Source organism: Lissotriton vulgaris, chromosome 7 (assembly GCF_964263255.1).
Source record: "Lissotriton vulgaris chromosome 7, aLisVul1.2, whole genome shotgun sequence".
NCBI lineage: Eukaryota > Metazoa > Chordata > Amphibia > Caudata > Salamandridae > Lissotriton > Lissotriton vulgaris.
In genome coordinates this window covers 654,706,449-654,850,627 of record NC_141695.1, presented here as the reverse complement: position 1 = coordinate 654,850,627, position 144,179 = coordinate 654,706,449, and the positions used below count along the sequence as shown (strand labels likewise).

At 43.4% G+C, this 144,179-nt stretch overlaps 1 pseudogene; it reads right to left on the bottom strand.

Moving 5' to 3' along the window:
- Nucleotides 1-35,254: 35,254 nt before the first annotated feature.
- On the bottom strand, nucleotides 35,255-35,939 carry LOC147702201 (calcium uniporter protein, mitochondrial pseudogene; annotated as a pseudogene).
- Between the last annotated feature and the right edge of the window lie 108,240 nt (nucleotides 35,940-144,179).

The window sequence follows — 144,179 nt, the reverse complement described above, 5'->3', positions numbered from 1 at the left end:
TATTTATTCTAAACACACCCCTCTAGTCTCTTTATGAGGCTAGAGGCAAAAGTACAATACAATTACTTAAATAGCACACAGTAAATTAGCACAGTATATGTTTTGCCCTAGGGGCCTCACAAACCAAGTACTAAGAAAATGGTATAAGAACCACGAGAGAGATAGAGCAAGGCCTAGGGCCTGTAGAACCGCTGGGGCAATCAGGAACTACCCAAGGCAGGGACGCAGGAGACTCACGGAGGACGCGTGCAGTGTCTAAATACAGCCACAAATCACCATTGACTTCTATGTAGAAAATTGTTATTAGATTTTTAAAGATTAAGGACACTTAGGAGTAGCCTAGGACCAAACCACTTCAGTACTGGACACTTCGAGAGTCAAGACCCACGGGAGCACAAAAGTACTCGTGTTACCTCACCCAGGGAAGCTGGATGCATAGGTTTCCTTTTGTGTCGAGATTTGTTGTTGTTTCCTATGGAGAGCTGCAAAGAAGTGCTGCAGGCGTCCAGATGAAGAGTGTCCGGATGGATCCAAGGGTGGATCGGAGATCTGAAGAACCTGAAATCAGAGGGGACAGAGTCAGGGTCACTAGCCAGTGACCAGAGAGGCAACAAGAAGATGCCAGCCGATGTTGGATGTTTTCAGGTGATGCGTGTGAAGCTTGACTCTTCAGCCACGGGGACCAGGAGGCACAACAACTAGGAGCTGGATTCGAGCTGTCCCATGTCGGATGTCGAGTGCTGCAGCGTCGGTATCCAGATTAGACCCAACAAACCTTGGCAACAGCAACCCACGCAGAATGCAAAGATTGGACTCACCCATTGGAGGAGAGATTCCTTTGTGGGGACCCACCAGTCGACGGACGGACCACGGATCACAAAGGGGCCTCAAGCAGAAATGCAGGAAGCGGGCCCATGTGACACTCGTGGAGTGTAGGCCCACAAGCTTCAGTGCAAAAGGTGCTCAGGGCTTGGACTACAATTAGCCCAATGCACAACTTCAGGAAAGTTCAGGAAGTTGATGCACTAGCAAATGTGCTGGATGTCCAGGAGTTCCGGTCCCAGGTCTCTCGTGATGGCTACAGGTCTCAGCTCTTGTTGGCCGCGGAGATGTCTGGAAGTCCATGTCCTATGTTGCTGATTCTTCTGGATCCGGCGGGAGCCTTGAAAATGCAGACCGGCAAGATGCTTCCTTTGTGCCTGTTTGAACAGGGGAGTCACTCCTTGACCCCAAGGTAGATTTCTTCAGTCTTCTAGTCGAAATAGAATGTCCAAGATATATATTGCAGAGTTTCAGCAAGGATAATCTAAAGTCCTCGGGACTGGGTTCCTATACTTATACCAAGTTTACTGGTTGAACTAACTCTATGGTTCAACCTATGGGAGGACCTGGGGAGGGGGTGATTACACCCCTTCCCCTTTGTCCAGTTTCACGCCAGAGTTGGGGCCAAGTGCCCCAGCAACTGGTTTGAACTGGGAAATGCACGGGACACCTTGTGTGCCCCAGGCACTTTCTAAAAAGCATTCACTGCATGCACCCAACCACATTTTTTTGCTACCTTTTGTCTATCCCCAATCAGCCCCAACTTTTGCCACCCACCAGGAGCTGGGGTTGGGATATGTGTCGGATTTGGTGAGCTTGCCCCCCCCTGGTTTGTTGGATAAAAACCTGGTTGAACCCTGAACTTACGTTGAATCACCAGATTTTAAAGGATTGTGTCACCCTAGACAAAGCTAGTGAAATACAGTGTCTGTCTTCGATAACGTGTCAAGACGAACTGAACTACAGCCGTGTACAGAGATTCATTCAAATTGTTGCTCTGAGATATATTGTAACCCAACAGTACGAGGCTTCGTTCCCCGCTTTCCTCAGAATTGTCGCTTTTGAGACACAGTTCATTACCACAACTAAACCGGCAGTTAAATTACAAAAGAGTAGTACCTCCAATTGACGGTTTGATCGACACACAATAGCTGTTTGACGTTACGCGACAGTTACCTATCCCTGGTCTTCAAACAAAAATTACTCTACCATTACACCAGCTAAATCAATATAACAGGTTACAGGTCAACTGAATACCTACATGGAGCCACAGCCAACACTCTGTCCTGAAGATGGTCTGATGGTTTAATTTCTTTGACAGACCAAAACGTCGACTCTAACATCTATCTCTGCATCACATTGAGTGTTTTAATGACATAGAGAAGGTGTTAACATAGTTTTTGTATAGGTTTTCTGACGTCACCTTACAGACTATGTTTTGTTGCTTTTCCCTTACAAATTTTTAAATACATATATATTAAATATATAAATGTTTGTTTGAAATATATTTTGTTGCCCCATGTATGATTTATGATTCATTAGATAAGTTGTGATTATTTTGCATTTCTATTTTTGATTTATTCTATTTTTCACCACGGTTTAGGGTGAGATAAAAATTGTCACAAAGTTGTTAAATCCTCAGATAAACAAAATCCCTTGTAGATAAACCCCTTCTTTTTGAATACTTCATTGTCCATACCTGCAAGGGTAGATTGGGTTCCCACTCCATTTAAACACTGTCTTATATTAAGGCAATGTTCTCGAAACTTGGGCGCCCAGACATTTATTATGTCCCAGAAGGAATTACGAAAGCTGATATAAAGTGGGTTAAAACACACTTTCTAAACTTAATGGAGCAGGAACAGGAGGGTGAGGAAATAAGAAAACCTCTGGTTTGGGCCAATTATTTATCAATCTTATCTCCATCTATAGAGCCTTACTTAAGAATTGTTACAAAGCCCTTCCACCATTGGTTACTGACCAGATTTCGTTTCAGCCTGATTCATTTTTCACTGGGAAACTTTTAAGGTTGGAGTAAAACCAGAGGATTCAGCTCTGTGTAATTGTGATTGTAGTTCAATTCAGGACACTACGCACTTTATGATATTCTGTGATTTTTATACTGACATCAGAAAGAAGTTCTTATTTCCACTTCTGAGAGGCAAGGGTTTTTTACAGGTCAAACCAGCCATACTGTATCTTCAAATATTGGCTAATCCCTGGAATATTTTTAATATCGCTAGTTTTCTTGTAGCTGCTGTACGGATTAGGAAAACAAGATTCCCAGAGATTATTGAAATATGAATTTTACTGGAAACCTAAAATATTATGAAATTGGTTTATTTGAGATATTTCTCTGGTTTAAAAAAAATGTGTAATTTTTTACTTTTCTGGTTTCACCCGAATATATTTTATAATTTGTTTTTTGTATGTGTACTTTTATGATTTTAATTAATCGATTAAAGTTGTTTTGATTGGTTGAATGCACCCACCCTGCCCCAATACACTAAAACATGTCTGGGGAGGTGGTTACACTCCCTGTGAGAGGAAACCTATTGTCCATTCCTCCCTTGCCGGAGCTTTGTCCAGCAGAAGGAGGTCAGACTTGTGTCTGTGGCAGCAGCATCCGCTTTGTGATGCTGGGGCTCTGTTTAACTTTTGTACATGTGTTCTCCCACTAGAAGGGTGGAATGCTACCCCCGCCACCACAACTGCTGGGGGGTAGTATTCCAAAGTGGTTGACACCAAACACAACATGTTTTGATGCAGCAATTCGAAAGTTATTCAGAAAAGGGGGTGGTGATGGACAGAGTATCTGAATTAAACAGAACACTCATACCCAGTCAACAGATCAGGGCTTGATCCATCACCGTTTTTTAGCTCACTGCACCATCCCAGCTCAGAACCTGGCTACATGCAAATTAGTCTGTCCCTGGCCCAGTGCATCATGGGAACAGGGCAGACCAAACTACCAAGCCAATTCTTATACTGCGAAGGAAACCAGCTTCCGGGGGCCGGTTTCTGGCATTACAGCCGTCTTCGGCCCGGCTTGCTTGAATCCTGATGGTGCAATGAGCAAGGGACTCACATCTGAGTATACCCTTCCACGCTTATGGTGGACAAAACGATTCAGAAAAGGGGGTGGTGATGGACAGAGTATCTGAATTAAACAGAACACTCATACCCAGTCAACAGATCAGGGCTTGATCCATCACCGTTTTTTAGCTCACTGCACCATCCCAGCTCAGAACCTTGCTACATGCAAATTAGTCTGTCCCTGGCCCAGTGCATCATGGGAACAGGGCAGACCAAACTACCAAGCCAATTCTTATACTGGGAAGGAAACAAGCTTCCGGGGACCGGTTTCTGGCATTACAGCCGTCTTCGGCCCGGCTTGCTTGAATCCTGATGGTGCAATGAGCAAGGGACTCACATCTGAGTATACCCTTCTACGCTTATGGTGGACAAAACGATTCAGAAAAGGTGGTGTGATAGACAGAGTATCTGAATTAAACAGAACACTCATACCCAGTCAACAGATCAGGGCTTGATCCATCACCGTTTTTTAGCTCACTGCACCATCCCAGCTCAGAACCTGGCTACATGCAAATTAGTCTGTCCCTGGCATAGTGCATCATGGGAACAGGGCAAACCAAACTACCAAGCCAATTCTTATACTGGGAAGGAAACAAGCTTCCGGGGACCGGTTTCTGGCATTACAGCCGTCTTCGGCCCGGCTTGCTTGAATCCTGATGGTGCAATGAGCAAGGGACTCACATCTGAGTGTACCCTTCCACGCTTACGGTGGACAAAACGATTCAGAAAAGGGGGTGGTGATGGACAGAGTATCTGAATTAAACAGAACACTCATACCCAGTCAACAGATCAGGGCTTGATCCATCACCGTTTTTTAGCTCACTGCACCATCACAGCTCAGAACCTGGGATGGTGCAGTGAGCCCGTTTTCTGAATCGTTTTTGGCCACTATAGGTGTGGCAGGGTATACTCAGACATGAGTCCCTTTCTCACTGCACCATCAGGATTCAAGCAAGCTGGGCCGAAGACGGCTGAAATGCCAGAAACGGGTCCCCGGTAGCTTGTCTCCTTTCTGGTTAAGAATTGGCTTGGTAGTTTAGTCTGCCCTGTTCCCATGATGCACTGGGCCAGGGACAGACTGATTTGCATATAGCCAGGTTCTGAGCTGGGATGGTGCAGTGAGATAAATAACGGTGATGGATCAAGCCCTGATCTTTGGACTGGGTAAGAGTGGTCTGCTTAAATCAGACACTCTGTTCATCACCACCCCCTTTTCTGAGTCATAGCAATTCAAAAGTTGGCATTACCCGCGGGGTTTTAATGCACTTAAGAGTATATGGTATGGCTGTATCACAGAACAGCTATAAGGAAGGGATTCTGAAAGCTGCAGAGGGCCTCAGCTCATAGGTAACCCAGTAACCAATTTAAAGTGTACCTAATGTACATGCAATCAGTTTAGTGAGGGAACCAGTCAAAAAGTGGGGGTAACAATGCAGTCGGATTCCACCTTCCTACACATGTGGGTTATTTATATCTGCAGTGGCAACATACATTTTAATATCACATCTGGTACAGTTTACTTCTCTTCAAATTCATCAAAACATGAGAGAGAAAGAACTATAGTGGAGGAGAGAGAATAGCAGAGAGAAAGAACCTGGGAACATGTGCATTGCCCACACATGTGCGTTTTTTAAAATTAAAATTAAAATGATAGATGATTCATTTTTGCCTTTCTCGGCGCTGCACAAATAGCAGGTATTTGGTGCTCAATGTACTGACCTCAGAAAGATCAAAGCCTGTGTTGCCATTTTTAGGAATGGGATTTGAACTGCACCTCACAGCAAATATCACTGGCTAGTGTAATTCAGCTACTTCCTTTTTGTTCATTTATTGATCTGCAGCACACTCATTCATGAAAAAAACTCAGACACCCAAGGTAGATGTCAAGAGGCACCCCTCTGTAATGTACCTTTAGAGAAACATATCTAACAATACAGAATTATTGTCAACTTGTGTGTGTAACAATATATTTGTGTCACAATCCTCGTTAAGCAGTTTCTTCCACAGCAAAGACGAGCGTAGACCCAGGTTTGGTGCTTTAGTGCAATTGATTTTTATTTAAACACCCTACTAGCCGCTATATATATATATATATATATATATATATATATATATATATATATATATATATATATATATATATATATATATATGTTTCAAAATTTCTTTTCTTGCATATCAAAAAGCAGTCTGGAGCCGAACTCCGTAAGCATGAATTATTTTATTTAAAAAAATAGCAAACAAACGCCCGACGCATTTCGGTGCAGCCACACCTTGGTCACATGTAATTAGCAGTTTGTAAACAGTGTCAACATATAGTGCTTATTCATTCCAATAAAGGTAGGACTATCTGCTCCAACACAATGTTAAAGACATCCAAACTTGTCATCCATCTTAAGACTGTCAATGTTTTTATTGTTTTTGACTCCTTATTCAAAATATAACCATGCTTTTACTTAATTAATAAAATAATTCACGCTTACGGAGTTGGGCTCAAGACCGCTTTTTTAAATGCAAGAAAAGTAATTTTGAAATTTGGTGGAGGATCGCTAACTCGCTTGAGCCCGCCATCGAGAAAGAGGCAGGGAGACCAGCGAACTGTGTTTTGAATATACAGCTGCTGAAATGCGTTTGGTGAAGGTTATTGCTGTTCATGAAGTACTCTGTGCCCTGCATTCTTCCCGACTGACAAGGTGATTAAACGCGCTGTGTGTGGCACCTCATGCGTGAGCCTCCTTTCATTTGGAATATTAGCGGCCTGCTCGGTTGCGCGGTGCCCCGCTCCAGACTTGGCAGTTCATTTTCAACGACGATGGTGGAAACTAAGGGACAACGCGCACCAGTGTTGTGAAGTTTGAAACTAATGCGGGGCTCCAGTCTACATGTTCCCAGCGACCCAGTGGGTGATCAACTTGTTTGGGGGACTACACGAGTGAAAGACTTCTGAGACCAGAATGTCTGGAGCCACACCCACTTAAGGCAGGACTTATAAAACATAACTGCAAGTGTGGTGAACATTTCAGCAGCTGTGTCCCTCAAGAGATGCCAGTGAGCAAGGGCTACAAAAGTCTGAAACACGGTTGGCAAATGTTATTGCTGTTCATGAAGTACTCTGTGCCCTGCATTCTTCCCGAATGAGAAGGTGATTAAACGCCCTGTGTGTGGCATCTCAAGCGTGAGCCTCCTTTCATTTGGAATATTAGCGGCCTGCTCGGTCGTGAGGTGCCCTGCTGCGGACTTGGCAGTTCCTTTTTGCCGATGATGGTCGAAACTAAGGGACAACGCGCACAAGTGTTGTGAAGGTGAAACTAATGCTGGGCTCCAGTCTACATGTGCAGAGCGACCCAGTGGGTGATCAACTTGTTTGGGGGACTAAACAAGTGAAAGACTTCTGAGACCAGAATGCCTAGAGCCACGCCCACTTAAGGCAGGACTTATAAACATAACTGCAAGTGTGGTGAACATTTCAGCAGCTGTGTCCCTCAAGAGATGACAGTTAGCAAGGGCTATGGAAGCCAGAAATGTGTTTGGTGAATGTTATTGCTGTTCATGAAGTACTCTGTGCCCTGCATACTTCCCGACTGAGAATGTGATTAAATGCGCTGTGTGTGGCAACTCGAGCGTGAGCCTCCTTTCATTTGTAATATATATATATATATATATATATATATATATATATATATATATATATATATATATATATATATATATATTACCTACTGGCGGTCGCCAGTAGGTATATATAGTTAGGATTTTTTCTCTATGGGACTTTTGAAAATTCTATGCCTAATAACTTTGGCGTTTGTGGACGGAATTGGCTGAAATTTTCAGGAAAATGGCACATTTTGTTTCTGAGCAGCTCCTGGAAATTTGGGGGGGGTTCGTCAAGGGGGGGCCGAGAAAAAAGGGGGGTCCCAAAACGCGTTTTTCCCATGTTATTTTCCATAGGGCGGTTGGACTCACTTTTAGCCCGAACGGCTGAATGGATTTTCACGAAATTTGGCAAAATTGTAGGGACTGTTAGCCCGATGTGCCTTTGCTAGGTCTCAATATATGTGCTTCAATGGATTTTGAGAAATTAACGTTTAAATCAAGATATATATCTGTAACAGCGCTCCGGGCAGCTATCCGGTTAGCGAACCTTTCGCGTAACGGAACTTTGCGATGAGAAGCTGATTGGCCCTCCGGTGTCTGTCAACATTCTAAACAGTCCGGAGCGGCCGCCATTTTGTCTCTCGGTAGGATCGAGAGACAAGAGGAGGCCAAAACAAAGGGGGAAATTACCATAAGGGGGCATAGTAGATCCTCGTTGACCCCCTAGGTTTTATGTGGAGGTTTTAAAAGGGCCTAGAGGGTCAAAAAAAAAAAAATTTTTTTTTGCGTGGTAAGCGCCAAGTTCGCGAACCGGATAGCTTTCTGGGCAGCGAACTTTATGGATAAAAGAATGAAAGACTTTTCTAATACTGTATGTTAATTGTTTGTTGTTTTTCTTGTTTTTTTTTGTTTTCTTTGTTTATTTATTTTTTTTATTATGATTGTGTTTCATACTTTATTAAATTTTCTAACATTTCATTGTCAGAAATGTCATAATTTATTATAGGGTGTAATTGTTTTTCATTTTGAAGCAAGTTGTCTACTGCTTCAACACATTGTAGAAGTTCGTGGTCTCTACTGTCATCCATAAAGTCATCAAGTTTGTCTTGGCTGTTCTCCTTCAGTTCAATCGAAAATGAAACTTGTTGTTCGCCTTCCATTTTGCCTGAAATTTTGAATAAGAAAATATATATTAGTAGAGATAGGGCACTGTTGGGATTAATTTTAGATAGGCAGTTTTTATCAGTGAATTTATCTTTTGGCAGTGTATAGTATGAGAGTGGAAATAGGACTATAAAAAAGTGTATGTGATTTAACCAAGACAAGCCTTACTCCATTGATAACTATAACAGAGAAGTCTATCTAAATACATTACTACTACAGAGGGATAGTGTATATCTAGCAGAAAAAGTCTACTATATTAAGTCATAGTGCACAATATATTAAATTATAACTTACCTTCACAAAGAAGTTGAAGTTTTTTGAAGCTTTTGAAATAGGAGGTACAACAAGAAGTAGTAGTCAAAATGGCTGTGTTTCCTTCTCTCCCTTTATATATATACAGGTATATAACCAATCAAATGTCAGGTAATAAAAGTAGAAAATGAAAGTAACATTTTCATTGGTTGTCAATTCCAACAATTCAGATGTGTTTTGTGAAGTAATTTACCTCACGGTACTTGGAGAGGTCTACAGGCTAAATGGCTAAATGGAATTTCAATGAAATTTGTGAGAATGGAAGGGATTGTTATGTAGTATGAGCTAATCTATATTTGGTGAGAGTGTCTCTAGTCGTTTTTCTGTAAATTACTTTCCCGCCTTTTTTTAGGACCGCTTTCCGGGAAGCTGCCCGGTTAGCGAACCTTAAGCGTCACGGGAGTCCACCATTTTGTGTTTCGTTCGCATTAAGATACAAGATGGAGGGCAAATAATGTTTAGAATGGGTAGAAGGGGTCATGGTAGACTTATCTTGACCCCCTAGGTTTTCTGAGCGTGGCTGAGGAGGCTTATATGTGCGGGAAAAAAAAATTTTTTTTTAAAAATTCCGCGAGGTTAGCTTTCGGTTAGCGAACCGGGTAGCGCTCCGGGGAGCGAATTTTGTGGAAAATTAGTGAAAAAAGTTAGAGAAAAATAATAATTGTGAGTGATCAGATGTAGGGTAGCTCTGAGAAGAGCTTTTGGGTTTATGGTACATTTAGGTACTTATAAGTAGGTACCAATGCACAGTCTTAAATTCAGAATGAAAATTCTGTTGCCCTCATCTGAGAAGTGAACTCCATCTCCTCTGTAGATATCTTGCATGTAGTAACGCAAGTTGTTGTTGTACAGAGAGCCCATTCCATGGTCTCTCATGTAAGCTGAAACAGATTTGTTTACATGCTTCCTCGCTTTCTCAATTTGTGGACAAAATTGGTTGGACCACCTCCATTTCTGTCTTTGGCATATATTGGAATATACCAAGGCAGTTTGAGGAAAAAGTGCCATTAATTGCTCCAAGGTGTCCTTTAAAAGCATTTCCAGACCTACCCCTGTCAAAGTGCCCAAATCATTACCTCCACAGTGCACTATTAACAGGTCAGGTTTTGGCAAATGCATAAAGGTTTTCACCAATGGAATCAATTGGTGACATTTTAATCCTCTTTGGCCCAACCAGTTAATTTCCACATCTTGTAAATTGAGGTTGTGTAAATTTCTGCTCTCAGCATACCTTTGAGCCCAGTGGATGTAACTATGTCCAACAATCCAGACGTTAAACATGGTGGAAGAAGGTTGTTCTGCAGTCAGATGAAGTGTGGTAATGAAAGGGCAGTTGAAACAGTAGGAGTTTCTAAAGAAAAAAAACTGTGGTTTTACTATGCTAATGATTCATTAGCAGTGATTGGTGCATTTCCATTTCTGAAAACAGAAAGTTAGGGTGCATGGATGTGTTCTTTGAAAGATGTAATTTGAATGGTCAAGGAAGAAACAATTAATGAAAGATTGCACTGGATACGCAGGTGCACTGAGAGTTCAGAGTTCAATTGAAACATTGTTTTGTGAATTTGGAAACATGAGAGGTCTTCCAGGAGGCGGTTGCTATGGAAACAAGGCAGACAGGGCAGAGGGGGGAAGGGTTTTGATTTGAAAAAAGTGAGGGAAGAGGTATGATTGGCTAATATGAGAGATATGTGAAAAGAATATCTGTATTTCTGTGCTTTCAATAGCTGCAGCCTTTGGAGTGCATCCTTTTTCTTCTGCTGAAGACAATTTGGTGTATTTCTGAGACTGTTTTCAAAACTCAAAAAATATTTGCTAAGGTGAGAAAAGATTTATTTAATTTAGATAGAGAATAGTATGATTTAAGGAGAAAATGATGAAGAAAGCTGTGTTTTTAAAATGTGGTTTTGTCTCTAGTGATATACTAATAGAATTAGTTTCATAGAGAAATTATAATTGCATATTTGGTGTAACATTCTGGCATGCAGTAACACAAGATATTGTAATACATGGAGGCCATTTCATGGTCTGTTATGTAAGCTGAAACAGATATGTTGCTTTTAAAAACGATTTAAGAAATCAATTACATTTCTGGATATGTACTGCTAGAGCTTTATAGGTTGTTTTGGGCCATATTTATAAGGTATTTGAGTGTCTAAGATGTTGTGTTCGCCTTTTAAAATGTAAAGTGTTCCTCATGGGACAAGTGTCTTGTAAATACGCTCCCACTTGTGCTTCGCAAATTTAGATTTTGATTATGGGAGTTACCTAGCCATGTTAATAGTGTCCCAAAAATGGTGCTAGGGCATTCCAGAAAACACTTTCATGTGTCTCAAGGATATTTTTAGTTATTTCTTCATGAATGCAGGTATACAATTGATTTATATGCTGTGTTTAAAAACGAATTTTGAAATGAATTAAATTTCAGGATATGTACTGTTAGAGCTTCATAGGTTGTTTGGGGTCATATTTAGAAGGCATTTTAGTGTCTTTGAAGTTATTTTTCCCTTTTTAAATGGAAAGCGTTCCTCATGGGGCCCTGAGTAGTTCTTAGCCATGTTATTTAATAGGAAGTGGATAACATGGCTAATAGCATTTGCTGGAAAATGCATGAATATCGCTGATTTTTCTGCTATATTCTTGCATTGTGGCCGTTTTTTTTCACATTGCTTCATAGGTTGTTTGGGTTCATATTTAGAAGGCATTTTAGTGTCTTTGATGTTATTTTTCCCTTTTTAAATGGAAAGCGTTCCTCATGGGGCCCTGAGCCGTTCTTAGCCATGTTATTTAATAGGAAGTGGATAACATGGCTAAGAGCATTTGCTGGAAAATGCATGAATATCGCTGATTTTTTTGCTATATTCATGCATTGTGGCCGTTTTTTTTCACATTGCTTCATAGGTTGTTTGGGTTCATATTTAGGAGGCATTTTAGTGTCTTTGATGTTATTTTTCCCTTTTTAAATGGAAAGCGTTCCTCATGGTGCCCTGAGCAGTTCTTAGCCATGTTATTTAATAGGAAGTGGATAACATGGCTAAGAGCATTTGCTGGAAAATGCATGAATGTCGCTGATTTTTCTGCTATATTCATGCATTGCGGCAGTTTTTTCCACATTGCTTCATAGGTTGTTTGGGTTCATATTTAGAAGGCATTTTAGTGTCTTTGATGTTATTTTTAGGAAGTGGATAACATGGCTAAGAGCATTTGCAGTGCTGGTGGAAAATATTTGCTATGTTAAATAATTAGTACGGCATTAAGTTTTAGATGACTGTTATTTATTTACTGTTTGGTAATAGTGGTTAATAACATTTTATATTATATTTTTTCACAGATTCAACTGCAGATTCTTTCATAGTTTGGAAAATGCCTTCCAGAAGTCGAATACGAAAGGCTAGAAAACGTCAAAGACAGCAGGATGATGTTTTATTGCAGCAGTCCTCTTCCCCAAATACTTGTCAAAACACCAAGAAAGGGCCGGGTAAGAGCACGAAATCATTCTTAAGAAATATTTGTAGTAAAAAAAATTTTGCACAAAAAAATGTGTCTGTTCACAAAAAAAAACGTAATTTAAATGGAAAGGAGAGACACATCACAAATGTTACTGGTAGAGGAAGAGATAACTCTGTGCATGATAGTAGAAGGAAACAACAGTTTAGGGACATTCGACAACGAATGTTCCGTAATAGGATATTAGTTAATTTATTGAAAAATATTAAAAAGAAAGGCCAACAGAAAGCGGCATTTTATAGGAAGAAGAAAAATGTAGAGAAAATTATTGATCATGCTTTTGAAATCAAGCGAAAGTTGTTTATTTTGGTAATCAATAGAATTAGGAAACTAAGCAAGGTAATTTCTGATTTCAAAACAAAAAGTAGATGGAAGAGAGTAGTAAATCGTACTAACTTTTGTGAAGTTTTTTCTGGAGAATGGATGCATAGTTCAAGTTCTGAGGCATTTTTTAATGAAGAGACTTATTTTCAGGATAATGATTTGGTGCATGCAGTTGACATCAATGGTCGAGCTTATGAAGTGAAGGATGGTTGTCCAGTTGAAAAAGAACAACTTGTGACAACAGAGACAGAAGAGGCGCTAAGTGATGAGGTTTTAGGAAGACGTCCTAAGGGTCCTGTGTACATTTGGAAGTGTAGTTCTATTTGCAGTGTGCGACAGGTTTCCATCAATTTGCTTTGTGATTTTATACGGACATTTAATAAGAAAAGTTTGAAGCAGAAAATGAAGTTGTTGCAAGATTTAGATCCTTGCAGAGTGAGACAAATGACAGGTTTGCGTGGTCATTCACTGGCTTGTCTTTCCAGGAGAGTATGCCAGAGTGTTTTTCATCATTTCAGGATGCTAGCAGTGCATCATAATAAAGTGAGAAAATTAGTGAGAATGTTGTATTATGCTAAGAGTCCAGCAATTATGCTTAAACAGTTATGTGCTGCTCTTTTGCATGGTTCTGAAATAGATGTGAAAAATATTTGTGAAGAAATTGAGTTTTGTTACTTTGGTAGTAAAGATGAGAATGTTCAAATTGACCCTGAAGTAGAGGGTAATGTGGAAGATAATGTACAGGTTTCCAGTACAGATAATTTTCAGAAGGAAATTGCCACGTTTCAGATGAAATCAAGTGAGAGGCCTAATTTCACTTGTGTATGTTGTCGACGCACTTATTATAAGAATCAGACTAAGGTAGTGGATTTATATGCAAAAAGTGAAAGGGAAAATAATAGTGAATGGAAGGATTTAGCCACATACTTGATGGTAGAAAATTATTTTGATTTGGGATCGGATCAACGTGTGTGTACTTATTGTTGTAATAAATTAAACCAAAACCAGATGCCTGCTAGGGCAGTTCATAATAATCTGGAATTGGTTGAGATTCCTTCTGAATTGAAGGATTTAAATACTTATGAATCTATTTTGATTCAAAGTATCCATCCCTTTCAGGCTATTGTAAGAATGGAGCCAAAGACAGGGAAGTTGCCTCCAGCAGATTTACAGAGAGGATTAAAGGGAAGAGTTGTTTATTTGCCTCTAGATTTGAACAAAAACATTAACACAATTGGAATAGAAAAAGTGGAAGAGGAACCTCTGGTTATCTTGGTTAATGGGGTTCCGACAAAGAATAAGAAAATATGGCAAGATTTAGTGGATGTTAGGAAAGTCAAAAAGGCAACAGTGTATTTGAAGAAAAATAATAAGTACTATAAGAATGTATATGTTGCAGAAGAGGAAGTAAGTGATGAAGAGGATAGCGATTTGTGTGCTGGCCAAATTGAGAAACTAGAGGCCTCTAAAAGTGAAGAAATATATGAACATTATAGTGTTCATCCTTTGCATTCCAAGGAAGTCATGGGGAATGCTATTGAGTTGTTTCAAATGAAACAAGCCAAAGGGAGTCCCATTAGTGTTTGGGAGGAAAGTTTGGAAGCTCGGTGTTTCCCACAGCTATTTCCCATAGGTCAAGGAGGAAGATATGATGAGCGACCTCGTGAAATTCCTGCGTCTGAATACCGGACTTTACGATTGTATGCAGAAGATCCTAGGTTTCGGCAATGCATTCCCTATTTGTTTCATCTCCTGTTTGAAAGCGATCTGTCTGGACTGTCATATGCAGTGAACCACATCTTAAAAAGTGGTATACAGATGCGAAACATCTCGGCAAGTGACTTTATGCATAAAGTCAATGTCCAAGACAGTATTTTGGATTCTCACTTAATTAATCTCATGGCGTGTCAGCGTGGTACTAATGAGTACTGGTACCGTCGTCATGGTGACTTAAAATGTATGCTGAGGAACTTAGGAACTCCGACATGGTTCCTCACTCTGAGCTGTGCCGAGTATGGCTGGGATGACTTACTTGAATTTCTACGAGAGGCAAATGGAAATATTGAAAACATTGAATTCAAGACACCTGGAGAACTGTGTTCTTTGGATCCTGTGAATGTATGCAGGTACTTCAATCATAGATTTGAAGCTATGATGTCTTTCATCACAAATAAAAAGAATCCACCTCTTGGAGAGGTGTTGGATTTCTTCTGGAGAAAGGAGTACCAAGCAAGAGGTGCCCCTCATATACATATGTTGCTGTGGATCAAGGATGCACCTAAATTTGGAACAGATCCGGATGACTTAGTGATGAATTTCATCGAACAGTATTCTACGTGTGCTGTTCCAAACGCAACGGAGAAGAAAAGTCTAAGAGAACAAGTTCTACGTTTCCAAAGCCATCGTTGTGGAAAGTACTGTCGTCGTAAATTCAGAAACAAGGACAAGTTCTACACCAAATGTCGTTTCAACTTTCCACGACCGGTGATTTCTAAAGGAAGAGTGAACAGTTTGATGTCTTCGCTGCGACATAATGTGACGAGGAAATCACCCAAGAATACATACAATTTGAAAAGGAACGAAGAGTCCAAGTACATCAATGACTACAACCCAGTGATTTTGTCCATGTGGAATGCCAACATGGATATACAGTTTGTGGCTGACAACTGTATGGCTGTGGCTCGGTATGTGACATCTTACATCACCAAAAAAGAAAAGACTGAACTGAAGGATATGTGGGAGGACATTTCCCATGAAAAGAGCCTCAGCAAGAAGTTGTACAGTTTCAGTCTGAAGATGTTGTCGCATCGAGAAATCGGAGCTTACGAATGTTCTGATCGATTGTCTTCAGCAAGTCTCTATGCCAAATCCAGGAGTCTCGTTTGGGCGAGTCTTGGTCTTGCTGCAACGCGAAATCGAGTTCTAAAACCTGTTCGGGAAATTGAGTATTTGGCAGAAAAGGAACCAAACAGTACCGACATTTTGAAGACCAACATGTTGGATACATATTATCCAAATCGAAGCAGTCACCTTGAGAATGTTTGTCTATATGAGGTTCTCCAAAATTATATATTCAAGAGGAACATCAAAGAAGATATTGAGAAAGGAGTGTATGCTGTAATTGGAAGTGAGGGATGCCTGGTCAAGCAAAGAAAATGCCAATTAGTAAACCATCGAAAATTAAGTGGCGAATCTCCAGAAAAAAAGGAGTTTTTCTATTTAGCACTTTTGCAACTTTTCAAGCCTTGGCGTGCAGAAGAGGAACTGCTTGGAGATTTCCTCTGTTACGAAGACTCTTTCAATGCAGCCAAGGAGTCCATAGAATGTCCTGCTTTTTCTAAATATCAAGAAATGCTAACTTTGGAAATTGAGCAGGAAGCAACGATTGCAGCTGAGATTGCCAGAGACAGTTCTCAGGACAGTCAGAGTTCTGTTTCATTGAGTCAAGATCCACTTGGAGGACCTATTATCGAAAATGAAGCTGCCACTGCTATGAATGAAGTAGAAAGAGCCATGGCACATGCTCAGGAGGATTCAGTTAACTTACAAGACTTGGAAAAACAACTCAACGTTGAGCAGAGGAAAATATATGATGAAGTTACCAAGGAAATTGAGCACGGATTAAGTCATGAGAAGAAAGAGTGCTCGTGTACGTCGTTGAAGCCTGTCCGACTGTACGTGAGTGGAGAAGCGGGAACTGGAAAAAGTTTCCTCATTAAAGCAATCTCTTGTTATTTGCAGGAAAGGACTGAGTCATCGCTGTCTTGTGTTGTCACCGCTCCTACTGGACTGGCAGCACATAATATTAAAGGTATTACTTTGCATCGTCTATTGATGCTGCCGGTGGAGCATGACAACAAATTACAATACAACAAGTTATCTGGAGATGCTTGCTGTGAAGTTTCAAGAGTTTTGAGGAAAATGAAACTACTTATCATTGACGAAGTAAGCATGGTTTCCAATGTCATGCTTGCCTTTGTGCATTTGAGAATGCAAGAAGTACTTAAAACTGAATATGATGTCTTATTTGGTGGGAAACACATTATTGTTTTCGGAGATCTTCTACAGCTGACACCAGTAAAAGGTCAACCTGTGTTCAAAATACTCACGCATGAAGATACCAGGAAGTGCCTAGGGAGCATTGGCAACGTCAATATATGGTTAAACTTCAATTATGCAGAACTGCATAAAAATATGCGTCAGGCAAAGGATGAAGATTACAAGAATATTCTACAAGATATTAGAATTGGAAAAGTGACCGAGTATGGGAAAGAAGCTTTAAATGCACGGTTACTGTCAAATTTGTATCCCAAACAAGAGATTGTGCCTGAGAATATTTTTCAGAAAATTACTGAGAAGAAATCCGGGATATGTCTCATGCCAACTCTTGCAGAATGTGCCATCTTCAACAACAAAATGTTGAATTTAGAAAAGCAAGAGATTGTGAAACTTGAAGCTATCGACAAATTAGAGCATATGGGATCAACAATTATTTTGTCAGATAATTTGAAATCAAAATTGGATTCATTAGAGAAGACTATATCTAAGACAGCGGGTTTTGAAAAGACTCTGAATGTGTGTTTAAATTGCCGAATCATTTTGAGACGGAATTTACATGTAGAAAGAGGTCTGGTAAATGGATCAATGGGTAATGTTGTTGATTTTGAGAAATACAGAAATAGAGATGGAATAGAATTTTTAAGAATTAAATTTGATGGTATTGAGGAAGTACAGAAAATTGCTCGTTGTTCTGCTAGGTTTTTGCTTGTTAAAGACTTATATGTTCGCCGTAAACAGTTTCCTGTTTGCTTGGCATATGCGGTGACAATCCATAAATCGCAAGGTTTAAGTGTAGACTGTGCATTGGTGAATATTGGCAGTTCAGTGTTCAAGGAGGGTATGGCATATGTGGCATTGTCGCGAGTTAGAACTTTATCGGGATTGTACTTGATTGACTGTGATGTCACAAACATTTGTGCGGATCTAGATTGTGTTAAGGAATACAATAGGTTAAGAAGAGAGTATGCGCCACATTTGCCTCAATATCCTTTGTTTGAGAAACGTGTGGTAGGCCGGAAACGTAGAAATAGTAGTAATAGTAGGGAAGTTGTTGCAAAAAGACTAAAAGTCAATGAACCGAAAGTTGTTAGCAGAAATAAAGTGGATTCTGTTGAAGATGTTGTCGGTTTTCAATTTGAAAACAGTTCTGGTGTCAACTGCTATGCAAATGTAGTGGTTAATGTTCTCTTTTCACTAGAGAGTTTAAAAGAACAGATTCTGTTGAATTCTGAACAAATTTTATGCTGTTTGTTGAATTCTGTTTTCGAGAAATGTAGCACTGATCGAACAAAAGTAGAAAGTGTGTCTGAAGTTCGTTATCTGTTAGATGAATGTTCAGGTCAAACAGACTTCTCTGAAAATAATCAGCAAGATTGTCAGGAGTTTTTAATGTATATGCTTGATATATTGCAAGTTGAGGGTGTAGATGTAGATCACCTGTTTGGGCTTTCTTATCAATGGCAGCATGACTGCGAGAACTGTATGGTATCAAGTACTACTAGTGTAGACTCAGAAAGATTTATATATTTAACTTTGCCAGACAGTAAATCAGTCTCCTTTAATAAGCTAGTAAATGCAGCGGATCACAACATGGAGTGTAGTCAATGTAAATGTGATATGATGTCAACATTATTTATACGTAGATATGGCCAGTATGTCATTTTAATGATGCAACGATGTAGGCCTGATGGAACAAAATTGTCAACTTTAATAAAAAATTTTGTGGCTTCTCAGCTGTCAATATCAGGGAGGACTTTTGTTACTGTAGCAATTATCTATCACGATGGTTCATCAACTACATCAGGACATTATACAGCTTACTTAAAGTCTGGAAACGGCTGGTCATTCTGTAATGATTCTGTTGTAACGTTCAAAAACAAATTGCCGTTTGACCTTAAAAATTCTTACCTGGTGTTTTTAAAACCAAAATTTTAAGTAGAGGGAATGTAAGTCTGCAATGCTGTCTCGATTAAAAATTCAACTATATAAACCTGATGCAAGTAAGTCTGCTTCATAGTAAGCAGTATCAGTGTCATAGGAAAAGGAGAACATGAGTGACAAAGAAGAGTAAGATATTAGTAGTCCAGGATTGTGAAAATAATCTCAAATATTTTATTTTTGAAAGTTGCGAAAATAGAAAATGTCGGGATTTGATTGGAAGAATTACAAGATTTGCGAATCGCGGCAACATGATTTGGCCTAGTGGAAACATGTGATATAATGAGAGAAGTTTTTTTTCTATGTAACATATTTCACGTATCGATGGAGGTTTTCTTTCAGAAAGTGGCGGGCTGAAAATATTTAAAGCACAACAGAGTGGATGCTGTTTATAGGAGATCCTTCGACGTCATTGAAAGTAAGTTAATTTTAAGAAGTTTTGAAATCAGATTTCTTAGGTTGTATGGGTTTTTTAAACACAGTCATTTTGATTGTGTTTTTTTTTCCCCGCTGTTACATGATGAATACCTTCAAGTCACTGATTTAAGTGAAATTTGATACATTCTGAGAACAGCAAAAATAAACCATTTAACATGTATAATTAATGTTATGCTTTTTGTCCTTATGATATACATTTAGAAATGTGTGGTACATATGGGTAAGCTGAGTTCTGTAAATATCAATTTTAATGCTTAGAGTGCTGTACTTCTGGGTAGTGTTTTTTTTTTTATAAAAAAAAGAGGCCTCACCTCAAAGAAAGCTCTTGAAAGCACACATCTTATTTGCATCCTAAAACAATCATTTACAATGTTAGACACAATTTTTTTATGGCTTTACATCTTTTTTGCGCTGCTATTGCATCACTATTGTGAGACATTAGCAGTGCAAGAAAAACATCATGTTCCAAAATAGGCCTCAGTTCAGCAACATCAAGATACAGTTTCTTTCGAATATATATCTTTAGGATTGTGTAGTGAACGTAGAGAAGCAGAGACTTCTGTAAATGTCAAAGTTGTTGAAAAACTGTTTGTTTTTGAACCTTTTCCCTTGTCTTTTCTAATTTTTAAATACATGTTTTAATATTTTTTGAAATGTTTGTTCTTTGTTTTACAGATTGAAAGTATGGAAAAATATTTAAAAAAGGTAACAAGAATTATAAGGTAAATGTTTTCCACTCTTTTTACCCGCAATGCACTGCTGATGATGTCATTGACACTATCTCTCATTTACTCTCTCTAGCTGTCTTTCTTTTTACATTATTCCCTGATTACTTCCCTTATACTAACTCTTCTTTTTTTTAAAAAAATATTTTTTTAGTTCGCTTAAAGTTCGCGAACCGGTCAGCGAACTTGAAGCGAACCAAAAGAAATAGAGCTTGCCAGAGTGATAAACATTCTAGCAATTTTGTTTGAAAGGGGAGGTAGTTCTGAAAAGAACTGTTTTTTTTTGTTTTTGGTGTTTTATATTTTTTTTTTATTTTTTGAACATTTTTTGATTTTTTTGTATTTTTAGAACTGTTTTATGTTTTTTTTGTTTTTTTTATGGAGGGGAGACAACAAAAAACAGGCTTTCAAAACGGCTCAACTGGAGCAAAAAAAAGAAAATTACTTTTTGGGTGCATTAGGGCATTTATGATTTTCATATGCAATGTTCATGAGGTTGACACTCATGTTGCCATATGACAGCATTTCACCACAGTGAACACAAGATAACTTTATGTGCTGGAAGTTAGGTTGGATGTTTGGCACAGTCTCTTGTGCCTCTCTTCCCGTCAAAGACAATGTGGATGTAGATCTTGCCACAGGAGTTGCCGTCGGATTGTCTACAAGATCCCTTAACTCAGCCCGGCTGTAGTTCAAGGGATGCCACCTGCTCATGTGACGATGCATTGTATAGTTCCCCATACTGTACTTCTTTTCTGTGCCTCTCGACAATGTGTGATCACAGATGAGGCAGGTGGCATATTTTGCATTCACTTTCTTTGTTCCAGGAGGGATGGTGAAAAACTGCCAGATAAAACTGGATTTTCGTTTAGAAACCCGGGGCAACTCATCAACAAATTGTTGTCCCTCTCTCTCCTCTTCTTCTTCTTCCTCATCTTCCTCCTCTCTGTTAGTCAGAATTTGACTAGGTGGTCCTCTCTTCTTATGAGGAGGTGGAGGTGGTGGTGGGGGTCCACCAGCTGCAGCAAGAATGGAAGCCATTGTGGATCTTCAGATAAATGGTCTTTCTCTCACCAAGATGAAAGTCAGAGTGAGGAAATAAGGAGGGGTTTACATGATTTGGGGAAAACAAAAGTTCTGAGCCAATGAAAAGTGTTATTTTTAGGTCACATGACCTAGTCATACATCATTTGGAAACCAAAAGTGAAATGAACCAATGAGAAGTTTGATAAACAAGTCACATGACCTGTTCCGCTTACGTTACGCGGCGCGCGCCGCGTCCCAGATCGCTTCTGGACCGCGGTCCGGAGCACTTCCGGGAGCGCTAACGCGACGCGTCATTAGACGCATTACGCGATAACGTGATATGTCGCGCTTCCGCGACGCGTCACTGTTCCTCTAACGTAACGTTGACCGGTTCGCGGACTAGATCGCGGCATCAAGATGAGCTAACGGAAAGCTTCCCGGTTCGCGAAATAGAAGCGAATAAAAAAATATTTAAAAAAAATTATCAATAAATATCTATATATATTTTGGGATTTAAAGAATAATACATTTTACAGCTACAGATGTTAGCTTTTAAAAAACCAATGAAATTCACTGAAAAAACCATAGGTTATAGACCATATATAGTTAGAAATTTGCATTTAAAAAACCATTGAAATTCAATGAAAAAACCATAGGTTATAGACCATATATAGTTAGGAATTCGCATTTACAAAACCTTATTTTACTCGCACAAAACCATTGAAATTCCATATATAGTTAGTTGCACTAACTATATATCGCGCACCCGCAATCCACTGCTGATGATGTCACATATTACATCATTCATGACATGGTCAGTGACATCACTGATGACATCACTGATGACATTATCCAGTGACTGTATGTTTCTGTAAAGTTAAAATATGTCTTACATATTGAAGAATGAGTGGATGTATAAGTGTCTGGATAAAGGATTTAGTAGGTGCATGACTGACTGTATGAGAGAGTGATTAAATGTGTCTCACTGAGTGCATTGGTTAGTGACTAAACTGTCTGAATGTGTGCATCAGTATGTCTGTTGTTGTATAAGATGATGCATGTGTTATTCTGTACCTATATGAGTAACTATATGGGTTATTGATTGGTTGCCCAAGTATTTGTATGGGAGAGCGAGTGTGTGTGTGCGGGTGTCTAGGGGGTGTGTGACTCTGTGCATAGATGTGTGAGCAGTGGATTCACTAGATGTATGGGTTCAAAAGTGCATGTGGAAACAGCTGTATGGGCGGTTGACTGTGTGCATGAGTGTATTGGTGAGTGAATGGATATCTCAGTGCTACATGTCAAAGTAAGTATATATGTAAAACACAGTACATGTGAGAGTTGACATATATAAATAACTGTGCATAAGAGCCAGTGAATGTGTGAGTGGCTGTATGGATCATTGTGAACTTGTATCAGGGATTGTATAAGAGAATAAATATGTGTTAGTATATGTTTGAATAAGTAAAGTTTGTATAACTGTATAGTTGAGGAAATGGAGGTGTGATTGATTCTTTGCATGACTGACTAGGTGTGTGAGTAACTCCATGGATGAGTGACAGTCTGTGAGTGTCTGTTTACACTGATTGTATCTAAGGTTATATTAGAGTCTGAAGAGGTTCATTGTATTATCACATGAATGATATCATCAGTGATGTGATCAGTAATGTCAAATGAGATGTCATCAGTGATGTCATTTGAGATGTCATCAGTGATGTCATTTGAGATGTCATCAGTGATGTCATCAGTGATGTCATTTGAGATGTCATCAGTGATGTCATTTGAGATGTCATCAGTGATGTCATCAGTGATGTCACTGACCATGTCATGAATGATGTAATATGTGACATCATCAGCAGTGGATTGCGGGTGCGCGATATATAGTTAGTGCAACTAACTATATATGGAATTTCAATGGTTTTGTGCGAGTAAAATAAGGTTTTGTAAATGCGAATTCCTAACTATATATGGTCTATAACCTATGGTTTTTTCATTGAATATATATATATATATATATATAAATATATATATATATATATATCCTGGAATTGATTATATGAAATTGTCACAAATATATATATATATATATATATATTCACTGAAAAAACCATAGGTTATAGACCATATATAGTTAGGAATTCGCATTTACAAAACCTTATTTTACTCACACAAAACCATTGAAATTCCATATATAGTTAGTTGCACTAACTATATATCGCGCACCCGCAATCCACTGCTGATGATGTCACATATTACATCATTCATGACATGGTCAGTGACATCACTGATGACATCACTGATGACATCTCAAATGACATCCTGGAATTGATTATATGAAATTGTCACAAATAATACTTGTGGAACTATATTGCACTTTTATTGCATAGTGTTATATTTCATTGTATCTAGAATGATTGTTTATTTGATTTACACACTATTTGTGAAATGTAAAAAGTCCGTATGTAGCACTACACTCCCCCAGACAGGAGTAGTATGTCTTTCATTTCTTTGACATTCTGACACCATGTGACTGGGCGGGCTGATTGGGTGTGCACTGCATTATAAAATTAAAAAATTCTAATTGGCTCACTTGCATGTGAACAAGGGCTTTTCAAGCCCGAAACGCATAGTGCCCTCTTGCCTACCGACTATCTTGCAATAAAGAACCAGTTAAGCGCATCTGGTGGTCCGTCTCCTATGTTTCCTCGCCGGTCTGACTCCCGTCTGACTCGGAGGTGGTGTTTGGAGTTTCCACATATATATATATATATATATATATATATATATATATATATATTCGATATAAGACTTAGGAGCCAATTAGGATCGCGGACGGAAACGGGTTCCGTCCGCCAAGCACGTGGCCAAGATACTCCCGACCGCTCCGCAAATAAACCGCCGTTGCGATTATGATTATAATGTCACAAAACTCCGACCACGGCGGACAGACCACATAAAAGTCCGTCCGCGGTGGACTGAGTACACCTGAGACCGCCGCAAGGGGACGGAACCTAAGAAACACCGTCCGCCGCGGACGAACATGACCGCGGGAACAGGCACAGCCACCGCAATACCTGCAATTAGGATAACGCCGCCAGTCCTACGGAACTCACCTCCATCCACGGCCGCAGCGGAAATAATACAACGATAAACGGAGCATCCCAGCGGAAGGACAACACTAACACCATCCCTACCGTCAAACCAATTCCAAAATGGCTGACGGAAGTAAATACAAAACACACTAAACAGGACACCCACCCACCTGAAACACCCACACCAATCACAAGCCACAATGACACCCCCACAAGCACCTAAAAATCCACACAAGTCAACACACCCACCTAGCACCTGACTGGCAACAACCATTGGGACACAACCACGACACAGAGTATAAAATGATTCCCACCCACTACCACAATCCTTTGCATCACAGCATAGCTGCAAGCAAGAGGCTGAATACGACGAACAGCAAACACAAAATTTACACATACAACCTGCACACAAACCCACCCACCACACAAACACCCACTACACCATTCCTACACACCTGCACATCCTCACCCACTCCACCCACACCTTGAACATCACACACCATGGAACCAAAGAAAAATCCAAAATTCACTGACACAGAGTTGAAGGTCATGGTGGATGAAATCATCCTTGTCGAACCCCACCTTTTCGGCACACTAGTCCAGCAGACCACCGTGGCAAGCAAAAACCACATGTGGGACAGGATAGTCAATCGGTTGAATGCGTCAGGGACCGTGCCACGAACAAAGCACGACATCCAGAGGCGGTGGCACGACCTAAAAACAAGGGTCAAAGGCAAGCGTGCAAAAAAACACCTGTGGGCACACCACACTGGCGGCGGCACACCCCCGGTGTATACAGAATGGGAGGAAAAGGTGCTGGGCATACTGTACCCAGAGAGCCTGGAAGGAATTGAAGATGGATAAGAGGCTGGTAAGTACAAACCAAGCAACACTATCACACCGACATGGTCTGCCTTACACAACTGAGAAGACACATCTCCCAGACCCCAATCCATGCATATGGGCCACATACTCACCAAAATGTGAAGGCCTGTGCCCAAATGCACCCACCATGACCAAACACAAATGTCGCCTCATACCTTCCCAGCCATGCATGTTGTCAACCCACCCAGCACTACAACTCCCAACGGGCCCCCATGTCCACAGGGAGGGTGGTGGTGGGTGGGGTGTGTGAGAGACCAGCACTACGACTCCCAACAGGCCCCCATGTCCACAGGGAGGGTGGTGGTGGGTGGGGTGTGTGAGAGACCAGCACTACGACTCCCAACAGGCCCTCATGTCCACAGGGAGGGTGGTGGGGTGCGTGTGAGAGGTGGGTGGGGAGTGTGAGAGACCAGCACTATGACTCTCAACAGGCCCCCATGTCCACAGGGTGGTGGGTGGGGTGTGTGAGAGACCAGCACTACGACTCCCAACAGGCCCCCATGTCTACAGGGAGGGTGGTGGAGTGTGTGTGAGAGGTGGGTGGGGAGTGTGAGAGACCAGCACTGCGACTCCCAACATTCCCCCATGTCCACAGGGAGGGTGGTGGGGTATGTGTGAGAAGTGGGTGGGGTGCGTGAGAGGTCACTACTACGACTCTCAACAGGCCCCCATGTCCACAGGGAGGGTGGTGGGGTGTGTGTGAGAGGTGGGTGGGAAGTGTGAGAGACCAGCACTACGACTCCCAACAGGTCCCCATGTCCACAGGGAGGGTGGTGGGGTGAGTGAGAGGTCAGTGATATGTAATGTCGGCACAAAAAACATGTCATGTCCACAGCATTGATCATGAAAATCTTGTCCCTCAGGTGATCGCAACTTGACTGGCGAAACCAGCAACCGCCTGCAACAGTCGCCCCACTCACAGCACAGACTCTCTGGGTATGATCCCATTGCCAGCTCCAGGGCAGAGGACGAAGCGGGCCCAAGCAGACTCCCAGGGCCATCAGGCTCACAGGACATCCCTGCCTCCACAACCTTGGCCTGTGTCACTCCAGCAACACCTGCCATAGTGAGCTGTGCAGCCACCACCACCACCACCTCCACCACCACCAGTACCACCACTCCTGCCTGTGCCACCCTGCCTGACCCATCGCACGACGCAGGGCCATCTACATCCCAGCCAAGCAGGGAGAGTGGACGGGAAAGGACAGAGCTGAGGGCACATCTCACAACCAGGAGTGCTTCTCACCGGCGAGGTGGGGAAGGACACCCACCCCATCCTGGCGCAGAAACACTGGAAGCCCTAGCCAGAGTCCTGACCTCCTATGAGCGGGGGCAGGCACAGGCTGATCGTGCCCATCAGGACTCAGTAGAGAACAGTAATCTGTTGCTGTCCATTGATAGCCGCATAGGGCAAATAGTGGACCTCATGGGCCAGCAAACAGCACTGTGGAGGGTCTGGTTATCCCGCACCACACCACCCCCCCCTCACCAAAGTGGCCAGCCGCCATGGTCACCAACGCCATCGCCACCTGAGCTCATGGACACGGATTTGGCCCCTGACCAACCTGCCCCCCCCAGCTGTCTCCGCTCCGGCTCCAAGACAGAGGGGCCGTCCGAGGCTGGAACTAGGTGAGAGCAGTGGGGATGCACCATCTACCCACTCCAAGAGGGGCCGCCAATGACTTTAACCTTGCCTGAGCCTGCCATTCACCCGCCAACTATCCTGTCCCACAACTCCAAGTATTGGCACACGTCTGTTGGACTAGCTGGACATCACCCAATGTGGTGTCACCACGGTATTTACATCTACGATGACCTTCAACTCACACTCCCCCACCCAACACTTACTTGTAAATATCCACCAACATCAATTCACAACCTGTAAATAAATTTCACGTAAACACTCAATGATGTGTTGTCTCCATGTTTTAATCACATGATTGTCTTAGAATCAGACATTACCAGGTGCAGGGATCTATGTCGGTGAGAATCATGCCTCTGTGGGAGTAACCTAGGGAAAATGAGAGACAACAAACACACGTCAGGAAACTGATTCACACCCATCACATCACACTGTACTGCACCATCCCACAAACCACACTCATCACCAATTTTGTGGATCAGAGGACACACATCATGGAGCTTTGCATGTACACAAAAAATACCACACACACATGCAACCATAACATACCAGAACAGCCAGCATAGAAACACCACATCCACACACCACCAGCAAACATACATCACGCATTGTCAACCTGCACAAGAGGTAGTTACTCACATTCAAGGAAAATAGCGATCAATGAGCTGACGCCTCTGGTCCACACCTTCTTCCTCACCACTATCCTCATCAGTCGACATGGGTGGGATGGGAGGCCGAGGAACTTGTTGCTCTTCAGGGTCCAAGATCAGTTCAATGTCATTGTGCAGGTTGTGGAGCATGCAGCAGGCAATCACGATCCTGCATACTTTGCCTGGTGAGTAAGGCAGGGCCCCTTCAGTTTTATCCAGGCAGCGAAAGCTAGACTTTAGCAGTCCAAAAATATGTTCCACCACTCTACGTGTCCTTCCATGGGCATCATTGTATCGCATTTCACCATCTGTAGTTGGATTACGTATGGGACTCAGCAGCCATGGCCGGTTTGGGTACGCAGAGTCGCCTATGTGGGGGGATGACAGACACAAATATCACAACCAGGATTGGTGGGTACCCCATGCCACACAGAAAACACAACTGTCCCCACAGCATACTCACCAACAAGCCACGCATGTTCTGGATGCAGATTTGCCATCAGTTGGGGGACAATGCTGCTCCGCATGATGTGGGAGTCATGTGCGGAGCCTGGAAATCTGGCACACACATGGGATATGATGTTGTCGGCCAGGCACACCACCTGCACGCTGATTGAATGAAAGTGCTTCCGATTGCGATATACAGGCTCACGTGCCCAGCGTGGAATGAGACCGATATGGGTGCCATCAATGGAACCCACTACGTGTGGTATCTGGCCCAGTGCATAGAAGTCTGCTTTGACTGCTGCCAACTCTGCCGCCCGTGGAAAATGGATATAATCATCCTTGTAAATCATCATGGCTTTGAGAACATCCCGCAGTACCATGCTGAAAATGGATTGTGACATCCCCCTGGCATGTCCAACTGTGTACTGGAAGGTGCCAGCTGCAAAGAAGTGAAGTGCCGCCATCACATTTGCTGTGGGTGTAATGGAACCAGGATATGTTCTTTGTGGCTGCAGATGAGGAGACCATTGGTCTACAAGCTCCAGCAATCTACGTCGATCAAGCCGGAATTTTCTGATCACCACCTCGTCAACCATGTCCTCCAGCACAGTGTATGGGCGATGCACATTTTGAGCCATCCTGTGTGGGAGTAGATGTAGTAGATGTCAATTTACTAACAACGCATAGCTATACAACTCTATCACATGTAGGCCAACACAATTAAAATGAGAAATGTTGTCGACAATTATCATATGTGTGACATGTCTGAAATTACCTGCAATACAGATTAGCATGAAAACAATGTGCAGCCACTAACAACATGATGTGTGCAAATATGTACAATGTAACATACTCACATGTCAAAAGAACTGCCAACAAGACATGCCTAAGGACCAAAATGTGGACAGGCGTCATCTCAGACACACATGCAAGTGCACACACAATACGATAATGCAACACACACTCCATGTCTTCATGCACAAATGACCACACCTACAATGGTGAGCAGCCTCACATTACATGCATGGTCACACAAGAGGCAACACACATACGCATACACAGAATGCATGTGTACCCTCACCATTGTTACTTGCACACACAAACCACACACTGACAACAGATTCTGAATGTGGCCAGACAGCCTTGATGTACTGTGTAGAAGTGTAGAAGTTGAAACGTGTGTAAGGAAAAAGATAATCGTCAACACGTCGACATGCACATGTGTAGCAAATTGGGTGCACATCAATGGCCATAGTTAACGGCCGTAGAATGGCCGTGCCAGGCTGGTCACCCACCGGCGTTTCAGGCCGGTCACCCACCGGCGTGCCAGGCCGGTCACCCACCGCCGGGTGTTGACCAGCCTAGCACGCCGGTGGGTGACTGGCCTGCCACGGCGGTTGGTGAACGGCCTGGCAAGCCGGTGGGTGACCGGCCTGCCACGCCGGTGGTTGACCAGCCTGGCACGCCGGTGGGTGACAGGCCTGGCACAGCGGTGGGTGACCGGACTGCCACGGCGGTGGGTGACCGGCCTGCCACGGTGGTGGGTGACCGGCCTGGCACGCCAGTGGGTGACCGGCCTAGCAGGGTGGTGGGTAACCGGCCTGGCACGCCGGAGGGTGACCGGCCTCGCACGCCGGTGGGTGACCGGCCTGGCACGGCCGTTCTACGGTGGATGATGCAATGTGACTGTAAGGGGGGTTCATGAACTACCAATTCGATTTTCATAATCACAAGTATGTGTTGGCCTGCACCTCCCCGGCGGAATGCGTGCACCGCCATGGCGGCGCCACTGATTGTTTATTTTCAAAAGATGCACCATCGCGGAAGCGCGCGCATGCGGTTGCCGATGTGTGACCATGACGGTCCGTGCACATCTAGCCAATGGGAAGAGGTAACGCGGGGCGCGTATGCGCAATCGAAAATAGCGGAAACCGTGCACCGCCACACCAGGGCCAGTCATTGGCTCTTTTTGAAAGAGGCATCCAGGGGAAACCAATTGCTGCCGACGTGTGCCACTGACATGGGCTCAGGGCCCTATATATGTGTGATTTTGACAAGCATCCATTCACTGCTTAGAGCCACTGCTGCCTGGGAACATCACCTCGACCTGCTGCTGCTGAGCTGACCCACGAATGCTGCCTGTGACCATCATCTCGACCTGCTGCTGCTGAGCTGACCCACAACTGCTGCCTGTGACCATCACCTCGACCTGCTGCTGCTGAGCTGACCAACAACTGCTGCTGTAGTGCCACAGTCCAGGACCTTGCCATGCAGAGAGTGTGAGAGATCCGGTCTCGTCCCTTCACCGCAGCGGAACTAGATGTTCTTGTGGCCGGTGTGCTCAGCCACTACGAACAGCTCTACGGTGCACCCGGACAGGTAGTAAGTGCAGTGGTGTACATGTTGTTGGCCTTGAGGTGGTCAGTGGCTCCTGTCTTCTGCAAGCCTGGCGGTGTGCTGTGGGACCTTCACATGTGTTGTGCAGAGCCTGGCTGCATGTAGATACGTGTTTCTATGAAATTTGTGCATGTCATACTGTTCACTTACGTTACCCTCTTGTCTCCCATCATGGTAGGTAAAGCTGCACCTTTGCAAGGCCGTGTGGAGGACCATTGCACGTGATGTACAGGGCAGTGGGGGTGTGCAATAGATGACACATACACTGCCACAAGTGCTGGGACGACATATCAAGGCTTAGCAAGAATGTTGTGGAGATGACACTGGGGATGATTCCAAGATCTTCACGTCTGGCCCGACGCACCATGAACCTCTTATGCACCGTTTCACTGCTGTGACGCATCCTGACCTGTCCGCCCGGCTGAGTGGGGATCAACAGCAAATTAGCAGTAAGCAGACTCTATGTGTATGTTACTTGGGAGTGCAATGCATGCATTGGTGCTCAGTCACAGTAGTGACCTCGGTGGTGCGTATGTTTTGCAGAAATACCATGTTGGTGTCATTAGCGGGGTGTGTGTTGACATCCATGTCCGCCATGTTGAGAGGCCACTTGCTTAGTAGTTGAGGGTTCAAGGGCATGCCATAGAGGTCTGTGGTCCCATGGCATGACATGTGTGCAGATCTACATGCACTTGCCCTGTTCGCATGATGTACATGTTTCACGGCCACCACCGGTTCTTTGATGTGAGGATGACTGGTAGGGGTGGGACGTGTGCAGGATGGATGCTACATGTTCTTTGTCTGAAATGTAATTAGAGATTTGTTGTCCTTCAGTACGTGAGTGTGGCACTAACTTACACATCTTTTCTCTCTATTACAGCTTTGGCAGAGGGCACTGACCCACAGACAATGGAGATGAGTGGTGGCAATGCATCCGGATCAGACATCACACACACGCGACTGACACAGAAGAGGGCAGTCCTGGAGAGGGGGACTGGACCGTCCCTGATGACTCGCATGTCAAAACACCATCGTCCTCATCTTCCGACAGTGTTGGTGAGTCAGCACTGTTGTCACAGACAGGGAGTGGGCAATCAACACCTTCGGTCGGGACACAGCACACAGGTCCCACACTGCCGCCAACTGCACCAAGTACCTCTTGTGCATGCAGAAGTAGGGGGAGCAGAGTGGCCTTCGGTGCAGGCACCGCTGCCCCTGCCCCGGTGACCCAAACTGCACTTTGTGCTGAGGCTGTTGATCTGCTGCGATAGCTGTGTGTGGGGCAGACCAACATGATCAATGCATTCCAAGACCACGATAGGAAGTTGGGGCAGGTGGTGGCATTCATGGAGGGGATGCATGGCGATGTTGCTGGTCTACACAAAACAGTTCAGTCATTGGCAAACACTGTGTCTTCTGCCATTGTACAGTCACATAGACAGGGTGCTACTTCTGTTCCCCCATCTACACCACTTGATGTCTCATGCGGGAGTGAATTTTCTGACCAGGACTCCTTTACAGGTTATTGCACTAGAAGCAGCCACAGGCTGCACGGCAGGGCACAGAGGGCACAGACACCATCCCCTAGGACAGGAAAATCTGTTACCAAAGACAACGTGAGATACACTGGAGTTCACACACAGGATCCCCAAGGGTGTTGGGGGAAATGGCTTCACATGCTACACAGGCATCCCACACAAAAGGTACTCCCAAGGCAAGGGAAACTCCAAAGTCCAGGGACACTCCCTTGGACAAGGACACTGCAAAGGCAAAGCCACCTCAAAAGAGCAGGGACACTCCCAAGGACAAGGACACTACTAAGGAAGGGGCGACTCAAAAGAGCAGGGACAAGGACACGGCAAAGGCACCCTCAAAGAGCAGGGACACTCCCAAGGACAAGGACACTACTAAGGAAGGGGCGACTCCCAAGAGCAGGGACAAGGACACTGCAAAGGCAAAGCCACCTCAAAAGAGCAGGGACACTCCCAAGGACAAGGACACAACTAAGGAAGGGGCGACTTCCAAGAGCAGGGACACTCCCAGGGACAGGCACACTACAGAGGAAGGGGCATCTCCCAAGAGCAGGGACACTCCCAGGGACAAGGTAGCTTCTAGAGACAGGTACACTACAAAGGACAAGTCTGCAGCCAGGGACAGGGCACCGTCCAGGGAACAGGGAAAGTCCAGAAACAAGACTCCTCCTACGGCCAAGGGACAAGGCTTCCATAGACACTAGCTCCATCAAGGACAGGCATACATCACCCCTGGCTGCACTGAGGCTGATGTTGTCGAAGGAACGGAAAAAAGATGTCTCCGCGGTGGAGCTCCCCCATACCTTCACTCCCATCCAGGCCCGTCAGAAGCAGAGGAAGGAGGCAGGCACACAGCAAATGACAAGCAGGGTCCAGCACGTCACCAGAGAGCAGACCCCCAGCAGCAGATGCTCCACCTTTGGTGGGTGACATTTCATTTGAGTCGGCACCACTTGCCCAGGGTGCCCTCACATATCCCTAAGAAACGTAGACACACACCATTTACACTTGACCACCCCGATGTCGCTCCAGTACAGCTATCCCCAGCTCCCAGAGCCACCCTGCCTCCTGGCCCATACAGCCCTGTGGCTCATCATTTTGGTGTTCCCAGTGGCGCATCAGAGGTTCACTGTCAGTTGTCAGATAGTGGCACTGTGTCTATTGTTTGCTGTCATGCATCATGTAGTGGCACTGTCTCAGTTGTGCCCTCTCCTGTTTCTGGTGCTGGCAGGGTGTCTGGGTCTATGGCTCATGTGTCAGTCACTAGAGCTGTGGCTGTGTCTCACACTCCTATTTCTGGTGCTGGCAGTGTGTCTGGAACGATGACTCATGTGTCAGTCACTGGAGCTGTGGCTGTGTCTCACACTCCTGTTTCGGGTGCTGGCAGTGTGACTGGATCGAGGGCTCATGAGTTAGTCACTACATCTGTGGCTGTGTGTCACACTCCTGTTTCTGGTGCTGGCAGTGTGTCTGGGTCTATGGCTCATGTGTCAGTCACTAGAGCTGTGGATGTGTCTCACACTCCTATTTCTGGTGCTGGCAGTGTGTCTGGGTCGATGGCTCATGTGTCAGTCACTAGAGCTGTGGCTGTGTCTCACACTCCAGTTTCAGGTGCTACCAGTGTATCAGAGGCAAGTAGTTCAGGCAGTCCACTAGCTTCCGTGATGTGAGGTGTATTTCCCTTCACTCACATGTCATTTGACTTGGTGTGTAGATTGTCCATTGTAACCAGCCTTGCATTGTTGTTGTCCTTGGGACGGGTACCTTGAACCCGTACTTGTGGTGCCTCTGATGTATCTGTTCTGTGTAATGGACTGTTGATGCACTAAGCCCCTCTCATGTGTGCTGCCTCTGATGTACCTGTTCTGTGCAATGGTCTGTTGATGCACCTGGCCCCTCTCATGTGCTGCCTCTGATGTACCTGTTCTGTGCAATGGACTCTTGATGCACTTAGCCGCTCTCATGTGCTGCCTCTGATGTACCTGTTCCGTGCAATGGACTGTTGATGCACCTGGCCCCTCTCATGTGCTGCCTCTGATGTACCTGTTCTGTGCAATGGACTGAGGATGCACTTAGCCCCTCTCATGTGCTGCCACTGATGTACCTGCTCTGTTAGCCACAATGCCCTGTTGCTGTTCTGATACTGCATTCTGCCCTCTCATGTGCTGCCTCTGATGTACCTGCTCTGTTGTACCCAGTGCCCATGCTCTTGCATGCTCAGAGATTGTACCCCAATTATGTTTAATAAAGCAAGTCAATCATGTGTAGTGGTTTGTCGTTGTCATTCCTGCTTGTGTACTTCAATTGTGGATATCTTTTTGCGATCTAATGTGGTTTCTCAAATATGACACTCCCCCTCCCAACGTCAAGGCCCTGGCAGGTACTTCCCTTCCGACAGCAAATGGTGTGTTGCGTACCTGCGTCGTCATCGATGATGGTCCATGACTTGCAGGTGGTGGAGCGCGAAGAGTATCGGAAATACGTGTAGCGCTGGGTCCATGACGGCGAGCAGCTTGTGGTGGATATCTCCACAATGTGTGGTTTCTTCGCTGTGGGAATCCGCCATGTTCAGGCAGGTTGTTTTTCCGCAGCGGTTTTATGTGTGTTTTCCACCATCGTGATTTGGGGGACGGTCGGTGACGTCAGTCCGTACGGCGGTGTCTCTGGATTGGTTACATCCGCCGCGGGGTCGGGTGCAGTTCGGCGGCGGTGCGTGCTCTTCCGTCGTGCACGGACTTTTGACAGTGTTTACAATCCTAACATGGCAGACGGAATGACCGCGGCAGGTGGACACGGAAAAAGCATTTTCCGCCTACTCCAGGACGGCGGTCGCACTTCCGTCCGCGATCCTAATGAGCCCCTTATTTCAGAAATAATAAATCCTCCGGTACTCCAGGGAAGATTACAAAAGTCCTTTTTATTCTTATGACGATGTACCTCGTCATAAGAATAAAAAGGACTTTTGTAATCTACCCTGGAGTGCTGGATGATTTATTATTTCTGAAATAAGTCTTGTATCGAATATAGAGCGGCGTGACGGATCGCCGTTACAAACCGACACCACCAGCGCTTTGGAAGCACGCCAGCGCTTTCCGTCAACACTTGGATTGATATATATATATATATATATATATTAACACCGTAACATTCAGAATGTTACTGAGAGCTTTGTCTTTCATTCTTTCCTATGCGCAAACATAGCCTGCTGATGGACAGCAATTAGAAGAGGCGAGTACCTTGGTATTTGGTGCTCGGATAACACGGGCCCTACCCTGAGTGTGTGCCTCGCATTGTCGTTAGAGTGTCCTGGTGGCAAGGATACCATGCAGACAGGTTTGTAAGTCCATTAAATTAATACATCATAATAATGATGAGCTGTTGTGAAGGCTAAATTAAGCACCCCTGCAATCAGACTGTCCCGCCACGCATTTGCAGCTTTGAATTGGGAATGAGAAGTTCTGCAATGATACTGACCTGCAAGTTCTTTATTGCAGATCCCCACCCTTTCTGTTATCTGGGGGGGCAATTTGATCCATGAGTTTACTGTACCTTTCTAGGCCAAAACAGGTACTTTTGGCTCCTTCATGGAAGATTGTAAGCACTGTCAGTCCCTTGCATATGGATAGATCTACTCCCGACGTGTTAATAGTACAGAGTAGGCATGCATCACCATGGCACTGCCATAGCTAATGAAGTAGGTAATTGGTTCGATAAGATCCCAGGAGTGTGCCCACCATGTATAATAGTCCAGAAATAAATGCCAAGCTGTATTGCCAAGTACGCCAAACTTCCCCAGAGAGCCCATGTAGTGAATTTCCCAGCTCTTCTGCCAATGTCTTCCTTTACCTTTTGTAGGGGTTGATGCTGGTGCTCCTCGATCCACAAGAGTCTTTAAATCATGTCATGTTGTTGCTTCTTCATTGTTCAGGAGGTCTCTCATTGGTGGGCGCACATGGCAGGTGAAGTCACTAATGGATCATTTGAAGTTGTCTAATAGGAATATGTTGATACCCATTGAGAAGGCGATCTGTGTTTCATCTGATTAGTAAATCACAACCCGGTCAATTCCCTAGTCTTTTGACAGGAGCTGTTGCAGAAATACACCTACTGAGTCTGAAATAGTTTTTTTTACTATAAACTGGCTTCACTCTCATCAAATGTTAAGCTATCGGGGATAACAGGTAGGCCATTTTGGTAAACTGCAGTTGCTGCATCAGAGGGCACCGCCGTACTACAAAATATACCACTCTCTGGCTGTGCCATGCACAGAGTCTCTGATGCCAGTGCATGAGCTTTTTTACATTTAACTGTTATCCTCTACTGCCCTCCAGTGGTTGTACCTGGAAAATACTTATGCCATCATTATGACTTTTGTGGTGTGGGAGCGGGCCGCCACATCAGCACTCCGTTCTCACATTATCAAAGATGACCACTGGCCACTCGCCTGATTACAAGTTACCTTGTAGTCTGAAGGGTCATGCTTTGGCTTTCATATGAAAAAAAGGCACCACAATGGGAGCGCCAAAGCCTGATCCTTCATTGTATGGACTGTGCATTCCTTGCCGTGCAGAAAAGGGGCGGACTGCACATAGGGGGGCACAACATGTGCCCTCCTTTGCAGGCATACCATGGCCCTGAGGCAACAAGGGGCGCTGTAGGGCCCCCCTTTGTTTCCTCACCACCAAAGTTTTCATGGCAGCCTCTCTGCCATGAAAACTGTGGTGGTGAGGAAACTCCTAATATGCTAGGCAACGCTGCAGCAGAATCGCCGAGCATCTTAGAGCCTCTCACCGACATGCAACTGCATCGGGATCCATAATCCCTGCTGATAGTGATGGTTCTGTGGCGGTCCTACCGGAGTATTCATAATACAGCGGGTGGACCGCACACTGTAGGAATTCAGGGACCGCCACCACAGGTTTGGTGGTTCGATGGACCACTGAATTTGTAATGAGGCCCTTAGTCTTATTGTCAAATGAATTTGAGTAAATGAATATGCTACACCATGGTTGGTGGAGTTTTTGCTGAACTCTGCATTCCTTAGAGAGTGGCAATACTCTGTGAATTCCAATGGCAGAGTGGAGTTTACCAGCCAGCCTTATTATTTAGTTAAAACTAGTGTGACTATTATATTGTTGATTTAATTGCTTGTTGATTTTGTTGGTTAAGGCTGTTTATAATTTGATTTTGTTGATTAGTTTCATTTTAGTTTTATGTTTTTTTATCAGTTACGTCATTCTATAGTAAATGCTAATTTAGGTCTTATTTATAATTTTTTACATTTGACTTGCTCATATCTCTGGCGCTATTTGACAAATTTTTAAGACATTTTCCAAAGAAAGAGTGTCGCTGATTCAAGTTGTGCATAGAAGAGGTTTGGGGTGATCCATCAAGTGGGGGCCGAAAAGAAAGGTGGGGTCCGATAGGAATTTTAGACATGAATACAGCCCGTACCGCTGAACATAATTACACCAAATTTTGCAGAAACCTAGATGTTGGTCCAAAGACTTACCTATTTTTAGGTTGACTCTTCAAGGCATAATGTAATCCCTCAGTGAGATTTAAACATGCCCACTCCGTTCCCACCTCTTTTCATTGGTTGCTTGGTACCTTTACAAATTCCAAAATTTTCATTTGTGAATAATGTAGATTTGTCCCACCTTGTGGCTATACATTTTTCCACCCTGGTGACTGCCCCTGCTACATGGGTCCTTTCACTATGGGCCATCTGTTTTGTTTGAGTGCAAAACTTTTCCTATCCTTTTCTTTCCATCCCTCCCCTCACCACTCGCTTGTACATGGCCCTGCTTGCACTTCACTTATTCTGCACGTGCCTTCCCCCAACACCTATGTCCCTAACAGTTTGTTAATTTCCAGCGTGCAGTCTCTCGTACCCTGCAGGCTAGGGGGCTGGGTGGCTCCTGGTGCCTATTAATGTGTAGTAATGAATCTTTGACACAGCTGAGCGACAGGCTGGCTGGAATATGCTGCAGACTGTTTATGAGACTAAATCATGTTTTTCCTCAGATGGGGTTTTGGGATGTGAGCAGATCTTGGTGCAGCAGAGGATAGACAGTATGATCAGCTCAGGTAAGAGAGCGCTGATTTTTTTCACTGACCAGCTGTCTGTTCATCAGCAACTGTCCTTTCAGTTTGTGTGATGTATGATAAGATTGCCTTTCTAGACATCATGTTCTCTGACCTGGTGACACCTTACTGACTGCTCTATGTTAGTAGACAGGCTAAGGATTTCAGTAACTAGTTTAGGGTGTACCGCCAGTGTTCTGAGAGGAATCTACACAGTGTGAAGTTGATCATGATGCACTTCTGTGCACTGCCACTGTGTGAGAGCAGACCTTCTCCAGGAATATGAAAACATGCAGGGTTCCTCTGCCATATGCAGTGGCCCTGAAAACTAAAATGCTGAATGTGAACAATGGAGTTGTATATACTTTTGCATCAATGTAAACGTTGCTGGTAACCTGTACCATGAGGCACGCCTCTTAACGTGGGTGAAGGTGCTGAACCAGTTGCCTAGCAAGAGACATGCATGGGGACAGGAGGGCTTCTCTATTGTGAGCCCTACAGATCTGTAAACAGAACACAGTAACACCTGTTTTATCTGTCTCAGTCCACATATGCTCATTCATCAACTTTTCTTTAATTTCGAATTTGTGGAATAGCATTTCCCGGTGAACATGGTTGTAAATGCACCCTAAAACATACCTGCCAGGTGACTGGCAAGTAAGTCACATGTGACAGCTTCAGCAAGCCCTGGCTTTCAGAAGACATCATGTGGCTTCCTGGGATCTGCAGTTTTGTTTATTTCATGGCAACTATGTGCCGATAGCTCACAGAATGCCCTGTGTAGTTGTCTTAATAGTCTGGTACTCACTGGTGACATTGTTGATGCACTTAACATCTGGTAACTTACTGGACAGATGTGCAAAAGAGTGCACAGCATGCGCCTTGTATGTGTGTAATACACAGGTAGAAATGGAGCTGCCAAGCACATGGAATGGTGAACACAACACATTTGCATATTCTCAGTATTTTTGGCCTGTGAACTTCCAGCTCCCTATCTACCTGCTGGTTACTTTTCAAAAGATGGCAGGAACTCAGGTGTGTATGAAGGTGCTCTATTTCTGATGTCACCTTTCACATCCGTACACTCTGACTTCATAGCATCCAGTACCAGACTCCACCTCTGGTTTAAGAGCCTGGTTTTTCTAGCAGAACATGTGTATTGACAGGAAGTTCAAACGATGCTGCACTAATCACTGGAATGTGTGATGTGGACAGGAAGGGTCTGCAAAGTGTGGAGAAACACAGGAGCATTCGAAGTTTGTATTACTTAGTGAATCATAAAATGTGAGGCTGGTGCGGTCATGGAAGACCACATATCCTTTAAAACATTCAATTTAAAGCACACAGCACATACAGCATATCCCTGTGTTTATACGCAGTTATTTGGATCAAATAAGTGTACCTAGATATGTTTATTCCTTTGTATAAATGATTGTAATATTCTTGTTTATAAATATATGGATTTTCTTTCGTTCTATTTAACAAATGTACATATTAATAATGGTTATATTTTTCTATGCTTGACATGCATCTAGGTCACTGCATAAATAAGTACATCTTTATAATTGACCATCTACAATTGCTAAACTATTTGTGGTGAAAAAAAAATATATATATATATATATATATATATATATATATATATATATATATATATATATATATATATATATATATATATATACATATATATATATATATGAAAACAAATAAACTAACTTAAATTACAGCAACTCCTGAAAGTCTGACTTTATTTATTAAATTCCAAACTGACCCCACACCCGAGAAAATCATATTTTTGTGTATATAGCTAATGTAGTACAAGTAATGTTTAGCAATAAAAAAAAGTCAATTCAAAATATTTATTGATAGGCAGTAATCCTCTTTCATACTTCTTCTTTTAAAAACATTACACAATTGCTTTGCTGCCAAAGCGTTTTATCCTTCATGGGACTTCTTCAGGGCTTATGAAAGTGTTTTTTCTCTCTTATGTACTTGACCAATATGACTCCGAGATTGTGCAGCCCTCTATGGTGATGAATATAATATTAAAAAAATGTCAAGTAAGAGCATATAAGTGTGTCTCCCACGGACAACGTATCTCTGTGTTAATATGCCCAGTCCTTATAAGTTTTCAAACCGCTTGCATCAGTAAACAGAGCAGTGTGGCGTTCTCCCGATGTGTCAAGTAGCACGTCGCGTCTCCACAAAGTAGAGACTTTATTTATTATATAATACAACTTAAATCTAGATATATTACCTTACTTATACATGAACACCTTCCATGTATTGTTATATTTATTATTTTACTCCCAGTTCATCATCTCCAATGCACTACCCTGTATCTCACCCCATACCTATCACAATATATCCTCTATCTCAGCTCTATTACTCATCCCAAACAACAATCTACTACCCTATGTCTGGATATATCCTCTACCTCCTCCACTCTCCACTCTCTGACTACTATGATACCCAAAATAACTCTTTCAAGATACTTCCCTACTATACCCTTACTATGATCCCCAAAATAATCCTTTTCTAGACTCTTCCCTCCTCTACCCCTCCCTTGCATCAGCTCAAACCTTTACTATTCAGAGCTTCCAAACAAGCCGTTTTAACCCCTTCCCTCTGACTCTCTCCCCCACTCATCCCAAAACTCCTTCTGCCGCTATGATCTCCAAATAAACACTTTCTAGAACCTTCCCTCTTCTATCCTTCCACTATCCTTTTCAATTCAACCAACAAACTCATATGTCCACTGCTCAAATTCATTTCATATTTGCCTATACTACTTCCCCACTAATCCTTCTTGGGTTCCGTACTAGTGTGCTACTCAAGATAAAGCACTCCTCATGGTTTGTAGGCGCTATATGAATGCAATTACAATTACAATTGCTCTCTATTCACACCATGTCCTGCTCGTCACTGCTTCTATGGTTAAGGCTAATTTCACTTTTGGGTGTAGACTGTCAATCTTGTTCTGTCTGCCCCTAATTAGCACGCACTGTGAAATTGCTGCACAGCAGTATTGAGCACAATAAAACAAATTAAAGTCATGACGGTAAATACAGATTGGAAAGTAATAATTGTCTTACCTAGGCTTAGTGGAAAAATAATTTGGACGCGCAACAACGGAAAAAGGCCTTATTGTACATTTCTTAAGAGTGGTGGCTAATTAGATACCAAGTTGTTCATGAACCTGCTCTTATCGCGCTTGCGTCGGGCCAAGGTTGGTGCAGGGCAGAGTCACAGCAGATGGCACAGCACAAATGCAAACTCATGTGGAGCTTTGAACTGACATGTGCGCAAAAATAACTACGACCAGTCGGGCGAAATATTGGTGGCTTTTCCAATACCAAGTTGTTTTTGTTCCTGCTCCTATTGTGCTTGGGGTCAGGCTTATGATGGTGCAGGGCAGAGTCACTGCACATGGCACAGTGCAAAGGAAACACATTCGGGGCTTTTGCACTGACATGTAACAATAATTATGGTCAGTCGGGCAGAATGTTGCCTTAAGTTGTGGAAATGTATATGAGAGAGACATTTGACCTCCGTTTTTAAAAGATACGCCGAAAGGCATGCTGAGATCCGTGTTGACTGCAGATGAAATGTCCAAAATAGATGCAATTTGCAACCCGTAGCTGGAAACAATAAAACAAGCATCCTTTGGAAATCTTTATGCTTAGACTGTCTATCTAAGGGTTGCGTTTCTATCTGTACCTTCTTGAGGTGACATTCTAAATGGCGAACTTTCGTTTTCCCTTCAACATCAATCTGATCCCTGCAGTTCAGCTTTACTAGAAATTTGCGGTCACTGTGCTCTTCCTGCTATTCACTCTGTGACCCAGGGCTCACAGGCTATGACTCTCGCAATCTAAGACAAGAAGAAAGAACTCTCTTTGCTCTTGTATGACTACATGCCTTTCTGCAAACCCTCTTTCCCTCTCCCTCTCACTCCTTCTCACTCTCTGTATGAACTTCTCTCCATCCCATCTGTCCCTCCCTTCCCTGCCTGCCAGTACTAATATGTTTTGATTCATGTTTTCAGCAACAACATGCTGTCTCAAAATGCCCACCAGTGTGCATTGCAAGACCATAACAAACAGAAGTTTATGCTAAACCAATATGTTAAAACAGACAGAACGCACGTGTGTACTGGAAATGTGAAAGTTTGATTACTACAAATATTCAAAACTACACAAGGAAAACACAGTACTTTGCTACAGCCAAACGTTGTGTAGATTGCGCTTAGCCCCATTTCAATCCCTCTGCCTTCTAAATATAATATATTGATAATACCACACATTTTATTTAAACATTATGGTGTCTCCATCGTTCTAATCCACACTAACAAGATCGTCAATCGTTGGGTCCATCAAATGCTCTCTTTTCTCCTGTTTTTCTTATACCTCTTTTCTACTTAGGCATAGCTGGCGGCTTGAGTGATATAGCTTTAAAAATATTGCTGAAGTCAATGGCTCTGGCTGAACACTTATAAGATCCCAAAGGCAAGATTTATTGGCTATGCAATTGCTTGTTGTTATTTGGTGTAAATCCGTTCAGTAGTTTTAGACTTACTAAAAGAAAAACACATTTATATATCTAGAGACATGACCCCTCAGTGAATCCTCCTGATCTTGTGCAGAGATATCTTCTTTTTTACCATTTTTGTTTGGTGGAGTCTGAGTCCCAAAATGGCTTACATCACTGCCTGGTCACAAAGGCCCTCTCTGTGCTGTGCATGTCATCAAGCTCACTGTTGGCCATAATCCCTTTTAGACTGGAGAAAAAAAATGATGCTGCGGAAAAGATCTGGAAATGTTTTTTTGTCAGAAGGACACTTCGATTACTCCTTAACCAGGAATATATATCCAACAAGATTCTTTTATACATTTAAAAAACATTGACCAGTATGTAGTCTAAAGTTGTTTTTATATTTATATCCAAATATGTTTTTGGAAGATTCAGTATATGATATATATATATATATATATATATATATATATATATATATATATATATATATATGTATATATATATATATATATATATATATATATTCACTGAAAAAACCATGGGTTATAGACCATATATAGTTAGGAATTAGCATTTACAAAACCTTATTTTACTCACACAAAACCATTGAAATTTCATATATAGTTAGTTGCACTAACTATATATCGCGCACCCGCAATCCACTGCAGATGATGTCACATATTACATCATTCATGACAAGGTCAGTGACATCACTGATGACATCACTGATGACATCTCAAATGACATCACTGATGACATCACTGGTGACATCTCAAATGACATCACTGATGACAACAACCAGTGACTGTATGTTTCTGTAAAGTTAAAATATGTCTTACATATTGAAGAATGAGTGGATGTATAAGTGTCTGGATGAAGGATTCAGTAGGTGCATGACTGACTGTATGAGTGAGTGATTAAATGTGTCTCACTGAGTGCATGGGTTAGTGACTAAACTGTTTTAATTTGTGCATCATTATGTCTGTTGTTCTGTAAACTGCTGCTTGTGTTGATCAGTAGTTATATAAGTAACTATTTGGGTTATTGATTGGTTGCCCAAGTATTTGTATGGGAGAGTGAGTGTGTGTGTGGGTGGCTGTGAGGTGTGTGACTCTGTGCTTAGATGTGTAAACAGTTGATTCACTAGATGTATGTGTTCAAAAGTGCACATGGAAACAGCTGTATGGGCGGTTGACTGTGTGCATGAGTGTATTGGTGAGTGAATGGATTTCTCAGTGCTACATGTCAAAGTAAGTACATATGTAAAACACAGTACATGTGAGAGTTGACATATATAAATTACTGTGTATAAGAGCAAGTGAATGTGTGAGTGGCTGTATAGATCATTGTGAACATGTATCAGGGATTGTATAAGAGAGTAAATATGTGTTAGTATAGTTAAGGAAATGGAGGTGTTATTGATTCTTTGTATGACTGACTAGGTGTGTGAGTAACTCCATGGATAAGTGACAGTCTGTGAGTGTCTGTTTACACTGATTGTATCTAAGGTTATATTAGAGTCTGAAGAGGTTCATTGTATTATCACATAAATGATATCATCAGTGATGTGATCAGTAATGTCAAATGAGATGTCATCAGTGATGTCATTTGAGATGTCATCAGTGATGTCATCAGTGATGTCATTTGAGATGTCATCAGTGATGTCATCAGTGATGTCACTGACCATGTCATGAATGATGTAATATGTGACATCATCTGCAGTGGATTGCGGGTGCGCGATATATAGTTAGTGCAACTAACTATATATGAAATTTCAATGGTTTTTTTTGTGTGAGTAAAATAAGGTTTTGTAAATGCTAATTCCTAACTATATATGGTCTATAACCCATGGTTTTTTCAGTGAATTTTCAAGGTTTTGTAAATGCTAATTCCTAACTATATATGGTCTATAACATATGGTTTTTTCAGAGAATTTCAATGGTTTTTTAATAGCAAATATCAAAAGCTTTAAAATGTCAAGTACGTGGTAGGTAAAAACATTTTCGTGTTTTAAAGATGGCTCTGGGCAACCGTGGAACTCGGACGCTTGACTGCTAGGGCATGGGCCCCATTCCCAAAAGAGTCCCCTCAGCCTTGAAGATTCTACAACAGTCACCGGGACCCCCGGCTCCCGTAAACTTCCGGTGGGGAGCGACTGCCATGATTGCTCGCGGAATGGCCACGACGTAGCCACGAGATGGTGGTGCTCTCATGCTGACGCCAGCGTCAGTCTGAAACATCCAGAAACACTGTAGACTACCAATTCGATCACTTCCGGTGGAGCCCCAACAAGACCCGGTAGAGAAGAACTTGCCCTCCCCTCTTTGACTGATGATTCTTGTTGTCTGTCCCTTCTGTTGTCATTTAACAGAACTTTTTGGACTACTGAAAGGGGTTGTGTTCCGAACGCTGGTTGGTGGAGACATTTTGACTATATTCTGGACCTGCGTTGTCGCGTAATGCGTCATATGAGGCGCCGCGTTAGCGCACCCGGAAGTGCTCCGGTGCGCGAGGCGCAGCTTCCCGGAAGCGATCCAGAGCGCGGCACGCAGCGCGTAACGTAAGCATAACAGGTCATGTGACTTGTTAATAAAACTTTTCATTGGTTCATTTTACTTTTGTTTTTCTAATGATGGAAGGCTTGGTCATATGACCTAAAAATAACACTTTTCATTGCTTTCGAACATTTTTTTTTCTTAAATGATGAAAGCTCCACCTTTTTTTTTCTCACTCTGACTTGTAAAGCAAAGGACCCAGATGCATTTACAGTTTATCACTAACAATGTTCCAGGCTAATGTATTTTCCAGGGAAATTTACAACTGTCCTGCAAGTAAAATATTCCTATTTCGAGAAAAAGGGCGTTTCTTCGTCCCATGAGGGAGCCGTTAAAGAAAAGAGGCTCGGCCTGCTGTCTTAGTGGCTGATCGGCATGAATATCGGATTCTTATCGATCACTTTATGTTGCAGGAGTGGAAAAGACAACAGCCCCTGACCATTTATCTTTACTGCGTTCCTGCGTATTATACCTTTTAACCGTCATGTAATCGGGCTACTTTATTTCACTTGCCTTTTACTGATTCGAAAACAGTGGCTATTATTCAAAACTTTACCAATCTAGGTACTACTACCATGTTTTGTTTTAAAAACCTTTATTGTGAAAATGTCAGTATACAAATACGGGCCTATAACCACGTGGGCCGGCCACGGAGCAAACTGGAATCGTGTATGATGAGGGGACATTTACACTGTAAAAGAACGTAACGGGCGGGCCATTAGGTTGCAAGAACTAAGGTGTCTAACAGTTGCGGAATCGGTGGACGTACATTTTATAATTAAAGTACGACAGGGCCAGTTACAATAAAATTATCTAGATATACATTTGCGGGCAAGTACCATGGGTGACGTTAATTCGAACTTTCAATAGTACAGTAATCAATAACACATCAGAACTTAATATCAATAGAGATGTCCAAATGTTCAATCAGTACTCGTCCCCGCCCGCCATGTGCTTCAAAACTGCATACGTATCTCGTGATATCAAGGTTGGGCAACCAGTACACAACAAGGAGTTACGAGTCCCATTTATACTGGCGCCATTTTGGGCGACGCCCGGCAGGTCCAGGATATAATCAAAATGTCTCCACCAACCAGCGGTCGAACCAGAACACCTTTCGGCAGTCCAAAAAGGTTCAGTTAAATGACAACAGAAGAGATAGGCAACAAGAACAATCAGTGAAAAGAGGGGACGCTTTCGGCAATGGGGCCCATGCCCTAGCAGGCAAGCGTCCGAGTTCCAAGGTGTCCCAGGGCCATTTTAGTGGACCAAGCCCAAATCCAAAGAGCCGGCTGCCATTTTGAGAGTCCTGTTGCAGCCGCCTATCGCTGTAGCCGCAAGAGCGGGCGGAACTCAACTGGATGTCGGGTGAGGCACTGTGCCGCAAGAGCGGGCGAAACTCAGCTGGATGGCGAATGAAACGCTAAGAGGTGCCCCACTGCAGATGAGGTGCCTCCAACTGGGGAGGCGGGAGAGGCCCGTTTGCGCTGCCTCCCCCCCCCCCGGGCACCCCGTGCCGACTTTCGCACAGCATTGTAGGATGGCCACACCAGTACAACAACTTGCTGGACCCCACCTCGGTGCCATCCGGATCTCAGCGCGTTGTGCTGCCTTCGGCCTACTGTAGCAGCAAGTGCGGGCGCAACTCAACTGGACGGCAAGTGAAACGCTAAGGGGCGCCCCACTGCAGATGAGGTGCCTCCACCTGGGGAGGCGGGAGAGGCCCGTTTGCGCCGCCTCCCCCCCCCAAGCACCCCACGCCGACTTTCAGCGCAGCATTGTAGGATGGCCACACCAGTACAACAACTTGCTGGACACCACCTCGGTGCCATCCGGATCTCGGCGCGTTGTGCTGCCTTCGGCCTATTCGCACGTCGGTCCGCTACTGACGCCGCCTCACAGGCCAACGGATTTTGTAGGCTTTTTATAGCCCAAAGCCGCATAACAGGTCATGTGACTTGTTTATAAAACTTTTCATTGGTTCATTTTACTTTTGGTTTCCTAATGATGGAAGGCTTGATCATATGACCTAAAAATAACACTTTTCATTGGATTGAAACATTTTTTTTTCCCAAATGATGAAAGCCCGACCTTTTTTTTTTCTCACTCGGCAATCCAAAAAGGTTCCGTTAGATAACAACAGAGGGGACAGGCAACAAAAACCATCAGTCAAAAGAGGGAAGGGCAAGTTCTTCCCTACCGGGTCACGTTGGGGCTCCACCGGAAGTCATCGAATTGGTAGTCTACAGTGTTTCTGGATGTTTCAGACTGAAGCTGGCGTCAGCATGAGAGCACCACCATCTCGTGGCTCCGTCGTGGCCATTCCGCAAGCAATCATGGCAGCCCCTCCCCACCGGAAGCCTGCGGGAGTCGGGGGCCCCGATGACTTTTGTAGAATCTTCAAGGCTGAGGGGACGCTTTCCAGAAAGGGCCCAAGCCGTAGCAGGTAAATGTCCGAGTTCAAATGTGTCCCAGGGCCATTTTAGTGGACCAGGCCCAAATCCGAAGAGCCGGCCGCCATTTTAAGAGTCCTGTGGCAGCCGCCTATCGCTGCACCGCAAGTGTGGGCGCAACTCAGCTGAATGGCGGATGAGGCACAGTGCCGCAAAAGCGGGCGCTAAACAACTGGATGGCGAGTGAAACGCCAAGGGGCGCCCTACTGCAGCAGAGGAGCCTCCACCTGGGGAGGCCCGTTTGTTCCGCCTCCCCCCACCCGGGGCGCCCCACGCCGTTTTTCGGCGCAGCATTGTAGGATGGCCAGACCAGTGCGACAACTTACTGGACACCACCTGGGTGCCGTCCGGATCTCGGCGCGTTGTGCTGCCTTCGGCCTATTCGAACAACGGACCGCTACTGACTAAAAGACAAACCAAAGCAGCCCATTGTTGCTTTGAGATGGATGTTGCAGCAGGCTGCCATGTAAATAGTTGTTTAATTTTTTTTTTTTTAACGTGTTTACTTTGTTGGAGCGTTGTATATATTTATAAGTTATTAAAGTGTTATAATCCTACTACTTTGTTGGAGTGCTATATATTTTTAATGTGACACATAATTGTGAAGACTGATGAACAAAAAGGCATCCCTGGAATCTTCCGCTTCAGGCTCGGTCCCACACACCCTCACAGTGAGAATCCCCTCCCCAATCACAATACAGGATCGTTATCAGATAGTAGGAACGCGTGTGGTGTGACGAATCTCATGAGGTGGGGGCCTTGATCTACTGTAACTCCTTTGAAGAGGGGTGATTCTTTACAGTTGGGGCCATAAACTACATCCGCACGGCTAGGTGATAGCCTGGGACCGGCCTGGACAATCAGACACAGAGGAAGAGGAGTGTCAGAGGGTGCGGTAGTGAATAGGGTGAAAGGGAGGTGTCGGGCGGGCACAGGGTGTGATTCTCAGGGAAAAGCAGCGCAGATGGGGGGAGGTTTATGGCCCATGCATGAGAGAGAGAGCGGGGTGACCAGTGTGTGGCGGAGATGCTTGCGAGGGTGGGGAGCCATGCTGAGGATCGGCGGCGTGCAGAGAGTGGGTCTGGTCAAGGCATCTAAAATGGCTGCCGTGCACGACAAAAGTGTGGCATTGGAAAAAAGGCAAGATGGCGCAGACAATGTTTATCAATACGGATTAATTTAAGTTTGAAAAGCTTTATTGAGTTGAAGAAAACAATGTAAAACATCAGTACAATAGCACAAATAAAGAGCAATAGGAATTAAAATAATTGTGGAGAATAATGTGCCAATAAACAAGAAAGGCCCCAAAAGGGGAAAAAGCTATACAAAGAAAAAATGCTTTTATAACTTTTCATTATGTGGGGAAGGAAGGAAGAAAGAAAGAGGGAAGAAAGGGGAAAATGGGGGAATGGAAGGGGAACAGCAATAGAAAAATATATGGTAATACGGATTAATTTATAACAATTATTTTTAACAAGATATTTACTCGCAGTGACAAAATGGCGGTCAACACTTCCTGATTTCCTTCGAATCGAACGTTAACAGACGTCAGGCAGCCAAAAAAAAAAAAAAACGCTCACGCGCAGCCGCTGGGAGACATGTATCAACATATATGAGCATCCTCAGCCACCCTCAGAAAACATAGGGGGTCAGGATACGTCTCCCGTACCCCCTTATACCCATTTCTCACATTTTTTTTCCTCCATCTTGTAATTTAATTAAAACGAAACACAAAATGGCGAATTCCCATTTCGCGACCCGGTTCGCGAACCGGGAAGCGCTTCTACCGCGAAAAATCATTTTTTTTTTATTTGCCCCACGGGACCCTTTAATAACCCCAACATCATTCCTAGGGGGTCAAGAGGGGTCTACCTTGCCCCCTTTCATTAAATTCCCCCTTTGTTTTTCTCCTCCTCTTGTCTCTCGATCCTACCGAGAGACAAGATGGCGGCCGTTCCGGACTGTTTAGAATGTTGACAGACACCGGAGAGCCAATCAGCTTGGCTTCGCAAAGTTCCGTAACGCGAAAAGTACGCGAACCGGACCGCTACCCGGGACGCTGTCACAGATATATCTGTTTTTTAAAACATTAATTTCTCAAAATCCACTGGAGCACATATATTGAGACCCAGTAAAGGCACATCGGGCTAACAGTCCCTACAATTTTGCCAAGTTTCGTGCAAATCCATTCAGCCGTTCGAGCTAAAAGTGAGGCCAAACGCCCTATGGAAAAATGAATGGGAAAAACGTGTTTTGGGACCCCCCTTTTTTCTCGGCCCCCCCTTAATGAAATCCCCCCAAATTTTCAGGGCCTGCTCAGAAACAAAATGTGCCATTTTCCTGAAAATTTCAGCCGATTCCGTCCACAAACGCCAAAGTTATTAGACATAGAATTTTCAAAAGTCCCATAGAGAAACAATCCTAACTATATATACCTACTGGCGACCGCCAGTAGGTAATATATATATATATATATTGATGCACTCTGGGAGATGCAGGCTACCATCAGTCACGTGATCAGAGATGTTACAAATAACGCGAGCACAGAAGCACGTGGTGAAACTTTCTGCCCGTGATCAAGGCTGTAGTGCCGAAACTAGTTGGACTGCAGAAAGCGCTGTGCAACAAATCTTGAATTAAAGCTCCGTTTCCTGAAGTGGGCCTCTAGTGTGTTTTTCAAGGAGAGTGAAGTTGGCGGGCGTCTCCGTGCCCGTTTTCAAGAGGCCACCCTGCAGGGTTGGAGGCTCCCTACTCGGAGGTTTGTGTAAGAAAATGATGAAGGAGCATGACCCACACGCTGCCGCTAAACCTACTTAGGAGGTGCCATATGGTGAAAACAACGGCAGCGCTGGAAGGGATTTGGCTGGGGGATGATTCCCCTTCCAATCGTTCTGGAGACAGGAGCCTGCAAATCAAGATGTCTCAACATCCTGCATTACGCGAATTCAAACAATTTGACTGATTTCCATTGGGATTCATGTAACAACGTGTGCATCAGGTAGCTGAGCAGAATACCATCCTTCTGACAGCAAAACGAGAAATTCCTCACAAACAACATTTACCTGCACGGATTGATGCACTCTGGGAGATGCAGGCTACCATCAGTCACGTGATCAGAGACGTTACAAATAACGCGAGCACAGAAGCACCTGGTGAAACTTTCTGCCCGTGATCAAGGCTGTAGTGCCGAAACTAGTTGGACTGCAGAAAGCGCTGTGCAACAAATCTTGAATTAAAGCTCCGTTTCCTGAAGTGGGCCTCTAGTGTGTTTTTCATGGAGAGTGAAGTTGGCGGGCGTCTCCGTGCCCGTTTTCAAGAGGCCACCCTGCAGGGTTGGAGGCTCCCTACTCGGAGGTTTGTGTAAGAGAATATATATATATATATATATATATATATATACAGAATTCAATATACAAGAAACACAAAACACAAAAAACAATAAACAATCACAAATACATCTGTACATAAAAATATACAGTTCCTATTTCGATGGCAGATTCGCTCTAGATGATTCCCTGTATGTTTGATACCCGAACTCATGATGTAAATATCTGGAAATCCAAGCAACGAGATAGGCTTGATTCCTTTGTGACACACGATTTACTCTCAGGGGAATCGCACACTAACCGCCACGATTATACCATACAAAACTTTGTTTCCCAGGACCTTTCGGGTAATTTGATTATCAGTGTCCTTGGGTCAATTGGCTAATCGGAATAAGTTAAGGTTTCCTTAGTTTACCCCAGTACTGATGAGGTCCTAATTATTAATCCGGCTGAAACGCGGTGACATACATTTTGGAGAAGCCCCAAAGAATTAAAATTATTTGTGAAAAAGAATTGTTTTGCACAACCTAAAAAGTGAAGAGGGTTCAGGAACTTTCCCTCTTGTTGTGTGTATGTAGATGGGATATCTTCATTAATTTGGATTGCATAAGATATTTATTGTGCTTCAAAAATGGTATTTTGCATCCACAATAATAGTTAGAGTAAATAGGAAATGTATATATTATGTACAGATGTATTTGGGATTGTTTATTGCTTTTAGTGTTTTGTGTTTTTTGTATATTGAATTGTGTATGTATATGTCATATACTGAATCTTCCTAAAATATATTTGGCTCTATATGTAAAAACAACTTTGGTCTACATACTGGTACATGTTTTTTTGAATGTATAAAGGAATCTTGTTGGATATATATTCCAGGTGAAGGATTAAACTAAGTGTACTTCTGACAAAAAGATTTCCAGATTAGAAAAATCTCCTCTACACCACTATTCAAAAGGGAAGCATAATCATTCCTGATGAGCAAATTCCTCCCTAAATTCCGTAAGGCACTGAACCAGTCTGCGGCTTCAAACTTGTTTCCTATATTCCCCTAATGACACCTTCGCCACTGTGACTGACGAATACTCAAACTTGTTCCTACTACTACATGCTCATTGCTGCTACCTACCTAACCTTTTTAAGAAATATTTTGATACTTTGTCTGATCTGTTGTTTTTTAAAATGTTCTTTACTAACTCTGCTTTCCTTGTAAAGTGCTCTGATACCCTACCCTGGGTCTTGTTCACGCTAAAGAAAACTTTAAAAATAAAAAAATAAAAATAAAGAACCCAAGAAACAATTATGTGTAGTACCCGAAGAATCGTAGCTGAGCCCAACACTTTTCAAAGTCTACATGAAGCTCCTTGCAGACATCGTCAAAGTCCACAGCATCAAAATAATATCCTACTCCGATGACACACAGCTCAACTTCTCCCTTACAGACTCAACCAGCATCACCAAAGCAAACTTTGCCAACTGCATGAGCAACATTGCTGCTTGGCTAAACAACAACTACTTTCAGCTCAACACAGACAAAACCAAATTCCTAATCTTTGGCAGCAACAACTCCCCCTGGGATGCCTCTTGGTGGCCCTCTAAATTTAGCCCCCCATCCACCCCTGATAACCATGCCAGGAACATAGGGAACATCCTGGACACCAACCTCTCCATGAGCAGACAGATCAATGCTGTTTCCTTTTCATGCTTCCACATCCTGCAAATGCTATGCAAGATTTTCAAGTGAATCCCACTGAACACCATATGAATGGTCAGCCAGGATCTTATCACAAGTAGATATGATTGCAGAAATGCTCTCTACACTGAAATCCCAGCCCATGTCCTGCACCAACTCAAACCACTTAGAATGCAGTCAGCTGACTCATCCTGAACATCCCACAAAATTACCACATCCCCCCGCACTTCAGCAATCTCCTCTGGCTCCCAGTCAAGGAAAGATGTAATCTCAATTTACTCACCCACGCCTACACAGCTAGCCACAACACCTATCCAGCTTACCTAAACCACTGCTTCAACTTCTACCAATGCACCAGGCATCTTTGATCTGCATCCCAAAATAGAACGCACCTCCCTTGCATCAAGAAGACTAGAAGTAGAAGAATATCCATCTAATTATTTACAGCCAAGACCTGGAATGACCTCCTGAAACACCTCAGAACCTCTACCTCCGTCATGGACCTCTAAAGGAACCTCAAGATATGGCTCTTCCAGACAAAACAGGCACAATCTCCTACACCCCCCTCGGGCCTGGCCTACTCAGGACATAGATACCCTCATGGGTGATTATCTTGGCTCTACAAATTCATAGTAGGCCAGCACTTGCCAGGCATCACTTCCTTTTCTTTTGGTTTCTCCATTCATTCTGCAAAATGCATTTTTGGACTGTACTAATCTACGGCACTCCATACCACTTCATGCCACTTCAATCCATGCCACTCTACACTACACCATTCTACACAACTCTGTTCTATATCAGTCCACTTTACTCTACTCCACTCCACTCTACGCAACTCTACTCTACGCCGCTCCACTCTATGCCAATCAACTCCACTCTAGACTACTCTACTCTATGCCTTTTCACTTTATGCCACTGTACTCTATGCCACTCCATTCCACTCTGTACCATTCAAAGACACTTTATACTATTCTACGCTACTCATAGCCACTCTATTTCACTTTAATCCACTGAAGACCTCTCTATTCTACACTACTTCATACCACTTTATGACACTCTACGTTACTCTATGCCACTGTACTCTGTACTCTATGACATTCACTCTATGCCACTCTTCTCTATGCCTCTCAACTTCAGTCCATGCCACTCTTCTCTGTGCCACTCCACTGTATGCCACACCACTCCACTCCACTCTCCTCCACTCTATACCACTCCACGCCACTCCATTCTATGCCATTCTGTGCCACACTACTCCACTTTATGACACTTCACTCAAAGCAGCTCTAAGCCACGTCGCCCACTCTTTTTTAGGCAACTCCACTCTCTGATGCTTTTTTCTATGCCACTCTACTGTACTTCACTCTATGCCACTCTCCTTTATGCCACTCCATTCTACCCCACACTCCATTGCACTCTGCATGACTATACACCACTATACTCCACTTCATTCCACTTTGTCACTCTGCACCACTCTGCTCCACTCTATACTGCTCTACTCTATGCCACTCCATGCTACCTGATGCCAGTTCACTAAATGCCACTCAACTTCATTCTATACAACTCCACTCCACTCTACTCTAAGCCACTCCCCTCTTTTGCACCTACTCCACTCTACTCCATTCCACTTTAGTCTCCACCACTCTTCACCGTGCTTCTCCACTCCACACCACTAAACTGTACTCTACACACTTTACTCCACTCAACTCTACTTTTACTTCACTCCATTCTACTTCATGCCACTCTGTGCCACTCTACTCTGTTATATTCTCCCGCAAACCACTAAACCACCCCATGCCACTCTAAGCCACTGCCAATACTCTATGCCCCTCCAGTATACGCTATGACACTCCACTCTGCTCTACACCATTCCACTCTATGTTACTCAGTTGTACTCTACGCCACACCACGCTATCCTACCCCATTCTACTCTATACCACTCTACTATACGCCACTTCACACCACTCTGCACCACCCTATGCCACTCTATGCAACTCTACCCCACTTTACCCCCTCTATACAACTTCACTCTTCACTAAGGGTGGGCGTAAAATCCGTTTTGTGGGCGAATTTGCGGATTTTCCGCGAATCTCGTGAAATCGCGGTAAAATCAGCGGGGACGAATTTTCAGCTAAGCAAGGGTTACAGCAGCAGGTGCAAAAGTTGAACCTAATTTCTTTGTAACCTTTTACAAAAGGGTTACAAACAAATTAACTTCAACTTGGACACCTGCTGCTAATTGCTTCCTGGCGCCTCGTTGCCTACTTAGTCTCCCATAAACGACTGCATGGGTAACTTCGCTATGCCAGCGGCTCGCGAAGACTCAAAAAACCCCGCGAACACGCAAAAAAACAAAAATCTGCAAATTCGCACAAATTCGCGAATTTTGCGGATCGTGAATTCGCAAATCGGCAAATTCGCAGATCGCGAATTCGCAAAATTCGCCCATGCTTACTCTTCACCAATCCACTCTAAGCCACTCTCATATCACTCCAGTCTACTGTATGTCACTCTACTTACACCACTCTGGTCTACATCACACTCCCTTCCACTCAGCACCGTTCAACACCACACTACGCCACTCTGCTCCACTCTATACCACTCTACTCTACTCTACACCACTCTGTGCCACTATAAGCCACTCTAATATATGCCCCACCACTCAATTCTACACACCTCCACTCTGAACAACTTTACACTATGTCAATCCACTCTACTCCATTCCACTTTAGTCTGCACCACTCTACTCTTTGCTACTCCAATATACACCAATACACTGTACTCTCCGCCACTACACTTTCCGCCACTCAACTCCATGCCACTCTAGTTTATGTCACTCCATTCCACCTAATGCCACACCATGCCACTCTGCACCAATCTACTCTTTGCCACTGTATTCCACTGCCAGCCACGCTATGCCACTCCAGTATACACTACGACACTCCACTCTACTCCACTCTATGCAACTCTGTTAAACTCTGTGCTACTCCACACTGTCGTACTCCATTTCACTCAGTGCCACTCCACTCTACACTGCCCTATGCTTCTTTCCTACCACTCTACACCACTCTACGCCACTCTATGCAACTCCACCTCACTCTAACCCACTCCACCCCCCCACTGTATACATATCCATCCAAATCCACTCTACTCCACTCCATGCTACTCTTTTCTACTCCACTCCACTCCGTTCTACTCCTCCATGTCACTCCACATGGTATACAGTATATATCGATTTACATTAATATCGAATTAAAAATATAGAATGTACACAATATGGAATGGACAGAATATAGACTTCAAAAATATCGAATAGAATAGCATTAATATCAAATAAAAAAATATAGAATGGGCACAATATCGAATGGACATAATATAGACTACAAAAATATAGAATGGACTGAATATAGAAAACAAAAATATAGAATTGACAGAATATAGACAACAAAATATAGAATGGACAGAATATAGACAACAAAAATATCGAATTTGAGCTGAGTAAGTTAATATTAATTTTTTAATAATATCTAATTTTTTAAATAATTTTTTATGTTAGTATATGTGTGAAAAGTGTATATTTATTTTCTAATTTATTTTAATTAATTAATTTTATGGTATTTTATTTTTGCGTAATACAATTCTGTAGTGGGTTGCGGGTTTATAGGGGAATAGGGTGGGAAGTAATTTAATTATAATTAATTAAATATGTTAATTTATTTATTGGTATTTATTTTGAATTCATTGGTAATTAATTATTAATTGGTAATTAATTAAAGCATAATTGGTAATTAATTTTAATTAATTGATTAATTGATAATTATGTAAATGTTATTAATTTATTTTCTATAGCGGGTTGTGGGTTTATAGGGGAATGGGGCGGGAAGTAATTTAATAGTAATTTATTAAATATTTTAATTTATTTATTGGTTTTTTGTTGTTCAAATTGTTAATTATTTTTTAATTGTAAATTAATTCATTGTTAATTGGTAAATAATTTGTATTAATAGGTAATACTTTTTAATAATTAATTTGTATTTGTATTTTTAATTGATTAATTATTATATTATATAAAAATGTTAATTACTTTTAATTAATTAGTAATTGGTATTAATTTATTTGTATTGATATAGGAAGTATTTACTTTCCCTACTGTTGCACTCTCTGGAGTTGGAATAGTAATTTTTACCCCTACGCTATCCAACGCTTTCCCTACTGTTGCATTCTCTGGAGTGGGAATAGTAATTTTTACCCCTACGCTATCCAACGCTTTCCCTACTGTTGCACTCTCTGGAGTGGGAATAGTAATTATTACCTCTACGCTATTCAACGCTTTCCCTACTGTTGCACCCTCGGGAGTTGGAATAGTAATTTTTACACGTCCGCTAGCCAATGTTTTCCCTACTGTTGCATTCTCTGGAGTGGGAATAGTAAATTTTACCCTGCCGCTATCCAACGTTTTCCCTACTGTTGCACTCTCTGGAATTGGAATAGTAATTTTTACCCCTACGCTATCCAACACTTTGCCTACTGTTGCACTCTCTGGAGTGGGAATAATAATTTTTACCCCTACGCTATCCAGCGTTTTCCCTACTGTTGCGCTCTCTGGAGTGGGAATAGTATTTTTACCTCTACGCTATCCAACAGTTTCCTTACTGTTGCACTCTCTGGAGTGGGAATAGTAAATTTTAGAGTAAGTATTGTACGCAGGGACTGCAAATACATCCCCTAATGAGGCACTCCATGGGTGATCAACAACATGATTCACAAAGTCGATAAGTTTTGTAGGTTTATTCGATGTTATTCATGAAATGTTTTTCAAACTGATATTAACAGCATATCAATTGAAGCCTCATTTTTCCATTGGATGGATATATGACCTTCTCCAATGCATTTCGGGCGGGAGTGCCCTTTGTCACGGAGTGCTGTGAAGGAAGATGGGGGAGAATGAGTGAAGGCCGGCGTTAAGGATAGAAGGTTACTCGTGTCTATCAATGGGGGTGTGCAAGTTAAAAAACGAGTTATCTAGATGGTGCGCGAAAAAACATCGTGAGGGGAAGGAACGTGTGGGAAACTTTACCGCGTGAGACTAAAAAACGTGAAAATAAATGCTGTGGCGTGCCGGGTGGTGAAAGCAGCTGGGACTTACTTCATGTGAAGCCGTAGCGGATTCCGCTATTCAACACCACCCTTGAGAGCACCCAGAACCTTGTAAAACTTTCAGGAAGCTCAATTAACCAGTGCAGTGCACCACCTACTTCCATCCTCTTGTCATTTTACTTTTCCGCCTCAGGTGGGCAGCACGCCACATCATGCAATTCGAGGAAATTAGCAAAAGCACCGAAGCTAGAGCTCATACTTTAGCCTATGATGAAAATGAAAGACAACAAATTTACTCGCTGATAGAGGAAGACATCAGCCCCTCCACAACCAGTCGGAATAAAGAGCAATGCATAAAACAACTATTATACCTTTCCAAACGCCACATTAACCAGAAGCTCCACGCGAGCACATTACTTAAATACTACCGAGCACTCAGAATCCCTCGCGGGTTACGGATAGCCCTGAAACCTTCCCTCTGCAAGAACTCCAAAACATTCCAGGACAAATGGAATGGAATACTTAACAAATGCAGCCTTGATCTGATATTGCTCATCGTTGAAGAACTGGCAGGAATACTTAAAGAACTCGAAGTAGAAATCAAAGAGATAGACAATGAACTCAAAGATATGTTAACACCTGAAGAAATGACCTCCACCCTCGAGGATATCAAAAATTCCCTCGACAAACATCAAAAATAAATTAACGAGCGAAAAGTGAGAAAATTCCGCAGGGACACGCTTGATTACAAGCTTGATGAAGTATATTCTTGGGCCGACGTCTACGCCCAAAGACGTCGCAACAGACCACCTAACACACAGACTGACACATCATCCTCGGAAAGTGACTCAACATATCGAGCGTCTCGTAAACCTCCGGCACCTAGACAAGCACCAAACGACGAACAAGCCGGTACTTCAGCAACCAGCCAGGAACAAACTTCAGCGGCGCCTTTTTTAGAAGTGGGCCCAGACCAACTCGAAGACTCAGGCGGAGCCAGAACAAAAGAAAAAGGAAAGAGCCCACCGAACACGCGGAGTACAGTCACCAAGAAGGACCTCAAACCAAAAAAGAATGTTTAGTCATCAACATCTCTGATACCGACATCCCCATTCATCAAATGAACCTACTTGAGAAAGGCACATCATTTATACCCACAGCACAGACCAACCTTCTAGACCTTGAAGTAAGCACCTTCAAGTTTACTAGAAAATTGAAATTACGTCATTTTTTTGACAACACCTTACCTGCTGTCACCACAGTAAAAGAAGATGAACTCAGAGGCTTACGCCCTCCTAGTACCTATCAAGCCCCAAACAGCCACAAGTGTATGGACCTATTTGAAAATCTAGTACGCAATGATCTGCACAAAATCAATCTTAAAAAATCCTTGAAGCAACAAAACCTAACTACCAAGGATCGTGACACCCTCAAATCTTTGGCCAACAACCCACAAATCAGATGTGTCAAAGCTGATAAGGGAGGAGCTCTTGTAATCCTTAATTCCACCATGAACACACAAAGATTACATGAACACATACAGGACACCACGATCTACATGATACTTGACAATAACCCAACCAGGGAATTTCAAAATATCCTACAAAACATTGTGACCACAGCTCACCGAGAAGGTATCATTGAAGACCGAACCAAAAACTATCTATTACAAGAGCACCCCAAGAGTCCCACTATACATATGTGTCCGAAGATACATAAAAACCTCCGGAACCCTCCCTTCAGACCCATCGTTTCCACGAAAGGATCAATACATGAACCCACAGGAAAATTCCTTGATAAGTACCTTCAACCACTTGTCATCAAAACTACCAGTTACATCAAGAATACTACAGATTTCTTATTGAAATTATCTGGAATTCAATTCAACAACAGTGAACCACTCACCCTCTGTACAGCTGATGTCAGCTCCCTTTACACTTCGATACCCCACCAAGGAGGCATCAAAGCCATTGAACAAGCCCTTCTCAATAGTGACATTGATGCGCAAATGCAGTCCTTCTTAATGGAACTCATTATTTACACTCTTTATCACAATTATTTCCAACAAGACGACCAATGGTACCTTCAGCTATCTGGAATGGCTATGGGAAACTGCGCTGCTCCCACGTATGCTAATATTTACATGGAGAACTTTGAAAACCAGCATATATACACAAATCCCATATTCCAAGACAAATCGAAAATGTGTGTCAGATACATAGACGACCTGTTTATAATGTGGTCAGATACCAAAGATTCGTTAAACAGAGTACTCACTGAAGTGAACACCAAGGATTCACGCATCAACCTCACATGGCAAATAAGCGATACTGAAATTTCCTTTTTGGATGTCAACATTAAAATCACCCCACAAGGATTAATCACTGACCTCCACAGGAAAAGTATGGACCGCAATAACACTTTACATTACTCCAGTTTCCACCAAGGCTCCCTCAAGAAACATTTGCCATTTTCCCAAATGTTGCGTGTCAAACGCATAGTCTCTGACGAACAGACATTGGAAACACGCATCAACGAAATGCATGATCGTTTTCTTGACCGAGGTTATCCCAAGGATGTCCTTAAGGAAGCTCAAACCCGAGTGGTGAAAATTTCTAGACAAGACAGCTTACTCAAAACCAATAAAGACAAGGAACAACGCATGGTGTTAGTCTCCAAATTTTCCACAGCCAGCTCCACCTACAAGAAAATTATACTTAAGCACTGGCCTATCCTACAGATGGAACCCGATTTTCGGGGCATTTTTGAGAAACCTCTTTATTTGCCTACACTAGAAGCAAAAACATTAAAGAAATTCTTTCTAAACCCACCCCTGCAACCCAACACCACAGAGGAACGCAGCCTTGTCTAAATTGTAACCATTGTAACAGTGTCATCAAGGGTAATATCATCCAACATCCTATGAAAGGTCATGCTATTAAATTACAAGTTGATGCCACATGCGATTCGATGAACTTGATCTATGCCTTAAAATGTCCCTGCGGGAAGTTATATGTTGGCAAAACAGAACGTAAAATAAAAACACGTTTAAACGAACACAAATCCAACATACGTCTGAAACTTGAGAAATCGAACATTGCCATGCACTTTGCCGAATCACGTCATACCATCGCACAACTCAAATTCATTGTTTTGGAAACCATCATTAAACGAGAAGGAACTGACAACCGCAAATTATTGCTCAAGAGAGAACTAGAATGGATTTACCGATTACAGACCTTGAAACCACACGGTCTTAATGATCGCATTGAATATTGTTGTTACCTGTAATTTATATTTTTACTCATTTACCTGTTTGCATTGCTCCTTATTGCCTTCATGTATCCCTTTACATTTACCTTTATGTATCCCCTGCCCTTTCATACCTTTCCAACATGGCCGCCTTACTTTTTGACCCTTAGTCCCCTGTCAGTTTCCGCAGCCCATACAGTCCTCCCTCGTTGTCCATTCCGTGTTACTTTTCGCCTCCCCTCACACCTACGCTTGACACCGACCTTACAGCCGTTGAATAGCGGAATCCGCTACGCCTTCACATGAAGTAAGTCCCAGCTGCTTTCACCCCCGGCACGCCACAGCGTTTATTTTCATGTTTTTTAGTCTCACGGGGTAACATTTCCCACACGTTCCTTCCCCTCATGATGTTTTTTCGCGCACCATCTAGATAACTCGTTTTTTAACTTGCACACCCCCATTGATAGACACGAGTAACCTTCTATCCTTAACGCCGGCCTTCACCCATTCCTCACTCATTCTCCCCCGTCTTCCTTCACAGCACTCCGTGACAAAGGGCACTCCCGCCCGAAATGCATTGGAGAAGTTCATATATCCGTCCAATGGAAAAATGACGCTTCGATTGATATGCTCTTAATATCAGTTTGAAAAACATTTCATGAATAACATCGAATAAACCTACAAAACTTATCGACTTTGTGAATCATGTTGTTGATCACCCATGGAGTGCCTCATTAGGGGATGTATTTGCAGTCCCTGCGTACACTACTTACTCTATGATTCTTGGGTGTTGCGACGGACAACACCACCCTTGAGAGCACCCAGAACCTTGTAAAACTTTCAGGAAGCTCAATTAACCAGTGCAGTGCACCACCTACTTCCATCCTCTTGTCAATAGTAAATTTTACCCTGCCGCTATCCAACGCTTTCCCTACTGTTGCACTCTCTGGAGTGGGAATAGTAATTTTTACCCTGCCGCTATCCAACGGTTTCCCTACTGTTGCACTCTCTGGAGTTGGAATAGTAATTTTTACCCCTATGCTATCCAACGCATTCCCTACTGTTGCACTCTCTGGCGTTGGAATAGTATTTTTTACCCCTACCCTATCCAACGCTTTCCCTACTGTTGCACTCTCTGGAGTGGGAATAGTATTTTTTACCCCTACTCTATCCAACACTTTCCCTACTGTTGCACTCTCGGGAATTGGAATAGTAATTCTTACCCTGCCGCTATCCAATGTTTTCCCTACTGGTGCACTCTCTGGAGTTGGAATAGTAATTTTTACCCCTACGCTATCCAACGCTTTCCCTACTGTTGCACTCTCAGGAGTTGGAATAGTAATTTTTACCCCTACGCTATCCAACGCTTTTCCTACTGTTGCACTCTCTGGAGTTGTAATAGTAATTTTTACCCCTACGCTATTCAACGCTTTCCCTACTGTTGCACTCTCTGGACTGGGAATAGTAGTTTTTACACCTACGCTATCCAACGCTTTCCCTACTGTTGCACTCACTGGAGTGGTAATAGTAAATGTTACCCTTTCTGCTATCCTACGGTAAAAATATTGTAATTTGTTTATTAATATTACCTGTATATATATATATATATATATATATATATATATATATATATATATATATATATATATATATATATATATATATATATATATATATATATATATATGTATTAATAAATAAAATTGAATGTTTTTTTAACTTACATTAATTATTTATTATTTTTAAGGTTATTTATGAATTTTAAGTTAATTATATTTATTATTTAATTAATTTTTAATTAATTTAAAGCATTTAAAAAAATTCCATATTTTGACTAACTATATTTTTTACATGGATATTTTTTATTCGATATTTTTGTACTTACCTGTTTGGAGATAGGAGGTCGATATTTTGGTATTCTATATTTATTCCTCGATATTTTTGTAATTCGATATTGTTGACATCGATATTGTTTCAGTGATTCACTCCACACTACTCTGTGGCACACCGCTCTACTGTGTGCCACTCCACTTCATACCACTCCACTGTATGTCACTCCACTCCACACCAATCTATGCCATTCCATTCTACACCACACCATTTTATGCTGCTCCACTCTATGCCACTCCATTCCATTCTATGCCACTCCATTCCACTCCACACTATTCCACTTTACACTGCGCCACTGTACAAAGTGCCAGTCCACCCAACGCCACTCCATTGTACTCTATGCCAATCCACTTTCCGCCACTTAACTCTACACCACTCTAGTTTACATCACTCAATTCTGCTTTCCGCCACTCCATGCCACTCTGTGCCACTCTACTCTGTCACTCTACTCCACTCCACTACACCACTGCTTGCCACTTTAAGCCACTCCCAATCACACTATGCCACTCCAGTATACTCTACAACATTCCACTCTACTCTACATCGCTCCTTTCTACTCTATGCTACTCTATTCTACACTACAGCACTCCATTCTGCTATATTCTAATCAATGTAATTTTACTCTACACCACTCCATGCGACTCCACGCCACTCTTTACCACTCTTCAACATTCTATGTCACTTCACCCACTGCGTACCACTAGATGCCACTCTGTGCCACTCCATTCTACTCTACACTCATCACTCCAGCTTCTCTACTCCACTTAATGCCACTGTACTCAACACCACTCTGCACTATGCCATTCCACTCTATGCCACTCCATTATACACCACTCAAGACCACTCCACACTACATCACTCTACTCTACACCACTTCACTCTATTCCACTCCACTCTACAGCACTCCACATCAATCTACTCCAATAAATGCAACTCAATTCTATACCTAAAGACTTTGAAGCTGTTCTACTCTAAACCACACCACTTTATGCAGCTCCACTCTATGCAACTCCATTCCATTCTATGCCACTCCATTCCACTCCACACTATTCCACTTTAAACTTCGTCACTGTACAATTTGCCACTCCACCCACGCCCCTCCACTGCACTCAATGCCACTCCACTTTACGCCACTTAACTCCACACCACTCTAGTTTACATCACTCCATTCTGCTTTCTGCCACTCCATGCCACTCTGCACCATTCTACTCTGCACTACACCACTGCATTCAACTTTAAGCCACTCCCAACAGCACAATGCCACTCTACAGTATGCCTCTCCAGTATACTCTACACTATTCCACTCTACTCTACACCGCTCCTTTCTACTCTATGCCAATCTATTCTATACTATGCCACTCCACTCCATTCTACCCCATTCCAATAAATGCCCTTCTGCTCTACACTTTGCCATGCCACTCCACACCACTCTATACCACTCTACACCAGTCTATGCCACTCCCCCTGCTGTGCACCACTAAATGCCACTCTGTGCCACTCCATTCGACTCTACACCCATCACTTTAGCCTCTCTACTCCACTCCATGCCACTGTACTCTACACCACTACATATTATGCTATTCCACTCTCTGCCAGTCCATTATACACAACTCACGGCCACTCCACGCTACATCACTCTATATCACTCCACTTTTTACCACTTCACTCTATGCCACTCCACTCTACAGCACTCCACACCAATCTACTGCAATACATGCCACTCAATTCTACACCTATAGGCTCTAAGCTGATCTACTCCACACCACCACACTCTAAGCCACTTCATGCTACTCTATCCCACTTCACTCCACGCCACTCCACTCTAGAAGACTCTACCCTATGCCTTTATATTCCATTACACTCTACTTTTTGCCATCTATGCCACTTCATGCCATGCCACTTTACTCTACTCTACACCACTCTAGCCTATGCCACTCTGTGTCACTCCATGGCACTCTATGCCACTCTACTCTAAGCCACTGTCAGAAACAACGAGTTCACAGGAGTCGATGCTGGTCCCAACGCCCCACGCCTCAGACACCACCTGAGAGAGTTGATGCCAAAACGGGGGTGAAAGGGGAAGTGGATAAAAAAGAGAGACAGCCAAAGTCCAGTGGCGAAGTCACTTCTTCACTCTGTATGTTGGTAGTCTTCTATCTGTACCTGCAGGGGAACAAATGCATAAGCACACTATACACTACTAACATGTACTACTGCTCTATGTAATCAATTGGATATACACGTTACCATTTGGACATTGACTTTTGCCTCTCACTGGAATATCATTGAGTTGTCTCTAGGCAGATGAAGTACTGAGAATTCAGAAGAAAAACGTTATTATCTATTACCCTTATGAGTAATTGGATGTTGAATTTTAATTCTTGTATTTACTCGATTTATCTGTTACTGCCTTAGAACTAACAGATCATTTTCTACTGAACCTTCCAAAAATAACTTGAGTTAGTGCAGACTGAGTTAACTCACTCGTGTCCTAACTATGAGTAAACTAAGTAACTAATGCGGAATGAAAGCCTTCGAAATTCAGGCACAATATGGCATGAAAATGAGTTGCTGTTAATTTCACAGGAAAATACGTGGAGAATCAAAGTAACTAAAGTTGGTTCAACCTTTCTTCTGAAGTTTTTGTTTTCACTTGAACCTGGAGAACGCTGGAATCCCACGTTGTGCATGCGATAAACACTCAGGTAGTTCGAAACTCTTCTGCGCACGAAACAATTCCGTGCACAGAAAAACTGACAGGATTTGCTATGCGGAATAAGAAGACGCTACTTCTCTCCGGATGAGTTCAGTTGAAGTGCGCAAGTTTTTCTCATTGTGCGCACCTTGTCCATCTGGACCGTAGCGTGCGGCGAAACACTAGACTGCCAAACTGACCCACGAAGGTGTCTAACTGTTCTGCCATCTTCTCCTCTGAACCTTTGAAGTTGCGACAAGCAATGTTTTAACATTAAGGTGGAGACCCTATGCCTACGCCTCCAACAAGGATATTTCGACATTTCTTTCAGATTTGTCTTTTTCTTGGTTTTACCATTCACCAGACATGTTACAGCTGCTGAAGACCTGACAGTACCTCCCTCCAAAATGGGTTCCCTCAATTTAGGCTTAGATGGATACGCTCTGTGGAAGTTCTTGATTAATCTTGGAGCCTGTACATAAGAAGAGGGTTCCCATGATCTCTCCTCTGGGCCAAACCACTACCAGTCCACCAAGTAAAGCAACCTGTTTCTTGAGATCTTTGAGTCTAGAATCCGACTGATTTCAAATTCTTCTCCTGACTCTACTCTAACTGGTGTAGGAGTCTCTTTGAGTCTGGCATTGACTGGGTTTTGTTTTAAAAGAGAGACATGAAAGGCTGGATGAATCTTTAACGGGTTGGGAAGCTGTAGCTTAACCACAACTGGATTTATGAGTTTGATAATCTTAAATGGGCCTATAAATCTTGGTTGGAATTTTCTATTCCCTTTCAATTTCAGATGTTTTGTGGACAACCAAACCTGATCACCTATCTCAAACGGTAGACGGTCAAAATATCGAGTTGGAAATATCGACCTACCATAATATCGAGTCTGAAATATCGAAGGAGCATAATATCGAAGGCAAGAATATCGTAGGACAGAATATCGACCCAAGGTAAGTAATATCGAAATACTTAATATCGATGTAAGTAATATCGAAGTTAGTAATATCGATAGCATATATATCGATGTTAATAATTTCGATGACACTAATATCGATATTTGTATTATTTTATAGTTTTTTATTATGTATGTGTTATATGTTTAATTTAAGTATTTAAAATAATTACTATTATATGTGTATACATTTTCTATAATAATATATAAATTTATAAGGAAATTTGATGTTTTAGTACCGGAGCGGGTTGTGGGTTTATAGGGGAATAGGGTGGGAAGTAATTTAATTATGGCAAGTTGATTAATAATTAGTAGGATTAATTAATTAATTATGATTCGTGATTAAAATCTTTATTTCGGCAAAAATAGCCATAAAAGACACATGAATGTACATACATGAATTAAAAGAATTTGAATTCCAATTAACAATTCATAAAAAACATGCATATGATTTTTCTTAAAAAAGGGTCATCAAAAATATTTAATTTAGCACGATTCAATTTAGCAGCAGAAATGCACACATAGTATACCTCTTTGCGGAATCAATCATAATTTTTCAAAGCATTTGACCCAATTTTTTCCGAATAAAGAAAACGGAAGTTAAAAACCTGCTAATACTAAACACGATGAACTGATCAGAATTTGTTTTGACAATCCTATATGCAATATGACAACTTCTAGTTCCTAGGAGGGCACACATAGGTTTTAACCATTTTTCCCTGCTTTTGTGTAAGCATTACATACAAAGAGCATGTGAATTTCATTCTCCAAACAGGAAGCAGAGCACATAGGACATATTCTGTTGTTATCATTGGTACATTCAGCATTTTTCTTTGACCATCGTTCAAGGTTAGAAGTTAACATAAGAGTCCCGTATCTGAATTTCAGGTAAAGGGTCTTAGCCACAGAAGGCTCAATTTCGTCCAGAAATGTTTCAAAACAAGGTTCAACCTTAAACAATAAAAATTCATTGATTAAAGTACCAGTTCTGCTCTCATATACAACCTTGTTATTCATATAGGACCAAAAAACTCTCTTCACCACGGTTTTTGCTGATGGTGGCAGGTTCTCCGGGTGTTCCCAAAAGGAATGCAACCCCAGCAGTCTAAACCATTTTTGTATGTGCCCATACCATGGGATGGAATTAAAAGTGTCGAGGTTTAGTACCTCTTGAAGACAGTTCCTATAGTCCAACAATTCTGGGGTGGACCAAACTCTAATCCAGAACATCAAAGGTCTTAGAATTGTAAAATGATCAGTTCGTTTAAAATGTAGGTCAAATTGGAGGGGAATTAGGGGGGTGCTAGTAGGAACTCTTACAATAGATCTCATGAATTTATTATCCAATCCTTGGAAACACTCTCTGGCCCACGGACCCCATATTTCAGCCCCGTATAGAGTGGCAGATTGGATTTTAAATTTGAAGAGTTCAAGAGCAGGTGTTGCACTCTTACTTACACTGGCATTCAATTTACTCATAATGGGTTTTACATTTTGAGCATATACCACCCTACTCTTCTCAAGTTGGGCCTTCCATGTTAACTTTGAGTCAATTACCACCCCCAAGTAAGAAAAGTTATCAACGACCCCAAGAGTTTGTCCATTAAGAGTTAAAATCCCTCTATCTGGTCTGCTAGGGTTTAATGCCATACATTTAGTTTTGTTAGTGTTTATTTCCAGGCCTTTTTTTTCACAGTAACCACTGAATGAGTTTAAGAGTATCTGGAGGCCCCTCTTAGTCTGGGAGATGAGGATGGTATCATCTGCGAAGAGCAACGCAGGTACTCTCTCTCCATTCAGCTGAGGTGAATCGTTGTTACAGGCATTTAAATGTTCAGGAACATCATTAACAAATATGGAAAATAGAGTGGGGGCCAGGACACAACCCTGACGAACTCCGCGCTCGATTGGAATATCGCGGGACAGTTCGCCATTTGGTCCCCATCTAATGTTGGCATGGTTTCTAGCATGTAACTCAATTATCTGGCTTAACAGGCACCCTGGCATCCCGGCTTTGTTTAAGGAACTCCAGAGCAATTTTCTAGGAACAAGATCAAATGCAGCTCTAAGGTCAACAAACGCTACATACAAATGACCCTTCCTAATATGTACGTACTTCCAATAAATACAACAGAATCTGAAGACCTGGTCTAGTGTACTGGTCTTAGACCTAAAGCCTGCCTGAAATTTAGTGAATATTTTTGACTCCTCCAGCCAATCATTCATTCTAAATAATAAGTGTTTGGCATAGAGTTTCTGCAGGGTGTCCATTAAGCTAATGGGTCTATAATTAGAGGGATCAGATTTACTACCCTTTTTAAAAATTAGCACAACTTCTGCTGCACGCCAGCTTTCAGGAAAGGAGCAATCAATAGATAAAACATTAAATAGATAATTAATATAAGGAGCCCAGACTTCGATTGCATGTTTGTAAAGGTCGCCAGGTATTTTGTCCGGACCGGGGGCTTTACTGCTTTTTAAGTCGTTAATTGCCTTCATGGTTTCTTCCAAGGTGAAATCAAGGCATTCAGGGGGTGGAGGTGACCAAGTGTCCTCAGCAGCAGCACTATCATATTGTTTGTACAGGGATGTGAAGTGGTCTACCCATGTTAGTTCATCCAAGAAAGTGTCATTAACTGCTCTTCCTGCATGCCCCCCATTAGCAACCAACCTCCAAAAGCCAACATTGTCGTTTGTTTTGGCAGCAGCCAGCATATCTGCCCAAAGAAGCTCTTCCCATGCTTTTTTGGAATCCTTTAAGACGTGCTTGTATTCTTCCCTTGCAAGTTTGACATCCAATTTAGAGCCCTCTTTTATTGCAGTTAGAAGACTCCTTTTGGCCATCTTACACGAGCGATTAAACCAAAGCTTCCCATGGCAGCCCATCCTTATATTTTGCTGGTTCTTCTTTGGCATTTTAGACATGTGAATCTTGAGTTGGTCAAAGAAGGTTTTGTGTAATTCAACAAAATGTGCATAGTTCTCAGATAGGAGGGGAGTGCCAACTATGGGGCTGAAGGTTGAATCAAAGAGAGAATAAACAGCTGCAAGAGTTGTGCCATCTGATAGTAGATGCGGCCATTTTAGAGCATGTCTATTATTATTAACGTGAGCAGATTCGCATGGAGCATCTGCAACTTCAGTGGGCATAGAATCACTAAACATACATGCTTCAATGTGCAGTTCCAGGGGAAAATGGTCACTCTCAACCCTGTTAGATACTCTGAAGTCCATCATAAAGTGCCAGATGCTTAGTGATACAAGAATAAAATCAAGCCTACTTACAGATTTTACAAAGGTTGGTTGTTTGGATAGATCAGATGGACGGCGGCCATTGCAAGCTCGTAAACCATGTTCAACTGTTAGCCTTAGAATTTGAACGGCTAACGTAGTGCACTTAACGTGTATAGCAGTCTCGAGCTGGGGGATGTTATAGGCGTGATCTTCATCCTCAAGAGCCTCAGTAATGCCAAGAATCGGTTCATAATTACAATTCAAGTCACCCCCCAATATTACTGGAACATCACCGACTACTGTTTTAAGGAATGAATCCATAATTTCCAGCGTGGGTGAGACCCTAGAGTGACCTATGGGTCTATTGTAAATGTTAATAATATAGTATTGGTGCCCCATTGCAGTAGTGATCTTTAAGGCTAATATATCCGGAGTTCCTGTATCTATGCATTCAGCTTTTATAGATAGTGTAATTTTAATCCAGATGATAAGACCCCCCGCAGGTCTTCCCCTCTCTGATTGAGTTGCCACTTTATCGAAAGTTTTAAAACCCATCCTATGTGGGGTTTCCATGGCCCATGTTTCCTGCAAAAGGCAGATTTCACCAGAGTCAATGTAATCCGCCCAATCAGGGTCCTTCAAGTTTTTTCCAACTCCAGCAATATTCCAGGATAAAAATTTCAGTTCAGGAATTAATGGTTTATTGGCAGGGTCACAGTTAGCTGTGGGCACTACTAAGGATGGTGTAGCGGTAGTAATTAAGTGTGTATTATTTATTTTGTTCTCAACATTGGATACCACTGCCCTTATTGTACAAGTAGGAATTTCATTATAATTATTTGCTAATATTGATTAATTGGGAAATAATTAATTGATTAATTGATATATATTTTCTGTAGCGGGATGTGGGTTTATAGGGGAATAGGGTGGGGAGTAATTTAATAATAATTAATTAATTAATATATGTTTTTAAATATTTATAACTAATTAATTGGCAAATAATTAATATTAATTAGTTAATTAATTAATTAATATAATTTTGTACATATTTTAAATTAGTAATTAATTGGTAATTAAATAATATTAATTAGTTAATTACATTAATTAGAGTAATTTATTTATATATATAATTTTTTAGTTACTGTTAATTAATTAATTGGGGGAAAATGATATTAATTATTAAATTATATTAATTACAGCTTATGTGCTAATATATTTACTTTATTGTTATTGTTAATTAATTATTAATTGCTAATTAAATAATATTATTTAACTTTGGGTTAAGGAGTATTTTTAGGGTTCAGGGTCATTTTTGAGTTTTTGGGTAAAGGGGTATTTTTAGTGTACAGGGTCAGTTTGGGGTTTTTGGGTAAAGGGTTTTTTTTTAGGGTTCTGGGTCAGTTTTCAGTTCTTGGGTAAAGGGGTATTTTGGGTGTTTAGGGTCAGTTTTCAGTTTTTGGGTAAAGGGGTATTTTTAGGGTTCAGGGTCAGTTTTCAGTTTTTGGGTAAAGGGGTATTTTTAGGGTTCAGGGTCAGTTTTCAGTTTTTGGGTAAAGGGGTATTTTTAGGGTTCAGGGTCAGTTTTCAGTTCATGGGTAAAGGGGTATTTTTAGGGTTCAGGGTCAGTTTTCAGTTCATGGGTAAAGGGGTATTTTTAGGGTTCAGGGTCAGTTTTCAGTTCTTGGGTAAAGGGGTATTTTTAGGGTTTAGGGTCAGTTTTCAGTTCATGGGTAAAGGGGTATTTTTAGGGTTCAGGGTCAGTTTTCAGTTCATGGGTAAAGGGGTATTTTTAGGGTTCAGGGTCAGTTTTCAGTTCTTGGGTAAAGGGGTATTTTTAGGGTTCAGGGTCAGTTTTCAGTTTTTGGGTAAAGGGGTAAAAGGGGTATTTTTAGGGTTCAGGGTCAGTTTTCAGTTCATGGGTAAAGGGGTATTTTTAGGGTTCAGGGTCAGTTTTCAGTTCTTGGGTAAAGGGGTATTTTTGAGGTTCAGGGTCAGTTTTCAGTTTTTGGGTAAAGGGGTATTTTTAGGGTTCAGGGTCAGTTTTCAGTTGTTGGGTAAAGGGGTATTTTTAGGGTTCAGGGTCAGTTTTCAGTTTTTGGGTAAAGGGGTATTTTTAGGGTTCAGGGTCAGTTTTCAGTTGTTGGGTAAAGGGGTATTTTTAGGGTTCAGGGTCAGTTTTCAGTTTTTGGGTAAAGGGGTATTTTTAGGGTTCAGGGTCAGTTTTCAGTTCATGGGTAAAGGGGTGTTTTTTGGGTTCAGGGTCAGTTTTCTCAACTGTTGCACTCTCTGGAGTGGGAATAGTAATTTTATCCCTACGCTATCAAACGCTTTCCCTACTGTTCCACTCTCTGGAGTAGGAATAGTAATTTTTACCCTTACGCTATCCAACGTTTTATATAATTATTTGTTAAAATATCACATGTTTATTTTATTTTTTATATTACTTACATTTTATTTATGTTATTATTTTATGTTTGTAAATGTATTAGTAAATTAGAATATATTACATTAATTTATAAATTAGTAAATTAATTATTAATACTTATTGTTCAGTACATATATATCATATCTTTACTGTATATATTTAATTAATGTATTATTAATATATATGTATTAATTTTAAACATTATTAGATACTTTTAAATATGTATATTTTATTTATTAGTGTTATATACTTACTTTTACATTTATATATATTAAAAAAAAAAACGATATTTTTAACATCGATATTTTTTACATCGATATTATTTTTACGATATTTTTGTACTTACCATGTTGTAGATAGGATGTCGATATTTTTGCCCTCGATATTGTTGACTCGATATTCTTGTAGGTCGATATTTCTGAGGTCGAAATTCTGTCAGTGATCTATCTCAAACTTGGTACCCACTCTCCTCTTTTTATCTGCTTGTCTTTTGTACGACTGTTTAGCCTTTTGTAGGTTTCTCTGAGCCTTTACATATGAGTTCTTTAACTCAGTCATTACATCTACAACAGCGGGCACAGTGAGATCTAGTTTACCTATCAATAAACTAGGGTGTCTACCGGTGTTCAGATAAAAAGGAGAATACCCTGTGGAATTGTGTATTGCATTGTTGTAGGCAAACTCAGCTGTCCACAGTAATTCTGACCAGTTTCTCTCCTGCTCCAGCAAATTGAGCCTTAAATACTTTTCCAATTCTTGGTTCAACCTCTCAGTTTGACCGCCTGTCTCAGGGTGGTAACTGGTTGAACACTGCGTGTCAATTCCCAAGTTGTGCATGAATTGTTTCCAGAATTTAGATATAAATTGGGCCCCCCTATCAGAGATGATGACTTGAGGAACCCCATTAGCTCGTACCACATGTTGGTTGAAAATCTGCACTAATTGAGGCGCGGTGGGTACTGTCTTCAATGGAATTAAGTGTCCCATCTTGGTGAATTAATCTACCAGTACTACAATGACCGTGTAACCGTGACTGGGTGGGAGATCAACAATTTGATCTAATGACACTGTATGCCAGGGATGTGGTGCATTGGGCAGAGGCTGTAACAGCCCTTGCGGAGCTTGTCTGTTGGGTTTCCCTTTTATGCATAATTCACAAGTTGCAACATACTGCCCCACGTGAGCCGCCATGCCAGGCCACCAAAAAAATCTTTTGATCAAGTCTAAGGTTTTCTTAGTGCTCTTATGACCAGCCAGTCGATCATCATGACAACTCTTCATGGCCTTCTCTTGCATCTCTTTAGTGGGAAGATACAGTTTCCCTTCATGATATTGAAGCCCAGTAGTAATTGCCTTTTTGTTGTCTGTTCCGACCCAACTCTTCATATCTTCACCTGAATCATTATTTCTGATTTTTTCAGTTATTTCTTCTAGCGGCACTATTCCTATAATTTTGTGCAGAGGAATGATAGGCTCTTTTGGAGGCGTCTGCACATCATCTGGTGGGTTCATCCTGGATAGAGCATCAGCTTTTCCGTTGTTAACACCTGACTTATATGTGATCACAAAGTTAAACTCTGAAAAATACAAGGCCCATCTCAATTGCCGTGGAGTGAGTTTTTTTGCTGACTTTAAAAACTGTAAGTTTCGATGATCTGTGAACACTGTTACGCAATGTTTCGCTCCTAATAAATAGTGTCTCCAGTCTTGAAGTGCTTCCTTCACAGCTAACAATTCCTTGTCAGCTATAGAGTAGTTTGTTTCTGGTTCTGATAGTTTCCTCGACAGTTAAGCCACGGGATGAAGTTGACCTGTTTGTTTATCTCTCTGCGATAAAATTCCTCCCTGTAGCGAAGTCCGATGCATCCGTCTCCACATAGAAAGCCAACTCAGGATCTGGAAGCATTAGGATTGGCGCAATAATGAAAGCCTTTTTTAGGAATTGAAATGCCTCCTCTGCTTCTTGAGACCAATCAAACTTTTTCCCCTTCTTCAAAAGTTGTGTAATTGGGGAGATCTTATCAGAAAAATTTGGTATAAATCTTCTGTAGAAATTGGCGAACCCAATGAAGCTTTGTATCTCTTTAACGTTTCTTGGGGAGGACCAATCCTGTATGACTTGAGCCTTTAATGGGTCCATGGCAACACCATCTGCTGACAGAATAAACCTAAGAAATTCCACCTAGCTCACGTGGAATGAACACTTTTCAAGGTTCACATACAAATGATTTTCAAGCAGTTTTTTCAGGATTGTTCTGACGTGCTTCACGTGATCCTCCATACAATCTGAAAATATCTATATGTCGTCAATGTAGACAATAGCCACAGGGTCCAAAAACTCACACAGAAGATCATTGACCAATTGCTGAAATGCTGCTGGCACATTACTTAGTCCGTAAGGCATCACTTGGTATTCGAATAACCCATATTTCGTCCTGAAAGCTGCCTTCCATTCATCACCATCAGCAACTCTAACCAAGTGATAGGCCCCTCTCAAATCAAGCTTAGTGTAGATCTTGGCCCCTTTTACTTGATCTAAAAGTTGGGAGCTCACGGGCAGTGGATACCGATTTTTCACTGTTACTTGATTCAAGGCTCAGTAGTCTATACAGGAGCGAAGAGTGCCATCCTTTTTTGGTTGAAAAAAAAAAGGGTGATGATACTGGTGACTGTGATGGTCTGATAGAACCGATCTTCAGATATTCATCTAGGTATTCCATAAGATAGATATTTTCAGCTTCAGACAGAGGGTAGATGCGACTACAGGGCAAGATGGCTCCAGGCTCCAGTTCGATTTTGCAGTCATAATCGCAATGTGGGGGTAGTTTCTCTGCATTTCTCTTGTCAAAGACGCTGGCTAGATCTTGATATTCCTCGGGGATCTCCGGGGTTTCCAAAATGCATATTGTGTTAGTGAGCTGAGCTAACCGGAAGCTGGAGTTCCTTCACACTTTTGGCAGACTAGTGAAAAACAGTTCTGAAGGCAATGTGCAGAACACATCTTCACTGTTCTTCTCTCCCAATCGATAGTGGGGTTGAGTTCCAACAACCATGGCAGTCCCAAAATTAGCTGAAATTGCGGGGAATCGATGAGATTAAATCTTATAAATTCACGATGACCCCCTAGACCAACCAGTTTCAGAGTTTCTGTCTCTTCGGAGATAGGACCCGACGTGAGGTTTGAGCCATCAACCGCCTTGACAGCTCACTATGTTTCTTTTTAAGGGCCTTGATTCCTATTTCTTGGGCGTATCTTAAATCGCAAAGATTTCCCATGGTGCCTGAATCAATCATTACTGACACTCTATCAACCTCTTTATTTCCAAATTTTGCGGTGAATAAAACAGTTAAATGAGGAGCTGCTGATTGTAACATATTGACTAGCTGTTGATGTTCCGGAGTTGGCTCTTCTAAACTTCCCACCAGTGCAACCCCCTTTACTGATGGGAGTTGTCTTTTAACCCTACCTTAATTTTTGTTTTTTTAGGGCACTCCTTTACAAATTGTTCTGAACCTCCACAATACATACACAAGTTGTGTGAACGTCGTCTCTCCTTTTCTTCTTTAGTGAGAGGACCTTTGATAGAACCAATCTGCATTGGCTCTTCTCCTGAATTCACGTCAGACTTGATACTCTCAGACTCGATGCGATCAAAGCGTGGGACAAAAGATTTAAACTCTTTTTTCTTCTCAGATAGTCTCTCAAAAAGCCGATGGTCAATCTGTAAAACTAGATCTATTAATTCAGAGATTTCCTGAGTTCTCTTGGATATCCGAGCCAGGGCGTCCTTCAATTCATCCTTGAGCCCCCGATAGAAAATGGCCGATCTTTTAGATTCCGGCCAATCGGTCTCAACGAATAGTTTGTTGAAGTGCGCAATGTAAGCAATGAGATTGTGATTTCCTTGATGAAGATCCAGCAATTCATTGTCTGTTTCTTGATTAGCCGTTCGTCTGTCAAATATTCGCAAATACTCCTTCTTAAAAAGGTCAAAATCGAACAGAGCTGGATCATTGCGAGAAATTAGGGGCATTGACCAGGCAGGGGCAGCGCCACTAAAGTATGACAGCATGAACGCAACTTTAACTTGATCCTCCTTAAAAACTACCGACCTGCAAAGAAAATTTAGGGAGCACTGTGTTAGGAATATCTGGGCCTTGTGTGGGTCCCCGCTATACCTCTCTGGATTAGCTAAAGGAACAATTGGTGATACCGAATGGATCACCTGAGTTGCGACCTCTGTCCCCAAATTGTTACTGGAGCCCATTCCTGGCAATGGAGTCGTACCCGCAAGGAGCTCCTCCATTTTATGTTTTATCAAACGTGTTACTCACTGAGACCTTTTAATTTCCTCTCCCAAACTTTTGTTTTCCTAAACTGATTGTAATAATTGGCTTTGCAACCCGTCTAACACTCCCGCTAAGACTTTTAAATCCAAACCCTCTGCCATCTCGACTCAGGTGAACAGATGGCACTTCAATCTGTCAGAAACCACAAGTTCACAGGAGTCGATGCTGGTCCCAATGCCCCCACGCCTCAGACACCACCTGAGAGAACCTCGAGGTGATGCCAAAAACGGGGGGGAAGGGGAAGTGGATAAAAAAGAGAGACAGTCAAAGTCCAGTGGCGAAGTCACTTCTTCACTCTGTATGTTGATAGTCTTCTATCTGTACCTGCAGGGGAACACAATGCATAAGCACACTATAAACTACTAACATGTACTACTGCTCTATGTAATCAATTGGATATACACGTTACCATTTAGACATTGACTTCTGCCTATCTCTGGAATATCATTGAGTTGTCTCTAGGCAGATGAAGTGTTGAGAATTCAGAAGAAAAACGTTATTAACTATTACCCTTATGAGTAATTGGATGTTGAATTTTAATTCTTGTAATTACTTTATTTACCTGTTACTGTCTTAGAACTAACAGATAATTTTCTACTGAACCTTCCGAAATTAACTTGAGTAAGTGCAGACTGAGTTAGCTCACTCGTGTCCTAACTATGAGTAAACTAAGTAACTAATGCGGAAAGAAAGCCTTCGAAATTCAGGCACAATATGGCATGAAAATTAGTTGCTGTTAATTTCACAGGGAAATACGTGGAGAATCAAAATAACTAAAGTTGGTTCGACCTTACTTTTGAAGTTTTCGTTTTCACTTGAACCTGGAGAACGCTGGAATCCCACGTTGCGCATTCGATAAATACTCAGGTAGTTCGAAACTCTTCTGCACACGAAACAATTCAGGGCACAGAAAAACTGACAGGATTTGCTTTGCGGAATAAGAAGACGCTACTTCTCTCCGGATGAGTTCAGTTTAAGTGCGCAGTTTTTTCTCATAGTGCGCACCTTTTCCACCTGGACCGTAGCGTGCGGTGAAACACTAGACTGCCAACCTGACCCACAAAGGTGTCTTACTGTTCCGCCATATTCTCCTCTGAACCTTTGAAGTTGCGACAAGCAATGTTTTAACATTAAGGTGGCGACCCTATGCCTACGCCTCCAAGGATATTTCGACATTTTTTTCAGATTTGTCTTTTTCTTGGTTTTACCATTCACCAGATATGTTACAGCTGCTGAAGTCCTGACAGCCACGCCCATCTATGCCTGTCTGTAGACCTGTCAGTCTTATTGTGTCTTCGCCCAAACTCTTTGCCTTACCCCTTCATTTTTGCTCATCTTCTTTTTGTTGGCCGTAGGACTCTGCACACTTTACCCCTGATAACCAGAGCTAAAGTATGTGTGCTTTCTCCTTTAAATATGGTGAAGTTGGCTTACACTCAATTGGCCCATTTAATTTACTTGGAATCCCCTAGTAAAGTAATACTGCATACCTAGGGTCTGTAAACTAAATGCAACAAGAGTGGCGGCAGCACTGATTGTGCCATCCACATCAGTAGCTCTTTAAAAATGTCTAAGGCCTGTCATTGCAGCCTGTGTGTGCAGGTTAAACTGCCACTTCGACCATGCAGAATAAACATTTTCCAGGCCTAAACCTTCATTTTTAATACAAATAAGTAAACCGTAGCGTAGGCCCTACACAGCCCATAAGGCAGGGTGTTATGTATGTCAAGGAGTTAGTATGTACTTTTAACTTTTACATGTACCCGTAGTGAGAACATTTTAAATTATTTTTTTACTACTGTAAGGTCTACCTCTCTTATTGGATAACATTGGTTTGCCTTATTACATTTAATAATCACACATTTTTATTTGGGCACAAGTAGATAAGTCAAGTTTTGTGTTTAAGGAATTGTAATTTTAAACTCTCTTTAATTGTAAAGTGTGATTTCAAGTCACAATTCTGAAAATGCCAGTTGCCATTTTCTTGTCCCAATTATGTCTTGCCTTTGGCCTGTAACCTTGGCCACATGACTAGGTGTAGATGGCAGTTTGTCTTTTATTGCTTATTGATAGGAGTTGGCAGGATGTCCCATCTCTGACTTAATGAGGAGGAGTTGTCACTTACCACACTGGCACATCAAAAATGCTCTGCCTGTGCACACCCAAGAAGGATTTTACACTAGTATGCTGTAACTCCAGACAAGCAGGAAGTTCCAAACATCTCTGGGGGTAGAAACCTCCAGAACCTTCTCTTACAAATAAAATAACAGACGATCCAACCCAAATATTCAGTACACCTCTGGACCAGTGGAAGACTCAGAAGGAGTTCTGTACTGATCTGCAAGAATGACTCCTACTCTGTTGATCTTCTGCCCTTCTGCCCTGCTGCCCTGCTGCCCTACTGTCCTACTGTCACTGCTGCCTGAGCCAGAGGACGATGCCTGCATCTTGATTCGAGGACCACCAGAGTGACTCCAAGGGTTAGTTGGCTGGCCTCCTAATCAGAGCCTCAGGGATAGAAAAGACTCCAACCACCTTGAACCCACCAACTGGACTCAGTCTGCTGTGAGTCTTACCACCCAAGTGGTGCCACCTCAGTCCCAGACCCTTGGAAGTAGGCATCGGCGGTGACTCCATTTGCGGTGTTTGCAGAGTTTTCTGCACTCCAAAATCATACGGAGCATACGACATACTGGAAAACAACTCTCTGCTAAGTGGAGCAGAGTTTCTTCCTTGCTTGCACTCACCAACGTTAAGTTGGTGAGCGAGGAAAACCAATGCTAGACCACATCCCAATGAGATTTCTCAAAATGGGCGGTTGTTGATGGTCGCGACTGCTCATGTTCTAAAACCATTAGTTTGCGTTGAGGAAGCTGTTGCTGGAGTAGAAAATCTACTCGAGCGGCAGATGGAAGCGGCACCCTCTTGTGCTGTGCATGGTGCTATTCGCGCTGGGACAAAAACCCAGCAGTGATAATCAGCTCAAACCTAACACATTCTCCTACTTGCGGAACTCTGTGTAGCACATCAGAGTATTTTGCTGTGAACCCCGTCCAGGCCTACTTGGAAGTGGGCCTGAAGGTGCTCTGCCAACCCAGCTGTGTTCTTGTGGGAAGAACTGACTCAGAGTGATGCATCTTTTTGCAGTTCTGCTTTGGATCCACAGCAGCTCGATGCATCCCCGACCCTGACTGTCCATCATGGCCCACAGCCTCCTAGGAACTGCCACTGTGTGATTGATCCTCATCACAAGCCCTACGTTGGAAGGATCCTTGATAACAAGGAAGGATTTCACATTGCAGCCTTGCAACTCCTCAGAACTGCCACCATGTGATGCATCATCTTTACACAATTTTGCAATGCTGCACAGCTAGGATTTAAGGTGCAGTGGGCCTAACTTGGTCCCTGTATCAGGTCCTTGCTCCATCCTGGTCGGCCTGAACTTGTGACTTTGTCCTGGTCCGGCATGACCAGATAACCACAACTGGTGCGTTGTGTTATTTATTGCATAGCTCAGGTTCTACCTATTGGATTGTTGTCATTTTTGCCTTAAATAATTTATTAAAATGTAATCTATTCTTCCTAATTGGTGTGGGATGTGTTGTGTTTTTCACCTTATTACTGTTTGAAATGCTGCATAATTACTTTACCCAAAACACATGCGAGAGAAAAGGAGCTAAGCCTCTGTAATACTCCTAGGCAGACAACGTTACCACAAAAAGTTTGGCATTTATAAGTAGAATACATAATTGGTATCCCTGCCTAGAGAAAAAAAACAAAAGGTATCACTTGGACAGGCACCGAATCACTGGGTGAGTGCTAAAGAGAGGGAAGGTCATCCTTGTGGTAGAGTAAGCCTAGAACACAAAATTGTGTCATGCTTCATTATCTGCAACCTCAACCCACCCTGGAAGGACAGTGCCTCCAGTGCGGACTCAACCTCCTGTTGCACGTGGTGCCAGAGGGAGTTCTTAGATAAAAGCTAATGGACAATAGAGGGATCCAGATATGTGAGTTAAAAATACCTTAATGTATCCCAACTATTTGCCTTTATTAGTGGGTACATTAGGTAAGGTTAAAAAGTAGTGGAGGTAGCATGAGAGCAATAACACACACTGCAGGAAAAAGTCAGGCCAACATGTTTCTGCCCATCCTAGCAGCAGCCCATATGGTTCTGGGGCATTCCTCAGGGCCAAGAAGCCCTAACTTGCTCTTGGAGGGCTATTTGTCTTCATATTTATTGTGGAGGGAAAAATATGGAAAGTAAATACTAATGTGCTCATGTGAGTCCGACCATACAAGCAGAAAGGTTTTTTATGGTCAGGGTTGCACACCTTCTCTTTTGGTAAGTCATAAAATAGAAATCGAGGTAAATATGTTGATAGCGTCAATGCTTTTTTCCTCTGTTGAAGTGGTATTCTGGTTGTGATGCATGCATGAATTTAATTGTTGTGGCTTTCATTTTTTTTTTTTTTAGTTTTTATGGATGATGGATTCTAGGAAGTGACATGCTAATGTAGTTAACTGCTGATAACTAATTTTGGAGTGTTTTTACAGAATTTGGAATGATACAAAGTTGTGATATGAAGAATTACAATAGAAAGGTAAGCCGACATTTAGGGCATTTGAATTTAAGAAGTATGGAGATTATCGCTTTTTTGTGTTTGAATTTATAGATGTTTTACACTTTTCTTGTGATGATTTGTCATCAGCGGCACTACAGATAGCATCAATAATCACAATTTGCTCAATTTAAACAAGTTATCAGAGCCACTCTTATCAGGGGTTTAGAAATTCAATGCATATAAAATCGTTCCTCTAAGTAAGCTGATAATATTGTAAATTCTCACTTTAAACTATTCTTTTAATTTCTCTCTTTCCTCTAATTCTCTTTTTGCATTTATATTTATATACATGTATAGGTGTTGTGTTTCATAGTGTTTTAATAGACATTACCTTTCATGTGAATGTATTATCTGGCCTTTCTTAGCTTCTTGAATTTTACGCTTATGATATTTAAATATTCTTTTTTTTATATATATTTTTTTTATTCCACAGTATATTAACAACATACAATGAATATATCCATTTATATCACTTCAAACATGTATATGCTCGGCAAACAATCGCGAGATTCCAATACCAATTTTTCGTTTCTTCACCTCTTTAACTGAATATAAACTAAACTCAAGATTAAATAACCTATACATCTTTGTCCTCCAACGTTCAAAAGTTTTGAGCTTCAGGTTGCAGCCAATCTGCCACAATACACAACCTTGCTACCGTCATAGCAATAAAAATTAAATATCGATGTTTGAATAGGGGGGGACCCTTCTCTAATTGTGGCCCCAAACCCAAAAGCATAATTGTGGAGGTTATAACAATCGGCATCCCGATAATTCTACTTAAAAACTGTTCTATATTGACAATGTAATTCGACAAATGACCACAACTGAAGAAAATATCTAGCATATCGGCATTGTCCCCCCCACATCAAAAACATTTTCCATCTTGTCCTGTTTTCCATTTAGACATACGTGCAGGGGTATAGTACAAATTAAAGAACGTTTTGTAACATTGCACCCACAAATTGGCAGATAGTAATGTTTCCCTTGACATTAAAATAGCATCTTTCAAAGATAAGTTGTCAACCCCCAAAACTTCAGACCATTTATCAGCATGTTTCTCCAAGTCTCTTTTCTATAAGATAACAGTAGCTGGTACCCCCCCCCCCCCCCCAATTTTTGCTTGTCGTTGAGTGGCCTTTGCAACTAGATTGGGAGTCAATGTGATTCTTTTCCGTAACATAAAATCGCAAATTCTCAAATATTAAAAAAATTGTGATTTCGCCAAATTATAGAATCGAGACATATCTGCAAAAGATATTAAAGAACCATCTCTGCCTACAAATTATCCCAACTGAAAAATACCTTTAACTTGTTACCCAGCAACAACAGTATCCCAAAAAATGGAGGGTAAGAGTTTTATACCATTAGTAGGGGTTTTCCAAGATAAATTCTCCATTTGACATAGCTTTCAAATTTTTTCCAAACTTTGAAAGCCGCTATTAACACCTTAAATCTGCTCTGTTTAAAATAACTTCCATCTATTTCTTTAAATAGACATTGTCGTGCCTCTGGTCCTAACAGCATTTGAAAAATTGAAGGGGCTTCTGCCTCATTACCTATATCTTCTCCAGTCAAAAGTATCCGCATTCTTAACAAAAAACATGTGTAAAAATACAAGGAGAAATCGGGAATCGCTAATACCCCATGCTCAATTTGTAGGGTCAAAAATCACATAGCCCTTCTCGATTTACCAGGTACCCACAAGAATTTAGAACAAATAGACTGTAAGTGTTGGAAATGAAGTGTAGTGAATTCTAATGGAACCGCTCTGAACAAATATAATACCTTAGCTAATACATTCATCTTAATAACATTGCTTCTACCAATTAATGTGAGGTGTAGTCGTGACCACTTGTCTAGTGAATCCTGAATATTATTTACTAGCGTAGCCCAGTTCACCTCTACTATTTCCTGCATAGATTATCAAATTTTAATACCCAATATGTCACTTCCTTATCGATTCGAACATCATCTATAACAACCGTTTCTGAAATTAATACTTGCGTTTTAACTGCATTTAATTTGTATCCTGTGAGTGACTAAAGATTGTAGCCAGCCGTTCTATTTCTTGAAGTGCCAGATAGGGATCTGAAGTAGCTATTGCAACGTCATCTGCATATGCAAATACCGAATATGGGGTGTTACGTACAAAAAAGGGTTTAAACAGAACATTGTTGCCGAGTTGTTCAATAAATGAATTGATGTACAATGCAAACAACAATGGAGAGCAGGGGCACCCTTGTCGAGTGCCGCTAGGAATGTTCACTGTCTCTTATGATAATCCCATAGCAGTAATTTTAGTGACCGGTGAAGTGTACAAAACCTGAAGGGCCGCGAGGAAGCGTTGACTAAAACCCATATGCCGCATTAATTCCCACAGGTATGCCCACTCCAAACGGTCAAACGCTTTTTCTGCGTCTAATAGGATTAAGCCCAAGTCCCGTTTCTCAACATGTGCGACATCAAACAATGTCACAACCTTATTAATATGCGAAGTTGTATTACGTCCTGTAATAAACCCATGTTGGGACCGCAAGACCAAAGAACTAATAACTCTAGACAAATGAGTGGCCAATATCTTAGAATAAATTTTACTATCACAATTCAATAGTGATATTGGCCAATAAGAACCAACCAATTCTGGGTTTTTACCCTTTTTATTGAATACTACAATAGTACCTTCTACCCAAGATTTCGGGGCACGTCCCTCCTGTGCAGCCCTAAATGTATTCAGCATGTCAGTTTTAATTAGGTTAAAATTGAGCTTATGAATCTCTGTGGGCAATCTATCGAGCCCAGCAGCCTTTCCCATAGCCAAACCTTTAATGGCAATTTCTAGCTCTTCCATTGAGATAGGCTCATCCAACAGTGCAATATCACTGGAGTCTAAATGTGCCATAGCCCCATTAATTATTTAATGAAGTGACTATGATCTTGATCTTGTTGAGTATATAAATCTGAACAAAATTAATGCAAGATCGATAAGATCTCCTTAGGTTCCTGGCAAAGTACCCTGTCCTGATCTTTCAAAGCCTTAATCCACCCTAAAGCTTCCTTCCTGCCTAACCGCCATCATGCCAAGCAGCGGCCCATAGCTTCCCCATATTCATGCATTTGTTTTTTATTTGCCAAGTCTTTACAAGCATTTTCAGTGTTCCAGATCCCCTGTATTTTAGCCTTCACCTGCTCAGCGACTTCTTCTAGCTCTAAGATGTTAGTTGCCCTTGTTCTAACCCCCTGAATTTGCTTGCCCTCAGCATCCTTAAGCATTACATATAGGTCCTGTATCTCTGCTTTTTTCTTCCGGTTTTGTTGGAATACAAAGCTTAACACTTAACCCCTGAAGCATTCCTTGAATGAGTCCCGACCTATGGCACAATGGACCGAATTTCTATTATTGGTGAAGAACTCACTAATACACCTAGACATATGTTCTTTAAAGTTCTCATTTCGACAGAGTTTTCGATCAAATGAAAATGTCCTCATGGGCAAATGCTGAGTGGTGACATTTAGTGTCAATATAATCGGAGAATGATCCGGTGTAATCCTCTGTAAAATCTGAATTGCTATATCACCCTTTAAAGAAAGAGATTAAAAAAAATAATCCAGGCGTGCAAATTTTTTGTGAGGAATAATAAGTAAACCGAATTTAAGTTACTCCATGCGTTGATGAAACCATGATATTTAAACGCCCATGGTTTATGCCCATATTATCCCCATGGTCCTTTCTGTAGGTCTAACTTTGTTAAATTAATATTCATTATCCCACATAAGATCAACGGTGCCCCCCATAGTGCTAGTTGCAATATTTAACTCTTCAAAAATGGAAGCATCATCCAAATTAGATCCATATATAACACACACTGTATATTTAGCCCCCCTCCAAAACTACATTCTGCAATAACCCATCTATCACTTTTATCCGCTAAACACCGTCCCGTTGTAACCCTATTGTCCTTAACTAATATTGCCACTTCTCTAATCATAGGTGCTTATTTTGAAGACACTGCCAGTGTATATCCCAAAGTTTCTAGAACTGTCCTTTGTGCCCAATGTATGTGCGTCTCTTGGAGACAGACCACATCAGGCTTAGTATTGCGAAGTTCTGCTGTGACACGATTTGTTTTACTCCAATTGTTTAACCAGAGACATTCCAAGTTCATATATTTACTCCCTTAGCTGCCATAATAATTGATCAATTAGCCGTCCTGTCAATGCTATCCTATAATACAAATTAACACTATAAACTTCCCAATGTTTTTGTATTTGCCGAAAATTCTCTTTATTTATTTCTCTAATAACTGTGGAATTTTTACCCCTTTTCCCCCACCCTTATGACCTACACCCTGCACCCCCTCTCTCACTCACCCTCTCACCCCAAAGGATCCCTCCCCTCCGCGCCCCCTGAAACAAGGCTTTAGGACTGATTGTCCTGTAGATACAGACAGGCGTATATCCCCTTCCCTACCCCAGTGACTCTGCCAGTTTTCATACTCATGTGTATATTGCCAATTTGCACAGATAAAAAACTAAAGATAAAGGCCTCATTATGCCAGTATACAACTACCCCTAGATTACACAGCATGATACTCTGTTGTGACCACAAACTCAGCATAAGCCCTCAATTAGATAGATTTCAGGAACTCTTTAGCAGAACCCTCATTTGTAAAAAAATATGTGCGATATTTATAAACTACTTTTAATTTTGCTGGATTCAGCAAATAAGACTGAGCTTTCTTGTCCTGAAATTGAGTGAAGTTAAACTGTAAATCTGCAAAAATCAGGTTGTCCGAGAAATTCAAAATCGCCACCTGATCTTTTTTATAAGGACGAGCTAGCTGAAAAAACCTCTTCACGTGCCAAAAAAACTATTGAGTGAATTAAGAAAAGCTCTAGGTTTTTTGTTTGAAGACTCAGCACTAGAAGAAGTACATCTAGTGAAAGGGAAACTATGCGCCCTTTCGATCTCACAGTCCCAGTCCCATTTAGAAAGTTAAGGGAAAGCCTTTTTGAATAGTTCCACAATATAACGTCGAGGATCCTGTCCTTCCTTCCCATCTGGAATCTGGAAAATGCTTGAATTATTCCTCAGTACCCTATTTCGATGTCCGCCATTTTCTAAGCTGTGTCATCCCTGACTGCTTGAAAGGAGGCAGACCCAGTTTTTTGTTGAGCTAAATCGTCCTCCAAATTAGAATTTGGGTTTCAACCTCATTGAATCGAGAAATGAAGTCCAAATGAGACTTCGACCTTCTCCGAACTGAATTCTGTTATTTTCTACAAATATTTTGCATTCTCTGACTCTCTACCTTAGTTTCAGTATGATGAGACAATATAGACTGATAAATTAGTGAAAGAGATATGTCTTCTTCAGCAAGTTGATGAGATTGTATCGACCCGATCCTTCTGCACTGCCTCCCCATCCACTAATGTCAGCTCTAAGCTCTAACCTCTTGCAGACTGTGCCCGACTTTCCCTCACTTTGTTCTCCCAATTCCTCCAGCAGTAAACTACTGTGGTCACTACCTTCATTAATGAAAAATTGTGCCGCATACTGACGCACAAGATCTTCACAGGACAACATTGATTGTTTGGATAGAGAATAATAATCCCCTGACTCAGCGTCATGCATCTGTAATTGACCATCAATTATGCCAGTTGCGCTAGCCTCTACACCCTCTGCATTAGTCATAGATATTATGTCCCCATTCTGTTCCCCCGTCACCTGATCACCATGTAGTCTTGAGGCATCATGAATATCCACCCCATTCTCTCCAACCTCTATCAAAGTCCCTGAAAGGAGGGGGGCTTCCTGTTTAGATGCCTCATTCTGTTCCACTGTCACAACTTCCTTGCTCATTTTCATGCAGGGAGAAGCAGGCTTATTCCCTTGACTAGGCCCAGCAGAAACAACATTTATAGGTAGAGAGGGTGAAGGAGGAGGCTGTTGTTTCCCACGTCGCTTTTCTTTATTTACTGAAAATATTGCCGGTATTTTTTTTGTTTCTGGAGCCGCCTTTCCCTTGACAGCGCAATCTAGAGCCTTTCCATTCTCTGCAACCGCCAATACTTTCAAAGCGCTGCCAGCTCTCACCTCTGAGTCGGCAGCCCCGGCCACAACTCCAGTGCTCGCTCCCATAGTGGGCACAGATCCTGTGCCTCCAACGCCTTGAGGGGCATCCTGCATGTTGGCTTGCGCTTGAGGTCTACCGTGTCCTCCCTTAGGGGGCATGATTCTCTTCTCTCCTTTCTCTTTTTCGGTCGCCGACATCAGTCTCTAACCCAGAAGCGAGCAGAGAGCTCCCGGCTCGCTTCAATCCAACTGTGACCTCCTCGACACTTCTCCAGTGCCCAGCCGGTTCAGGTCCACCCACACACATAGCTGCACAACCGCACCGGAAAGCCGAGTCGAAAGAGTCCGCCGCCTTCTAGCGCCAAACCAGAAACGTTTCACGGAGAACAGTATTTTTGTATCTCTCTCGCCCTGAGTCCTAGTCTAGCAACATTGTATCCTTAGAACTGCAGAGTCAAAAGTTAGAAGCGGCAAGAATGCTTGACTTACACATCCGCAACTTCGGGCGCCATCTTGTCTCTGATATTTAAATATTCTAATGTGTTGTTACATTAATTGAGAAAAATAGAGATGCGCTACTTAAATTGTGAATTTGGTATTTTGCAGCCCTGAAGAAGTGGTGGTATTAACATGAAAGACATGTTGAATGTCCATGTGCTGTTTGCCTTAGAATATTGTATTTATTTTCTATGAATAATGGACTTCACTACCAACACTGTCAGAGACAAATGGTATCTGGAATTTTAATAATTAGTTGATATCATTATTGGTGTCACCAGCTGGCTAGGTCTCAGCTTGTCACCACAAGCCATTCAGAGTTAGGCACTTCTTCGTTGCTTTTTAGAATACCTCTCTGGTGGGTCCACCCTCAACTTGCCATAAAGCAAGCTCATGAAGGTCTCCCAGGGTAGCAATGTCCTCCCCAATAGGCTCCATTGTGGCCTCCTCAGGCACCCCTTCGACTTGTACAGTGGGAGTTTTAGGGGTTGACCCCTGCCTTTTCCTTTGTTGAGATTTACCTTACTATTAGAGGGTATTTTAAATTACAATTCCTTAGACACCAAACATAATATTTCTACCAGCTCCCAAACAAAAGTTATCACTTATTAAATGTAGTAAAGTACCCCAGTGTTATCCTATGGGAGTGGTAGGCTTCACAGTAGTGAAAAATGAATTGGCGATTTTCTTTTTCCACCAGGACATGTTAAACTAAAAAGTACATGTCCTGCCTTTCAAATAAAATGCACTCTGCCCTTTTTGCTGTTTAGGTTATACTTTAAAGGTGATTAACATGTTTTAAAAAGGGAGTTTTAGGGCTGGCAAGGGGTTTATTGTGCCAGGTCGATTGGCAGTTTAAAACTGCACACAGGCTGCAATGGCAGGCCTGAGACAAGTTTTAAGGCCTACTTAAATGGTTGGCACAAAACATGCTGCAGGCCCACTAGTAGCATTTAATTTACTGGGTAGCCTGGGTATATGGTATACTACTTTACAAGGGATTTATAAGTAAACTAATTATGCCTATCAGGTGTAAGCCAATTGTAAACTGTTTTAGCGAGTGAGCACAACCACTTTAACACTGGTTAGCAGTGGTAAAGTGCAAGAGTCCTAAGGCCAACAAAAACAAATTCAGCAAAAGAGGTCGAAGAAGGACAACATTTTGGGGGAAGCCCACCCGAACGCTGACAGGTCTAACAATGCTTCTCTCGTGGTCTTATTGCTGTGGTCTCTTGTGAGGATGAAGTCTCCTAGGATATTGCTAATTTGAGGTTTTGTGGTGTGATCAGGATGATTTATTTGTGAATAATGTGCTACAGTGAATGTTTATATTGAAGTGTGAGTCTGGGCGGCTGAGAGAGGAGAGAAGAAGATAAATATCCCCCAAGTGATATTGTAGGTCAAATACTGAATTATTACAACCATATATCCTTCAGACAAAAATAAATATTGCACAGTTTTGGATGAATTAAACCAACAGCCTTTAATGTTAGTCTTTGGTGACATACCACATAAATACATATGGTTAGATGTGACTCTTAAGCAGACCAGCCTATAAATACCGAAGAACCAGACAGACAACTATGCACAACTTCAGCCCTAGTTCCACCAATTTTACCAGATCAGCAATATGTTTCTTTGTTTCTTACTGTGATAGGAATATGCATCATAATATAAGTTCTATTGCAAATGTTGGTTTTTATTTGAACCAATATTTAAGTATTAAAAACTGCCCTTGGGTATATCACAGCATTTAGCAAGTCATCCTTTGAGGATCAATAGAATGCCAAGTAGGGTTTTCTGCTGCAAAAAACTGTGCTATTGATCACCCCTTCCCACCCCGCAGAGAAACAAGAGACAAAAACAAAGGGGCAGATTTACAAGAAACTGACGCGTCTGTAGACAGGCATCACTTTCCCTGGGCCAGCCTGCAATACCCTTGCGCCACCATGGATGTGCGGAATTTACAATATGCGTACGATGGCGCAAGGATTGACAGATGCGTCAGAAATTCTGATGCATTTGTTGGCTTAATAGTCATGCATTGCTGGTGTTGTGTCACAAGCAGGACGCAAATCCAGCAATACATGGGAAGGCCTATAATCACTGTACTGCATCACTCCTTATGCCTGCTACAAGCAGGGGTAAGGTTTTGATGCAGTGGCAGCCTAGAAGTGGCACAGTGATATCTTGTAGATTTCACTGTGCCACTTCTACAAGGCTTTCCTGCGTGGGATCGCTCACCCGGCATACATTATCCCTGACTCAGATTAATGTGATACAGGGATTTACAACATGATGCATCTACCTAGATGCAACAGACTGTATATTGTCTGCATTCTTTATGCCACTGCTGCGTCACAAAATTGATGCTTCATCGGTGCAAAAGTTTTGCAAGAGGCTAGTAAATCTGCCCCAAAGAGATTAAACGCTTGATGGTTACATCTAGCTTGCCGGTCGATGGTTGTACAGGGGCTTAACTATCAATGGTGTCGCAGTTTAGAAGTACAGGGCCGAAGCCTGGGACGGACCTACAATGTCAAAATAAAGGACTTTTTTAACACAAAGCTGTTGAACGGTGAGCCCATTTCCTTCCTTGTATTAGGCCCTAACACCATTGTTTAGGCTCTTGGTTTGTAGATATAAACAATCATAAATTTCATTTTGATGGCTTCTTGTTTGCAAAGCATTCTTTCTTGCTGAGTGCTATGGAACAGGAGTCATCCATCTGGATGATGCTATTAAACTATACTTCTTAAGGTCACTGGAAAACTTTCTTCTGAAACAGAATACCACCTTGTGCACTTTGCAGTTGGAAGCAGGGATGAACTCTCTTACAACTCGCAGAGCCCTTTCCAAGTAGAGCAGCCAACAAAACAAGTTAATCATGAATGACAGTCTGACATTGTGCTGAGTCACACAAAAACACTGCAGTCCTCAGAGAATAAACTTCACAAAACTACCAAGAGAGTGAAGATTCTGTAAAGTTTAGAAAGGTCAGAAGCACCATTCCCTCTAGGGCGAGCGAGTGCACCGCTCCTGACCTCAGCGCGCACCACCTGGCGTGGAGCGCGCACACAGTCAGAACGTTGCGCCGCCACAGGCTTTGAAAGAAGCGGGCAGCGCGAATACGTCGAAATGGTCTTGAGGAGTGCAGGTAGGGAGGCAGGGAAGGGCTTGTGGCGCTTGCGGCTATGTGGGAGCGTAGGGCAGACTCTGGCCTTTTGTTTAAGTATTGCTGTTAATCAGAGCCCCCGGGCTCCGATTAACAGAAATACATAAACAAAAGGCCAGAGTCTGCCCGCACTTTACTAACACTTTCCAAACACAGCGTGTACTTTAGCACACGCTGTGTTTGGAAAGTGTCTACGCTTTTGTTAGTAAAGCGCGTGGCAGACTGTGGCCTTTTTGGTTAAGTATTGCTCGTAATTGGAGCCCGTGAAGGGGCTCTGATTAACAGCAATACGTCCTCAAAGCACACAAGATCTGTGACACAGAAGGCAGAAAGGCACAAAAAGGGAGGGGAAAATAAGTGAAACAGAAGGCAGAAGGGCAAAAATAAGAAAGGGAAAACGAGTGAAATGGAGGGCAGAAGGGCACAAAAAAAGGGGAAAACGAGTGAAACAGAGGGCAGAAGGGCACAAAAAAAGGGGAAAACAAGTGAAACAGAGGGCAGAAGGGCACACAAAAAAGGGAAAATGTGTGAAACAGAGGGCAGAAGGGCGCAAAAAAAAGGGGGAAACGAGTGAAACAGAGAGCAGAAGGGCACAAAAAAAGGGGGAAATGAGTGAAACAGAGGGCAGAAGGGCACAAAAAAAGGGAAAACTAATGAAACCGAGCGCAGAAGGGCACAAAAAAGGGGGAAACAAGTGAAACAGAGGGCAGCAGAGCGTAAAAAACGAGTAGAACAGAGGGCAGAAGGGCACAAAAAAGAAGGGGAAAACGAGTGAAACAGAGGGCAGAAAAAAGGGGAAAACGAGAGAAACAGATGGCAGAAGGAGACAAAAAAGAAGGGGAAAACGAGTGAAACAGAGGCCAGAAGGGCACAAAAAAAGGGGGGAAGAGTGAAACAGAGGGCAGAAGGGCACAAATAAAGGGGAAAACGAGTGAAACAGAGGGCAGAAAGGCACAAAAACAAGTACCACTGCCCTTATTGTACAAGTAGGAATTTCATTATAATTATTTGCTAATATTGATTAATTGGGAAATAATTAATTGATTAATTGATATATATTTTCTGTAGCGGGATGTGGGTTTATAGGGGAATAGGGTGGGGAGTAATTTAATAATAATTAATTAATTAATATATGTTTTTAAATATTTATAACTAATTAATTGGCAAATAATTAATATTAATTAGTTAATTAATTAATTAATATAATTTTGTACATATTTTAAATTAGTAATTAATTGGTAATTAAATAATATTAATTAGTTAATTACATTAATTAGAGTAATTTATTTATATATATAATTTTTTAGTTACTGTTAATTAATTAATTGGGGGAAAATGATATTAATTATTAAATTATATTAATTACAGCTTATGTGCTAATATATTTACTTTATTGTTATTGTTAATTAATTATTAATTGCTAATTAAATAATATTATTTAACTTTGGGTTAAGGAGTATTTTTAGGGTTCAGGGTCATTTTTGAGTTTTTGGGTAAAGGGGTATTTTTAGTGTACAGGGTCAGTTTGGGGTTTTTGGGTAAAGGGTTTTTTTTTAGGGTTCTGGGTCAGTTTTCAGTTCTTGGGTAAAGGGGTATTTTGGGTGTTTAGGGTCAGTTTTCAGTTTTTGGGTAAAGGGGTATTTTTAGGGTTCAGGGTCAGTTTTCAGTTTTTGGGTAAAGGGGTATTTTTAGGGTTCAGGGTCAGTTTTCAGTTTTTGGGTAAAGGGGTATTTTTAGGGTTCAGGGTCAGTTTTCAGTTCATGGGTAAAGGGGTATTTTTAGGGTTCAGGGTCAGTTTTCAGTTCATGGGTAAAGGGGTATTTTTAGGGTTCAGGGTCAGTTTTCAGTTCTTGGGTAAAGGGGTATTTTTAGGGTTCAGGGTCAGTTTTCAGTTCTTGGGTAAAGGGGTATTTTTAGGGTTTAGGGTCAGTTTTCAGTTCATGGGTAAAGGGGTATTTTTAGGGTTCAGGGTCAGTTTTCAGTTCATGGGTAAAGGGGTATTTTTAGGGTTCAGGGTCAGTTTTCAGTTCTTGGGTAAAGGGGTATTTTTAGGGTTCAGGGTCAGTTTTCAGTTTTTGGGTAAAGGGGTAAAAGGGGTATTTTTAGGGTTCAGGGTCAGTTTTCAGTTCATGGGTAAAGGGGTATTTTTAGGGTTCAGGGTCAGTTTTCAGTTCTTGGGTAAAGGGGTATTTTTGAGGTTCAGGGTCAGTTTTCAGTTTTTGGGTAAAGGGGTATTTTTAGGGTTCAGGGTCAGTTTTCAGTTGTTGGGTAAAGGGGTATTTTTAGGGTTCAGGGTCAGTTTTCAGTTTTTGGGTAAAGGGGTATTTTTAGGGTTCAGGGTCAGTTTTCAGTTGTTGGGTAAAGGGGTATTTTTAGGGTTCAGGGTCAGTTTTCAGTTTTTGGGTAAAGGGGTATTTTTAGGGTTCAGGGTCAGTTTTCAGTTCATGGGTAAAGGGGTGTTTTTTGGGTTCAGGGTCAGTTTTCTCAACTGTTGCACTCTCTGGAGTGGGAATAGTAATTTTATCCCTACGCTATCAAACGCTTTCCCTACTGTTCCACTCTCTGGAGTAGGAATAGTAATTTTTACCCTTACGCTATCCAACGTTTTATATAATTATTTGTTAAAATATCACATGTTTATTTTATTTTTTATATTACTTACATTTTATTTATGTTATTATTTTATGTTTGTAAATGTATTAGTAAATTAGAATATATTACATTAATTTATAAATTAGTAAATTAATTATTAATACTTATTGTTCAGTACATATATATCATATCTTTACTGTATATATTTAATTAATGTATTATTAATATATATGTATTAATTTTAAACATTATTAGATACTTTTAAATATGTATATTTTATTTATTAGTGTTATATACTTACTTTTACATTTATATATATTAAAAAAAAAAACGATATTTTTAACATCGATATTTTTTACATCGATATTATTTTTACGATATTTTTGTACTTACCATGTTGTAGATAGGATGTCGATATTTTTGCCCTCGATATTGTTGACTCGATATTCTTGTAGGTCGATATTTCTGAGGTCGAAATTCTGTCAGTGATCTATCTCAAACTTGGTACCCACTCTCCTCTTTTTATCTGCTTGTCTTTTGTACGACTGTTTAGCCTTTTGTAGGTTTCTCTGAGCCTTTACATATGAGTTCTTTAACTCAGTCATTACATCTACAACAGCGGGCACAGTGAGATCTAGTTTACCTATCAATAAACTAGGGTGTCTACCGGTGTTCAGATAAAAAGGAGAATACCCTGTGGAATTGTGTATTGCATTGTTGTAGGCAAACTCAGCTGTCCACAGTAATTCTGACCAGTTTCTCTCCTGCTCCAGCAAATTGAGCCTTAAATACTTTTCCAATTCTTGGTTCAACCTCTCAGTTTGACCGCCTGTCTCAGGGTGGTAACTGGTTGAACACTGCGTGTCAATTCCCAAGTTGTGCATGAATTGTTTCCAGAATTTAGATATAAATTGGGCCCCCCTATCAGAGATGATGACTTGAGGAACCCCATTAGCTCGTACCACATGTTGGTTGAAAATCTGCACTAATTGAGGCGCGGTGGGTACTGTCTTCAATGGAATTAAGTGTCCCATCTTGGTGAATTAATCTACCAGTACTACAATGACCGTGTAACCGTGACTGGGTGGGAGATCAACAATTTGATCTAATGACACTGTATGCCAGGGATGTGGTGCATTGGGCAGAGGCTGTAACAGCCCTTGCGGAGCTTGTCTGTTGGGTTTCCCTTTTATGCATAATTCACAAGTTGCAACATACTGCCCCACGTGAGCCGCCATGCCAGGCCACCAAAAAAATCTTTTGATCAAGTCTAAGGTTTTCTTAGTGCTCTTATGACCAGCCAGTCGATCATCATGACAACTCTTCATGGCCTTCTCTTGCATCTCTTTAGTGGGAAGATACAGTTTCCCTTCATGATATTGAAGCCCAGTAGTAATTGCCTTTTTGTTGTCTGTTCCGACCCAACTCTTCATATCTTCACCTGAATCATTATTTCTGATTTTTTCAGTTATTTTTTCTAGCGGCACTATTCCTATAATTTTGTGCAGAGGAATGATAGGCTCTTTTGGAGGCGTCTGCACATCATCTGGTGGGTTCATCCTGGATAGAGCATCAGCTTTTCCGTTGTTAACACCTGACTTATATGTGATCACAAAGTTAAACTCTGAAAAATACAAGGCCCATCTCAATTGCCGTGGAGTGAGTTTTTTTGCTGACTTTAAAAACTGTAAGTTTCGATGATCTGTGAACACTGTTACGCAATGTTTCGCTCCTAATAAATAGTGTCTCCAGTCTTGAAGTGCTTCCTTCACAGCTAACAATTCCTTGTCAGCTATAGAGTAGTTTGTTTCTGGTTCTGATAGTTTCCTCGACAGTTAAGCCACGGGATGAAGTTGACCTGTTTGTTTATCTCTCTGCGATAAAATTCCTCCCTGTAGCGAAGTCCGATGCATCCGTCTCCACATAGAAAGCCAACTCAGGATCTGGAAGCATTAGGATTGGCGCAATAATGAAAGCCTTTTTTAGGAATTGAAATGCCTCCTCTGCTTCTTGAGACCAATCAAACTTTTTCCCCTTCTTCAAAAGTTGTGTAATTGGGGAGATCTTATCAGAAAAATTTGGTATAAATCTTCTGTAGAAATTGGCGAACCCAATGAAGCTTTGTATCTCTTTAACGTTTCTTGGGGAGGACCAATCCTGTATGACTTGAGCCTTTAATGGGTCCATGGCAACACCATCTGCTGACAGAATAAACCTAAGAAATTCCACCTAGCTCACGTGGAATGAACACTTTTCAAGGTTCACATACAAATGATTTTCAAGCAGTTTTTTCAGGATTGTTCTGACGTGCTTCACGTGATCCTCCATACAATCTGAAAATATCTATATGTCGTCAATGTAGACAATAGCCACAGGGTCCAAAAACTCACACAGAAGATCATTGACCAATTGCTGAAATGCTGCTGGCACATTACTTAGTCCGTAAGGCATCACTTGGTATTCGAATAACCCATATTTCGTCCTGAAAGCTGCCTTCCATTCATCACCATCAGCAACTCTAACCAAGTGATAGGCCCCTCTCAAATCAAGCTTAGTGTAGATCTTGGCCCCTTTTACTTGATCTAAAAGTTGGGAGCTCACGGGCAGTGGATACCGATTTTTCACTGTTACTTGATTCAAGGCTCAGTAGTCTATACAGGAGCGAAGAGTGCCATCCTTTTTTGGTTGAAAAAAAAAAGGGTGATGATACTGGTGACTGTGATGGTCTGATAGAACCGATCTTCAGATATTCATCTAGGTATTCCATAAGATAGATATTTTCAGCTTCAGACAGAGGGTAGATGCGACTACAGGGCAAGATGGCTCCAGGCTCCAGTTCGATTTTGCAGTCATAATCGCAATGTGGGGGTAGTTTCTCTGCATTTCTCTTGTCAAAGACGCTGGCTAGATCTTGATATTCCTCGGGGATCTCCGGGGTTTCCAAAATGCATATTGTGTTAGTGAGCTGAGCTAACCGGAAGCTGGAGTTCCTTCACACTTTTGGCAGACTAGTGAAAAACAGTTCTGAAGGCAATGTGCAGAACACATCTTCACTGTTCTTCTCTCCCAATCGATAGTGGGGTTGAGTTCCAACAACCATGGCAGTCCCAAAATTAGCTGAAATTGCGGGGAATCGATGAGATTAAATCTTATAAATTCACGATGACCCCCTAGACCAACCAGTTTCAGAGTTTCTGTCTCTTCGGAGATAGGACCCGACGTGAGGTTTGAGCCATCAACCGCCTTGACAGCTCACTATGTTTCTTTTTAAGGGCCTTGATTCCTATTTCTTGGGCGTATCTTAAATCGCAAAGATTTCCCATGGTGCCTGAATCAATCATTACTGACACTCTATCAACCTCTTTATTTCCAAATTTTGCGGTGAATAAAACAGTTAAATGAGGAGCTGCTGATTGTAACATATTGACTAGCTGTTGATGTTCCGGAGTTGGCTCTTCTAAACTTCCCACCAGTGCAACCCCCTTTACTGATGGGAGTTGTCTTTTAACCCTACCTTAATTTTTGTTTTTTTAGGGCACTCCTTTACAAATTGTTCTGAACCTCCACAATACATACACAAGTTGTGTGAACGTCGTCTCTCCTTTTCTTCTTTAGTGAGAGGACCTTTGATAGAACCAATCTGCATTGGCTCTTCTCCTGAATTCACGTCAGACTTGATACTCTCAGACTTGATGCGATCAAAGCGTGGGACAAAAGATTTAAACTCTTTTTTCTTCTCAGATAGTCTCTCAAAAAGCCGATGGTCAATCTGTAAAACTAGATCTATTAATTCAGAGATTTCCTGAGTTCTCTTGGATATCCGAGCCAGGGCGTCCTTCAATTCATCCTTGAGCCCCCGATAGAAAATGGCCGATCTTTTAGATTCCGGCCAATCGGTCTCCACGAATAGTTTGTTGAAGTGCGCAATGTAAGCAATGAGATTGTGATTTCCTTGATGAAGATCCAGCAATTCATTGTCTGTTTCTTGATTAGCCGTTCGTCTGTCAAATATTCGCAAATACTCCTTCTTAAAAAGGTCAAAATCGAACAGAGCTGGATCATTGCGAGAAATTAGGGGCATTGACCAGGCAGGGGCAGCGCCACTAAAGTATGACAGCATGAACGCAACTTTAACTTGATCCTCCTTAAAAACTACCGACCTGCAAAGAAAATTTAGGGAGCACTGTGTTAGGAATATCTGGGCCTTGTGTGGGTCCCCGCTATACCTCTCTGGATTAGCTAAAGGAACAATTGGTGATACCGAATGGATCACCTGAGTTGCGACCTCTGTCCCCAAATTGTTACTGGAGCCCATTCCTGGCAATGGAGTCGTACCCGCAAGGAGCTCCTCCATTTTATGTTTTATCAAACTTGTTACTCACTGAGACCTTTTAATTTCCTCTCCCAAACTTTTGTTTTCCTAAACTGATTGTAATAATTGGCTTTGCAACCCGTCTAACACTCCCGCTAAGACTTTTAAATCCAAACCCTCTGCCATCTCGACTCAGGTGAACAGATGGCACTTCAATCTGTCAGAAACCACAAGTTCACAGGAGTCGATGCTGGTCCCAATGCCCCCACGCCTCAGACACCACCTGAGAGAACCTCGAGGTGACGCCAAAAACGGGGGGGAAGGGGAAGTGGATAAAAAAGAGAGACAGTCAAAGTCCAGTGGCGAAGTCACTTCTTCACTCTGTATGTTGATAGTCTTCTATCTGTACCTGCAGGGGAACACAATGCATAAGCACACTATAAACTACTAACATGTACTACTGCTCTATGTAATCAATTGGATATACACGTTACCATTTAGACATTGACTTCTGCCTATCTCTGGAATATCATTGAGTTGTCTCTAGGCAGATGAAGTGTTGAGAATTCAGAAGAAAAACGTTATTAACTATTACCCTTATGAGTAATTGGATGTTGAATTTTAATTCTTGTAATTACTTTATTTACCTGTTACTGTCTTAGAACTAACAGATAATTTTCTACTGAACCTTCCGAAATTAACTTGAGTAAGTGCAGACTGAGTTAGCTCACTCGTGTCCTAACTATGAGTAAACTAAGTAACTAATGCGGAAAGAAAGCCTTCGAAATTCAGGCACAATATGGCATGAAAATTAGTTGCTGTTAATTTCACAGGGAAATACGTGGAGAATCAAAATAACTAAAGTTGGTTCGACCTTACTTTTGAAGTTTTCGTTTTCACTTGAACCTGGAGAACGCTGGAATCCCACGTTGCGCATTCGATAAATACTCAGGTAGTTCGAAACTCTTCTGCACACGAAACAATTCAGGGCACAGAAAAACTGACAGGATTTGCTTTGCGGAATAAGAAGACGCTACTTCTCTCCGGATGAGTTCAGTTTAAGTGCGCAGTTTTTTCTCATAGTGCGCACCTTTTCCACCTGGACCGTAGCGTGCGGTGAAACACTAGACTGCCAACCTGACCCACAAAGGTGTCTTACTGTTCCGCCATATTCTCCTCTGAACCTTTGAAGTTGCGACAAGCAATGTTTTAACATTAAGGTGGCGACCCTATGCCTACGCCTCCAAGGATATTTCGACATTTTTTTCAGATTTGTCTTTTTCTTGGTTTTACCATTCACCAGATATGTTACAGCTTCTGAAGTCCTGACAGCCACGCCCATCTATGCCTGTCTGTAGACCTGTCAGTCTTATTGTGTCTTCGCCCAAACTCTTTGCCTTACCCCTTCATTTTTGCTCATCTTCTTTTTGTTGGCCGTAGGACTCTGCACACTTTACCCCTGATAACCAGAGCTAAAGTATGTGTGCTTTCTCCTTTAAATATGGTGAAGTTGGCTTACACTCAATTGGCCCATTTAATTTACTTGGAATCCCCTAGTAAAGTAATACTGCATACCTAGGGTCTGTAAACTAAATGCAACAAGAGTGGCGGCAGCACTGATTGTGCCATCCACATCAGTAGCTCTTTAAAAATGTCTAAGGCCTGTCATTGCAGCCTGTGTGTGCAGGTTAAACTGCCACTTCGACCATGCAGAATAAACATTTTCCAGGCCTAAACCTTCATTTTTAATACAAATAAGTAAACCGTAGCGTAGGCCCTACACAGCCCATAAGGCAGGGTGTTATGTATGTCAAGGAGTTAGTATGTACTTTTAACTTTTACATGTACCCGTAGTGAGAACATTTTAAATTATTTTTTTACTACTGTAAGGTCTACCTCTCTTATTGGATAACATTGGTTTGCCTTATTACATTTAATAATCACACATTTTTATTTGGGCACAAGTAGATAAGTCAAGTTTTGTGTTTAAGGAATTGTAATTTTAAACTCTCTTTAATTGTAAAGTGTGATTTCAAGTCACAATTCTGAAAATGCCAGTTGCCATTTTCTTGTCCCAATTATGTCTTGCCTTTGGCCTGTAACCTTGGCCACATGACTAGGTGTAGATGGCAGTTTGTCTTTTATTGCTTATTGATAGGAGTTGGCAGGATGTCCCATCTCTGACTTAATGAGGAGGAGTTGTCACTTACCACACTGGCACATCAAAAATGCTCTGCCTGTGCACACCCAAGAAGGATTTTACACTAGTATGCTGTAACTCCAGACAAGCAGGAAGTTCCAAACATCTCTGGGGGTAGAAACCTCCAGAACCTTCTCTTACAAATAAAATAACAGACGATCCAACCCAAATATTCAGTACACCTCTGGACCAGTGGAAGACTCAGAAGGAGTTCTGTACTGATCTGCAAGAATGACTCCTACTCTGTTGATCTTCTGCCCTTCTGCCCTGCTGCCCTGCTGCCCTACTGTCCTACTGTCACTGCTGCCTGAGCCAGAGGACGATGCCTGCATCTTGATTCGAGGACCACCAGAGTGACTCCAAGGGTTAGTTGGCTGGCCTCCTAATCAGAGCCTCAGGGATAGAAAAGACTCCAACCACCTTGAACCCACCAACTGGACTCAGTCTGCTGTGAGTCTTACCACCCAAGTGGTGCCACCTCAGTCCCAGACCCTTGGAAGTAGGCATCGGCGGTGACTCCATTTGCGGTGTTTGCAGAGTTTTCTGCACTCCAAAATCATACGGAGCATACGACATACTGGAAAACAACTCTCTGCTAAGTGGAGCAGAGTTTCTTCCTTGCTTGCACTCACCAACGTTAAGTTGGTGAGCGAGGAAAACCAATGCTAGACCACATCCCAATGAGATTTCTCAAAATGGGCGGTTGTTGATGGTCGCGACTGCTCATGTTCTAAAACCATTAGTTTGCGTTGAGGAAGCTGTTGCTGGAGTAGAAAATCTACTCGAGCGGCAGATGGAAGCGGCACCCTCTTGTGCTGTGCATGGTGCTATTCGCGCTGGGACAAAAACCCAGCAGTGATAATCAGCACAAACAGCTCAACCTAACACATTCTCCTACTTGCGGAACTCTGTGTAGCACATCAGAGTATTTTGCTGTGAACCCCGTCCAGGCCTACTTGGAAGTGGGCCTGAAGGTGCTCTGCCAACCCAGCTGTGTTCTTGTGGGAAGAACTGACTCAGAGTGATGCATCTTTTTGCAGTTCTGCTTTGGATCCACAGCAGCTCGATGCATCCCCGACCCTGACTGTCCATCATGGCCCACAGCCTCCTAGGAACTGCCACTGTGTGATTGATCCTCATCACAAGCCCTACGTTGGAAGGATCCTTGATAACAAGGAAGGATTTCACATTGCAGCCTTGCAACTCCTCAGAACTGCCACCATGTGATGCATCATCTTTACACAATTTTGCAATGCTGCACAGCTAGGATTTAAGGTGCAGTGGGCCTAACTTGGTCCCTGTATCAGGTCCTTGCTCCATCCTGGTCGGCCTGAACTTGTGACTTTGTCCTGGTCCGGCATGACCAGATAACCACAACTGGTGCGTTGTGTTATTTATTGCATAGCTCAGGTTCTACCTATTGGATTGTTGTCATTTTTGCCTTAAATAATTTATTAAAATGTAATCTATTCTTCCTAATTGGTGTGGGATGTGTTGTGTTTTTCACCTTATTACTGTTTGAAATGCTGCATAATTACTTTACCCAAAACACATGCGAGAGAAAAGGAGCTAAGCCTCTGTAATACTCCTAGGCAGACAACGTTACCACAAAAAGTTTGGCATTTATAAGTAGAATACATAATTGGTATCCCTGCCTAGAGAAAAAAAACAAAAGGTATCACTTGGACAGGCACCGAATCACTGGGTGAGTGCTAAAGAGAGGGAAGGTCATCCTTGTGGTAGAGTAAGCCTAGAACACAAAATTGTGTCATGCTTCATTATCTGCAACCTCAACCCACCCTGGAAGGACAGTGCCTCCAGTGCGGACTCAACCTCCTGTTGCACGTGGTGCCAGAGGGAGTTCTTAGATAAAAGCTAATGGACAATAGAGGGATCCAGATATGTGAGTTAAAAATACCTTAATGTATCCCAACTATTTGCCTTTATTAGTGGGTACATTAGGTAAGGTTAAAAAGTAGTGGAGGTAGCATGAGAGCAATAACACACACTGCAGGAAAAAGTCAGGCCAACATGTTTCTGCCCATCCTAGCAGCAGCCCATATGGTTCTGGGGCATTCCTCAGGGCCAAGAAGCCCTAACTTGCTCTTGGAGGGCTATTTGTCTTCATATTTATTGTGGAGGGAAAAATATGGAAAGTAAATACTAATGTGCTCATGTGAGTCCGACCATACAAGCAGAAAGGTTTTTTATGGTCAGGGTTGCACACCTTCTCTTTTGGTAAGTCATAAAATAGAAATCGAGGTAAATATGTTGATAGCGTCAATGCTTTTTTCCTCTGTTGAAGTGGTATTCTGGTTGTGATGCATGCATGAATTTAATTGTTGTGGCTTTCATTTTTTTTTTTTTTAGTTTTTATGGATGATGGATTCTAGGAAGTGACATGCTAATGTAGTTAACTGCTGATAACTAATTTTGGAGTGTTTTTACAGAATTTGGAATGATACAAAGTTGTGATATGAAGAATTACAATAGAAAGGTAAGCCGACATTTAGGGCATTTGAATTTAAGAAGTATGGAGATTATCGCTTTTTTGTGTTTGAATTTATAGATGTTTTACACTTTTCTTGTGATGATTTGTCATCAGCGGCACTACAGATAGCATCAATAATCACAATTTGCTCAATTTAAACAAGTTATCAGAGCCACTCTTATCAGGGGTTTAGAAATTCAATGCATATAAAATCGTTCCTCTAAGTAAGCTGATAATATTGTAAATTCTCACTTTAAACTATTCTTTTAATTTCTCTCTTTCCTCTAATTCTCTTTTTGCATTTATATTTATATACATGTATAGGTGTTGTGTTTCATAGTGTTTTAATAGACATTACCTTTCATGTGAATGTATTATCTGGCCTTTCTTAGCTTCTTGAATTTTACGCTTATGATATTTAAATATTCTTTTTTTTATATATATTTTTTTTATTCCACAGTATATTAACAACATACAATGAATATATCCATTTATATCACTTCAAACATGTATATGCTCGGCAAACAATCGCGAGATTCCAATACCAATTTTTCGTTTCTTCACCTCTTTAACTGAATATAAACTAAACTCAAGATTAAATAACCTATACATCTTTGTCCTCCAACGTTCAAAAGTTTTGAGCTTCAGGTTGCAGCCAATCTGCCACAATACACAACCTTGCTACCGTCATAGCAATAAAAATTAAATATCGATGTTTGAATAGGGGGGGACCCTTCTCTAATTGTGGCCCCAAACCCAAAAGCATAATTGTGGAGGTTATAACAATCGGCATCCCGATAATTCTACTTAAAAACTGTTCTATATTGACAATGTAATTCGACAAATGACCACAACTGAAGAAAATATCTAGCATATCGGCATTGTCCCCCCCACATCAAAAACATTTTCCATCTTGTCCTGTTTTCCATTTAGACATACGTGCAGGGGTATAGTACAAATTAAAGAACGTTTTGTAACATTGCACCCACAAATTGGCAGATAGTAATGTTTCCCTTGACATTAAAATAGCATCTTTCAAAGATAAGTTGTCAACCCCCAAAACTTCAGACCATTTATCAGCATGTTTCTCCAAGTCTCTTTTCTATAAGATAACAGTAGCTGGTACCCCCCCCCCCCCCCCCCCACAATTTTTGCTTGTCGTTGAGTGGCCTTTGCAACTAGATTGGGAGTCAATGTGATTCTTTTCCGTAACATAAAATCGCAAATTCTCAAATATTAAAAAAATTGTGATTTCGCCAAATTATAGAATCGAGACATATCTGCAAAAGATATTAAAGAACCATCTCTGCCTACAAATTATCCCAACTGAAAAATACCTTTAACTTGTTACCCAGCAACAACAGTATCCCAAAAAATGGAGGGTAAGAGTTTTATACCATTAGTAGGGGTTTTCCAAGATAAATTCTCCATTTGACATAGCTTTCAAATTTTTTCCAAACTTTGAAAGCCGCTATTAACACCTTAAATCTGCTCTGTTTAAAATAACTTCCATCTATTTCTTTAAATAGACATTGTCGTGCCTCTGGTCCTAACAGCATTTGAAAAATTGAAGGGGCTTCTGCCTCATTACCTATATCTTCTCCAGTCAAAAGTATCCGCATTCTTAACAAAAAACATGTGTAAAAATACAAGGAGAAATCGGGAATCGCTAATACCCCATGCTCAATTTGTAGGGTCAAAAATCACATAGCCCTTCTCGATTTACCAGGTACCCACAAGAATTTAGAACAAATAGACTGTAAGTGTTGGAAATGAAGTGTAGTGAATTCTAATGGAACCGCTCTGAACAAATATAATACCTTAGCTAATACATTCATCTTAATAACATTGCTTCTACCAATTAATGTGAGGTGTAGTCGTGACCACTTGTCTAGTGAATCCTGAATATTATTTACTAGCGTAGCCCAGTTCACCTCTACTATTTCCTGCATAGATTATCAAATTTTAATACCCAATATGTCACTTCCTTATCGATTCGAACATCATCTATAACAACCGTTTCTGAAATTAATACTTGCGTTTTAACTGCATTTAATTTGTATCCTGTGAGTGACTAAAGATTGTAGCCAGCCGTTCTATTTCTTGAAGTGCCAGATAGGGATCTGAAGTAGCTATTGCAACGTCATCTGCATATGCAAATACCGAATATGGGGTGTTACGTACAAAAAAGGGTTTAAACAGAACATTGTTGCCGAGTTGTTCAATAAATGAATTGATGTACAATGCAAACAACAATGGAGAGCAGGGGCACCCTTGTCGAGTGCCGCTAGGAATGTTCACTGTCTCTTATGATAATCCCATAGCAGTAATTTTAGTGACCGGTGAAGTGTACAAAACCTGAAGGGCCGCGAGGAAGCGTTGACTAAAACCCATATGCCGCATTAATTCCCACAGGTATGCCCACTCCAAACGGTCAAACGCTTTTTCTGCGTCTAATAGGATTAAGCCCAAGTCCCGTTTCTCAACATGTGCGACATCAAACAATGTCACAACCTTATTAATATGCGAAGTTGTATTACGTCCTGTAATAAACCCATGTTGGGACCGCAAGACCAAAGAACTAATAACTCTAGACAAATGAGTGGCCAATATCTTAGAATAAATTTTACTATCACAATTCAATAGTGATATTGGCCAATAAGAACCAACCAATTCTGGGTTTTTACCCTTTTTATTGAATACTACAATAGTACCTTCTACCCAAGATTTCGGGGCACGTCCCTCCTGTGCAGCCCTAAATGTATTCAGCATGTCAGTTTTAATTAGGTTAAAATTGAGCTTATGAATCTCTGTGGGCAATCTATCGAGCCCAGCAGCCTTTCCCATAGCCAAACCTTTAATGGCAATTTCTAGCTCTTCCATTGAGATAGGCTCATCCAACAGTGCAATATCACTGGAGTCTAAATGTGCCATAGCCCCATTAATTATTTAATGAAGTGACTATGATCTTGATCTTGTTGAGTATATAAATCTGAACAAAATTAATGCAAGATCGATAAGATCTCCTTAGGTTCCTGGCAAAGTACCCTGTCCTGATCTTTCAAAGCCTTAATCCACCCTAAAGCTTCCTTCCTGCCTAACCGCCATCATGCCAAGCAGCGGCCCATAGCTTCCCCATATTCATGCATTTGTTTTTTATTTGCCAAGTCTTTACAAGCATTTTCAGTGTTCCAGATCCCCTGTATTTTAGCCTTCACCTGCTCAGCGACTTCTTCTAGCTCTAAGATGTTAGTTGCCCTTGTTCTAACCCCCTGAATTTGCTTGCCCTCAGCATCCTTAAGCATTACATATAGGTCCTGTATCTCTGCTTTTTTCTTCCGGTTTTGTTGGAATACAAAGCTTAACACTTAACCCCTGAAGCATTCCTTGAATGAGTCCCGACCTATGGCACAATGGACCGAATTTCTATTATTGGTGAAGAACTCACTAATACACCTAGACATATGTTCTTTAAAGTTCTCATTTCGACAGAGTTTTCGATCAAATGAAAATGTCCTCATGGGCAAATGCTGAGTGGTGACATTTAGTGTCAATATAATCGGAGAATGATCCGGTGTAATCCTCTGTAAAATCTGAATTGCTATATCACCCTTTAAAGAAAGAGATTAAAAAAAATAATCCAGGCGTGCAAATTTTTTGTGAGGAATAATAAGTAAACCGAATTTAAGTTACTCCATGCGTTGATGAAACCATGATATTTAAACGCCCATGGTTTATGCCCATATTATCCCCATGGTCCTTTCTGTAGGTCTAACTTTGTTAAATTAATATTCATTATCCCACATAAGATCAACGGTGCCCCCCATAGTGCTAGTTGCAATATTTAACTCTTCAAAAATGGAAGCATCATCCAAATTAGATCCATATATAACACACACTGTATATTTAGCCCCCCTCCAAAACTACATTCTGCAATAACCCATCTATCACTTTTATCCGCTAAACACCGTCCCGTTGTAACCCTATTGTCCTTAACTAATATTGCCACTTCTCTAATCATAGGTGCTTATTTTGAAGACACTGCCAGTGTATATCCCAAAGTTTCTAGAACTGTCCTTTGTGCCCAATGTATGTGCGTCTCTTGGAGACAGACCACATCAGGCTTAGTATTGCGAAGTTCTGCTGTGACACGATTTGTTTTACTCCAATTGTTTAACCAGAGACATTCCAAGTTCATATATTTACTCCCTTAGCTGCCATAATAATTGATCAATTAGCCGTCCTGTCAATGCTATCCTATAATACAAATTAACACTATAAACTTCCCAATGTTTTTGTATTTGCCAAAAATTCTCTTTATTTATTTCTCTAATAACTGTGGAATTTTTACCCCTTTTCCCCCACCCTTATGACCTACACCCTGCACCCCCTCTCTCACTCACCCTCTCACCCCAAAGGATCCCTCCCCTCCGCGCCCCCTGAAACAAGGCTTTAGGACTGATTGTCCTGTAGATACAGACAGGCGTATATCCCCTTCCCTACCCCAGTGACTCTGCCAGTTTTCATACTCATGTGTATATTGCCAATTTGCACAGATAAAAAACTAAAGATAAAGGCCTCATTATGCCAGTATACAACTACCCCTAGATTACACAGCATGATACTCTGTTGTGACCACAAACTCAGCATAAGCCCTCAATTAGATAGATTTCAGGAACTCTTTAGCAGAACCCTCATTTGTAAAAAAATATGTGCGATATTTATAAACTACTTTTAATTTTGCTGGATTCAGCAAATAAGACTGAGCTTTCTTGTCCTGAAATTGAGTGAAGTTAAACTGTAAATCTGCAAAAATCAGGTTGTCCGAGAAATTCAAAATCGCCACCTGATCTTTTTTATAAGGACGAGCTAGCTGAAAAAACCTCTTCACGTGCCAAAAAAACTATTGAGTGAATTAAGAAAAGCTCTAGGTTTTTTGTTTGAAGACTCAGCACTAGAAGAAGTACATCTAGTGAAAGGGAAACTATGCGCCCTTTCGATCTCACAGTCCCAGTCCCATTTAGAAAGTTAAGGGAAAGCCTTTTTGAATAGTTCCACAATATAACGTCGAGGATCCTGTCCTTCCTTCCTATCTGGAATCTGGAAAATGCTTGAATTATTCCTCAGTACCCTATTTCGATGTCCGCCATTTTCTAAGCTGTGTCATCCCTGACTGCTTGAAAGGAGGCAGACCCAGTTTTTTGTTGAGCTAAATCGTCCTCCAAATTAGAATTTGGGTTTCAACCTCATTGAATCGAGAAATGAAGTCCAAATGAGACTTCGACCTTCTCCGAACTGAATTCTGTTATTTTCTACAAATATTTTGCATTCTCTGACTCTCTACCTTAGTTTCAGTATGATGAGACAATATAGACTGATAAATTAGTGAAAGAGATATGTCTTCTTCAGCAAGTTGATGAGATTGTATCGACCCGATCCTTCTGCACTGCCTCCCCATCCACTAATGTCAGCTCTAAGCTCTAACCTCTTGCAGACTGTGCCCGACTTTCCCTCACTTTGTTCTCCCAATTCCTCCAGCAGTAAACTACTGTGGTCACTACCTTCATTAATGAAAAATTGTGCCGCATACTGACGCACAAGATCTTCACAGGACAACATTGATTGTTTGGATAGAGAATAATAATCCCCTGACTCAGCGTCATGCATCTGTAATTGACCATCAATTATGCCAGTTGCGCTAGCCTCTACACCCTCTGCATTAGTCATAGATATTATGTCCCCATTCTGTTCCCCCGTCACCTGATCACCATGTAGTCTTGAGGCATCATGAATATCCACCCCATTCTCTCCAACCTCTATCAAAGTCCCTGAAAGGAGGGGGGCTTCCTGTTTAGATGCCTCATTCTGTTCCACTGTCACAACTTCCTTGCTCATTTTCATGCAGGGAGAAGCAGGCTTATTCCCTTGACTAGGCCCAGCAGAAACAACATTTATAGGTAGAGAGGGTGAAGGAGGAGGCTGTTGTTTCCCACGTCGCTTTTCTTTATTTACTGAAAATATTGCCGGTATTTTTTTTGTTTCTGGAGCCGCCTTTCCCTTGACAGCGCAATCTAGAGCCTTTCCATTCTCTGCAACCGCCAATACTTTCAAAGCGCTGCCAGCTCTCACCTCTGAGTCGGCAGCCCCGGCCACAACTCCAGTGCTCGCTCCCATAGTGGGCACAGATCCTGTGCCTCCAACGCCTTGAGGGGCATCCTGCATGTTGGCTTGCGCTTGAGGTCTACCGTGTCCTCCCTTAGGGGGCATGATTCTCTTCTCTCCTTTCTCTTTTTCGGTCGCCGACATCAGTCTCTAACCCAGAAGCGAGCAGAGAGCTCCCGGCTCGCTTCAATCCAACTGTGACCTCCTCGACACTTCTCCAGTGCCCAGCCGGTTCAGGTCCACCCACACACATAGCTGCACAACCGCACCGGAAAGCCGAGTCGAAAGAGTCCGCCGCCTTCTAGCGCCAAACCAGAAACGTTTCACGGAGAACAGTATTTTTGTATCTCTCTCGCCCTGAGTCCTAGTCTAGCAACATTGTATCCTTAGAACTGCAGAGTCAAAAGTTAGAAGCGGCAAGAATGCTTGACTTACACATCCGCAACTTCGGGCGCCATCTTGTCTCTGATATTTAAATATTCTAATGTGTTGTTACATTAATTGAGAAAAATAGAGATGCGCTACTTAAATTGTGAATTTGGTATTTTGCAGCCCTGAAGAAGTGGTGGTATTAACATGAAAGACATGTTGAATGTCCATGTGCTGTTTGCCTTAGAATATTGTATTTATTTTCTATGAATAATGGACTTCACTACCAACACTGTCAGAGACAAATGGTATCTGGAATTTTAATAATTAGTTGATATCATTATTGGTGTCACCAGCTGGCTAGGTCTCAGCTTGTCACCACAAGCCATTCAGAGTTAGGCACTTCTTCGTTGCTTTTTAGAATACCTCTCTGGTGGGTCCACCCTCAACTTGCCATAAAGCAAGCTCATGAAGGTCTCCCAGGGTAGCAATGTCCTCCCCAATAGGCTCCATTGTGGCCTCCTCAGGCACCCCTTCGACTTGTACAGTGGGAGTTTTAGGGGTTGACCCCTGCCTTTTCCTTTGTTGAGATTTACCTTACTATTAGAGGGTATTTTAAATTACAATTCCTTAGACACCAAACATAATATTTCTACCAGCTCCCAAACAAAAGTTATCACTTATTAAATGTAGTAAAGTACCCCAGTGTTATCCTATGGGAGTGGTAGGCTTCACAGTAGTGAAAAATGAATTGGCGATTTTCTTTTTCCACCAGGACATGTTAAACTAAAAAGTACATGTCCTGCCTTTCAAATAAAATGCACTCTGCCCTTTTTGCTGTTTAGGTTATACTTTAAAGGTGATTAACATGTTTTAAAAAGGGAGTTTTAGGGCTGGCAAGGGGTTTATTGTGCCAGGTCGATTGGCAGTTTAAAACTGCACACAGGCTGCAATGGCAGGCCTGAGACAAGTTTTAAGGCCTACTTAAATGGTTGGCACAAAACATGCTGCAGGCCCACTAGTAGCATTTAATTTACTGGGTAGCCTGGGTATATGGTATACTACTTTACAAGGGATTTATAAGTAAACTAATTATGCCTATCAGGTGTAAGCCAATTGTAAACTGTTTTAGCGAGTGAGCACAACCACTTTAACACTGGTTAGCAGTGGTAAAGTGCAAGAGTCTTAAGGCCAACAAAAACAAATTCAGCAAAAGAGGTCGAAGAAGGACAACATTTTGGGGGAAGCCCACCCGAACGCTGACAGGTCTAACAATGCTTCTCTCGTGGTCTTATTGCTGTGGTCTCTTGTGAGGATGAAGTCTCCTAGGATATTGCTAATTTGAGGTTTTGTGGTGTGATCAGGATGATTTATTTGTGAATAATGTGCTACAGTGAATGTTTATATTGAAGTGTGAGTCTGGGCGGCTGAGAGAGGAGAGAAGAAGATAAATATCCCCCAAGTGATATTGTAGGTCAAATACTGAATTATTACAACCATATATCCTTCAGACAAAAATAAATATTGCACAGTTTTGGATGAATTAAACCAACAGCCTTTAATGTTAGTCTTTGGTGACATACCACATAAATACATATGGTTAGATGTGACTCTTAAGCAGACCAGCCTATAAATACCGAAGAACCAGACAGACAACTATGCACAACTTCAGCCCTAGTTCCACCAATTTTACCAGATCAGCAATATGTTTCTTTGTTTCTTACTGTGATAGGAATATGCATCAGAATATAAGTTCTATTGCAAATGTTGGTTTTTATTTGAACCAATATTTAAGTATTAAAAACTGCCCTTGGGTATATCACAGCATTTAGCAAGTCATCCTTTGAGGATCAATAGAATGCCAAGTAGGGTTTTCTGCTGAAAAAAACTGTGCTATTGATCACCCCTTCCCACCCCGCAGAGAAACAAGAGACAAAAACAAAGGGGCAGATTTACAAGAAACTGACGCGTCTGTAGACAGGCATCACTTTCCCTGGGCCAGCCTGCAATACCCTTGCGCCACCATGGATGTGCGGAATTTACAATATGCGTACGATGGCGCAAGGATTGACAGATGCGTCAGAAATTCTGATGCATTTGTTGGCTTAATAGTCATGCATTGCTGGTGTTGTGTCACAAGCAGGACGCAAATCCAGCAATACATGGGAAGGCCTATAATCACTGTACTGCATCACTCCTTATGCCTGCTACAAGCAGGGGTAAGGTTTTGATGCAGTGGCAGCCTAGAAGTGGCACAGTGATATCTTGTAGATTTCACTGTGCCACTTCTACAAGGCTTTCCTGCGTGGGATCGCTCACCCGGCATACATTATCCCTGACTCAGATTAATGTGATAGAGGGATTTACAACATGATGCATCTACCTAGATGCAACAGACTGTATATTGTCTGCATTCTTTATGCCACTGCTGCGTCACAAAATTGATGCTTCATCGGTGCAAAAGTTTTGCAAGAGGCTAGTAAATCTGCCCCAAAGAGATTAAACGCTTGATGGTTACATCTAGCTTGCCGGTCGATGGTTGTACAGGGGCTTAACTATCAATGGTGTCGCAGTTTAGAAGTACAGGGCCGAAGCCTGGGACGGACCTACAATGTCAAAATAAAGGACTTTTTTAACACAAAGCTGTTGAACGGTGAGCCCATTTCCTTCCTTGTATTAGGCCCTAACACCATTGTTTAGGCTCTTGGTTTGTAGATATAAACAATCATAAATTTCATTTTGATGGCTTCTTGTTTGCAAAGCATTCTTTCTTGCTGAGTGCTATGGAACAGGAGTCATCCATCTGGATGATGCTATTAAACTATACTTCTTAAGGTCACTGGAAAACTTTCTTCTGAAACAGAATACCACCTTGTGCACTTTGCAGTTGGAAGCAGGGATGAACTCTCTTACAACTCGCAGAGCCCTTTCCAAGTAGAGCAGCCAACAAAACAAGTTAATCATGAATGACAGTCTGACATTGTGCTGAGTCACACAAAAACACTGCAGTCCTCAGAGAATAAACTTCACAAAACTACCAAGAGAGTGAAGATTCTGTAAAGTTTAGAAAGGTCAGAAGCACCATTCCCTCTAGGGCGAGCGAGTGCACCGCTCCTGACCTCAGCGCGCACCACCGGGCGTGGAGCGCGCACACAGTCAGAACGTTGCGCCGCCACAGGCTTTGAAAGAAGCGGGCAGCGCGAATACGTCGAAATGGTCTTGAGGAGTGCAGGTAGGGAGGCAGGGAAGGGCTTGTGGCGCTTGCGGCTATGTGGGAGCGTAGGGCAGACTCTGGCCTTTTGTTTAAGTATTGCTGTTAATCAGAGCCCCCGGGCTCCGATTAACAGAAATACATAAACAAAAGGCCAGAGTCTGCCCCGCACTTTACTAACACTTTCCAAACACAGCGTGTACTTTAGCACACGCTGTGTTTGGAAAGTGTCTACGCTTTTGTTAGTAAAGCGCGTGGCAGACTGTGGCCTTTTTGGTTAAGTATTGCTGGTAATTGGAGCCCGTGAAGGGGCTCTGATTAACAGCAATACGTCCTCAAAGCACACAAGATCTGTGACACAGAAGGCAGAAAGGCACAAAAAGGGAGGGGAAAATAAGTGAAACAGAAGGCAGAAGGGCAAAAATAAGAAAGGGAAAACGAGTGAAATGGAGGGCAGAAGGGCACAAAAAAAGGGGAAAACGAGTGAAACAGAGGGCAGAAGGGCACAAAAAAAGGGGAAAACAAGTGAAACAGAGGGCAGAAGGGCACACAAAAAAGGGAAAATGTGTGAAACAGAGGGCAGAAGGGCGCAAAAAAAAGGGGGAAACGAGTGAAACAGAGAGCAGAAGGGCACAAAAAAAGGGGGAAATGAGTGAAACAGAGGGCAGAAGGGCACAAAAAAAGGGAAAACTAATGAAACCGAGCGCAGAAGGGCACAAAAAAGGGGGAAACAAGTGAAACAGAGGGCAGCAGAGCGTAAAAAACGAGTAGAACAGAGGGCAGAAGGGCACAAAAAAGAAGGGGAAAACGAGTGAAACAGAGGGCAGAAAAAAGGGGAAAACGAGAGAAACAGATGGCAGAAGGAGACAAAAAAGAAGGGGAAAACGAGTGAAACAGAGGCCAGAAGGGCACAAAAAAAGGGGGGAAGAGTGAAACAGAGGGCAGAAGGGCACAAATAAAGGGGAAAACGAGTGAAACAGAGGGCAGAAAGGCACAAAAACAAGTAGAACGGAGGGCAGAAGTGCACACAAAACGAGTGGAACAGAGGGCAGAAAGGCACAAAAAACGAATGGAACAGAGTGCAGAAGGGCACAAAAAATGAGTGGAACAGAGGGCAGAAGGGCACAAAAAAGGGGGAAACGAGTGAAACAGAGAGCAGAAGGGCACAAAAAAGGGGAAAACGAATGAAACAGAGCACAGAAGGGCACAAAAAAGGGGGAAACAAGTGAAACAAAGGGCAGAAGGGTGTAAAAAAACGAGTGGAACAGAGGGCAGAAGGGCACAAAAATAGGGGAAAACGAGTGAAACAGAGGGCAGGAAAAAGGGGAAAACGAGTTAAAGAGAGGGCAGTAGGGCACACAAAAGAAGGGGAAAATGAGTGAAACAGAGGGCAGAAGGGCGCACAAAAAACTAGTGGAACAGAGGGCAGAAGGGCACAAAAAACGAGGGGGAAACGAGTGGAACAGAGGGAAGAAAGGCACAAAAAAGGGGAAAACAAGTGAAACAGAGGGCAGGAAAAAGGGAAAACGAGTTAAAGAGAGGGCAGTAGGGCACACAAAAGAAGGGGAAAACGAGTGAAACAGAGGGCAGAATGGTGCACAAAAAACGAGTGGAACAGAGGGCAGAAGGGCACACAAAACGAGTGGAACAGAGGGCAGAAGAGCACAAAAAACGAGAGAAAAACGAGTGGGACAGAGGGCAGAAGGGCACAAAAAATGAGTGGAACAGAGGGCAGAAGGGCGCAAAAAAAGGGGGAAAATGAGTGAAACAGAGGGCAGAAGGGCACAAAAAAGGGGAAAACGAGTGAAACAGAGAGCAGAAGGGCACAAAAAAGGGGAAAACGAATGAAACAGAGCACAGAAGGGCACAAAAAAGGGGGAAACAAGTGAAACAAAGGGCAGAAGGGTGTAAAAAACATGAGTGGAACAGAGGGTAGAAGGGCACAAAAAAAGGGGAAAACGAGTGAAACAGAGGGCAGGAAAAAGGGAAAAACAAGTTAAAGAGAGGGCAGTAGGGCACACAAAAGAAGGGGAAAACGAGTGAAACAGAGGGCAGAAGGGCGCACAAAAAACGAGTGGAACAGAGGGCAGAAGGGCACAAAAACGAGGGGGAAACGAGTGGAACAGAGGGAAGAAAGGCACAAAAAAAAGAATGGAACAGAGGGCAGAGGGTAACAAAAATGAGGGAAAAATGAGTGGAACAGAGGGCAGAACAGGCCAGTTTAACCAATTCATATCATGGTATGCGTATCCAATTTGCAAACTGCCCTTAAGACCCTTATTGTGGCGCTGTATGTGTGAAAATGCACCATCTTTTCACTTTGTAAAGTAAACGTTTTGAGTGCCATTTTGCACCACAGACATGCGCAGTTTTGGTTCCTGGCGCACATAGCCATGGTTGCAGCGCACTCCCTCCACTGCCGCACACAGAGGAAAAGAATTAGAGGGAACATTGGTCAGAAGGGTGTTTCATTCATGACATTTCATAATGGCTTTAAAGGGTGATATTATGATTCTATGCTAAATTTATGCCAGAGAATGTTTCAGTAGTTGGTGCTAACTGTGCACCAAGCTGTGCAGGGAGACTGAGGGCCCGATGTAGGTGAAATAGGTTTACCGATTTTCAATTACCAAATTTTACCGATTCGGTAATTAAAAATCGGTAAATCTATGGGGTGGACATGTAGGTATTCCAGATTTGCTGGAATACCGAATCGGATGATTTCGGTATTTACTTTGAAGCCCATAGGAATGAATGGGCATTACCGATTCGGTATTTACCGAATCGGTAAATACCGAATTTCACAAGGGTGCAGTGGGTGTCACTTTGACACCCTCTGGCACCCCCAAAACAGGCTTGGGTGCCATGTGGCAGGCATACATGCCCTAAGGGCAGGTCTGCCTGTCACATGGCATAGGTGTGCATGCACACATGTGCATGCACACCGGAATCGGTATTTTCCCATCAAATTGGATTTGATGGTAAAATACCGATTCGGTAAGGTCTTTGGGACTCTGAAGAGTCCCACCTACATCTGGGTGGCTCACATTCGGTAAATTTTAATTTTACCGAATTGGTAAAATTACCGAATCGTTAATTTTACCGATTCGGTAAAATAATGCCCCCTACATAGCGATCACCTATTTACCGATCGGTAACAGCCGAAAATACCGATTTTCGGCCGTTACTGACCGACCTACATCTGGCCCTATATTTTAATTGTTTGGGTTCTATATATCATTTCATAAATATTCCAAGAAGTTTTATTGGTGTAGCTATTAACAGTCAAATGTTAGCAGCTTAGTGGTGAGTCTGCACTTTCATAATGAGCATCAAAACACAGAACACATTTTAGAACTATATCACTCAATCCTACCCTTCATGGAACGTGTCTACTATGAAGTATAAGATACATACAACGCCCAAGTATTGTCATTGGACATATACTCAGTTCGGCAACCACAAAGCGAACACAATGATAAAATGAACGTAGTCATGCATTGATAGCAAGCGAGAACAGTAGTTACAGTATACATGGCTTCTTCACCCAACAAGGCAGAATACTTAGGGGCCCATTAGAATGGCGGTCGGAAAACCACCCCGACCGCCATTGAAGTGGAAAACAACCGTCCGCCTGGACCGTGGATAAACCAGCGGTCAAATTATGATCAACCGCCAGGAAAGACCGACCGCGGCAGTAGCGGGCAAATAAAAACCGCCCGTCTTGGGCAGTGATATCCAAAATCCAACCGCGATGGTCAGAAACGCAGTGGAAAATCCACAACCCGCCGCAAGCATAGCGAAGACACCGCATGGGAAATTAGGATATTCACGAGGCCACCGTGGTGCAATCCGCTGTTTCCGACCGCCGCAGTCGCACACTGGAGTGAATGGGAGAGCCAGCGGAAGAGCTGCAGCATAGCCAAAGCAGTGGACGGACCATAGAAAACATGGCAGACAATGCAAAAAACCCACAATATTGCCAAACAATGAACAAATAAAAGTAGCCAATGCCCCCAAATACACCAAACACATCCCATTGAAACAAATACATGCCAAACAGAAACATACAATTCCCACGACAACACCCACAACACACATGACAGCAAAACCCCATTTGTAAACCCCATTTGTACACACCCACATAGCTGAGTATAAAACCAGCCCCTTTCCTGACCACAATCCTTTGCAACACTCCAGAAGAGAAGGGCGTTCACCACAACAGAGAGGACAGGAAAAGGAACACAGCACACTCAACACCACCACCACCACCACCACACCAGCACCAACAATCCCCCAGCACAAAACATACCTCACACACCAACATCACACCCACCACCCACACCCCTGCACCCACAAACACTTAGAACACCACACACCATGTCCTCACAAAAAATGTCCCTAATTCACAGAGAGTGAGTTGACAGTCATGGTAAATGAGATAGTCAGAGTGGAAACATAACTGTTTGGTAGCCTGGTCCAACACAGACACCATTAGCCACAAGGACACAAATGTGGGAGAGAATAGTACAAAGGGTCAATGCAGTAGGGACCAGGCCGCAATCCAAGAAGTAGATCATGAAGCAGTGGCAGTGGCATGATCTGAAGAGGGTTGTCAAATAGAGGAGGAGCAAGAACTGGGAGCTGGCTAACCGGACTGGCAGTGGCCCTCCCATCCAACTGAAAACATTCACAGCATGGGAGGAGAAGGTGCTTGCCATACTGCATCCCGAGAGTCTCACAGGAGTATCCAGGGGAGTGGAGGCTGGTAAGTACAAAGAAATGTTAAACAACACACTGATATGTACTTTCTTGCACAACCAAAAACCCACACCACCCAAGACAAATCCCATTCATCTGCACCACACACCCACAAAAACCTGTCTCACAGATCCAACCTTCACCCACTCCCACTTTGCCCTAAACCCAGCTGTCAATATTACCATGGGGGCATGAACACAGGCAGCCTGTACTACTATTCCCACCATGCCCCCTGTCCCACACCCCAGCAGGATGGAACAATCCCCCACACCACCCAGAAGTAGTTGGAACATTGCATTCCTCATCTTCCCCTAACAGGTAGGTAGCCGTCTTGCCTGGGAGGTCTATTTGGGGGAGGGAGGCCGGTATCACTACTTTCACCTTGCCCCCTGTCCCACAGCATTATCAAGATGGATCCCTCCACCACCCCTCCCCAAGCATGTTTCAGCCATTACCTCACCCTCATCAAACTAACAGGTAGGTAGCCATCTTCCCTGTGAGGTCTGTTTGGGGGAGGGAGGCCTGCACCACTACTCCCATAATTCCCCCTGTCCCATACCCCAGCAGGATGGAGCACTCCCTCCTTCCCAGAAGCAGTTGCAAGCCATTGCATTGTTCACCTTCACCTAACTGGTGGGTAGCCATTTTCCTTGTGAGGTCTGTTTGGGAGAGGGAGGCCTGCACTACTACTCACACCATGCCCCCTGACCGACACCCCAGCAGTATGGAACACTCCCTCCCACCCAGAAGTAGTTGGAAGCCATTGCATTGTTCCCCTTCACCTAACAAGTAGGAAGCCTGTATGTGCACCCACACATTTGTCACAAATGAAATGCTGCCATATGGCAACACCAGCCATCTCAAAGCACAAATATGCACACCAACCCGCTTGACCCACACAGTGTGCACACAGGTAAGCAAAGCAAACTGTCACAGAGACCAACGAGTCACACACCAATGCACATACACATGGAAGACTGGGCACAACCATGCACAGCACACACTGATCAGTACATTCCCATGTGGCCCAATCAGCAAGGAACATTTCAATGTTTAGAAAGCATGTGTGGACTCATGAATCAAAATATGTACATGACAGGATAAAGTCATGCAGGACAATACAATGTCCAGTCCATGGCCAGATGTGACGTCTGCCCGGGCAGACCACTTAACAAGGAGACAACAATGAAAAGATGTTATGCTGGTCCCTACAAGGCAACATGTTCCTGTGAACATGATTTCTGTACGATTTGCAAGGTATGTATTGATACTTCACAACATGTACAAGTAATGTATGTACATCTACACCATGTTAGGAGGCACAGTTGTGCACATAGAAAACAATATGAAGAACAGTCAATTGTGTAGTGTACAGACAGTGAATGACACACAGCTAACATTATGCTTGCAGAGTGCACAACAATGACCATTCCCTATCTAATCCACAGGGGACCAAGAACTTACAGCTGAGGACAACACCAGTGACCTTCAGAGTCAGTCTCCCGCCCGGTACATGGACTCTTGGATGTAGACCCCCAGGATGTTCAGGATGATGAGCTTGAGGCCGGCCCATCAGGTGTGCCAGTGAGCAACAGGTCTCAGGACCCCATCCTCCCCACCACCACTTGTGCTGCAACTCTAAGTGCACAGCAGACCCCTGCTGTTATGGCCTGTGCATCCACCGCCACCACCACCACTGCCACCTGCAACACCCTCTCTGTCCCAGGGGATGAGCATCCCACACCAACAACTGAGGACGGCAGGGAGAGTGTGCAGGGACCCACAGTGGCGAGGAGACAGGTCTGTGACAGCAGGGTAGGTGCGAGGGCCATCGTCACCCACAGACAAACTGGCCGGTTGGACGATCTTTTACACAAGCTCATCCTGCTGATGAGGTCCAATGACACATGCATTGGACAATTAGTCGACCTCTTGGACCAGCAAGTGGCATTACTGAGGGACAGGCCTGCGTCCCAACCAACACCTCCACCCCCCCTCCTGTGGGCCACAGGATGACAGTTCACCATCCTCCCTTGCAGCCACAGGGACGGGTGAAACCTCAGACGCCACTGGCACCCCAGTAGGGCCCCCCCAGACAAAGGATCAAGAGGCCATCCTAAGAAGAGCCTGGGAGCCTCTGGAGGCAAAACACCAGGCAAACACCAGTCACTCAGCCAGCCCTGATGGCATCCCTCTTCCTCACTTCATTGACTGTTTTGACTGCCCTTCCCCACACTGCCTTGTGTATGGCACATGTCTTTTGGACTGTGTCACCACATCAAAGTGGTATCTAGTCTTTTATCTAATTTACTATGACTGAAAACTCACTGCTCCTTAACCACCTCTATGTAAATCTGCCCACACCCTCACACGTCAACTTTAGAAATAAAATACCTTACACACTTTTATTGTGTCAGCTTTGTCTTTAGTGCAGGATGTACAGTCTACAAAGTGTACATAATGTATCTGAAGTATGTTCTGTATGTAAGCAAGGATCAGTATGAGGCACCTAGGGAAACACAACAGAACAACATTCACTGGTGTGAGTGTGGCATCACAGACATTACACTATACCAACCATCTACAGAAGCCAACATGCAGACAACACAATGGGCAAAAAGTGTCAACATGAACATCACGTATACGTTCACAGATGACATGTCACAGTCACATATCCACACAGGTGACTTTACATCTGGCTGTTCATACAATTCGCACATAGACCTTCACGATAACAGCAATCTCACCAGACAATGAATATGTTGGACTTTGTCACCCACCTTCAAGTGAAGTAGCGGGTGATGAGATGTTGATGCAGGTCACCACCTTACGCCTCTCCAATGTCCTCATAACTGGACTCAGTATGTTGTGCAGGAGGGGACCTTGGGTCCTTGACTCCCAGGAGCAAGGGAATATCCTTGCGAATGGCCAGGTTGCGGAGCATGCAGCATGCCACTACGATCTGACACACCTTCCCAGGCGCGTATGCTAGTGCACCTCTGTTTTTTTCCAGGCTGCAGAAACTTGACTTGAACACACCAAAAGTACACTCCACCACACATCGTATTCTCCCATGGGCCTCATTGTATTTGATATCAGCCGGGGTCCTGGGATTCCGCATTGGGCTCAGCATCCATGGACGGCTGGCATATGCAGAGTCACCTAGGTATGAAAAATACACATTCCAATGTTGCATAGGCAGAGGGCAGCAGGTCACACACCCAGCATGACATAAGACCAGGCATACTCATCCACAATCCATGCATGCTCAGGAAGCAGATTAGTCATCATCCTGGGCATAATGCTGTTCCTCAGGTTGTAGGAGTCGTTGACTGAGCCAGGGATGCTGGCACACACATGCAAGAGGATCCTATCTGCCAGGCACACCACCTGCACATTGATGGAGTGGTAATGTTTGCGATTACAAAAAATGTGCTCACTTGCCTCTGGTGGCACAAGACCAACGTGTGCAATCTATGGCACCAACAACATGGAGGATATGCCCAAGGGGATAGAAGTCTCCCTTCACAGCTGGCAATTCTGCAGCCCTGGGGCAATGGATATATCTGTCTGTGTATATCATCATGGCAGACAGAACATCACGCAGCACCATGTTGAACATTGGTTGAGACATCCCGCCAATGCTGGCCACAGTATCCTGCAATTATCCAGTGGCCAAAAAATGGAGGGCTGCCATCACTTTATAAGTTGAGGTGAAAGCTGTTGGATATGTCTGGCGAGGCTGCAGGTGGGGCTCCAGTATATCACAAAGGGTCCTCATGGTGGCTCTATCTAGACAGAGTTTGTGAATGATCGCCACATCCTCCGCGTCCTCCAGCAGTCTCAAGTGATAAATCATATTTGTCCTCTTCCTAGTTGAGATGAAAGTAGACACGTGCCAATGAAATCCATCATGAAATGGCCACAGCAAATCCCGTTCTGGATGACACAGGAAAAACAAAGACTAACTTGATAATTGAGTGACAAACCAGGGTGGATGTTTGGGCCACACAGAGGGCACATCTCCCTATTAACAATAACAAGTGCTTCAAAAACCACATAGGTCAATGTGAATGCACATAGTTATATGGCCACAGTTCACATGTGGACGCGTGGCAGTGTGGCATTCAGCCAATGTGTGACAAATCAACACCACTGACCAGGCGCGCAACACCCATTGGGCTCACCGGGCTTCAGCCCCCCCCCGTCGCCTCCTCTGCCCGGGCTAAGTTGGCACGCACTGAAATGGTGCAGGAAGGCTGCGCATCCGTTCCGAGAATGTGATTGCTTTAATGATTTCTGAGAGGCCCAGCAGCCCGAGCCAGACAGCCAGCCTCAAACAGTTTCACTGAGTGAACCCCCAGCCCCCACCTCTTGTTTTCCTTTAGAGTGGCGCTGAGGTGAAATCCTTGCCTGAAGGCAGGGATTTCACCTAAACACTTGATGTGTTCAGCATGGGGTGTGAAGATGTGCACAGCAGGGGGAAAGGGCTGGCCAGTGCAGGTGACGCTTTTCCTTTGTAAAGGAATTCCTGCTGGCATCATAGCCCAGGGAGTGCTGTCTGCGCACTTGTATAAATGTGTATTCCATACAAGTGGACAGACAGCAAAACCCTGGGCTATGACGCAAGCAGAAATTGGGGGCAAGGGTGCCAATTTTTGATTTTCTCCTCAGGAGCATTTTTTAAATGCACAATCAAATAACGGTTGTTTTTTCCCTCTTTGAGCGTTGAAAACTTTGGTGTGCACTCCTCTAATGGACAGCCTTAAAATATCTTGTAAATCAGAAGTTTATTTCAGGTGACAGTAATATAAACCAAGCTATCAAGAGAAAGTGAACGATTCCCTGAATTTCGTAGAATAAAGCCCACTAAGAACGTATGCATTTAGCTCAATAAATGTAATTTATATAGCAAAAACATAATCTAATATTATCAATAAATATGTCACTCGAAGGATTACTTGCAAGTGCTTTTCTAGAGTTAATTAGAAAACACCTTTATTTTTGCTGTTGTTGTGGCAGTGGTAATGTAGGACTCAATTCATAAACATTTTGCTACGTGTACATGTGACTTTCTCGTTTACGTACTCCTACATCCCAAATGTGAGCAAGGAGTATTGCTGTCCTACTTTTGCCAGGAGTACCCAAAGAGTAAGCCCCTTGGTATATAGAATTAAAGAGGAGCCTTAGAGAAGTGTACGCTCTCAAAGTTGTCTTTCTGACCTGGTCTCCTCAGATCCTAATAAATAGACAGGAGCCCTCGACTCTCCACAAAAGTTCACTGACAGGAAGATGAGGACCCACTTATCGAGGAAGAAGTGGCAATCACTACAAAGTAGTGTCACAGACTCTTAACAGAAAAGCTGCTTACATTGCTCGGCTTACTTTATGCACATGTAGTGTAAGTTTGTAGTGTTCATTTTTTGGGGTGCTAGTGGGTAACTTTAGGGTTCAGGGTGGGTGTGGGTTTTAGTGTGCCAGGGGGCAATTTTAGGGTTCAGGGTGGGTTACGGATCGGGGTGCCAGTGGGTAATTTTAGGGTTCTGAGTGGGTATGGGTTTTGGGGTTCCAGGGGGGTAATTTTAGGGATCCGGGCGGGCATGGGTTTTGGGGTGCCAGGCGGTAATTATAGGGTTCAGCGTGGGTATGTGTTTTGGTGTGCCAGGGGTAATTTTAGGGTTCAAGGCAGGTATGGGTTTTGGGGTGTCAGGGGGCAATTTTAGGGTTCAGGGTGGGCATGGGTTATGGGGTGCCAGGGGAGAATTTATGGTTCAGGATGGGTAAGGGTTATGGGGTGCCAGGGGGGAATTTATGTTTCAGCATGGGTATGGGTTTTGGGGTGCCAGGGGTCATTTTCAGGTTCAGCGTGGGTATGGGTTTTGGGGTGCCAGGGGCAATTTTAAGGTTCCAGGGTGGTGATTTTAGGGTTCAGGGTGGTAATGGGTTTTGGGATGCCAGGGGGTAATTTTAGGGTTTGGGGTGGGTATGGGTTTTGGGGTGCCGGTGATAATTTTAGGGAAGAGAATGGGTATGGGTTTTCAGGTGCCAGGGGTAATTTTAGGGTTCAGGGAGGGCATGGTTTTGGGGTTCCAGGGGTAATTTTAGGGTTCGGGGTCGGTATGGGATTTGGGGTGCTAGGGGGTAACTTTAGGGTTCAGGGAAATAATGGGTTTTGGGGTGCCATAGGGTTAATTTTAGGGTTCAGGGCGGTATGGGTTTTAGGGTGTAAGGGGGTTAATTTTAGGGTTCAGAGTGGGTATGTGTTTTGGTGTGCCAGGGGTAATATTTGGGTTCAGGGCAGGTGTGAGTTTTGGGGTGTTGGGGGGTAATTTTAGGGTTTAGGGTGGTAATAGGTTTTGGGGTGCCATGGGGTTAATTTTAGGATTCAGTGCGGGTATGGGGTTTAGGGTGGGAGGGGAAGCATTTTAGGTTTCATGGTGGGTGTGGGTTTATCAGGTGTCAGGGGGGCAATTTTAGGGTTCAGGGAGGGTATGGGTTTTGGGGTGCCGGGGGGTAATTTTAGGGTTCAGGGTGGTAATGAGTTTTGGGTGCCAGGGGGTAATTTTAGGGTTCAGCGTAGGTATGTGTTTTGGTGTGCCAGGGGTAATTTTAGGGTTCAGGGTGGGTATGGGTTTTGGGGTGCCAGGGGGGGATTTAATGTTCAGTATGGGTATGGGTTTTGGGGTGCCAGGGGTAATTTTAAGGTTCAGGGTGGGTATGGGTTTTGGGGGGCAAGGGTGTAATTTTAGGGATCAGCGCAGGTATGAGTTTTGAGGCTCCAGGGGGGTGATTTTAGGGTTCAGGGTGGGCATGGGTTTTGCGGTGCCACGGGGTAATTTTGTGGTTCAGGGTGGTAATGGATTTGAGGGGGCAAGGTTGTAATTTTATGGATCAGTACGGCTATGGGTTTTGGGGTGCCAGAGGTAAATTTAGGGTTCAGGGTGGGTATGGTTTTGGGGGGCAAGGGTGTAATTTCAGGGATCAGCGCGGGTATGGGGGTTGGGGTTCTAGGGGGATGATTTCAGGGTTCAGGGTGGTAATGGGTTTTGGGGTGCGAGGGGGTAGTTTTAGGGTTCGGTGGTTATGGGTTTTGGGGTGCCAGGGGTGTAATTTGGAGGTTCGGGTGGTAATGGATTTTGGGGGGCAAGCAGTAATATGAGCGTTTAGCATGGGTATGGGTTTTGGGGTGCCAGGGGTAATTTTAGCGTTCAGGGTGGGTATGGGTTTTTGGGCACCTGGGGAAATTTTAGGGTTCAGGGCGGGTATGGGTTTTGGTGTGCCAAGGGGGTAACTTTGGGGTTCAGGGTGGGTATGGGTTATGGGGTACCCGGGGTAATTTTAGGGTTCAGGGTGGGTATGGGTTTTGGACTTGCAATGATAAACATTTCACAAGCACATTGTCCTCCTATAGAAGCAATTGTGACGAACTGGCGAAAAAGGGTCTTCGCCTTGAAATGGCATTGTGAAAATTGGTTATATTGTGTTCCTAAAGTGCTTTGTAGTAAAATATATTAAATTGGTCTTTTAATTCAGTACATTCTGTTGCTTTTTCATAAGACAATAGGACATAAATGCATCAAATTAACACAAATGTGTGCTCTAATTGTTGTCCAGTTTCAAATGCAGAATTCATCACGTTTTCTCCGCTTGAACTGAGCATTAATCGATCCCGATTATCTACCATTTTAGCCCGCCCCATTTTTTTAACATTAGCCACGCCCCTTCATTTGCCATGTTAGCCCCCCCCGAAATGAAGACCTAGTTGCGCCCCTGCCACTGACTCATACTGATCTGCTGTACCTGTCACACCTCAATGTATCATGCTAACTTGCCACCCATCCACAACACAATGAACACAGTTTTAGGTGAACAGACAAATGTGTGCATGAGCAGACAGAAGAGCACTCGTAAGTATCTACATCATATAGTGGGACATGTCTTGCCGAGTTCATCACAGCCCCTCAAAACATTGACATGTGTACACATTATGGAGTTCACTACAACACTGTCCTGCCTCATCAACCATCAAATGCATTCTTGACATGTTAGGGACTACAGACCAACATAGGTCACACAAACACAACCATGGCATGTGTAGGCACCAGAGGAGTCAATAGAACATTAACATTGTGTGCACAATGATGTACCCTTCACCATGTAGCCACTGTGCACTGTTGAAGTGTGCCTGATGGACATTGCTATTGTATGTGCTCCAAATTGCAGTAGCAACCGCCTTGCCATGGCAGTGTGTCACCAACACCCCCCTGACACAGATGCGGTAGTCATTGGCATGGAGACATGCCCAAATGGCGGTGGGCATGCTCTGATACCCAGATCGCTGTGCCTCATGTGATTGTATGGCACCCAAATCACGGTAGCTACTGCCTGTCCCCAGCGGTGTGCCCACCGCACCCCATTGACACAGGTGCGGTAGTCATTGGCATGGAGACATGCCCAAATGGCAGTGAGCATGCTCTGCCACCCAAACTGTGGTGCCTCATGTGATTGTATGACACCCAAATCATGGTAGCTACCGCCTGTCCCCAGCGGTGTGTCCCCAGCACCCCATTCACACAGGTGTGGTTGTCATTGGCATGTAGACATGCCAAAATGGCGGTGGGCATGCTCTTCCAGCCAAATCGCGGTGCCTCATGTGATTGTATGAGACCCAAATCGCGGTCGCTACTGCCTGTCACCGGCGGTAGCTACTGCCTGTCCCATTCGGTGTGTCACCAGCACCCCCCATTCACACAGGTGCGGTAGTCATTGGCATGGAGATATGCCCAAATGGCGGTGGGCATGCTCGGCCACCCAAATCGCGGTGCCTCATGTGATTGTATGGCACCCAAATCAAAGTAGCTACCGCCTGTCCCCGGCGGTGTGTCACCAGCACCCCATTCACACAGGTGTGGTAGTCTTTGGCATGGAAACATGCCGAAATGGGAGTGGGCATGCTCCACCACCCAAATCGCGGTGCCTCATGTGATTGTATGTGTCCCAAATCGCAGTAGCAGCCGCCTGTCCCAGGTGGTGTGTCACCAGCACCCCATTCACACGGGTGTGGTAGTCATTGGAATGGAGACATGCCCAAATGGCAGTGGGAGTGCTCCGCCACCCAAATCGCAGTGCCTCATGTGATTGTTTTTCACCCATATTAAGGGTGGGCGTAAAATCCGTTTCGCGGGCGAATTTGCGGATTTTCCGCGATTTCGCGATCCGCGAATCTTGCGAAATCGCGGTAAAATCTGCGAATCAGCGGGGACGAATTTTCAGCCAAGCAAGGGTTACAGCAGCAGGTGCAAAAGTTGAACCTAATTTCTTTGTAACCTTTTACAAAAGGGTTACAAACAAATTAACTTCAACTTGGACACCTGCTGCTAATTGCTTCCTGGCGCCTCGTTGCCTACTTGCAACTATTCTCTGACCCTGCTCTGACCCTTGAAGCAGGGTCAGAGAATAGTTACAAGTAGGCAACGAGGCACCTGTCCAAGGAATTAAACCTCATCAGGAAGCACTTACAGATATAAAAAAACAGGAAGAAGGGAGAGGATGGCAAATACACCCATTTTGAGTTGTCAGGAGGGGTTAAACTAAAAGAGACCTTTACAGCACAATGTTCATATGCATTTTGCTAAAAATAAAAAGCTGTATGCTCTGTAGGGGCAACTCAGGAATCTGGCCCTTCAGAGATCCGGCCTCTCTTTCTTTCTCTCGTTCTCTCTCTCCCTCTCTCTCTCCCTCTTTTTCTCTATCTATCTATCTATCTATCTATCTATCTATCTATCTATCTATCTATCTATCTATCTATCTATCTATCTATCTATCTATCTCTCCCTCTCCCATAAACGACTGCATGGGTAACTTTGCTATGCAAGCGGCTCGCGAAGACGCAAAAATCCCCGCGAAAACGCAAAAAAACCAGCGAACACGCAAAAACCCCGCGAACACGCAAAAAACAAAAATCCGCAAATTCGCACAAATTCGCAAATGTTGCGGATCGCGAATTCGCAAATCCGCAAATTCGCGGATCGCGATTTCGCAAAATTCGCCCATGCTTAACCCATCTTACGGTAGCTACCCCCCGCCCCCGGCGGGTGTGTCACCGCCACGAATCATGCCCTGGAGTCAATGGGAACAATGATTGCAGTGGCATGATGCAATTTGGAAAATCGGGGTAGGTGTGCTCCGCCATCGCAGAGGCGGTCATTTGATGCTTTTGAAAGATGCACCATTGCGGTAGCGAACCCCGGGCCCCTGCGGTCTGTCAGCGCCATGTAGCATGCCCTAGAGCCAATGGGAACGATGATTGCTTTGGCATGAAGCAATTTTGAAAATCACGGTAGGCGTGCTCCGCCACTCGGATGTGGGTATTGGATGCATTTGGAAGATGCACCATCGCGGTAGCGCACCCCGAGCCCCTGTGGTGTGTCACCTCCATGTAGCATGCCCTATAGCCAATGGAAACGATGATTGCGGTGGCATGATGCAATTTGAAAATCGCGGTAGGCGCGCACCGCCACCGCGGAGGCGGTCATTGGATGCTTTTAAATGAGGCAGACCTGAACAACCAAATGTTGCAGCTTGGCACCTTTGAGACAACCCCAGGGTGCTATATATGTGTGGGAGTGAGCCTCTCATTTCCACTGCTCACAGTGCCTGCTGCCAGAGACCTCTGATCTGCTGCTGCCTCCAGGGACTGCTGCCTGAGACCCCTCATCTGATGATGCCTCCTGGGACTGCTGCCTGAGAGCCCTCATCTGCTGCTGCCTCCAGGGACTGCTGCCTGAGACCCCTCATCTTCTGCTGCCTCCAGGGACTGCTGCCTGAGACCCCTCACCACCCAATACCACCATAGGTGTTCCATGTCCACAGGGATGGCAAGGACAGAGAAGATCCGTGCCAGTCCATTCACAAGCGAGGAGCTGGAGGTCCTGGTGGACGAGGTACTCGCACAGTACCCAAGGCTGTATGGTGCCCCAAATGTTGTGGTAAGAAATCAAAAGTGGAGGTGTAGGGCAGGGGGAGCACACATGGATTTGGACTGATGCAGTATATGCCTGAGGGTGTTGGGTTGTGTAAGGCACTGTCAAACATGCTGTCTCCAGGGGGGAGGAGTGTGTCTCCCAATGTCACAGGTTTCCCTGCCTGCAGGTATAGGTATGAGTAAAGTGTGTTGCATTGTCAGCCATACAGTGACACAGTATGTTGGCCATGCAGGTGCCAGGACAGTGATTGCTTGGCTGAATGGTTGTGTGTGCCCCTGTTGTCCATCTCAGTGTGAGCCCAGATGGTCAGCACAGTTGCCAGCCACCAAGACAAGGTCACATCACTTCACTTACTGTGTACTTACTATTGTTTTTTCACAGTCAAATCCAAATATGCACCCTCTCAGCCCTGTAGAATTGCACACAACCACACTTGTGTAGATCTCTATTTTGTTTGTGAGTCCATGTCCCTCAATGCCACACACATGACATACTGATATATTCACAGAGCATGAACATTGAGTGCTGCACAGTCTTGCACACAGAGAGTCTCCCCACAGACACAGGTCGATTTGTGATGTGTGTTGTGGCCAGAGGAGCAAAGGACTGGAGATGTGTGCAATCCATATAGGGGGTTCAGTGCATGCATCCTACATGTGTGTGAGATGTTCAGGGACTGTGTACGCCCTCATAAATGCATGCAGACACATCAGCTTAGCCCATGCAGAGTGCCCATGTGGGATGTCCCCCAGGGTGGGATGAAGAGAGATTAGACTTGTTAATGAGTTTGTGTTGCTACTGTACTGATGGATGTTGGCACATGACACTGTGTCACTGATCATTTCCCCCTCTTGTCTCCCATGCCTGCAGCTCAAGGTACACCAGCGTAAGACCGTGTGGAGGGCCATTGCAGCAAAGGTGCGAGCTCTGGGGGTATCTAACAGATGGCACACCCACTGCTACAAAAGGTGGGACGACATATGAGGGCGGGCAAAGAACGTGGCAGAGATGACCTTTGGACTGCTCACTTGCACTGGGCGGTTGGCACGGCGCAGCATGACATCACTGATGGACCACATCTTGCCAGTAAATCATCCTGAGCTGGATGCATGTCTGAAGGAGCATCAGCAGCAAGGCAGGGGTGGGTGTTTGGGGAGGGTGACTTTGGCTGTGAGTGAATGCAAGTGTACAGGGCCTGTGCCAGTGGTGGCCTATGTGCTGTTGGTGGAGTGGTGAAGTGCAGTGTCATGTAAGTGGCTGCTGGGATGGGTGCCAGTGTTATGCATTTGCCCAAACTGTTCTTACAAAGGTGATCCTCCCTGCTGTGCATTCCCATTGCCGTCTGTTGTGTGCTCTTCATGGTTATTCAGCATTGGGGTAGTCAGGGGAATCGAATTGGGAGTAAACAGCACTGTTCCCAATGTGAGTGTGACTTCATCTATATGTACATTGCATGCACCATGAATGTTGAGGCCTAACATCTGACAACAATGTGCACTTGTATTTGGGCCCCAGAGTACATCATGGTGTTTGGCATTGGCTATTTGCCATTGTGAACTGTCTTGTTGTAATTGGTGTCAGTGTTGTCCACTCCTGATCCATCCAGATCTTTCAGTGGCAAAAAGTGGTGTCCCAATACCATGTCCCTAGGTGTGCGCAGTTGTGTGACTGGTGGACTTCCGTCACAGGCAGGTTGTTGTGCTGTGTGGCCATGACATGGCTAAGTCATGACAGATAATCAGGGTTACATCCATTTATGAGGTCTATGTAGTGAGTTGCCAAAATGTGATTGCAGAGTGTGATGTGCACATGTCAATTTGGTCCTCTTTTATGCTGCATTGATTGCATAGCTTTGTACTGTTGCTGCCACTAACCTGACCATGAATTTCTCTCTCATGCAGATTCACCAGTGATCACAGAGGGACAGGAGTCTGACACCAGTGGGGGTGAGACCAGCACAACAGCTGCACAGGAGCCCAGTGAGACAGATGTCACCAGCGCATAAGAGGGGGACCAGAGTCTTCTGGAGGAATCCCTGCCTGAGACACAAAGTACCACATCATCTGATGCCAGCGGGGATGCATCCATGTTGAGGGCACAGGTAATGGAGACTCTGCATCATCTTCAACCACACAGCGGCCAGTGCCTACCCTCCCATTCACTACCTCTGGTGCTGCCCGTGTCCGTGTCAGTAAGAGGGGACGAGTTTCATTCACACCTGGCATCGCTGCCCCTGCACCTGTCCCCTCTGCTGCCCTCAGTGCTGAGTCTTTTGAGCTCCTGCACCAGCTTTGTGTGGGCCAGACAGCTCTACTCAATGCCTTCAGTGACCTTGACAAAAAAATGAGGCCAGGTGGTTGCTTACATGGAGGGCATACATTCCGACGTGGGTGTGCTGCACCTTACAGTCCAGGCCTTGTCCTCCACAGTGATCTTTGCCCTTCAACAGGCACATACTCCCATTCCTGCTCCAGGGCCCTTGTCCACCCCTCAGGTAGTGGCCACGTCTGATGATATTGACCACGATTCACAAACGTCACAGTCACGATACAGCACACGAAGCAGCCATCAGAAACAACCCAAGCGGGCCCGCCTACAAACGCCATCCCCACAGAAGAGAAAAACCAGCCTAGAATGCAAAGACAAAAGCCCGTCAGGGAAAAGCAAGGCCCAAAAAGCCGAGAAGCAGACCTCAGACATGCTTCAGAGGAATCTCCAGCTAAGGACTCTCCTGTCTTTAAAGCATCGCGCAAAGCAAGGCATGAAGTTCCTGTGCGTATTGAGGAGGTGGTGAATGGCATGGGTACACCTAGGAAGGGCTCAGAGACACATTCCCCCACCACCTCTACTCCCATTCCAAGCCCTGTGAAGCAGGGGAAGGAGGGCACTGTAGGGGGTACACCTGGCAAACAGGGGAAGGAGGGCACTGTAGGGGGTACACCAGGCAAACAGGGGAAAGAGGGCCAGAGGCGTAACCAGACGAAGCGTTCCACAGGATCCAGCAATTCTCCAGAGGGAGTGCCAGTGCCTGCACCTGATGTGGCTCTGTTGGAGTGTGTGCCTGTTTTGTCCACACCAGTTCCCATTGACCACAGTAGAGGGAAGCCATTTTGAATCCCCAAGAAGTGGAAGGGCACCCCTCAAGCATTTCCCACCCACACTGTGTCTCAGGTCTGCATGACTCCACCTCCACATGCCACTACACCACCTGGTCCAAGCAGCCCTATAATTGGCTTGCCAAGCCAATTATAGCCCTACCTCACTTGGCCCACTCCCTCCCCAGTCAGGTGTTTCTGCTGTCCCTGACACACAGACAGCTCCCAGTCTGTCTGACAGCCAAGTGTGAGTGCTAGTCCCCCTCATGAGGTGCCAGGTTTTTAGAGACCCGGTGGTGCCAGGGGATCACACCCGAAGACCTCTGAGTTCTCCCTGTTCTGGACTTACAGAAACACAGAGTCTTCTAGTTGAAGTCAGTGATCGAGTTTTATTGGCTGCAACCAAGTAACATGCGTCCTAGAAGTACGACAACACGGGCCGTAAGTTCTCAGGAGACTGTTCGTTTTTACAGAACCAGCCTTCTCCTTATATACATAAATAATAGCTGTAGGCAAGAATTCTTGAGTTTATGATATGGCTATACAAATATTTCCACAATAATACAAAGAGCGAAGTCATGCTGGTCAGCACATACTTTAGATGTCCAGTTGGTGATGGATTACCCCGCCAGATCCAGAACTCCCATCAGATATCGATGAAACACTAATAAAGTCGGGCACCCTCCCATCATAAAACGGGTTGTAAACAAGAATCATGGACAGGTGTATGTGTATGGGAAACAGGGTCTGTATGTAGTGGATGGTTTATGACATGTTGTGCCTTGATGATATCTTGCTCGGCCACTGGGCGATGAGCTGCCCAAACAGGCTTGGCTGGAGGCAGTGGAGGCAGCTTCGGCCAGGTCATGGGGAAGTCAGCTACAGAGGACGCGTCCTTTTAGATCAAGCTCGGCTTTAATCAATTGACTTATATGAGGGCAAGCCATAAGATGGATGCCGTTTACAAAATGGAGTCCGAGGGTTCGGGACGGAAACTACGATTTAAGGGTGTTAGCATCACTCAATCGTGACGCAAATACATAGGGATAATGTCCTGATCATTACCGGTTCGTAGATACCAAATTCGTCATGGTACGATGATATTTTATGACACGAGTGTTGGACCTCGATATCTGTAAAACAGCGGGGTCCAGATTTGCAGTACCACAGACCCTCCTTTTGCCCCCATATTAGGCAATAACTCACACTAATCTGAGTCCAAGTCTGTATTGATGAATTCACGGAGATGCTGCTGTAGCATCATTCTGTTGCTCAATTCGTCCCTTGACACAGGCTTCCTTACACATGAAGTGGCGCAGAGGCCACATATTGCAGGAGCGCACTGCACAAACAGGCAGAACATAAACAGAACAGCTAAGATCATCCCAATGAAGATCAGAGTTTTCCATCCCCAGGCAGAGATCAGTTCCCAGAACCACCCTAGCAGAGACCAATCCCCTTTCTCTGTGTGAAGAGAATCAGAGATTTTGTGTAATTTGGAGATGGCCTGGTACACTGTCGGAGCATTATCGGGGATGAAAATGCAGCAACTAGATTGGATCACTCTACATACACCACCACGGTCTGCAAGTATGACATCTAGGGCAACCCGGTTCTGAAGGGTCATAAGTCGATCCGACTGAAGCTCAGCTGTTAAGTTGCTAAGGGCACCGGCCGTTTCAGTCACGGCGGATTCAACTATTCTTGTCAGTTGTCGAATGTTCCTGCTGTTCACCATGGGCCCCCAAAATGGCAGAAAACCCTTTGCGAAGTCTCCAAACTCCTGACCTGCGGTGTCGTCTTGACTCACGACACCCCTAACTATCCTTGTCCGATGGTAATCTGCCCCGGCCGTGTAGGTGGGTGGCAGCAGAAACGAGATGAAACATGTGCCCGAGAAGTCAGGGGGCAACCATGTGTAGGCTTTGTCATGGCAGACGAAATAGGTGCCTTTAGCCGCCAAGAATGGAGGGGAAGTTTGGGAGGCAAACACATACGTCTCCGTACATATGCTCTTCCCCAACTGCGCTTTGGGATCCCTGCCAATACCTTGCAGACATAAGTGACCTCGGTGGGGTACTATCCAGACTGGGGAGGATTTCTTTGATTTCTGGCTCTCACTTAAGGAAATCCCATACTTGGTGATGTTCCACCTGCTATATGGGGTAAACTCATCTTTGGGAGTTGCTCTAACCGTGTCAACATCTCTACTCATATTTCGGATCCCTGCCACTAGTGCCTTATTGTTTGAGTTCTCCCCTCGAACGTAGTGTTCAAGGGAATACAGGAACATAGTCTGAAAAGCCCACAGGGAACCGAAATAACTGAATGGCAGGACAAAGTAAGGGATGCCCTTATCTGCAGTGTGTGGCATGAGTCCGCATATCCAACAGTTCGATGTGTTCATAATAGACTGGTGCTGGTGTAGGAGCTCGACAAAGGAGTTATTTGCGAATTCCAGTCTTCTGGCAGACTCGTGTTCAGGTAGAGGGTGAAAGGAGTGTGTGGGATCAGTGGGAGAAGGTGCGAGTTGTGTGTTGTGTATGAATGGAACTCGAAAAATGGAACAGAGCAAAGCCAGTCAAAAACATTATTATACTACACAACATTAAGATGCTTAACACTAGAGTTCGTCTTCTTGCCATTATAGTACATATTTTCTTTTCAAAGGTCATGTGTCTAGCAGGTCTCTCAACCCCTGGAAACTCCATCCTCTGGTTGCTGCCCGCGGTGGGAGGTTGCTTCTGCCAAGATGTGCGCTCTGTCCAGTCCGGGGTGATTCCCTCAGACTGACCAGAACTGTTGACCTAGGCGTCCCCGGCTTCACTCCTCAGACTTCAACCGCGGCCTTAGCAGCAGAACCGGATGGCGGTTCGAAAATAAAAAATGAGCTAGTTCCCTGGGCGAGAGAGCTGTGGAATCAAAAATAGTTCATGGGAAGAGGGGGGGGGGAAATCGCACAAATTCGGTTAAGTCAGTTCCTCGGTTTTGGCCTCAGATTATATCGTTCCTTTCCAGGCACGGCGTGATCTTCAAACAATGTTTCAGGTTCTGTAGTGTCCAACTGCATCGACGGGGGCACAGATCCTTGTAAAATACAATCACTCTCTTTGTCGGTACCAGTTCCTTTTAATCGTGCATCGCTGAAGGGGACAAAACGTGGTACAACCTCAGTCTCGGAGTCAGCGACTCCTTGCTGGACCCACCGGTCGTATGGAAGGTGCAACGGGACCCTTTTGCAGTGGGCGCCGTGCACCCAATGTTTCTTTCCATGGACACGTACTGCAGAGCGGGTAGACAGTAAAACCTGGAAAGGTCCGGTCCAGCGAGGCTCCTCGTTCTTGGTACGTCTGAAATTCCGAATCAGGATCCAGGAGCCGGGCTCGATGGCGTGGCCTGGATCGTCAGACGCCGGTGGAGAGGAGCTGTGGACCTGTTGATGTAAAGTATGCAGTTTAGTTGTCAATTCGTGCAAATAGTCAAACAGTACAGGGCACTCGATCTCATTGAGCTTTCTTGGCCTCGGTACTCCCCATATATTAGCTGGGCGCCCAAACACGATCTCGTGTGGGCTAAGTCCCTGTCTAGAATGGACAATCATCCTGGTAGACAGGAGTGCTAAAGGCAGGGCATCTGGCCACTTGAGACCTGTGCTGGCTTGGATCTTGGCCAGTTTCAATTTTAACGTGCCATTATAGCACTCTACTAATCCTGCCGATTGGGGATGATTTGCAGCATGGAACTTTTGGCGGATGCCTAGACACTCACACACTCTCTTCATCACTCGTCCCACAAATTCACTTCCGTTATCACTCCAGACAATCCTAGGCATCCCGAATCTAGGGAAGAATTCCTTGACAAGGGCTTTGGCAGTTGACAATGCAGTGTTGTTCTTAAGGGGGTACGCTTCCACCCACCTGGAGAAAGCGCAAATGACAACAAGGACATATTTCAGGTTTATTGCACCTCTCCATGTGAATGAAATCGAGTTGCAAGACCTCGAACGGGTATGTTGGAGTGGCGAAATGACCAGCTGGGGTTGGGGTTCCCCTACCGGGATTGTGTTTCAAACACACCATACAGTTTCTGACCAGATTCTCTGCACATTTTGGGATACCACTATTCTGCCATACTGGGGCCAACAGCTTACATATTCCTTTCACACTGATGTGTGCCATTCCATGGGCCATCGTTACCACTGCGAGTACATAGGCGTTAGGTAACAACCATCGCTGATGTTCTGACAGTTCGACCCAACAACCATTTGCGTCTAACCTACCCTTGCTTTCTCTCCATTCATTCACTTCTTTCTCGGTAGCATCAGCTTGTATAGACTTTACACTTTCAATGGTGTCTTCACACATACCCACATCAGGGGTCCATCTAGCAGGACCTACGACATACATCCGACTCATTGTGTTCCTTGCAGTCTCTTTCGCGACTTCATCGGCAAATGCAGTCCCTCGACCAACATCATCTCGGATCTTTCTATGTGCGCTACATTTCACAATCACAACCTGTAGGGGCAAGGTCAGTGACTCGAGAATGTCGTGTACTAGCTGGCCGTGTTGAATCTTTGCACCATGCAACGTCAGGAACCCACGTTCACGCCACAATCTTCCAAAACTGTGGGCGACGCCAAAGGCGTACTGACTATCAGTGTACACATTCACTCGTTTTCCTTTCGCCAACACGCACGCTCTTGTGAGTGCGACTAATTCTGCAGCTTGTGCAGAATTGTGGGGGATACGAGCTGTCTCTACAATTGTGTGTAATGTTGTCACGGCATATGCTGCAGTCGTATCACCATTTGGCAACTTGAAACATGAACCACCAACCCATAAATTATCATTACATTCAGGGAAGGGAGTGTCCTGCAAGTCTACTCTCCCTTTGGTCTCTTCCTCTGTCCTAAAGCAGCAATCATGTTTGTCGACCTTATCCGTCTCTGCTGGTGGAATGGGTAGTAACGTAGCGGGGTTGAGTGTATCACACCTCTTTATGTGAATGTGGCTTGCTAACAGGGTCAATTCGTAGCTGGACAGTCGAGCACTAGTTAGGTGCTGTGTTTTCGTCCTGTTCAGTAGGATATCTACTGCATGTGGGACCATAACGGTCAGAGTATTATTCATGACTAACCCAGCCGACTGTCGAATACAGACAGCCGCTGCGGCAACTCGGTAATGCCTTAGCTACGGGATCTAGAGTTGTGGAGAAGTATGCACATGGGCGTTGTTTGTCCCCAAAGTGCTGTGTCAAGACCGATAATGCGTACCCTTCCTTCTCATGAACGTATAATGTAAACGGCTTGCTGTAGTCGGGGTTGCCCAACACAGGAGCCGAACATAATGCCTCACGCAACTCATGGAAACTCGCCTGACAATCTTCAGACCAAGGCAAAGGATTGGGTGTGTCTTTACGCATTAATGCCAGCAAGGGCTTGGCCAACAGTGAGAAATTCGGTATCCATTGTCTACAATATGATGTAATGCCCAAGAAGGCACGCACTTCTCTTTGTGTCCTTGGGATGCTCAATTCTGCAATTGCCTGTATTCTTTCTGGGGTCAGTCTCCTTCCCTCCTTCGATAAGATGTGACCTAAGTAGGTTACTTCTTGTCGGCAAAATTGTAATTTGGAAAGCAAGACCTTGTGCTTCATGTCACATAAATGGCGCAACAAGGACAACGTGGCTTGCTTGCAAATCTCTTCAGTATCTGCAGCGATCAGTAAATCGTCTACATACTGAATCAGAGTCGCGCCACCAGGTAGAACAATTGTATCTAGTTGCGTTTTCAGAGCCTGACTGAATATTGATGGACTCTCGCAGTAGCCCTGGGGAGCGCGTCTGAAGCGGAAACTTCGACCTCCTAAATTGAAGCCGAAGATGTCTCTGCTCTCTTCGGCGATCGGGATGCTGAAGAAGGCATTCTTCAGGTCGATCACTGAAAACCAATTGGCTGAGGCTGGAACCATTGTCAATAAGGCAGTAATGTCGGGGACGACTGGAAACTGTGGTACAACGATCTTATTCACTTCCCTTAGGTCGATCACAAATCGGTACACAGGGGGCTGTGAAGGATCGGTACGCTTTAAGACAGGCAAAACAGGACTGTTACAAATGTTGCCTGTAGTCTCTTCAACGACATCTTTCGCAATTAGATCGTGGACTATTTCTAGCAAAGCCTTTTCACATTCTTTTGACATTCTATATTGGGGAATACGTGGCAACCTGACATTAGTTTTCAATGTTATGACATACGGTGCTATCTCCAAACGACCTACATCATTTGAACCATTCGCCCAAAGTACATCTGGAAGAGATGACAACTCAGTCGGAATGCTCTCCTTTGCCAAATACATCGGGGAAATCACTTTCTTACCAAGGGTGAGTTGTACTCCCGAAGGAGAACAGTATAAAGTCGCATAAAATCTCTTCAGCAAATCCAAACCTAACAAATTTTCGCCACAACCTGTTGTAAGAATGAGGGGTGCTTCTAATTCGCATGGGCCAACAGAAAGGGGCATGGGATTGCAGATCGGGTTTCTAACAGGGGCACCAGAAAAACCTACTGAAACATTCATTTCGCCGGACAAAGGTGCGCCAGGAAGTTTTGAGTGCATAATCAAACTTTTTGTAGCACCAGTATCCAGCAGAAATGGCTCCGACACTCCGGATGTAATCACCTCGACATAAGTTCCATTCTGATCTACTGGAACTGAAACAACTCCCTCTCTTTGTCCATGGCTGTCCTAGCAACTATTACCCTCATTCTCGTTTTCTGCGTAATAGTCATCTGCATAGTACTGAGCTGACCCGGAGGATGCATTATTCTGTTGGTCAAAGCTATTCATAGAATTCTGAGGCGGGAAATAATTGGTGTTCTGGGAGAAGTTTCCACGGCCCCTACCTCTAGGAGCCTGTTGAACACCTCTACCTCTTGCGCCGGAGGCACCGTTTAAACGTCGTGCAAGAGCTTGAAAATTACTTTTGAAATGACCCTCTTCTTTGCAATATGCACATTGATTCGGGCCATATGGAGAACGCTGGTGGGAAAACTCGTTCCCTTGCGCGTTTCTCGAATACTGCTGCGGTTGCTGATAATTGGGCTGACTAGGAGTGCGAGGCGGATACGCTTGCTGGAGAAGAACTTTAGTCTTTAGTTCTTTAGTCTTCTTCTCTGACTTATCTAGCTCGTCTTTGCGTCTATTTTCATAGTACTGGGCTGTGGCTAAAATCTGTGCTGACGTGGAGACAGCCCAAGCACTCTCTGAATCTTTCAATTTATTCCATAGTTCAGGAAGCAGATCATGTACAAATTTGTCTACGAACAATCTTTGGCCACCCTCGGTAGCCATGTCCTGACCACTGTGATTGGTGAAAGTCCCCTCAAACCTCGTGAAAAAGTCAGACACATTCTCATCTTTCTTTTGCTTGCATGCAGATAGCTTGTCCCAATTTACGCGTAATTCAGGCATCAACGTTTTCATGTACGCAATAATCCTACCGGGAAGATCTGCTATTAAAGGCTCGGGTTTAGAACCACCAACTTGTCTGGCATCAGTAGCAGTAATATTAGCCCATGAGTCACCTAGTTCTTGATCATGATCCGCATGACGAATTTTACTCCATAAAGGATGCGGAACAACGTTCCCAAACAACATGTCTATATCTGCTAAATTCATTATACATGAGCTGGCAGTCTGTGCCAACTCCTTGTAATATCCTGCTGGGTTTTTACGGGGATCGGGTAGTGTTTGTTTGAGTGCTAAAACTTCGGATCTTTTCCAGGGGACATGTACCCATACGCGCTGGAAATGCGGTGGAACAGGCGGTTGCGCGTTCGCATCGCCTTCCCTCCATACCGGGGTAACCTCTCTCATGGGGTACTGTCGCGCCCTTTTCCTACCAGACACATCGTCCTCATCAAACGATCTAGAGCTGTTTCCCGTGCTCCTATAAGATAACAACAAATCCATTGCTTTCTCAAAATCTGCGCCTATAATCATGCCTTCATAAAATTTGAATCGCATGCGGGCTAGTTCCTGCATTCTGCGTTTTGGGTCATTGTCTCGTACATCTTCCCAGAGGTATACACACATTTCCTCAAATACGTATCTTTGAGTGGATGGATCCCACTGACGGAAAACTTCCATAACAGACTGAAGATCATACCTTACAGTATCAGTAACCCATTTGCGTGCTAACTCATTCAGTACTTCTCTTTCCTCGTAGTCGGGTAGTTGACTACGCAACTGTCTACGTTCTGGTTTAGGGGTCGTTTTAGGCGACCCAAAGAAGGGCGAGAACAGACCAGTGACAGTACTTGTCACTCTCTGTCTGACAGAAGGAGAAGCTTGCGGCGAAGCAGATGCGCCAGAAAAGACAGGCTGATGTAAAGAGGAAGTCGAGGCAACAGCAGAGGAAGTTGAGGCAGTAGCAGACGTAGTATCGTAGTGAATAGTTGGAGCAGTAGGCAAAGTTGTAGAAGTAGAAGGAGTATGTAGCAAAGGCGGCGGCCCTTGAGAAGGCTGCACCGGAGAAGTAGGAACCAGCGGAAGAGGAGCTGGTGCTTGTGCAAGAGCTGCTTTTCGTGCGCTAGGGCGCGGTATAACAATACGTCTCGGGGGTCCAACAACACTTGATGTATATGGGGGTGGTGAGTTCAATAAATGGGACATTAATGGATCTTTCTCAGGTGTTCCCTTTGAGTCTTGTCCCCCATGTGGTAACATCGGGTAGCATTTATCTATTGCTAGTTTCTTGCTTCTGAGCATTTGCTCACTTTCCTCCTCTTCCTCATTATCCCTGTATGCGATGGCAGCTTGTACCATCGACATACCTCTTTTGTTTTTCTTTGCTAATTTCATTTCTTTCTGTTTGGCTTCTTTGCGCCATAAGCGAAAAGAGTCAAACATCGCCGGCCGGGCTTTCTTCTTGAACAATTTGACCTCGAGGTTGTCTAATATTTCTGAGTCAAAACTACCATGTTGGGGCCATTTTAAAACACCATCCTTGCGGGTGTATTTCATCCATACCTCGTTATACGTGATAGGACCTACTCCATGCTTTATATAAAACTCATATGTTGGAGTTCCAATCGGAGGAACCGAACACGAATCCTCTAATCGGGAGTCCTTACTACAACCAAGACAAAACAAGTTTCCAAGTCTGCTGAGACCAGGCATCTTCGCTCACTAGTCTAGCTTCAAACTTCAAGGGATTATCTAATTACGATATTTTCGTGAATACACGAACCCCTCGGTTTTGGTGCTTGCAAGTACCAATACAAACCGTATCTCTGGGATACCAAAACTAAGAACCAAACTAAGAACCAAACTAAGAACTGGGAGACGCTCCACTTATACTTAACTGAATATTGAAGATCGGTGACGTCACTAGAAGACTCGTCTATCGTTTCGCTCTACCAAGGATCACTGGGTCCAAAACAGGGCGATAGTCAGGGCAGCAGTCCTTCGTAGCCGTCGGGACGCGGGGAACCTCGCAGCAAAGACCTTCGGAACCATGTCGACATGCAGGGGTCGCTGAAGTGGCTGGCCGTCCTCCGGAATTTTCACACGAAGCTCCTCACGAACATCTGGCTTAGACCGTCACCACTTGATATCGCCTCGAGTAGGGCGCCAACTGAGGTGCCGGGTTTTTAGAGACCCGGTGGTGCCAGGGGATCACACCCGAAGACCTCTGAGTTCTCCCTGTTCTGGACTTACAGAAACACAGAGTCTTCTAGTTGAAGTCAGTGATCGAGTTTTATTGGCTGCAACCAAGTAACATGCGTCCTAGAAGTACGACAACACGGGCCGTAAGTTCTCAGGAGACTGTTCGTTTTTACAGAACCAGCCTTCTCCTTATATACATAAATAATAGCTGTAGGCAAGAATTCTTGAGTTTATGATATGGCTATACAAATATTTCCACAATAATACAAAGAGCGAAGTCATGCTGGTCAGCACATACTTTAGATGTCCAGTTGGTGATGGATTACCCCGCCAGATCCAGAACTCCCATCAGATATCGATGAAACACCAATAAAGTCGGGCACCCTCCCATCATAAAACGGGTTGTAAACAAGAATCATGGACAGGTGTATGTGTATGGGAAACAGGGTCTGTATGTAGTGGATGGTTTATGACATGTTGTGCCTTGATGATATCTTGCTCGGCCACTGGGCGAGGAGCTGCCCAAACAGGCTTGGCTGGAGGCAGTGGAGGCAGCTTCGGCCAGGTCATGGGGAAGTCAGCTACAGAGGACGTGTCCTTTTAGATCAAGCTCGGCTTTAATCAATTGACTTATATGAGGGCAAGCCATAAGATGGATGCCGTTTACAAAATGGAGTCCGAGGGTTCGGGACGGAAACTACGATTTAAGGGTGTTAGCATCACTCAATCGTGACGCAAATACATAGGGATAATGTCCTGATCATTACCAGTTCGTAGATACCAAATTCGTCATGGTACGACGATATTTTATGACACAAGTGTTGGACCTCGATATCTGTAAAACAGCGGGGTCCAGATTTGCAGTACCACACTCACACACCTGTCTCTGTCACAGGTGGGCCTGTTCTGCTCATTGTTACCCCCCTGACTGTGTTGCTGCCCATGGAAGGGTACAGTCGCACACACTCCCTGTGCAGATTCTCATGTACTTGCTCTGCACTTTGCCATGCCCACTGGCCTTCCTGTTCTGCCCTTGCCTGTGCAGATTCTCATGCACTCGCTCTTCACTTTGCCATGCCCACTGGCCTTCCTGTTCTGCCCTTGCCTGTGCAGATTCTCTTGTACTCGCTCTGCACTTTGCCATGCCCACTGGCCTTGTCATTCACTGCTGTTCTGGTCTTGCCTGTGCAGATTCTAATGGATCTGCTATGCTCCCAGGACTAGCCACTGCCCTTGCTGTCTTGCCCTTCCCTGTGCAGCCTCTCATGTGCTCGCTGTGCACTTTGCCATGCCCACTGTCCCTGTTGCTCTGCTGTGTTGGACCCTTCCCTGTGCAGCCTCTCATGTATTCGCTGTGTACTTTGCCCTGGACACTTGCCCTGTTGCTCTGCTACGTTGGACTCTTCCCTGTGTAGCCTCTCATGTACTTGCTGTGTACTTTGCCCTGGACACTGGCCCTGTTGCTCTGCTGTGTTGGACCCTTCCCTGTGCAGCATCTCATGTACTCACTGTGTATTTTGTCCTGGACACTGGCCCTCTTGCTCTGCTGTGTTGGACTCTTCCCTGTGCAGCCACTCATGTGATCGCTGTGCACATTGCCATGGACACTGGCCCTGTTGCTCTGCTGTGTTGGACTCTTCCCTGTGCAACCTCTCATGTACTCGCTGTCCACTTTTCCCTGGACACTGGCCCTGTTGCTCTGCTGTGTTGCTTCCCTGTGCAGCCTCTCATGTACTCGCTGTGCACTTTGCCGTGGATATGGGCCCTGTTGCTCTGCTGTGTTGGACTCTTCCCTGTGCAGCCTCTCATGTACTCGCTGTGCACTTTGGCATGGACACTGGCCCTATTGCTCTGCTGTGTTGGACTTTTCCCTGTACAGCCTCTCATGTACTCACTCTGCACTTTGCCCTGCCCACTGGTCTTGTCATTTACTGCTGTTCTGGTCTTGCCTGTGCAGATTCTCATGGATCTGCTGTGCTCCCTATACTGGCCACTGGCCTTGCTGGCTCGCCCTTGCCTGTGCAGATTCTCATGTACTCACTCTGCACCCTTGACTGGCCACTGGCCTTGCTGTCTTGCCCTTGCCTGTGCAGATTCCTATGGATGTGCTGTGCATTTTGTGCCTTCTCTTCTCTACTGTTGGTGCCTATTTATGCAACATATGAATAAAGACAGTTACTCCTGTTGTCTGTTTTGTCAGTGTCTTTACTGAATAACGTTATTTTTGTGTGAGCATATGTTTAGCTGTGCCCCATGCTCTAAGTGGTACTTCAACATTGCCAAGTTCTTTGTTTGCCTACTCTTTTTTCACAGGGGTGACAGGGACTTCAGTTCTTTATGACACTGATACTTGTGGCATCTGTGGTGTCAATTTAACCTGTGATGCAGGTACCATCTTCAGGGTTTACAATTGTTGGCTACATTGTTCACATGTCACTTCGGGGACACTGTCAGCACAGAGTGTGACTCTGTGCACAGGTTTACATGCAGGCTGGGCAATGTCATCATGTATGTCTGTTATTCCGTTATGTGTGCCCAGCTGTGTATGGATATGGTCATCTTGTGATGGCCCATCATCCAGGTCCCAGAGCCTACATGAGATGTGTGCTCTTGGGTTGTCAAGAGGTGTGAAGTGTGTTGGTATGCCCATTCTGTTCTGTCTGACTCCTACTTCTTGTTTTAGTCACCTGTGACTGGCACATCAGTGTTGTGTTTGTTTGATCTTCCATGTGTCTTGTTTCTGATTGTGTAGACTGTGCAGACCTGCTGCTTCACACTGCAATTGTGGTTGTGCTTCTCATGCATTGCAGGCACATGGTACCTTTTATCCTCCTGTATGGCATGGTGTGTGTGGTGTAATGCCATCCACTATGTGTGCTTCCTGTGCCTACTCTTTGTTGGCCCGGACTCCCTCTGATTGTGTTTTGTGCATTCCTGCCATGTCCACTAATGGCGTGCAGAAATCTTCACTTCACTTGGATTTCATCTGTCCCCTTGGTTTGTGTGTGTGTGTGCCTCCTCATCACTTCATTTGTGACATTGTGCTGTGTGGTGCATTTCTTTGGGCGGGAACTATGTACCTCTCAGGTTCTTTCCCTAATTGTTTCTTTGTGGTGTTCTTGTGCTCTTTGTCAATCATGGTTGCTCATCTGCAGTTCAGCTGTGTGTGCTGGCCAGTGCTATGTTCAAGTTGATTCCACCATTGTGTCCCAGATCTGTGCATCTGTTGTGGTTGTGCTGGATGTATGTGTGTCGGCTGAGTTGTTGCTTCACTTTCTGGGTGTGCTGTTGTGTTTGTACTGTGCTGATTTGCGCTGTATGGGTTGGTGTTGTGTCACTCATGTCTGTGAGTGACTGGTATGCTTGGTGTGCACAAACTGCTTGTTGTGCGTACAGTGCTGTGTGTATGTGGCCTTGACATTGCCTGATGTGCATCCCCTGCTGTCCTGCAGTGTTTGTTCATTTTATTTGCCTGTGCATCTGTAGTTGGTTTGATGTGACTGTGTTGTTCTGTGAAGGGGCACTCCCTGTGTGAATTGTGGTATGGTGTGTGTGCTTTGTTCCTGAGTGATGAGGTTGTGTACTCCTGCTGTGTCTGTGCTCCTATTGCCTTGCCATAGTTTGGCTGACATGGTATGTCTGTCTTTGTTGTGATTCTGTGTGTGTTTCATTTGGGTTATGTGTTTGTGTGATGTTTTTATGCTGATATTTGCTGTGACATCCCTGTGTGTGATGTTTGTGGGCACACCCA